This window comes from Colias philodice, chromosome 19 (assembly GCF_061535455.1).
Source record: "Colias philodice isolate Cphi_HAF_F1 chromosome 19, ilColPhil1 Martin Lab GWU primary, whole genome shotgun sequence".
NCBI classification, from domain to species: Eukaryota; Metazoa; Arthropoda; class Insecta; order Lepidoptera; family Pieridae; genus Colias; species Colias philodice.
In genome coordinates, this window is record NC_143104.1 from 3,045,558 (window position 1) to 3,163,359 (window position 117,802).

The 117,802-nt window shown below is 33.3% G+C and overlaps 1 protein-coding gene and 1 non-coding gene across 3 annotated transcripts; one reads left to right on the plus strand and one right to left on the minus strand.

Moving 5' to 3' along the window:
* The first annotated feature begins 8,116 nt into the window (after positions 1-8,116).
* Positions 8,117-94,432, plus strand: svp (COUP transcription factor 2). Of its 2 annotated transcripts, XM_089707411.1 has the most exons (4): positions 8,117-8,501; positions 23,869-24,018; positions 40,439-40,984; positions 92,384-94,432. In XM_089707411.1, exons 1-4 carry the CDS (start codon positions 8,132-8,134, stop codon positions 92,656-92,658), a joined length of 1,341 nt encoding a protein of 446 aa, XP_089563537.1. In that variant the 5' UTR covers positions 8,117-8,131; the 3' UTR covers positions 92,659-94,432. The 2 variants fall into 2 exon arrangements, with proteins under 2 accessions (XP_089563537.1, XP_089563536.1); XM_089707410.1 differs by lacking the exon at positions 92,384-94,432 and having other exon boundaries at positions 40,439-41,617.
* Positions 94,433-116,255: 21,823 nt separating this feature from the next.
* TRNAA-CGC (transfer RNA alanine (anticodon CGC)) lies at positions 116,256-116,327 on the minus strand. Its single transcript has one exon. It is a non-coding gene; the product is annotated as a tRNA-Ala (tRNA).
* Positions 116,328-117,802: the final 1,475 nt, after the last annotated feature.

The window sequence follows — 117,802 nt, forward strand, 5'->3', positions numbered from 1 at the left end:
ATAGGTGGTATATTATGTCGTAATCGCTATTCAAAATTTTGTCCTTTACTAAAGAAAGTTATAGTCGATATAGGTACCTTAGAGTAGTTATCTGGTCCTGTTATATCTATTTCTATTTCTTTGTATATAAGTTATATATTATGTCGAAATACCTATCCAAATTTAGACCTTTACTAAAGAGTGGTATAGTTGATATACCTTAGAGTATTTATCTGGTCCTGAATCTATTGAAGGCGGCCGGCGAGGGTCCAGTGATTAAATATTGATCAGGCTCCTGAGGGAAATATAACGCTGTCAAGGGCGATCACTCATCGATTTCAGCTTATCTGACTTTTGCCCGTGATTAATATCTAAATACGGTCCATATTTTTATTGTTTTATCTGATTTGTAGAGGCTCGATTCTTATTTGATTTTTCAACGGAAATCTGATTATGTATATCGTTTTGATGCGTTATAGACCGGGAGATACTGACACAAAATTTCGAGTCATTTGTAACAGGATGGCGGTTCTACAGGGTTCTTAGTACGCAATGACAAAAAGAAAAATGATGGTGTGAACGCTGGTACCGGCGGCTTAGTCGCGTGGGCGTTAGTCGAACTCGTCGGAAAATAGCGAAAGTCAAACGATTTGTAACAGTATGGCACTTATTTTTCCTGTAAGTTTGAGAATCAACGAATATAAATACAAAATTTCAAAGATCTAGGTGTTGGAAATCTTCACTTATATAAATTAATAATAAATTTATTTTTCAAGTATGACAGCACTTTTTCCCCCTACTAGAAGTATGGCAAATATAATAATGGTCACATTTTATCAAATACTCTCCAAAAAGCCAAATGCAATACTGGTACAAAAAGATAGGCGAAATAAAAAATTTTTGCAGATTTTCGGCGGTATGGCGACCATTTGGAATCGTCCGAAAAGTATGGCATGGTGATTTTCGTAAATGGCTGCACGACGATGGTTACCTGTGCAAAAGTTAGCTTGGTACAAATGGTTGAATAATTGTTTTTTTTTAAATCAACATTCGCGTCGGTATGGCGGGCTGTAAGTCATACCGGAAAAGTATGGCATGACACTACCGCCTACTTCTTTTTTATGGGCTATCGGTAAATTCTAAAATTTTTGTGTTACAAATCGTTTGACTTTCGCTATTTTTCCGACGAGTTCGACTAACGCCCACGCGACTAACCCACCGGTACCAGCGTTCACACCATCATTTTTCTTTTTGTCATTGCGTACTAAGACCCCTGTAGAACCGCCGTCCTGTTACAAATGACTCGAAATTTTGTGTCAGTATCTCCCGGTCTATTACGTAATTTTCAACTGACAAAACTAAAAGTATTTATCAATCATTTATTTACGTTTGCATATTTGAATGTATAGGTAAACTTATAGAGGTAAATGGTAATCGGTAATTAGATTATGACTATTCTTTTCTTTGGATTACATAAGTTTCAATTTAGAAACAGATCAGATTTCATTCAAATCGATTAAAGATCTCTTCATATCAAATATATTTCAGTAATTGTCTATAATCATGTTATATAAGTACTATGGCAGGATAAAACACTACCTACTTCCTGTGTTTTGAGCAGAGCCTCAGTAGCCGAAATTCGGTCAGCAGACATCATCAGCATAAGCTTCATACGAACATCAATATCAATCTCTCCAAACCTATAACCTGAAATACTTTGTTTACAGTAAAGCCGCTGTTAATAAACGCTCGTCAAAGGGAAGTGTAATCCCATAACACCCACGTAGCGGTCTTTGTGATCAAACCACGCGTAACGCAACCTTGCGTCCCTCACTTAATCGCTCAGACTAAGTAGCATTAAACGCTGCCACACAATCCTATCACTTGCCAACAAATCTGATTTTCACTGCACTTTAATCCGATATCATCGGATCTCGTTTATTACCTTTAATCTCGGCTTTTCCCTCCCATAGTTATACATTACTGTCTCACTTACAGTAGCTGATTTGCAGCTCATATGCAACCGTCGATGGATGGTACACAAGCTCATAGTAACGCTCTCGATGAATGATGGATCCAAAAAGCTCTCACCGTGTAGTCAATTAAGTGATCAGGCAGGGGTTCTGCACAATTGGTCGCCTCCGCACAAAGAGACAACGCGGCAACGCGATGTAAATCACGGAGCGATGTTTTATTAGAATGGTTAGGGAAGATTTGTGATTTTTAATATATATCTACGTTAATATACAGCTTGATTATAACGGAATTGAATAAAACATTAAAAATCACAGTGTTGGCGAATAAAAATCGGTTAGCTGTGGGTTTTTCGAGCGTATTTTCGGTCAATCAATGAAATTCGGCGTCGAAATCGTTGCAGGCGTTGATGCGTGAAATCGCATGAGCGCATCCGAGCGGCACCACTGGTTGCCCGCCTCTGACCGACCGTGTATCGAGGGCCAGTTTCGATGAAATTTTACGAATCCCGTTTTAATATTCGTGCAAAATTTTTATACATATTTTTTCCATGCTTGATGCAATGTTATTTGCCGTGGAATTTATCGTTAATACATAGGTACGTTTTGTTCAAAGAAAATGAAATGTTCAGTACAGTTTAATGCTTTATTTTACTAAAAAGAAAATAGCGAATAATTTTACCTATTTAAAAGTAAAGATTCAAATATTAAGCAAGATATCAGAAGCTTTAACATAACAAAATGAAAATGTACTTCTTACATACAATTTGTGCCAAAATCGGGACTATACCTAAAAACCTAACAAAACCACATTCACAATACATAAAATACGAAATATTAAAACATAATAACGAAGACATCGGGAAGCCATTCGACATATCACATATAGAGCACTGCCTTGATAACCCCGCCGGGTTATCTGAGAAAAATAGGTTATATGGACAGAGTATCTCGCAGAAATTTGTCTTTACGACTCTAATGTATACGGCTTTGTAAGTATTGGATCGTATAGGAATATAATTATAAACTTCCTGAAGATACACACTTAAATACATAGTTAGGTAAAGTACTTATTTTTTAAAAACACGAAACATTATCATCAAAATATTATGTAAATAGGTATCATTCTATGACAAGAATTCCAACATTTCTAATGAAAAGTTAGGAATAACATAATTTGTATTTAAAAGATACCTATGCACTTTGGTGCGTAGAAATAAAAAATGTATGTAAAAATTTGCGACGGACGATGATCCCTATTCAAAAATTTATGTTCTATTAATGAGAATTTTTAATCAATAAACACCTAAATAGATTTAACTGTGCCTACCTGTATTTTAACAGAACACTGACTAGCACAGTATTACAATATTATTTATTGTAATACTGTGCTGGCTAGCTAGCTGGCTAGACTCAGTGATGACTGCTCACTGCTCCTAAAGGACTAAATGCTGGACAAGATCCTTTGTGACGGTGGATGTGTGTATCTGAAAATAAAGAAGATTCTTTATAAATTACTAAGACAGTGTAGGTACAGTACTTTGTACACAAAACAATATAACGAAAAGTTTACATCCATATGTATGACAAACGTAGCGTTCTAAAAATTATATATAGGTAGGTAATATAAATCAAACCTACTTATTTAAATAGTGTCTCTTCAACAATTCAGCGGCTCATTTGTAATTTATAACTCTAATGTTAAAACATTTATTCACCAATTAAATGTATCAAACCATTAAACACATTTGTAAATAGCAAGAATGTAAAAGTTATCCACATCAAAGAGACTGATATCAATCAATCAGGTATTGAAACAAAAGTTATCGATCTCAATAAAAGGAGTGTACTGTAAATCACTCGCTTGTTGTCCTGTCTGTGTGTTTGTCGATGTCCAGATAAATTAAGATCGTCTGTTGCAAAAAGACGGTCGACTCACTTCACACTTGGGGTATTAATACGCAGATTGTGAATTAACTGTAGTCTGTAATAGGTTTAGGGCCGATTTTTCAATGCTTGGATAAAACTTATTCGTCGAATAATATATTAAAGTACCATTTTAAAAACGTATTCTAATTGCCCGTATTTGACAGTTTACGTGACATTTTATAATTATCGTGTAATACTTTATTGGACGGATAAGTTTTATCCAAGCATTGAAAAATCGGCCCTTAGTGTAGTGGTTTTTTTGGACTGCGTTTTATACTTTGATTTTAAATATGAAGCTTAAATAGGAAAAAACACGTGAAGTTATTGAAGAACATGTAGGTACCTACAGTGTGTAGTAGGCGGGTATACCTACATTATACAAACCTTTCAGGTAGGAATTTTTTAATAAGTATACCTTGATATAAATATGTATAAGTACTACATAAATAATTAATAATTATATAGTGCATAATTATATCTAGGTATAGATATTAAAAAAATGTTTGTTAGGTACCGAATTACCTATAGGTACATATTAGATATAAGTACAACAACCGACATCCTAAAGGGATAAAACTATCTACCTACTATCTGTCGAAATACTAAGTATTTACATCTTTAGGTACCTATACAAAAATCTTCTATAGGTAATAATATTAGGTACCTATAACTTTAATTTATTTTTCAAAAACACTACTTTAACAGATTTTAAAACAGGATTTGTTCTAGAACAATTTACAACTGAAACTCGATAACTAAATCAGTATCAATTCCTTTCAAAGCTCTATGGACTAAATTTAAAGAGACTGAATATCTTCAAGCTAGTTACTAGCACTCAATTACTGGGGTGGGGGGAGGTACAGACGATCAATGTTCAGTTGTTACTAAGTTCTTAGTAACAGTGAATCTGGCTTCACCTTTGAGGTTTACCGTGGTAAGTTTGGTATGTTGTATTATATGTAGTGTAGTAGATAAGAGTATAGTAAAGTAATAGGTAGGTAGGCATCTAATACCTAAATCTGTTTATACTAGTTTTGTACCTAACTAAAAATTTCGGGTTTTAGTGACGTCTTATTACTTACATAACTACCTAGTTCATAACTGAAGGAACAACTGCCGATTTTTGTAGAGTCAATCATTCACAAAGTATATCTATCAATAAATATAGGTAGGAAAAGATAGGTACTTAGGTAGCAAGATAAAATAAGAGCATAGGGTTATCAATTTGTTTTTATTCTAACTACTCTTAAATCAATAATATTTACTTATATTAGGTACCTATATTCCAAATTCCTAGATGGGTAAAGTTACATCCTGCTAAAATGTGACATATTACTAGGTAAGATAGGCCGCTAGGAATGTTTAAGATAAATCATAAAACCTTATATTATAGGTACATCTTCAGGTAATAACTTACCACCCATCATCACAACTACATATATACAGTATACCTACCACCACAGATCACAGAAACTAAAGGCCTACCACACTAGAAAATTAAGATATAGTTGCCTAGTGCCTACGTAGCATAAAAACAGTACAAAATTAAGATATACGTAGCATAAATTCCCCAGTCTGAATCTTGGATCTTTCACCCAGGGGGCGGGTCGACCTGACCGGCCTCACCCCCGCTCTTTCACCTTCCAATTATTAAAAACTTTTCGCTTCAGGAACATGTATTTAGGTTTTTGGTAGATGCTCTTTTGTTTTATTAAAAGTAGGTTGGTTATTATGTCTGACAGTTCTAGCTTCTATGGTTGTTCTATTGATTTTATAGAGTTTCTTTTAATAATTTATAAATAATTGTTAATTATTTTCTAGTTCATTCTAATGCCTTATTTTAATGTGGCAGTTTCTAATAGATTCCGTTAATAGGTAATTAATTTTATGCAAACGAACAATCTTTACCTTTTATATGTTGTAGGTAGGTACCTACCTACCTAATTATAAAAAAATTAACTTTTATAATTATGACATTTATGCTTTTACTACCTACCTACTACTTAGATACTATACTTTTTAGTGGCTCGGTTATCCCATTATTTTTAACAAACCTACAAACTTGTTTAAAAACATTCTTACTAAAAATTAACAACTAGATTAGGTACCTACCTACTTGATAACAGCTATTTTTATACGAAAAAAGAAATGTTAATTAACATTCAGGACAGCATTGTTTTTATTTGAAATTCTTCATAATCTCCAATCAAGTAAAGACTGGACATCTCTCATTCCTATAAAATAACTGTTCTAGAGAATTTTTAATTGTAATGTTGTGGTCATTTCTTTTTTAAAAGTTTCATGAAGATAATGTTATGATAAGAATGTCATTGCTTCTGTAATGCTTTTGAGATAAGAGGTTATGTAATGATAAGATTTATTGCGGTATAAAAATAGTTTTTTGGCACCCTAAACTTACCTACGTAGGTATTTTGTAATAGGTAGGTATGATAATAATAATATTAGATTGTTATATTATAATTAATGCGAAAAATATTCTTTTAATTATAGGTATCCTAATATGTATCCTAATCTATTTTACAATTCTAATTAGAATATTTACAATCTTATACCTATACAAAAAAGCTCATTCGAACATTTTATGCAGTTTAGGTAGGTATCTACTCTCATTTATAGCGTTTAATAATTAAATTCAAAACATACGAAGCAAACCCACTTACCATAGTATTAATTTAACATATTATCTACATTCTTCAATAACCTAGTAACAATGGTAGGACCTGCCTACCTAAATACGACGCTCAAGATTTCTCGCTAAAAAAATCTGACTAACCTATACAGTTACTATTTAGTATTTAGTAATCTATGCCATAATGCCACTACTAGGAAATGTAACTACGTAGGTATTTATGTAGTAGCTTCGCCTACTAGTTTGACTCAAGATAACAAAAAAATATAGGTAGCCATACTCGGCAATAGGTACCTAATCTTATTTTCTCCTCCATCTACCATACGCAAAAAATAAAACTTTTCACTTACAGAAGTATCAAAATAACATCAATACAAAAGCGTAACAGTATTTATTAGTTAGCATTCCGATACGCGGCCGATTGACGCGTGACGTGCGCGGGAGTGGTGAGCCGCGCCACGCCCTACCGCCCAGATCTAGATTGATCTAGCTCATTTGTATTTTGTATGTTACGGATTTTTTTTAAGAAAAAAAAAATTTTTTTGGTGAAAGAAGCATGAAATTTTTTTGGTGAAAAAAGTTTTTTGTAAGTATGAAAAAAATTGTTAAGTAATTTTGTTAATAAGCAGTACGTTTTTAATGAATAATAAATATGTGTTTTGTGTCAGTTATTTTATCTGTAAATAATTATACTAATCTTAGGTAATAAACACAAAGAATATCTAAAGACGTTACATAAATCAAATTTACATTTTTATGCTGTCCGTACAAAATACGTACGGTAGTAATACATAATATTCAAAGGCGAGTGTAAAAACTAGTTGAGTGAAACATCTGTCTGAAGGCTTTGAAGGAAGTTGTATGATAATACGGTATATAGGTAGCTAGCTACGAGACCGCAGAAATATGGACGACGGAAAGTTGATACAAAGTAGGATTTTCAGGTACCATCAGCAGATAAATGCGGTATTTTATTTTAAATATCGGGTGGCTATTTACCTATGTAAAATTTTTTGATATGATATCATGAGAGTTTACTCATTGAAAATATTAACTAGTAACTACCTAATACCTATATGCACATTGTTTGAAATTAAAAAAAAACACATCCTAATTATATGAGATTAATTTGCAATTGTATAAATAAGTTAATTACGAATATCCCATGTAGGTAAATGCAAATAGTTATCTAGGTAGGTTAAACACATGTTTAAATACATTAGTAAAAAATTAAATTAAATTATTACCTAGGTACATATTTCGATACCGTTGATAAAGGTAAAAAATAAATTGTATAATTAATGTACTTTCTACAGAAATATTAAAAATATAAAAGTATAAAACTATGGATATAAACGAATAATAATACAAATAATTAACGAAAAACGAAATAAACAACTATGAACAAACACAATAATTTCAATAGTAACAACTTACAATACTACAAAACCTATTCGCAAGCTAATTTCAAACCGTCAAAACATAAAAACAAAATCGGTTGTTCTATTTCGGCGCCGACCGTACCGGCTGAAAGATTTTCCCCCCGAGTGGGGGTTCGGAGGTGGCGGGGCCTTCGCTCTGCCCCCAGGCCACCGGGCCAATGGCGGAGCGGCGCGGCCTGCCACGACCCGCGCTCAGTCGCGACTCAGACGCGACCCTTGACACACGTTTGACGCGCGCGACCGCGTCTCACCCGTCGACCGCAACCGGCATCATCACGCACGGAGCGCTAGTTTACGGAGGGGTCGGTGGCCCGGGCCTGTGCCCTCCGAGAGGCCCCGACCTCCCGCCTCTGGAGCTCGGCTTCCGCAGCACTTGGCGCGAAGACGAATTGCTCCCGTCGACACCCGCCAGCCAGGCTGCGTCGACGCAGAGCGGCTCCTCCGCGACGGATAAGGGCCAAAATGTGGAGTGCGTCGTTTGCGGAGACAAGTCCTCGGGGAAGCACTACGGCCAGTTCACTTGTGAGGGTATGTAGGCAGTGACAGTGATGTGCTCAAGTGTTGTGCTCCTGTGTGTTACACCGTGCACGCTCGACCCCTAACCTGTAAATCGTGGGTGACCAAACTAAACAAACAAACTCGCGGTCAAACATCTCCGAGCCTGTACAAAACGGTCGATAAAACTAATCGATAAATATCATTTACCAGCAATTATCGAGTTAAACGTAACAACTCCCAAATTTACGATCGAATGCTTTAATAACTGTTATCAAACTCTTTATTTATTTAACAATTATTAAAAGTTATGGTGAGAGGTTTTCGTTATTGAATCAACAGATAAAACATAACATCTCAACCTTTTTATTGCTCTTAAATTATAAGTTTGTGATTCTAATAAGATACAAGACGGCACTTATAAAAAATACGAGATTAAAACGTTCCAACGAAACTTATCACTAAACTTTAAACCAGTGGCAGATTTACCGCGTAATTAAAAAAGTATCAATCAAGGAAAAACAAACAACCCAATCTTAACCTTAAAAATACCAATTAACTTTTGAACGAAGCTAATTGTGGCAATAACACAAAGTTTTCATAAACTGCCTGCCGCTAAAGATAAGGGGAGCTTCACTTTTATGCAAATAAGTCAATTGAGGAATTTGTTGCCGACGCAAAACAAGTAATTTATTAAAATAAGCTAAAATGGATTTTACATACAAATAGCGCTAGCGGTTTCGCCGTGTCTAATGCGTATGAATCAAGAATTGCAATTACAATAATCTTACTTTAAGTGTTAGAAATTGTGATTTGAAATGATTAGGTAGGTAGGTAGGTATCTTGCGACGTAATATGCGTGACTGCTAAGCTTTTTCTATTAAGTGTTTAAATTACACCTAATTATAAACCTACTTTAAAACTTGGCGGTTTTTAAAGTTTATTTTGAATTATTTACGGTATTGTAATGTTTAGGTAACTAGGTAGGTAGGTATTATCTGTTGCCTAAAATACTTACGCATGCAAAAAATCAACAATTAAAAATTAAAAATAGAATGATAGAAGTATTCACATCTTTATGCTACCTACCCTACTAATTATTACCTTTAAAACTGATCGCTAAAAATATTAGAAACAAATCAAAGCGTAGATACGTGAATTTAAAAAACCGAGTCCTTTTGAGCGTTGAAACACCTGATTCATTGAATAATTTGAACAAGTTGTTAACCTAAATTGAACACTGAAGTAAATATAATAATAAAATAAACGTAATACTAAAGTAGCAGCTTATCTATTATGCTAAACTGTCACGCAACATTCTAATAACACAGGTAACCGCTTATTAAAGTGCTAATTAAAGAAATCCCTCAATATAATATCTATTTAGACATTGATGCAGGTAATGACCAGTTAGGTTTCAAACGTAATTACCTAAGTGACTGAGATAGCCTTACAGATAAAAAATTGAATGAATCTTGGGAACCTAGTGTCTTTCACTTGTGCGCGCCAATTTAATGACAGTTACCTACTTTTTAATTTTTCCGTGAAGCTAAGCTTTGACAACATGATAGGTTATTCTGCCAATATTTTTAGTATTTTTTAATATCAAACTAATTAAAATTTAAATTGAAATTGTACGTTAACTCCTATTTATTTCTACTTTTATACGATTCAAAAGTCAAAACCCAAGTTATCTACTAAGTTTTAGCTTCACTTGAGAATAAAAATTTCGTAGCCTGTAAGTACCTAATTAAATATGTAAATGTTTACACATAACAGACGATTAAACGCTAACGATAGGTAAATTAACAAAATTTTGATTTAAATTCTGGATTTCCAATAAGAAAAATAAATACAACAGACTACATTTCTTTACTTTTAATATGCGTGAACAATACAAATATCTGAATGCATGTTTGGTAATTATTTTAGACTACGTAATTTCTCTTAAGCAATTAAAAAATTACGCAAGCGTAAAATAAGAAAATTCAAAACATGGCACAGTTTCCCAGATATCATCCAAATCAAGTTGTTTTTAATTAAAAAATAAAAGTTAGACTTTAATAATTAAATTTGTGTGTTTTTTAGATACTTGTATTAGATGTTTGTCTTTATTTTGGTGGTAGCAACATTTTTTAATTGTTTGGACATAGGTAGGTAGGAGATTTTATATCCGTCGGAAAGATAATACCTACCAGTGTCACATATTTTTAATGTTTTCATACGTTTCTTTATAAAGTACCAGAATTATAAGTGATTATAACCTGACTTACCTACCTACTTAATTCAAATTTCTGAAATAGGTACCTACCTATCGTAGGGTTTTAATTGATCTAGGTAGGTATGTTAGTTTTTGTTTTATAATTGGAAGCTAGCTTTTTGACAACTACCTACGTAATAAAAATAATATTTTAGCAAGCAGATTACTCAAGAGTTAGTATTTACTAAAACGTAAACATATATTAATCTTAGATTACCTAAACTTAGGCACCTCAACTGGTTTAAAAAATCGACCCACATGAGGTCTATAAAGAAATAGACAACCCAAAACAACAATTGTTTGTCTTTTTATCCAAAAACTGCTTGAATTTAACCCTTCAAGTACATGCGGAGATAATTCCTCTTATACCGTATGGTCCCAAAGACCAGCCTTGACCTGTACAGTGCACCACTCACCTTGCATGACCCTATACAGTTGAAAAGTAACAATGTTATAGGTATACCTTATATGTAGGGTGTATTGATCTTTCGGATTCAAATGTTGAAACTACTTAGATGAAAAAGTAAAAGAAAGTTTTTTTTGCAGGTTTATTAGGTAGAAATAGAAGAGTATTTAGGTTGGTTTTTTAGTGGAATAATTAGATAAATAAATGCAAGCTAAGTAGGTAAGTACCTACGCAAAAATACGCATCTGCGTACCTATCTAGGTATTTAGTGTTTTGATAAGATAAAACTAGACTAATTTATGAACTTAAATCGTTATATTTCATTTATTGGTGATTAATAAGCGTTCAATTTATTTCCCAAACTTATAAATAGGTAAGTACCTAGGTAATATATTAGGAATGCGCAATTCATTATGCGAAAATGTTGATACTTTTATTAATACTAATAAAGACAAAGCTTTTAAATGGCGTTAAAACTATTTTATTGTCCGAAAAAACCCGGACATATTATGTACATACATTATTTATTAAGATTACAACAATATTTTTCCGATATTTTCGCTTGATTTAGGTACACACTATGCAAAGTGATATCGAAGTGAACTTTACGATCAAAACTATTTGGTTGTTTGATATTTGGTTCGATTATTTAATGCGATGAAATCATATCACATTTTCTAAATACCTACTGAATATTTAATAAATAAGAATCGTGTCTTATCTATAAAGATAATTCTACTAAAAGTATTGCGTTCACTCTGTCTCAAATTAAATGTGATCGCTTTCCATTTCGGTTCTTCAGTCATTAATTCAAAAAGAAATTTCGCAAGCGATATCGCTTCAATATCCTGTCTACCGTGAACATAAAACAGGCTACAGGCGCCTCTTTATCTAAAACTGCGGCGAGTTCTTAGCGGGCGAATAAAATCGCTCGTATTTAATAATTTAGAGGAAATTTTACATTTCTTATCACGCGTGGCGCCGTCCGGGTCACGAACTCGGCTATCTTTTCAGTAATATCTCGGAAACTAGTCGATAATTTTGAATAAATTTGTTAGATTCGGTCAATTTAATTCCGTCCAAATTTATTGGCTTATGAATGGTGATCACGGAAAGTTTATTGAATGGCACTATGCTGTGAATGTGTTGACTGATGAATTATGGCTGGAATTTTTATTGTTTTATCACCAGGATAAAGTTTGCACAGTCAGTAAGGTGATTGATATTAAGGCACAGATTACTAGACGTATAGATCATTTTCTAGACTCTAGTCTCTAGATCAAATATTGTTAAGGCTAGATATATGGTTTTTATTTATTTTCTATACTATATTCAAACTCAATAATTGTAAATCGTTGCGCTGCATTAGTGATGGTCATAAACTGTTATTTTGATGTCGACAAATCCACTTTATTAACAGGTGGACCTCCCGCTGTTGGAGTTGGGACCTTGTCATTGTAAACACTCGTGAGTCATGATGTGAAATGTACTTAGACCTTTATTGGTGTTGCTTTGACAAGGTTCTGTGAAATGCGCTCCTTTTGACTTAAATGCTCGCGTCCGTGAACGACTATCCCGATTCAGTTGACACCTGAGTTTAGTGATGTGTGATAAGGATCGATAATAATAACATATGTTTATACTTGAAATAAATACCACTTACCGTAAAATAAAGGCGTAATAAATAAAAGTAATTTCAAATGAGGAATGAGATTTAATGATTTCATAAAATAATACTTACCTAACTGTACATAAAATCATAAAGAATGTAGGCATTCTCAAAAATGCGATATGCTAACGGGCAAAACGTTTTATTAATCTGATAATACTACATTTCAACGGAATCCGAGCTATCATAGAAGGTTTATATCTTAATACGTTTGAAAGCTTTAACCATAACATGTTATCTTTAGACGCATAAATAGCAGAAAGATATCATCTTTTGATTTGCATTAAGAGTATTTATAATATTCATATGTTTTTCACCAAATCTTTCTCTTTATTTTGGTCTGATGTTATCTTTGGTCTAAATATGTGTTTAACATGATAGAACACAAATTATAAGAGATATGAATCGCATTATTCGATATTATATGTTATGAATTAATCAGCTGATTTGCATGATCTTACTATTTAAAGTATAATATATTAATGTACAACAATATTACAGTTGTATCTAATGAAATATTTTTCCATTTATTTATGAGTAGGTATTCCATATTATATTTGATTTAAACGTAGGTAAGGTACATTAGGTACTTTACGTTATAATAAAAAAATCTGCATAATTTCTTCGAACAACAAAAAGATCTCCTTGTTTTACCCATCATTTTCTACTAAAAAAAATAATCTTTAATCGCTTTCCATGAAATCGCAGTAGTATATACCTTGCAACTCACACAATTTAAATCGCATTAAATAAAAACTATCGACATGCGCACATCACTACAACCGGTCACTTTATGGTATGTTTTGTCCCGCAACACCGTGGCAGTTAACCCTATCTTTACGAGCGACTCTAAACATAAGTGTCTCTCGCGACTTATTTATTTTTATCTCATTCCACTTTTTAAATTGAATCCCGGACCGGCGCGTGTGTGGCTCGCCCGACCACTAAACCTGTCAATAAACTTAAATTGTATGAATTAGTGGCTTTAATTCGATGCCTTTTAATACGTTGTTTATGGATAGAAGGGTATTGAATAGGTGCGTTAGCGTTTGTGATTGTCACCTCGTTAAGATGACGTCAGTGTAATACGTCAAGTGAAATGGTACACGTGTGTGAGATAATTTTGTTGAACGATGAGTCCCGTACCGTCTTAAAGCAGTACTAATTCCAGTTTGGGAAAATAGACAGCTACAGATACTATAGGTCGTCTAGCGCCATCATCGTGACATACACGGTGTCCCCTGAAATGTTATTTCCTTTATAATTAATATATTTTAATATGAATCTTTCATACATAATATTATTATAGACTTAGTCTTTGATACTTCTGCATCTACGGAACTGAATTTCTTATAAAAGCGTGATCGTTAGATGTCTGAGCTATTGTTATATTAATTCTAGTTACGTAGGATTTGCAGGTGGAAGGTAAAAAATAGCTTCTTTTTTTGTAAATATTGATTCGTTTTCATGAATTAAATGTATACCATTAAAACATGCAAATAAGTACATAGTTTAATTGTGGCTTAACATCAAATCGACCTTTGGTCGTGTTTTGTTTTTAAATGTAGTATTGTTTCAACACTTGCATATCATGATATAGGTAGGTACCTATGTGGTACCTACGTATACTATGCACCTACACTGCGTCACATGCATGTCACATGTGTTGCGGTAGGTACATATTATAATCAAACTAAAACATTTATTTATTCAATTAGACTTCTAGAAGTACTTTTGAATCGTCATAACATATTTTGCACGACTCATGATGCGAAGCATCAGAGAGTGCTTTACGATCGAAAAATTTTTTTCGCCTCATTTTTGCAGCTATTCTTATTATTTATAGCCTTGTTAGTTCACGGAATCAAGATATTTTGCATACTATTTAACATTTACTACCGATTCGGAATACAGCATCTATGGTGATTGGTGAATGGTGACACACTATTAACTACACGCCCCGGTTATTACGTGCTTTGAACAGAAAATATCAAATTGATTTTTTAATTCCTAGGCAACATTTACATGTTTAAGATACCTATATTTTAGTATCTTACACTAGTTACAAGATATTTTTTAAATCATTTCTTAAACAGTTGAAGTAGGGAATTAAAGTTTTTGTTGGATTGGTATTGTGGTTTTCCGCGGGGCACAACTAGTTTATATACTAAATGAATTAATTGTTCTATCTAGTTATATTATATAAGATATAATGATGTACAACATTGTAATGTATAATGATACGAACATTGTAGTGTTTAAGGCTAATTACAAGTATCATACTAAAGAACATAATAGAATGTTTTTTGTTACAACAGGTAATCTATACAAAAAGCTAGTAATACTACTAATTATACTAATATTATAAGTCCTAAACATTGTATATCGTAACAATGTTCGATGCTCTTTCACGCAAAAATTACTGAAGCGATTTGAATGAATTTTAGTGTGTAGATAGATTAAGAGTCTGTGAATAAGATGTAAATAATATAGTATTGTAAGTTTATATCAGGTAACCTACAAAACAATGAAAAGCTAAGCGACAATAGTATTGTAGATCTAGATGTTTTTTTTTTCTTGAATACTATACAAAAAACTTTAATACCTTATTTACCTTTGAATTTAAAATTAATAGTAATTTATGTGATTTTATTAGGAAGTTTTTTTGGTTATTTAATAAGATTAATAAATTTACTTCTATAAATAAATTTATTTCTCTGGTAGGTAGGTAAATAAGGTATCTATTACGCCGTTTTTGATAATGTTTTAAATCATATTGATATTATTTATACTGATATAATAACAATTAATGATTGACACATAATAAGTATTAAAATAAATTAATACAAAGATGATCGCTTGTAATTACTACACTAATTGGATATTATCGTTTTAAAAATAAAAAGATCTATAACACTAAGACAGGACCTAGATCATTAGGCTCAAACCTCGTTAGGGAGGATAATTTTTCATTTCACTTCTTCTTTTATAATACCTATACGTATAATGGAACGGTTTAAAGAAATTATGTTTTATTTAATGGGATTTTGATTTCTTAATATCTGCCTAAAGTATGTGTCTTTGTAAAATATATATTCAGTTAATCTATAATTAATCTATACTTAATATTATAAAGCTAAAGTGTTTGTTTGAACGCGCTAATCTCAGGAACTACTGATCCGATTTGAAAAATTATTTCGGTGTGTGATAGCCCATTTATCGAGGAAGGCTATAGGCTATGATATCATCACGCTAAGACCAACAGGAGCGGAGCAATGCGGGTAAAACCGCGGGGATAAGGACACCATAACATTAGGTTCACTCTTCTTAATTCAGTATTTTGTTTTTTAACATCAAATACTGAAAACAAAAATGTAAATGTGAATTTTCATATAAATATCTTTCCTATATTCAAGAATAATGAAAATACATATTCTCTGACTTCCACACTCATATTTATCTCAACTTCAAAAAATATTTCACACACAACATTGATAAGAAAAGGGAACAAAATGTTAATTACTTTCTCAGTCGGTTATAAATTAATAATTACAGGCCATCTCCATACGGGCTAATGATTTTCAGTACATTGTGATTGATGAAGCGATCGCCGCTCAATTGATTTCCATCTAATTCAATTTCTACATTCATTTCTAAATAGATTTTAGGGCGCGTTCCCACCGTGTCGTGACGACAGATAATCGTGTAGTTTTAAGTGTCGTGGCTTATATGTTTAAATGGAGGTGTTCACATTTAGAACGACACAATTTACTGTCGTCTACGACAGTTTTTGCAGTGACTACACTTTGTCGTGACAGTGGGAACGGCAAGCACGACAGTCGTAAAACGATAAAAAAATCGTGGACGGCAACTCTATGTAGACGAACACGTGTTTTCCCTTCCCTCTCGCACCCGCGCGCCCCTCGCGTCTGTACTCGGTTTGCTTTTCCCAACCCAAGCGTACGCAGAGGCGACTAGATTTGTAGCTTGTTGATGATGCGAGCGATCTGAGCGATCCAATGGGAACAGCTAGATACGACAGTCGCTAAACGATAAAAAATGTTGACGACAAACAATCGTTATAATGGGAACAGGTAGAGACGACAGTTGTCGAACGATAAATTAGTCGTTACGACATAGTGGGAACGCGCCCTTAGTAGGTAACATGCCGTGAATTGGCCTGGCAAATTCATATTATACCATAACTAGCTGCTCCGCGCGGTTTCACCCCCGTGGCTCCACCCCTGTTGGTCGTAGCGTGATGATATATAGCCTATAACCTTCCTCGATAAATGGGCTATCTAACACTGAAAGAATTTTTCAAATCGGACCAGTAGATCCCGAGATTAGCGCGTTCAAACAAACAAACTCTTCAGCTTTATAATATTAGTATAGATTAAGCATGGCTGGTTATGACGATCATAATATGAATTTGCCAGTCAGTTCAATTCACGGCGTAAACTGTCTGGAAATAAGAGGTCATAATACGGCCCCTGTAGGTATCTACATACTTTATTTCATGTATATCTGTTACTATCTATAATAACATACTTTTAGAGAATAATAATCCTTATTCTACTGGTTAAAACGACTTTTTTTAAACTTTATAGATAATATATATTATATAGTATATGGTAGGTACCTACTTATTTTAAAATTTGATAATAATCTTTTTTGACACCAAGGTGTGAAAACGTAGAAGACAGAGATATATGTCCGCATATTTTGTAATGTTTTATGACTTAGGATAGAGCTTTTTTACAAAAACCTAAATATTTCTATAAAATAACGTAAATTTATTGAAAATATTCGTCTATTATTTGGCTACATATAAATACATAAAAAGTACTTACCGGTCGTTGACCCATGATTAAAATATGTTGACAATATTTTCAAGCATCACGATATATTATTATAATCACATTAAATTAAGAATGTTAACGCCTAAAGCAAAATGGTGATTCATAAAACGTTTTATAAGTATAAGTGGGTATTTCCTATTGGCTGTCGTAGTTATAAATTTTAATAACGATCGTGCATAAATTAATTTTTAACAGGCAAATTACTTTGGATAGAAGATTAAAACGTTACAAAACAGGCAAAGACATTTCAAATAAAAAAAAATCGTATTTCAAATTAAGAAGTATGGAATTCCGTGAATAGCCTTATTTTTTTTTAATTCTTCGAAGTGTTGCCAGTTACGATTATGATATCTATGATGAAAATAAAGATAAAAAATATCACCAAGATGTATTGCTGTTAGAACAGTTTAAAAGGCAGTTACAAGGAAGGGTCTTTAGGGCTTTTGTAGTAACTCAAAAATATTATATAAATAGGCCTCGTTACGTGAACACTAAAGGTTTAATGGTTTAATAGGCCATTTTTCAAGGTAACAAATTATAGGTAGTTGCAATAAAAAGTCAACCTTGCGTTTATATGCAACCTGTTTACAATAAATGCATGATATTTAAAATTAATTGTACTATTATTAGTAAGTCTTGGTGCTAGTATTCGAATGGAAGTAATATTGGTTTTGGTTTGACCAACTTGTTTTTTAGACTGTATTATAGGTACTAGTTATATTTCCTAGCTCTCGCGTGCGCGAGTATTGTAAAATTTATAGACTTTTGGTAAATGTAGGCATGCTTTTAATATTATCTTCTGAGTTCGAACAAAATAGTTAGGTAACTTAAATTCTTGAATATTTACTCAGCTGAGCTTCAATTCACGTTTTATTTTTTTACATTAACTTAAAAAAGGGATTTAGTTATGTATATGTATATGCAAAATTCAAATATTGCCCTAAGAATTATTAAATATCAATACACAAAAATTTACTCACACTTTTAAACAACAAAACATAATTCATATAGTTCCGTGTGCGCCATGTTTTCATTTGAAATCGCAATGTCAATGCACCGGTTATCATGCGCGCGCAATTTGAGAGATATTTCCCAGCGATTGCGGTAATTGGGAACCGCGTTGTTCTCGTGCTAACGCGGGATGCTTTTTAGTCTGTGGGCGAATTGTAGTTTCTAATTTTGAATCGATCGATTTTTTTTAATGTTAGTAAATAAAGACGTGGATCTGAGGTTCTGAAACGACGTGGTCTGAATGATACGAAGTTTTAAATAGAAAATTGTACTCACCATTAATATTTATTATTTTATTCAAAAACTAGGAAGACGTAATATTAATTACGATTATTATATTTTTTATCTTTTTTTTTACCACACATTGGTTTGTATATCAAAGCTGGCAACTATCTTATAAAAAAAAGCAAATGTCAACATTCCAATTTTAAAATTTCCTTTTCTATTTTATCCCGCGTTTTCAGTAAAGATACAATAGTCGAAGCATAGAGCATAGACGCAGTATTTAGTAATCTGTGGTACAAGTGCGCCTACACGATTATCAGAATACGTGGTTAACGGTACGTTGCATCCAAAATGTGGAACCTAGCGCTCCTAGCTTCTTGGAAATGCGATTATAGAGCTTATTCGAATAATGTTTATGTTATCTGTCTTTCCGCTTTATGGAGACTGTCAGTCTGTAGAATGGAACGGATATTTTTGTAACGAATTAGTTTTTTGTAAAGGCAAATATCTACCATATAATGTTGTGTTTTAAGTAAAATATTATCTAAATAGTGCGCTATAGGTACAAGGTGAGTATTTAATTATTACATTAAATCACATATCGACATGTTTACTATATTTTTGGTAGGGCCATATTTTTTTAATTAATTTAATACATAGGTAATTAAAAGTGAGATACTAAGATCTTTAGATATAAGATAGGTACATAGTCTAAGCTTTTCGAATGAACAATTTTGTCGCTTCATAAAGAAATACTAATGGTCCGGGAGCCAGCAGCAGATTTTATGACCAAGTTCCTCTCAAGCGGTAATTAGTAAAATGCATCAAAGTATAGTATTATGAAGCCTCGTGAACGTCAGCTGGAGCTCGGTTGGGGGGAAGAGCGGTTGTAGCCTCCCGTATCAGCTGACGGTTTTTCCACCAAGATACAGCCAGCTGACATATATATTTATCCACAGTTACATATAAGCTATCATCAGGTAAATTTTTGTTTGAGAGGAAATAACGGAAAATAAATTTTTCTTTAAATTTAACTTTCATGTTCGAGACACCAGCTGACGTATAATACACCATGTTGTAACCAGCTGACTATTTTTTTTCGTTGAGATATTGGGTTAGCTACAATTTGACAAATTTTTAGCTGAGAGGAAATTAATGAATGAATGTATTTTTTTTCCTATGTGCGTGGGAGGCTACAACCGCCCACCCCCCCAACCGAGCGCCAGCTGACGTTCACGAGGCTTTATAATACTATACTCTCATGCGTCTGACGAATTATCTCTTGAGAGGAAATAGTTAACCAAATTTGCACCTGGCTCCCTAACCATAAATAGTATTCTGAAATAAATCCTAATTTAAACAGTCAATAACTATGCATTTCTTGTTAACTTTAAATACAGTTAAGTTTGAAGCGATGTGGCAATGTCAGGCCATAATCTAATATAGACTATCGTAATTTGAATATTTTAATAAGAAAGTATTAAACTATGTTCACACTCGCGTGCCTTGATATCGTTAATATCTATCTTATTATGTAATGTCTTTATTTGAAATATGTTTAAATTTTTCGACTTCGTGTTGGACGGTTTAAATTGTCTGCGTGCTTTTATGAATAGTAATTATTTGTAAGACATTAGTTATTTTATGTGTATAAGTAAAGAAACTAGTGATCGAATTTTGATAAAGTTTTTTGTATAGAATGATACGACTCGTGGAAAATGTTAACTTAATTGGAATGATATTGTCCAGTTTTAGATTTGTTACCTTTGCTTTCACTAATTTCATCAATTGCTTAGAAAATATTAAAACGTAGAATATAACAAGATAAAAAGTAAAACAACTAAAACCCAACTACGACAAAAAACGACGCTGAAAAAGTATAAAACAAAAGTTAAATTGATGAACTAATAAAGAAGCTATGAACGAAAAGATGTGAATTATATGCAATCAGCCCATGAATACAGGTAAAGTCACAAGCAAATGCTAGTAATATATATATATATTCAAAATGTGCAAGTAAAAAGCTTTCAAATGATACCAAACACGGCATATTTATCTTAACTTTATTTTTTTACTCTGTATGTTTTGTCCGCTAGAGGGCGCCACATTAGATTTTGTGAAACCCCATATAGCCTATAACCAGCGGACAATTAAGACGCTTCTAATGATATGTCATTTGTCGAATTCTGATAAGTAGTTTAGAAGTTACGAGGGAACAGATGAACATACATACATACATACATACATACATACATACATACATACATACATACATACATACATAGCCTGTCAAAATCATAACCCTCCTTTTGCTTTGCCGTAGTCGGGTAAAAAATAATTATTACTTTTGAACATAAATAAAGATGTTTTATAATTTCCAAATAAATTTAAGACTCGTCGAAATATATCAAAACTTTTACTAATTAATATTGATCATGTTGTAAACGTTATTTATAGTAGGTATACGAATTGGCACAACTAAAATTTATTATCATTATTCAAATTTAATTTTTACATTTTATTTGTTTATTTTGTGCTACTATCAGTATAATTCTTATTTATAATCTGTGCACAAATATTCGAAATTTCTATAACATATAAATAAAACTTTATTGGCCGTCATTTTTTCATATAAAGGTATTTATGTGCATAAATTAAAACTAGCAAGTATTTTTCTTCCATTCATCGATAATTTATAATAAAACGCTAATATAAAATCAATTAACATACGTTAATCGCATCAAAAAAAGCTTAATAAAGTCTTATTGTGCTATTTAGCTATCTATAACACACATTTCTTTGGCGCCATTCATGATTTTTCTAATGCAAATATCTACAAATAAAATAGATAACGCAAGTCTCGCTTGTTTTACTGTGGTTCCGTACAATAAATTAAAGAAAGCTCATTGTAATTTCTTCTAATAAAATTCATACAATACAAAGGTAAATAATAGTTTGCAGAAGAATTAAGACGTACCCTAGAACGTTTATAAAAATAATGTCGCAAAGTTTATCAAAAACGTATCGAAGCCAACACATCGAATTTAAAATTTATCCTACCTACTTATAGAAAAAACAAATCTTCACTTTAATACACTGTTAATAAGACACTAAACAAACATTCTTACAATATTTAAAGAGGAACTCCAAAAAGCAAATATATTCATGAGGTACCATCTCATTAAGATTTTCTACCTCTCGTATACCTCCATACAAATGGTCGAATTATCGATATTGGGTAGTCGTGATTTATTCGATTATGTTAATACAATTAAATAACACTTAAGATATAACAAGGCGAGCTAACATGTTCGAACTACTGATTTAAAAAACCGGCCAAGTGCGAGTCGGGCTCGCGCACAAAGGGTTCCGTAGCAGCAAATATAATAAATTACAGTTAAATCAACCTATCTCAAAAACTATAAGAGATACTTTGATCAAACCAAAAATCGTTGAAAGAGTTAATTAGCATGCATCACCTCTATTTTTTTTAGAATTTTATACCCCGTAGTTATAAAAATAGAGGGGGGGGGGACATACTTTTTACGACTTTGAGAGCTGATATCTCAAAAACCGTTCACTTTAAGAAAAATGTTTTTTAGAAAACTTTATATCATTTTAAAAGACCTTTCCATTGATACCCCACACGGGTATGTACATCGAAAAAAAAAATTTCATCCCTCAGTTACATGTATGGGGGGCCCCACCCCCAATTCTTTTTTTTACTATTTAGTGTCATATTTTTGTAGCGGTTCATACAACACATATTCCCATCAAATTTCATCACTGTAGTACTTATAGTTTCCGAGTAAATCGGCTGTGACAGACGGACAGACGGACAGACGGACAGACGGACATGACGAAACTATAAGGGTTCCGTTTTTGCCATTTTGGCTACGGAACCCTAAAAAGAATTCCGATCCGCCCACGCTGTTTTCGTAATGTATGTGACACTAGGCTTATTTATCTAGACTAGAAGTTTATTTTAAACTAATAATCACAAGAGAAAAGAAGAAAAAAAAAGCTACAAGTTTTGGCCTAACATTATAAGAAACCCAGCATAGAGCTTCATAGTTTGGGCGAAAGCACTAGAAATTTGATAGTTATTTGCACAACCTTTGGAGCTTAACCTTTGTACCTATTTAATTTTAAAAATTAAAATCAAACATAAAACATACAAAAAGCATAGGTTCAGGTAAATATGAATACGATTTTTCAATCAATCATCAGTTACAATTTTAATTATTTTAATTTTATTTTATTGGAATTTTTGTCGCACAATCTCTACATGTATCTTATAGTTGGAGTATTTATAACTTGAATAATCATTTTAATAAAAGCTATCAGGTAACTATGAATAAATAAATAAATTGATAATAATTACCAGATTTTATAGCATTATTCACTACTAGCCGCGCCGCGCGGTTTCACCCGCGTGGCTCCTGTTGGGTCTTAGCGTGATGATATATAGCCTATAGCCTTCCTCGATAAATGGGCTATCTAACACCGAAAGAATTTCTCAAATCGGACAAGTAGTTCCTGAGATTAGCGCGTTCAAACCAACAAACAAACTCTTCAGCTTTATAATATTAGTATAGATTTTTCTATCAGGTTCATCATTAGCCTTTGTCCAACTTATAAAGATTTCTGATAATTTTAACATGTATTTTATATTTATAAGCTTCATCCGTAAGTTTTTATTTTGATAATTTCACGAGTTTATCAGAACAGAGTGTGTGTTTATTTCATTTAATTCGATACTATAGCGGCTTCGGCTTTGTCTTAAACCTAATAAATTATATCCAAAAACCTTCCTGTTGATAAAAACTGCATCAATCCGTTGTGTAGTTTTACAGATCTAAACATACATACAGACAGACGCGGGAAGCAACTTTGTTTCATACCTTGTAGTGATGACAAAGTACAGTACCCGGAACATAGTTATTTACAGCCTTATTTCCTTCCAGGTTGTAAGTCCTTCTTCAAGCGGTCTGTCAGGCGGAACCTGACGTACTCCTGTAGGGGCAATCGGAACTGCCCCATCGACCAGCACCATAGGAACCAGTGCCAGTACTGCAGGCTCAGAAAATGCCTCAAGATGGGCATGAGGAGAGAAGGTAGGTGGATCTGTGTGTGCATTTGATATAGTAGTTAGTATGTAGTAGTGAATTCTCGTAGTATGTTTGAAGATTGTGATGATTATTTGATAGCATTGAAATTGGAGTGACTGCCTTACCACCTATTTATTATAGAAGATACTATATTTCTGAATATACTTAAATAATAACATTGACATAGCAATAATAATTAAGATATTTAAAGGTAAGTCATTAAGTCACAAAATGCCTATGTAGCTATATTTTGTTGATTAAGTAGTAACTTCAACATCAACAATTACTATGATAGGTTAAGAATTTATTTAATTAATGAGTGCTTAGTTGAGTTAATTTACTGCTAATAACTTTATTAAAAGCGAGGAAAATAGCTTTAACTTTAAGTATTATGCCAAAACTATCAAATGTTACCCCCCTTAAACATAACCTAACAAATATTACCCATAAGCCATTAACACGCTAAAAATTACCCCATTGTTACAACAGTAAAAAAACTAACATATTTCACTAAAGGACATTTAAAACATGTGTTTATTAAACATTTTCTCTTTGTCCGCCGGTACATAACGTTACTATGTAAGTACTATGTAATAAGTTATAATATTACGACCTCGGAATATGCAAACTAATTGCATCTTGAAATTTTAACTGTCCAACACAATATTTATTGCGCACTGAATAATTTTAATATACTTTATAAACAAGGAGTTAAATGTATTATTATCTAGTGTTTTGTATAAATATAATCCTTGCGTATTTCTTAACATTTTAAACCAGTTCTGTGACAATCCATAACGTGACATTAGTGTTAACCTTTAAAATCTCATGGTTTTTACTTTCGCGACTATAATGCTCTAGTTTTTCATAATCACCTGTTTATATAGTCTAGTTATTCATATACCTATTTGTATGACAATCTCCTTTTGCTGGTATACAAAATTGTTCCCACAAACATGAGGAAATTTTACGTACGTAGTCCATTATTAATTAAATCATAAGCATCAACCATCTCAATGTCAGTGAGTACTTACGCGCATCACAAAAATTCCATTGCTTTTTATGACGATCAATTTAAAACTTATTAAATTAGATGCCTACGAACAAAAAGCCTAAGCACTTGATTGTCGCGAGTGTAATTAGTGAAATCATTAATCTTACTAGTTATTAGTTGGACAACTGGCCAAGGGCACTATCCACGTTCAGATTATGTTTAAGAGATTATTATTCTAGTATTAATATAGGTGGTTATTGTTTTAAAGACAGCTCTTGATTAATGATATTAATGATACAGCGTTAGATTGGGAATTGTTTTCTGTGGCTAATTGAATTTCTAAGTGTTTTATTGCTTGGTCGATTAATTTGATGAGATGTGGTCTGTCATTTTCATCTATTGGAAGATAATAAACGTTTTAGAGAATTCGTTGCCTTGTTTAGGTTTAATGGAATCTTACAAAATAACTATAAATCAGTCACAAAAATTAAAAATCTGTGTCTTTAAAATTGGGTAAAGAAAAATATTTGTTACGTTAACATTTTCCAGTGAAATTAAGTTTTTCCATGTTATAAAAACGTCGCATATTTTAACCTATCCATTTTCAAAGCTAAATGGCTTGTCTCATAATATTTTACGATCCACCCACTACAAAGCGACGAGCCCACAGAAGGCTTCACTTTGTGACACACATTTATAAAAGGCTGTTACGCTGACATTTTTTATCTTTTTTAACACTGCCGTGTTTATTATATGAAGACATTTTTGTTTTATTTCATCAAGCGCTTTCTTAACACGTGGTAAAACTTATCGATGAATTGACGTTAATTTTTTATTTATTACTAGCTTTCCGCCCGCGGCTTCGCCCGCGTTTTCAGAGAAAAACCCGTTCCCGTAGGATTTCCGGGATAAAACCTATCCTATGTCCTTTCTCGGGTATCAAAATATATCTATACCAAATTTCATGCAAATTGGTTCAGTAATTCAGGCGTGATTGAGTAACAGACAGACAGACAGAGTTACTTTCGCATTTATAATATTAGTATGGATTCGGTTTTTGAAGTGCACCACCGCACTACTCAAAAAGAGTGAAATCTTGCAGGATTATATTTGCCTCTTTTTTGGAAATTTAAAGGTTGTTTATTATCTGTAAGGTATATTTTAACCTTTAATACTAGGAAATTTCGATGAAACGATCGTGTAACAGTAGAGTTTTGCAAGCAATTTCAAAAACATAGGTACACGCTGTGTCACTATCTTATACTTTGCTATCTTGCAATTAAATCTTTAGATAAGTTATTAACAACTATAGAGGTAAAGATAGATATTACATAATATATCGTGTCTTAAATTTTGTAAGGTTTAATATCATTTAAATAATATTCAAGTATTGCAAAAATAGATGACACACAAACATAATATAGGGCTTCTTAAATATCAAAAATCTCTTTGCATTAAACACTTTAGAGTTTAGACGGAACGCTCAACATACAATAGAATGGTCATCTCCCAAACAAAATACAATCTGGACATTAGCATGACAATTACGGTTTCTTCATACCACCTCAGTATTAGGTACATTACGACCCTAGATAAGGCCACAGGAAGGTCCGGTCACCCGCTGCTCTTATGAACCCTTGTACACCCCATTAGGATCTCACCTCATACATTGTTCAACAAACGATTTGTTTGATGTCAACAAACAAAAGAAAGGTGCAAACGTTCAACGAGATTAACTATTAATAAAAAATAAAAGAGCGTGCTTCTTTGTCGCCTGATAATCGCCTTATAAGATCTGGTCGAGATTTCTTTGTTGTTTTTTCGATCGGATGCAGTGTGGCGGTTGAAAGCTTTCATTGAATGTTGATAAAACAAGATTTGTTAGTGATATGTTTTCTGTAATTCTAACTTGTTCGCGATTAGATTCGTTATCTGATTTATATCGGGGTGATAATGCGTTTGTTGAGTCTAATAGTATGTACACTTTTTTGATATGGATTTTAATGGAGTCTGTATCAAAGTGATTCAAATGCAGTTTAACAAATTTATCTTTCACAGCGTCTTGTTTTTCATTATCTATCTATATATACAACATTTTGAGCCACAATAACACAGTAGTTTTAACGCATCTAAACAAAAAAACATACGTTATAGAAACATACAAAGATTCACATTTATTATATTAAGTTAGAAAAATACACAACAAAGATAAAAATAGATGATTAATTAAAATACATTAAAAACCGGTTCATTAAAAGTGCATAAAGTTGGCATACAATAGGCCGCGGGTCCGCCCGTCATTTTAACGGACACCTTTTGTTTAAGGGCATCAATCAAGCACATTGTTTGTAATATCTTAATAACTTTTTGTACTGGACCGGTCATTCAGAAAGATTTTTGCTATCACGGTGCTTGAACGAGGGTACGAGCTGAATTTTAATGTTCATTGATTTTATGGAAATTGTTTCGCAAAAAATTCGTATGTATTATGAATTTATAGACCCTAATTCAAAAGGCTTGTGATCTATGTTAGACGGCGAGTCTTCAATGTTATTATTACCAGCATTATTATAATCCAATTCATAATAACCTCAAATTCCTTCAATCGCAAGATATGCCTTGACATATCAACGGACTCTTTACATTTAATCAATCCTAGCGAAAAATTCATAGTTGTTCAACGGAAATCAAGGACAATGGCCGCCTTTATAAGCCCACAAGACATGTCAAAAACATCACGCATTCTTTACCGTTCCCAGGGGCTGCAAATTATAGCAATGTTTGCGTCTTTCTAAAGTAAAACGTCTTGCATACAACGCACGCCTATTTGTACAAAGGGTACGTCAAAAGGATCGAAGTTGCGCTTTGAGGAGGGTGTCAATTCGCGTCCATAACCAGGTGCGGGCTTTGTTGACCAACTGACCGTAAGACTGGACATGTTTGGATTAGACGGCCGAAGCGGCACCGTGAGAATCCAGACTGACCGACGCTTATAGACAATAAAATATTTTTACCACCCGAATATTAATTTAACGACGTAATCGTAGCAACAATCAGAACTTAGAATTACGAGAATACCGCGGGCGGTTTGCCCACTGCGTCACAGAGAGATATTATCATGCATAATAACTGTGACATGTTCCGTATGACGCTCCAGGCGGAGCGTAATGGTCGAAATTCTGGGAAAACTTCTCTTACTAGCCGACATAAAGATGCAATCGCGTTACGTGCCAACGCGTTCCCACGGATTGAGTTGCAAAAAGTCCCTAGCGCTGGCCGGACATCGGTCAACGTTACCGAAAACATTAATTAAAAGCGAGACAACAAATAGACCGGTTTGTTTCTGCACGGTCAAGGTGCGTGACCCTAAGACCTGCGGATACTTGTCCGTCGTCGCTAATTATATTTCCGCACGTTTTGTCCATTTGCATGTGAATTTGGGGAAGTATAATAGGGTCCTAATCCGATGGTCCGTTCAGAAACCCGATAGGTTCTAGCGTAAACATTAACTCCACGTTGAATGGCACAAAGGTAGATAAATATAGAATTTCACATGATGAAAGGCGATTGTATCATGTTCTTTATTGCGGTACGCTCGTATAATTACGAAGATTCAATTTAATCACATAGTGTGTTTAATTAAGTTACATACATGATGCATCAAATTTCAAAAGTTTCCGTGATAATAATGGATTAATAACAGATGTCATTTGTTTGTGTAATGACATTACCTTGCAATGCATACCTGGTGTTGAAACCATCATTGATATTTTCAACAGTTTCAAATGTTTCTCGTATTAACAGTGCCTTATTAACAGCTCCTCACAACACAGGGGATCCTAGTGTGGGGTTCAATGCAACATAATTATGTAACAATATTATGTAAATTTTTTTTTTAAACATAAAGAAATTTTTATTTTTTTTTATTTTTTTTTATTATCAAAGGCTATAAAGCTAATGTGGAAATTCTTCTTCAAAGGAAGGCTCGAATAATATACTTTCTTGCAACATTATACAATGTTAGCGCTAAGAATGTTCTATGAACGTCTAATTATCTAGTGAGAAAAATCGAGCAAAGAAAAGTAAAAGGAGATTAGAAATATTTAGGGAAAAACGGATTTTTATCATTTCACACAAGAATTACATAAGAAAAACTGGCTATCAACCGATTCATTGTTAAAGGATTTCGCACTGTTTAAACTAGTTTAAAGAACCTTAATTCCTAAAATAGGCCATATATTTAAAACATATTGAACTTATATTGAAGAACTTTTATGACGCCAAATCTAATTCGGTCGTAAAGCGAAATGGGCCACAAAGGCGAAGTGTAAAATCATTTGTGGGATTAAAAAAGGAGCTAGCGTGAGATATACCCAACTATCAATCACCACGCTGATTTATATCCTCGGATGATGGATGGACCCCGACTCGCGAGAGCATTTGATAATTAACTTTTAAAAATTTGACGGACGCCTTCATCTTATGGATTAGGAATTCGGATTGATATTGCATTGATTTTTTATTTTTTTTTTATTTTATTTTATTAGTTTCCAAACAGCTTATACAACAATATAACAAACAAATTATTCAAGTACAATTAATACCGTTCTATGTATAAGCCTATTCTATGGATACACAAATGTTTAGAGTGTGAAAGATGTAAAAAAATTAAAAATACTGTTACCACAACAATAAAAAAAATACAATAAAAGCTATACTTAGGCTAACAAGATTCGACATAAATCCGTATGCTTCAGGTGCTACGCAGAGCAGTAAGTACTAGGCGACGAAAACTGGCTAGACTATTTGAAAAAATGTCAATAGTGTTATCTTTATTAACTATTTCGTTATATAGTCGGCATAACCTATATACTGGGTTATTATAAGAAATATATAAGCGAGTGGCGGGTATATAGAAGGGTTTAGCGTTCCGAGTGACACGAGCGTTACAATATACCTAAAGAGAATTTACAAAGCATATCAGTGTGAATTAGGTTATTGATAATTTTATACATATAAGTTAAATCAATGAATTTACGTCGCATTTCAAGTGAATCCAAATTGAAATATTTAAGTCGAATGTCATAGGTGGGCAAGGATCTTCTAAGGTGTTCACGATTGCATAGAGAACGTAAAAATCGTTTTTGTACCGATTCGAGCTTGTCGATATGTGTTTTGTAGAATGGAGACCACACTGAGGAGCCATATTCAAGGGTGCTACGGACCAGAGATTTATAAAGAATTAGGGCACTATTTTTATTTTTAAAATATTATGTAATTTAAAATATTGCAAGATTAGTGCAAGTGGTGTATTGAAAACTGGTAAATTGCAGAATATTCTAGTAAGATTATGTTTGACGGTGGACATAAGATTAGGAAACAAGTTTGTATGTCCTGTTACAGAGTTTGGTTAATATGCTTAGAACCTAAATTGATTTTAGGAACGAGAACATATAATTTATATGATAAATTACTTTGTTTTCTTGTTAGTGCTGATACATTCGTATCGTTGTCATTACTGAAACATAAATAACATTTTCTCGCGTTCCGGGATTCCTATGAAGGTATCTATGAACGGAATTCATCGTACCTCCAAATTCTTACTTTAGTATGTCAAAAACGTAAATTAACTGATAAATGTTGATCAAGGCAAGAGAAATGTGAATTCTTATAAATTATGATTTTAGTTAATGGCAATTCTTTGAAAGGAAGTCAGCCTTTAAAGTTGCTTCTTAAATTTTATCGAAATCTGTGTTTGATAGAGCCAATTTTACCTGGTGAAAATTTAAAAAACTAGTCTGGTTTTAGCCTTATGGCTTTGTCGATTCTACTGATCCTGTAATACTAATATCTAATCAGTCAGTTCTCCAGTCTTTGATACTTTTATAGATTGACCATACGCACTCATATCATCCAATTTAACTCAATGAGTAAACCATTCATCACGGCGACGTGCGAGTATATAGCACGTCAAAATACTCACCTCCAGGGGGTTTCCACTTGCCGGGAATCGAAGGTGGTCCCCCGCTGAGCGGTCGGCGTACAGCTAACGAACTATAGTGATTTATTCGACTTAGCTCTTCGGTTCTAATATCTTCGAGTGGTAGGATTACCATCGTTTTGGTGGTTCTCTTGGTTTTAGTTGTGGGATATAGATTATAGGCGTAGTATTTTTTATAAGTAGGTTAAAAAGCTCTGTTACTATCTACTTCTTTCTGTCCTTATAATAGTTGTGAATCAATGTAATTAATATTAGGGCATAATATATGTTTTGTTTCCTTTAAATTGATTACTGAATGAATTACAACGATTTTGAAAGCAGTACCTATTTATTCTCAATGTAGCATATTTTTTAAACACATTAAGTTACACAGCTCGTTACGGATCTAAACACTGATTATTTCCTGATGAGCTACTGCATTTGAAACGTCAGATATTTTTTAAATTATGTTATCCATAATATATTTATATCATCGCTCAATACAATATGTTCATCTGCTCATTTATCTAAAATCTTGATGTTATTGGACATCAAGATTTTAGATACATCAACGCATGGTCACTCTCATCTCACTTTTGATTGCATTTACGATTATGCGCTTTCATTACTAGCAATTATTACTAATTTCTGGATTGCTTAATTCATTAAGCCGATTAATATTATAATTATATTATTTCGTTACCAATTAATATCACCATGGGGCTAATGAGATATCGTTATATCTTGTTAGTGTTGTCTTTTGTTTTAACCTACTGACATAGTGCTTTTATGTAATATGGGTGTATAACGCATCATGTATATTACTTCTTTGCATATTATTTTTATTACTGCAGTATAACTTTGCTTTGCTGTTGTTTTGAACTCAAAATCCATTCATCACAAATGTAATCAAAACTTTGAATTACGGCTTAGTCTTTCATTAATATGCTTGTTGCAAAGTCCAACGTTATTGAAATGTCTATTGTTTATGTTATAGTAAAAGATTGGTATAGAGTACGAGTAATTTTTCATCTCTCCTTCCTATTTGTGGATGAATTGTGACATAAAAACTTTTTATACCATTTAAATATTTTATAAATATTGTATCGTAACATTGTTACTCTTCCTCAATCATTGCTAATAAACCGCTAAATTTAATTTCACCATAAATTTAATGCAGCCCTACTTCAATATTACATTAATTCGCAATTAACTGAAATTAGTACTAAAGTGCGTTTCTCTAATGTTCATTTAATGCCACGTCTCCTTACAATTTAACATCCTACGTTTATGATAGTATTTCCTGGCCGGTGAAATTTTCTCAGGCTCCAAGGCATAATCTCGAATAGCCGAGTAATGCACAGTTTGTATGTATATTGGTTACTACGTTAGTAGTCGCAAGAAACCTGTTTCGGTCATGCCCTCTGTACCATCTTAAAATATTTGAGTGCAATGCATTCCCGCCGCTAAGCTAGATTTTTTCACAGTGAAACGTGTTAAATGTTATAGGAACACATTAATCTCTTTAGTATTTTCAGACACTTAGATTTAAGGAAATAAGAAGGCCTTAGAAAAGTACGAATCTAAATTTTGGAAAGAAATAACAGCCATTTTTCGTATTCGCCTCGTTGAAATTCAAGATTCGTCTTGCATTTTTAAATCTAGAACTTAATTAGCTTTGCAGATTTGGCCATTTATCAAAATGTCCGCCAATAACATGAATAAATAATTAAATCCTGTTAATTAAAAGATCCGACTGTTGATTTACTTTTATAGATATTGTGATATTGTAAACTTATGAAAGTTTGGAAGACGTTTGGAATTCATCTAGCGTCCGCATCTCTGTATGTCAGTCTGTCCGTCCGTCATTAGACGTGAATCATCGTCGGTATCGTGCAGCAGAATTTCGTGAGGTCACAGTTTACTATAGCGGTTTAGGCGCCCTGCGGTCGTTTATTTGAAAGAGGAGCTCCTATTAGATAATTCTGAAGTGTGAGCAGCGTGGCGAATGTCTTCTCTGTCTGACGCCGACCGTTTCGTGACCCCAGACCTAATCACATATCTGCAAGCGTATTATGATTATCACGAGCCGTATGGTCAGCGAGTATGTACACATTTTTTCTTTTTATTGCACGATTTCGCAGATACGTCTACGCATTGTGGTCTTGAAGTTTAAGGACCTTGTCGACGTTATCTAGGGCGACGTCTATTTTATTTATAATATCATTGTCGACTGTAAAAACTGCCTGCCCGTTACCGGCCGTGACATAAATCTCGAGTGTCTTTATAAGTCGATAATTACCAAAGACCTGACGCCAGCGCGGAATGCGTCGCACGCGCTCGATCGCTTCATTATTCACATGTTTAGCATATTTTCTAAGAATTTTATCATCTTCGATAAATTTAATTACGATCTGGTACTGTTTTGATGTCTTCCGTGTCCGGTTTCATAATGCGTTGTGGGCGGTACGGTTTTAAGTTTTTAACTTTCTTTCGAATTGTTTTACCGTTTTGAATTAACAAATCACGCGTCGATTCGTTTATTGTGAAGCTTCGGGTGTCGATTGTTCGATCATTCATCAGCGGTTCGAATTTCTAAAACTTTCTAAGTAAAATACAGATGTACGTCTAATCTACGTGTTGGAGGCGATATGTTAGGCTGTCATGGAGCGAGAATCTCTTAATGATATCAAGACAACCGTTAGATTAACAAAAGGATGGTACCCATTCGGCCGGGCGACACCTAGTCGCGTGCTGGGTTTTGAAAAATTGTAAATATAAATAACGGATTATCAGGTTGTATCGAGAGTTGAGACGTACGAGATATAACGAGGGAATAAATAAACGGCTGGTCTATGAGATTTGACGCACTTAGTAATAGGAATTGGAAAGATAAATATATTTACCGGACATTACTTGTGTTGAAATTTTTATATAGCGCTTTGAATTGATATCTACTATAATATGATAAATTTCGTAATATAAGTCTATGAGAATAACAACTTGCATAAAATAGGGAATTATGTCGTAAACGTGGAACCCCCGTGTTCTAAGAATAAAATTAAACAAATTGTAGCATTTATTACATTATGTCTAATTACTCTTAGAATTTGCATCTAACGATACACACATAAAGAATCCAAGGTATTTATCGTAAATCTATTTTTATGATCGGTTCCATGAACCAAAGCATGCACTTAATTTACAGGAAAACCAACAATTAATCGCAAATACATAAATTATAACGCAAAAGAAAAATTGCGACATATTGCATCAATATTGATATTCAATTTATTATTATCAGACACTTTAATCTTAATCGATTGGGCTGATTTTTCAATCCTTAGTTAAAACTTATTCGTCGAATAATGTATAAACCAGAGATGTAACGGAGCTTCGATTCCGGTTCCGTTAAGTCGGAACTTCCGATTATTATTACACTTTCGGTTCCGACTTCGGTTCCGATACTTTTGTATCGGATGTTAATCGGAGGTCGAACGAAACGGCCTGTGCCGTTATTGTGGTGGAAAGTAAATGGAAATACAAAATTCCAGCCCCTACAATCAATTGCCCGGCAATATTTGACATGTCAACCGGGCTCGGTAGCTATCGAACAACTTTTTAGTGGTGCTGGCCTAATTTACGACTCTTTAAGAAATAGATTGGTTGGGGACAAAGCATCAAAGCTTTTGTTTATCAAAGCACATTACTTTTGGAGTCCATTTTGATTTAATTTGCTTTAGCTATTGTTCATTTATTGTAATGTCACCAAATGTAACACGCTACTTTGGGTTTTAATTTTAATTAAACTTTAAATTCATTAATTTTATCTTTTGTTCATTTGGAATTATGCCAATTTTTTTTCACAGTTGTTTTTTATTTTATAATAAAAAATAAAAATGAAAAGAATTGACTATAAATCATGTTTTATTTGTCCTTAAACAAACTGACCCTGCCTCCGATTTCGATTCCGATTTCGATTCCGATTCCGATAAACCAAATTTGAAAACTCCGATTCCGATTTCGGTTCCGATAAAACTACCTCCGTTACATCCCTGGTATAAACCTACCATTTTAAAAACATATTCTACTTGCCAGTATTTGACAGTTTACGTGACATTTTAATTTTATCGTGTAATACTTTATTGGACGGATAAGTTTTAAACAAGCATTGAAAAATCGGCCCTATTTATTGAAATGACCTATTTAACACTTTTTTGACAAGAAGTTTTTGTTTTGAGAAGTCTTTGCGAATGTCATAAAATAATATTTTATGTACTCAAACATTATAATTAGAGGAATATAAAATTAGCATTTATATGATTATCCACATCAATTCTGCTGATATAACCATACTGTAAATGACAAGGCATAAATCTCTGTCAAAGTAATTAGCTAGGACTTAGGATACAAGGACCTGTATTAAGTATAGATTAAGGTGTTAGGACAATTATTATTATATTATGACACTTGTAAGGATCAGTCTATGATGATTTATGGGCTATTTTTAAAGGCCGTGAGAAATTTTCCGATGTTTCAGTAACTATGTATTTACTGGATCTGTTTAATGCACTTGTTTTATTGATCGATTTGGACACGATTGCAGTCATAATTAATTTAGAGTTAGTTCTATGAAGTTGGTTTTACTCAAAACGTTTGTCCCTCTATTTAGGATCTCACTTCGTATTGACCTACCGGTTATAAGTTATTCAATTCTGCTCAGTAATTTGTAAATGTTGGTCAAACACCATGTACAACAGCTTAAGCTATTGTAAGCTCAATAAATCAATAAACATGTCAAAGCAAAACATATTTTAAACGAGAAAGTATTAGATTTGCATATCAAGCTTTTATTCATAACGTGGTCATATAAAATTTACCCAGCTATGCACTAAAGAATGTGTATTGTCATAAGATTCGGTCCATCAGATCTCAAGAACGACGATTCATGTCAAGATCAGATTTACCTTCAAGCGAATATAAATTTTATAGCAAGCGCATATAATTCAAAGTTCAATGGACACTTCCACAATTTTGTTTTGTTGTAAACGTGTGTGGAATTAAACAATACTTGTATTATAGTTTGATCACGTATATAGGTTAGGCGTGGTAAGACTTTATTTCGCAATTTGAGAGAAATTGCTCATATTCCGTCATAATTTGTACAGTTTTTGAATGAAAACTGAGATTTGGCGATTATTTATGGAAAAATTCGAAATTTACAGTTAATAATGTAAAAGGTTAAAACATTGTTGAGTTGTATATTAATAACAATTACGAAAGTTAATGCAGTAAACTTAAGATAAATTTTGCATATATACATACTTTCTTAAACCATCTATTAAATCCTAAAAGCTTGTAGACAAGTTTTGACAACAGACATAATAGATTCCGATATGAATCATCCAAAACGAAAAATAAATACTTAAATCGACTTTCATTCAGTCAATCATTTGCTTGTCGATTTTACGACTTCACAGTAGAGATACACCAATAGCTATTTAATGAATAATCAATATTTAACGGAAACATACACAAAATACCGTTTCGATCCATAAAATCAAACAGAACAGCAGTTAGTATCCAATCAAGGTATATATATACCAACATAATTATAATAAAAAGCTTTAATTTTCACTTAATCCGATGAAGTATGCGCGGGCGCCGATTTGGAGAAATTCTAAGCGTCCAAATGATATGTAAATTAGATAAGATTCATAACCAATATGGGAACTATAAACTCAATAGCTCGTGACAGCCTTATTGGTACACTGGTAAGCGTAGTTATATGATCTGTAAATGTTGGATTCAATATATACTAATACTAAATTTCCGCCCGCGGCTTCGCCCGCGTTTTCAAAGAGAAAGCCGCATAGTTCCCGTTCCCGTGGGATTTCCGGGATAAAATCTAACCTCTGTGTTAATCCAAGTTACCCTCTATATGTGTGCTAAATTTCATTATAATCGGTTCAGTAGTATTTGCGTGAAAGAGTAACAAACACACACATACACATCCATCCTCACACTTCAAACTTTCGGATTTATAATATTAGTAGGAGTAGGATTATAAAGTAGTGTTTGGACGGGCTAATTCCAGGAACAACGGGTCCGATTTGTAATTTTAAAAATTATTGCACTGTTAGATAGGTAGTCCTGCATTTATCGCGGAAGACTATTATAGACTATCTAGGTTTATTATTATCAAGCTAAAACAAATAAGAGCGGAGAAAACCAAGGGGCACGGCTCAATAAAAAATTGATTCAGCTTGATGGGAAATGCAAGCTTGTTGATGCAATATAAAATTGGTAACTTAACGTAACTATTTCGTTGGCGATTTGAAGTCCTTGAGGGATTATTTAGTTAAAAATTATACTGACTTTTTCAAGTGGTTTAATAACTTGTTTAAAGCACATGTTAAAATTTGACAGAATCTGTTCTTGTACAAAAGATGCGAATTGCCGTTGATTAAACTCAATCTTTATAATATTATAAACTGTTGATGAACAACTTAAAAATATAGATTATTGCAAGATTAAATCTCCCAAACTAAAAGTATAATTAGTCAAAGCATAAGCAATCCATCGATTAGATAGTGATGTTCCGATCTATCGACGGATAATAATGACGTGCTATTAGACTAGGTGTCGACGCGGCGTGGGAGACACTGCAGCCTACATTCGAAACCGGATAATCACACCAGCAATTACTCTAATTCAGTCGGAATTACATACTCTTTAATTGAATTGTTGATGTAACACTTCGTGTTCGGATGATTTAACAGTGCGTTATGATTTGAGATTGGCGTTTGCGTGGGAACGTTTGTAAATACGGTTGTGTTTTTGTACTTATTTTTAACGACCGGTTCTTTCAATATTTTGGTATTTCTGAAATCAAGGATTGAATTTAAGATGATGTATTTACAAATGCTTTTCACTGTTTTTTTTATTATTATTTGCCGTTGGCTTCATCCACTATTGTCATCAAAAATTAACAACGTTCATTTGAAGTAAATAAAGCAACCACAATTTAACTGAAAAAGCAACTCATGTAAACTGACAGCACATTGTGGCTGTAAGCAGTATTTCCATCGTCGAAAAAAAAGTAAATTAAAAAGTACAGCGCGTGCGCGCGCATTCGCGCCAGCTGCGCGCCATTCCTTCCCGCGTCGACGAAACGTGCGCGCGCCGCATACCTGACGCACTTGACATTTCGAAGCAATATTTTTTTATTTATTTTTTTCAAAGTATTTTCGTCCAATTCGGAACTAGTACTCAATCAGGCGGCGGTTACCACGACGAATCGTTTCGGATACCAACTTGCTATCACGATTCGATATCACGACTTGCTTTTTGCTCAAATAACTGTCTGTTACAAATAAAATAGAAATAAAACACATTTATCCTTATTGTACTGGACATAAATACATAAACAATAAACATCTGAACTCAAACCACAAGTCACAACGTATTTTAACGCGATTTCACGAGCTCAAAAAACCTGTAAGGGCGCGTTCCCACTATGTCGTAACGACTAATTTATCGTTCAACGACTGTCGTCTCTACCTGTTCCCATTATAACGATTGTTTGTCGTCAACATTTTTTTATTGTGTAGCGACTGTCGTATCTAGCTGTTCCCATTGGATCGCGACGACATTTTATCGTTTCCTGGCAGTCGCTTTGTTGTTTACACATCATCAGCAAGCTACAAATCTAGTCGCCTCTGCGTTCGCTTGGTGATTACCAGTGCGTTTACTCTCCTGAGTTCAAATAGAGTTGCCGTCCACAATTTTTTTATCGTTTTACGACTGTCGTGCTTGCCGTTCCCACTGTCACGACAAAGTGTCGTCACCGCAAAAACTGTCGTAGACGACAGTAAATTGTGTCGTTCTAAATGTGAACACCTCCATTTAAACATATAAGCCACGACACTTAAAACTACACGATTATCTGTCGTCACGACACGGTGGGAACGCGCCCTAAATCAACCATAAACACATCGTTATCTTAAATAGTAACATATCTTTGTCGTTAAAAATATTATCACGATGATTAAGTACTTATCGAAAACAGATTTGGTTGTGAGCGGTAATTTATTCCGTATTTGGTTTCGGGAACTTAATACTATCATCGTGTGTCGATAAAGTAACAACAATATTGTATTAGTATGTACTATGAATGTATCTATAAGATTTATCAAGGGCCGGCTAAACGGGATCTCGTACTCGTAGTTGTGTTTTTTTTTTCACGACCTCTTAATTATTAATTTATATTATAAACAAAACGAGAAAACAAAAAGTTATCAACGGTAGATAGAATACGCTCGTTTTTATTTATGTATGGTATACATAGAATATACTTACCAATGAAACTAAGATTGGAAAAATATAACATAGTAAGAATGACTTGCAACAAAAACTGTAAAACCACTATAGGATGAATCGAAAAACGTAAACATTATACAACCAAAGCGATCCGTACATAATCGTTTTAGCACATTAAATTATGATTTGAAATAGCGATATTTAGCTCACAAAATCGCATTTAAAACGGAAAGTAATACCGAAACAACCTGTTACGGGGTCATAAGGTCAAATATTGCTTCATGACGATTTAAAACGCATTATACTCGGCCATACTTAAATGACCGTAGCAAGTGGACTCATCACGACATTTTGACGCAACTTGTGATTATTTTTTGTTACCAAATTTGGATTATTCGGTGATCTATAAATAATACGCGTGCACTACATACCAAAATCACAGTTGTCAAAAATGTCTATAGGTACTTTACAGTAGGAACTATCGAGTTAATCATGTTGAATTTTAGATGTTTCTCGGATGCATAAATTATAATTAACAACTTAATAAAAATAAATAAAACGTGCTCTACCAACTTATAGAATTTGTTGGCGCATTTCAGTTGCTTATTATAGCTGTAGTAATTCATGAAAAAACAATAATAAACTATGAAAATAAATTCATAGAAATTTTTTATCAAAAAAATAAGAAAGAAGAAATCTTCATAAGATTTTATGATTTTAAAGTATAAAATACATATTCAAATTTCCTCGTTCCTATATTCGTCATTGTTAGTTGTAATTCCTTCATCGCACTATTATGACATGCCAAAGTACCAAATATGAAGCAATATTAATTCTCGCGACTAGCTCCTTCGACAGTTGTTAGTGAAGTCATAAACTGAGCCATTACGACCATAATATAATATCTTGTGCTTACATGCTAATTGCAATCTACTGTTGAATAGCTGTATAACTTGTCTATGTTCTATGTTTTATTTCATTACTTTTCCTGACGTTCGGTGGACACTTGCGTCACTTTTTTGGCTACTCTTTTACGTAATGTAATTGTTGATGTTGGAATATTTAAATTACCATTGCTAAATTTCTTATACTCGTGCTAAACATTAATGTATTGTTTTCTTTTGTTGCAGCTGTACAAAGAGGCAGAGTTCCCCCGACGCAACCCGCCGGTCTAGCCTTACCGGGTCAATTCGCCCTCTCGAATGGCGACCCAGCGGCTGGGCTTAACAGCCATCCCTACCTCTCCTCCTACATTTCTCTGCTCCTTAGAGCAGAACCTTATCCGACATCACGATACGGCCAATGCGTGCAACCTACCAATGTGATGGGTATAGATAATATTTGCGAGTTAGCCGCAAGGTTACTCTTCTCCGCCGTAGAATGGGCGAGAAACATCCCCTTCTTCCCTGAACTTCAAGTGACGGACCAAGTCGCGTTATTAAGGCTCGTTTGGTCTGAGCTGTTCGTTCTAAACGCGTCCCAGTGTTCGATGCCGCTGCACGTGGCTCCCTTACTCGCCGCCGCCGGTCTCCACGCGTCACCGATGGCGGCCGACCGGGTGGTGGCGTTTATGGACCACATACGAATCTTCCAAGAGCAAGTGGAGAAGCTGAAAGCGCTTCACGTTGACTCGGCGGAGTATTCCTGTCTGAAGGCGATCGTCCTCTTCACGACAGGTAAAATTTTAGACAGTTTATTCGGGGAAGCGAGGTTGCTGCTGTACAGAGTGGCGGGTGCCGGGGCGGCGGTCACGAATTATGGTGAACTCGCCTCTCTCGTGAGAACTCATTTAGACGCGTACGCGGAAGCCAGTAGAGTGCCGCAGCCTCCGGCGCCTCCGCCACCGTCAGCAGCTTCCTCTGGGTATTACTCAACATTGGATACATCGCTCGGCGTCAACTCCTCTCTATCGTACGGCAGTTTCTTATCTCCTTCGAGATTACCGCCTAACTATACGAGTAGCCCTCGAGCTCCCGAACCGAGCTCGTCCTTCAAAGTTTGGGACAGCGGGAAGATGTACAAAAGCGATCAGGGCGGTTGACGTCGAGCGACGCATACTTGGGATGCATTTCAGGTGTCGGGTGATGAATGCCTTGTCACTTGGCAATGGGACTACGGTTTTATCGTGTTATAAGTTTGCGATGCGTTGCGTATAATATGATGTAGGAGGCCATTTGTATGGGGATAATAACTCACGCTCCTCGAGCGGGCTGCATGGGGAGACGGCGACTTATTGTTCTCGAATATTCGATTTTGTGATCTGTAAAATTCTAAATTAATAAATACCAAATTACGTTGATTGTTAGACGGTCGTATGACTACCGTTTTAGTTAAGTTATTTATTTCATGTAAATAGACTAATTTATTTATTTATTAAAACACGCGCGAAGTTTTTAAAATCAATTCTCTTTGTTTTATTTGAGTTTTTTAAATTCCCTTTTTTCATAGATATAAATTATTAGAATTAAACAATGTTAAAACTATAATATTGAGTTATAAATTGCGACACAAGGCGTGTCTTAGAATAGTTGTAGTAGTTATCTTACCTTCACTTGAATATACAAATGGATACTGGATTTCGGTCCCACGGTGAATGTATGATCTAGGCTAGAATATTAATTTCAGTCCTTTAAACTTTACATAATTTACATACATTTACAATTCTTTGAAGTTAATGAAGTGAATGTAGAAATTGCCTCGACACAACACAATTTATGAGAATCTTTGTGAAATAACATTTCTCAGCGGACACTTATTTATTGTTATTTTATAATTATGTTCAAACACACACACTTTAATTTTCTTGTGTAATATAATTCATGCCTCCTGTTGTACCTAATAAATAAAATTCACTCAATAAATATTACCAACAAAACCAAAAAAATCGCGGCAAATAAAGCTCTTAGCTTGGGACATTCACTATAAAAGGAGCGGTGCATCAGCCAAATAAGCTTGACCCTTGACGCTTCCAAAGTTAATACAATCCCATACATCTTGTTCATACAGTGGGGCTCAGGTTATAGTGGTCGGTAACTGCCTAAGGGTACTATGAATATGCAATAGTAATAAATGTAGTTTTATCCGACTGCTAACTTTCTCCTCGGCTAGCGTACATGGATCGATTACTGTGTTAGGCATTTAACGGGAATTATATGCAGTGAATTTAATAGTACGTTCCTATATCGACATGCATGCAAGTTTGTATAAATATTTGATAAGTTATTGTTAAAGTATAGGTAGAAGGTATAAAGACAGTTCTGAACGCAAAGAATTTGTTTTTCATTTTGATTAAATTTGGCGATCTTGGCTATATTTTATTTATCTGTTCGTTTTTATTATAGGTTGTTTTGTTTTAATAACAGAGTCTGTCATAGAAAGCTTTTACAAATATTTTTTACATTAACACATGTCTCTATAAAACTCCACAAAAAATTATGTTGCTAAACAATTTGTTCTAAAAAAAATGATTGACCACCAATCTTTTGAAATATAATTGAAACTTCAATAATTGAATCTTAACACATTATTGACAACATCAATTACCTACTCTTACATTATTTTTCACTAAAACAAAAGAGCAACGAAAACACATTTTACCACGTGTCAAAGTTAAAGCTCATTGCGTCAAAGCTTTCAATAGATATCGCTTCGTCACGATCGTTTGATTGTGCCGTATCGGTTTACAATTATAGGTACTTTTTCGTTTGTATGGCGGTACGTTATGGGCTATTACACTGTTTAGGTAAGCGTTGTACCATAAATATGACGAAAATGTAGGAAAACTAAGGAATTCTTATTTTTAGTCAGGCGGATATTTTACTAAATGTGCAGAAAAAATGAATATTTTTATGATAGAGTTTTTACCCTTTTTATATCGGGAATAAAGGCAAATTGTCTATGGGCGTGGATAAGAAAATCAATTGTAAACAGCAAAAAATATAACTAAATTATGAACTAACAGTTTTCGAACTTTCTAGCATCCCACATCTTCATGTATCGTATAAAAATCATTGCAATTCCCATATAAAATTAAGGCTCTTTCATCCCTCTCCAACCCTGCGCATGGTCAGCAGGAGCGAGCGAGACACACACGCCTAACGGTACAAGATCGTGACCATGCCCGCGGTCGCGGTCACGATTCTGAAAAAGTGTCGGGACGCTCTTATACCCCGTACCACGATGTCTTAGCAGTATTACTTCCAGTTTGGAAAAATGACAGCGCTATATAGGCCGTCTAGCGCCATCACTATCACACACTGGAAATAATACTGCTATAAGACTTCACATGCATTATGTCCGGAACAATTCTCGATCGTATTTATGATATGCTCTATACAAACCCGCGAATTTTGTTCCGCGACTTTAAAATTAGAAATTAATAAAATGCACAATAGTTTGTTTTGTTTTTATTAACTTACAAAGGACGTTATTAACACGCTTTTATTTGCTTCACCTGTATGTAATCTTTGTACACTAATTAGCAAGGATCGATCACGAAAAGTTTCTAGAATTTGTCTTATTAAAGGATTTTCCTATTTATTATTAATTTAACAACGTGAGTGTGCAAATATTTAGCTGTCGAGTACTACGTGTTTATAGGTTAATGTCACTGTTTAAAAACTATAGGCTATTTACAAAAAGGAGCACACTTGAATTAAATACATATTCACCATACTACATATTACAATTGATAGACTAAACTTTTCATCCGACTATACCTACTCACAATTACGTCCTATTGTGTGTACATTACTTGCAATTTTGTTAAAATTGACAAACAGACAATAAATTTGATCAAAACATAGAATATCTATATTGTATAATAATTTCTAGCACTTTGTATCAAGATTGAGCAATGTCGTTTTATCCCACGCCTTAATTATTATTGTTGTACTATTTAAAACATTGCAGTATGCTTCCATTAAATGTTAAAAACTGTATTCAAGATGGATTTAATCTTTGACAATGCTAAGTCATAGCACAGAATACGTAATACATAGGTAGTAGCTAACGTTAGTCATAGGTTATGAAAAACAAAACAATATCTACAGTAAAATTTGGCGCGAAACCACAGATAGGTACACAATCAATGACAGATTATACAATATAGATATATTACACAATTTGTACACAATAGGTACATTCTACAGATATAAACACGTTAGAAAAAAGAAAAAATATAGTTTAATCTTTATAAAATTTGCGGTCAAGATGCATGATGACTATGTAATTCTGTCAGATTGAAACGTCCGTTACACTGAACCTTTATTATTTACAAATAGAATTTCGTTGAGAAATCGATTCCACATTGTACACTTGATTATTTGCAATTTTACGGTTTCCCGCTCAAATTTTGCAGTTCACGTTGAGATGATAAATGATTTAAAATAAATAACTTTTGATAGTTTTTTTCTAGGTTTTTGCAGGGAAACTCTCAACTCACCGTGATTGACGATAAAAATAAAACTAAGTAGGTATACGTGTAATGTAAGGATCTTTTTCCTACGTACCGAATTAACTTTCTATTTTCTAAAGCAGAAACATTACTTTAGTTTACATGTATCTAAAATAGGCTTTGATAAAAGAAACAGTCGTATTGATTTATACAAAAAGTGGATTGACACCAAAACAAACCAAATATTCGCAATAAACAACACAGATGCGTAACAAATCCCCTTTGAGGTCACACCGTGACATGATATTAATAAAAAAAAAAACAAATTGAAACAAACCACCCTCGTTAGCACGTGTCAAAAAGAACAATTCGTAGAAATATCATCTTTATTACGAACGCCTTAAGATGAAATTTGCATTCTAAATACAATGAAGTGGACATCAAATTTGTTGTTCTTAAACTAATGAGGGATTTTTGTCTTTATTAAAACGGATTAGGACTCAATTTTGTTTGTGTGTTTGACCCTAAATGGTTGTGTTAATCAGGACATCAAGAGGGTTAGTTTGGTTAGCCGCGTTCGGCCGTGCTTATCAGATAACATCAAAGGGGTTAAGAATTGTTTTATTTAAGAGATTACAATGTTCATAAAAAATCAACTTCAAAAAAAATGTTTGGGAAAAGTATCAATGATAAGTTTAAACTTGAATATTTTAGTTTCAAATGGCAATTTGGCTGGCTATATTGTATTCGGGCTACTTTTTTTTAACATTATGTAATATTTTTTTTTTCGGAAATAGATTTTTATAATAGTATTTAAGACTTTTTTCAAAAAGTTACATCAACTACAAGTAGTTTCAATTTAATGTATTTTTGTGTAATTATGTCTAAACAAAGTTCATTAAGACGATACACAAAAAAAAATCTACTGCTTGGCGGGCGGAGTCTAATAGCTCGCTATCGCGAACGCGGGTGTGCGCGAAGTCATTCTTGCAAACTCGCCGCGCTGCCGCTGGCCGACTCGGGACAAACATGTATGGAGTCGTCATACAGTTATAATATTCTTATACATAATATATTTAATTGTTGATTAATTGGTTTTATTTTCTTGCTTATAAACAAATAATCTTCTTTTTAACAACTACTTAGACATTATTAATAATTATTATTATTTCGTAATGTTTACTTTATTACAAAATAATACAGGTTATAAATAATCTTTAAAATAACAAAAAATATTGTTACTCTGAAAAAATGAAATGGTACTCAATAACGCGGACTACTGAATGGATTTAGATAGAATTTGATGCTGACGTAGATATTACGTCATGCCCAGAAATGAAAGGTAATATTTCTGAAAGAAGTTATAAACCCTAATTCTTCTCAGTCAAAGTCAAGAGTGGAAGATATCACTAATACAGTAAAACTGATGCGAAACTTTGGATGTTAATTTGTATATTTTTTTGTTAGTTGTTACTTAATCACGTCAAGACTACATTACCAATTTTGATAAAATATAGCTAATTGCCTGGATTTACACATAGGATACTTTTTATCCGAACTGAACACTTCTGTGGGATAAGACAGGATTCACGATATAATCTAATTCCACGCGGGCAAAGCCGCGGTCGGAATGATATTTTTTTAAATAAAAAAATTGTTTAAAAAAAACACAAAATATATTGACGCATGTATTTATTTTTTGCACTCTATTATAATTGTAATTATTCATTACAAATAATAAAAATAAAATAGCCAGAACAAAGTTAGGCCCTGGTAGGGTAGGTAGGCAGGTACAGCAATGTTAGACGAACACTGGCTTATTTATACCAATAATAATGTATTATAAACATTAAATTAAGTTTACTTTCTAACAACAAAAATACATAATTGTATTAGCTAATGTGAAAGCGAATCAACCAATCATCCCACAAAAATGAAATGTGCACACAAATATTCATCCAAATCGGTTCATGTCATTAGGAGGAGTGACTGCAGCGCCATCTTCCGGGCCCAATTGTGTTTCCAGATCACCCAGGAACTCAATTAAATATACTTACACAAAATTTTTCGAAATGAAAACTCACATTATAGACTGGGGTAGAAGCCTTTGAAAATAATGAAAAGATAAAAAAAATCGCAGTCGGATGAAACCCATTAGAAAAGGAGGGGAATATGATAAAAATGTAAGGAAAAATAAATTACGGTCAATCCGAGTTCGGGAAGCGGGAGGGGGGAGCTTTTAAGAGAAAAAAATGGTTTCTCTCGATTTCCGACAAAACTACAAGTCCTATAGAAAAAAGTTCAATGGCAAAGTTGTAGGTAATTAAAAGTTCTACAACTTTTGTATTCACAATTTTTTCACATAACCTAAAAATTTAGGTGAAAAATTCAAAAAACCAAGTATTTGGTCTTTTATTTCTATCTACTTCAAAATTTATGTTTTTTCTACGAAATTTGGTGGAAACTTACTTTATTATGTCCCGAATACACTGTAATTTATTTGATTGAAAATATTTATTTTTTCGCCTTATTTTGAATTAATACCAAAAAAACAACCTAATTTTCAATCGAAAAGTCACCCGTCAAAATATCAGCTTTTTTCAAAAACTTGGGGTGCCTTTTATTAATTGAAATCTCTACTTTCATATGGTGTAAAAAAAATAAACACCACCATAGTAAATGTTCTCAGGAAATGCATACAAACAGTGTGATAATGAGCTTTTACTAAATCAGGCACACTTCTTGAACTCTATATCTTCTCTTGTATCGGCTTTTCGGTAATATTTCAAAAGAAAAATAATTATCTGTTCTAAGTTTAATATTTTACAGCACATTCAAAAGCAAAATGATGTCGATAAAAACATTTCAGGTAGTTCGAGAAGTGTGCCTGATTTAGTAAAAGCTAATTTTCAGACTGTTTGTATGCATTTCCTGAGAACATTTACTATGGTGGTGTTTATTTTTTTTACACCATATGAAAGTAGAGATTTCAATGAATAAAAGGCACCCCAAGTTTTTGAAAAAAGCTGATATTTTGACGGGTGACTTTTCGATTGAAAATTAGGTTGTTTTTTTGGTATTCATTCAAAATAAGGCGAAAAAATTAATATTTTCAATCAAATAAATTACAGTGTATTTGGTTCATAATAAAGTAAGTTTCCACCAAATTTCGTAGAAAAAAAATAAATTTTGAAGTAGATAGAAATAAAAGACCAAAAACTTGGTTTTTTGAATTTTTCACCTAAATTTTTAGGTTATGTGAAAAAAATTGTGAATACAAAAGTTGTAGAACTTTTAATTACCTACAACTTTGCCATTGAACTTTTTTCTATAGGACTTGTAGTTTTGTCGGAAATCGAGAGAAACCATTTTTTTCTCTTAAAAGCTCCCCCCTTCCGCTTCCCGAACTCGGATTGACCGTAATTTATTTTTCCTTACATGTTTATCATATTCCCCTCCTTTTCTAATGGGTTTCATCCGACTGCGATTTTTTTTTGTTTCAAAAATTATCTACTCTAGTCTATTACTATGTAAATATGAATATAAACCTGTTTTATTACTAAGCAATTTCCCGCACAGGTGTAGTAAGTATAAATGAAATAAATATCAACATCAAATTCTTTATACAACATACTTATCTACCACCTTCTAAGAAATGTAATTCTTGAAATTATTTCGTATTTTTTTTAAATATAATACTACTCCAATGAGCTCCTGTTCCATATTATGTCCGCCATACTTCCACTAAGTTCACCATGATTTTTTATTTCCTTGCACTTTGTTGCTTTTTGCTAAAAATGGAATCATGCGATAAAACCAGTAGAGCTTTGATAACATACATTTTTGACTGAATAAAGGTACTTACGAAGGAGTGTATTCACATTGTGAACAATCAGTGGGTTTATTTTCCTTCTGGATTCCGGATTTCTGAACAGATTATTTATGCTATAAATGAAAAAATCTTACACATTCGTTATGTACTTAAAACAGGGGTACGTATCAAACATCGTCTATAATACAATTATCATCAAATTTAAAATAAAACCAACTTACTTCATTAATTTGTTCCAATTGTAAGCATTCTTTTTCCTCCAACCTTTATGTTTCTTCTTCTTATTTTCTTTATTGTCCCCATTTTGTCTTATCGTGTTGTCACCCTTTTTTACGATTGCGCGAGCGACACAAGTTCCCCGTGTGACGGCCGTAGCGGGAATGACTCGTGCAGCGATCGGGGTAGGAAGGTACAGGGCGGCTCTCGCTATATTGGCTGGTCGCGCGCTAATTTCAAGTATTTCTTGTTTATTTCAAAACCATCGCATATTTCAAAATTCTAACACGGTAGACGTATAGGTTGTATATTTTATAGTTAATATCCAAAAAGTCGTAACTTTACATTTGTTATTTTGAAGATGCCAGAGATTAAAAAAAAATAACAATGATAACTTTGTATTTTTTTTCTATCGAGAAAATATCATGGAATCATGTTTCTAAAACGGTAGACGTATTGTGTTACTATTGAACTTTCTTGTCAAGAATTTACATCACGACAACTTTAATAATATAAAAATTACGAAGGTTTGAAAAGGGCCGTAAATGTTAGAAAAATTAATTCATCACCTTAAGAAATGCGATAGTAATCTGCTTTGTTAGAGTCTATGGGAGAGCTTTGTCGTGATTAACCTTTATGGTACTGACCTATGTCGGATTGTACATTATCGGTAATTTCATTTAATTAATTATAGTTCAAAACATTATTGATATCAAAAATCAAAATAGAGTAAAGTTATGAGAAGATTTCAAATAATCATAATCGTCTGCAAAATTTTTATTAAATAAATGCTTTATTATGTTGGACTTTTAAGTACATATTATGTATATCTATTATTTTACTAGCGGTCCGCCCCGGCTTCGCCCGTGGTACATATATACGTTTTCTCTACATAAAAACCATCCCCGTACTTCAAGGAATATAATAAAAAAAGAATTATCGAAATCGGTTCAGCCGTTCCCGAGTTATGCGCTTACCAACACATTTTGCGATTCATTTTTATATATAAGAAGATTACGGACTAGCTGTGCCCCGCGGTTTTACCCTTATTACTCCGCTCCTATTGGACTTAACGTGATGATATATAGCCTATAGCCTTCCTCGATAAATGGGCTATCTAACACCGAAAGAATTTTTCAAATCACACCAGTAGTTCCTGCGATTAGCGCGTGCAAACAAACAAACAAACTCTTCAGCTTTATAATAATAAATATAGATTACCGTGGCTATTGTCGGTAATTGATTTATGTTTTATTATAAAAAGTAGCGCAGTTTGTAAAGTATTCATGAAATACCATAGTATAATAGTAGAATTACTATGGGTCACAGTTACTCAAACTCACAGTAAAACAAAATCAGAATAAGAGCGTAAAATTTAAAATCAAGTGTTACAATTTATACGTAATAAATAAATAACCCGAATCACATTGCACTTACTACTACAATAATTTTAACAACAAACCAATATCAATCTTATATAAAGTTGTATTCAATTCGATACAGCCGGCAAGCGTAAAATAATATATTGTACTCATTATTGGGTATTGTTTCTTTAACGTTGTTTTCATAGCGTAGAATAATATAAATAATATAATTTGTGAGAACTTATTCATAAAATTTGCAAAGTCGCGTAGGTCCTTCGTAGAGTACGAACGTACTTAAATAATTATCTTCGTTATAATATTATGTCTATTAATTACTATAGTGATACATTCAATCAGTCTTATGTTGATTCCTTTCACTCTATTGGCCAGTAACAACTAACAACCTCTCTATAACCAAAATAAAATCGCTTTCAAAAGTTCTCTAGTATACTATATCTAACAACTTCATTCCTTATTTGAATTTTAATTCCTGTATCATTATTACGTTATTCCAATTTTAAACATTCAAAAGAACCGTTTACGCAATTTCAATTCTAAACATTTTCATTAACAGATTAAAAAAAGAACATTTGTTTTTCATATCTCGTCTGTGGCCGTCACGTGGTTGTCAATCTGATCTCAAAGAGGGGTCGATCGGACCGCACAATAGGGTTGCCACAGATGTTGTTTATAGGCGTCGCGACTTGCTTCCTAATCTTTAACCCTGCACCCTATTTATGTGGTATGGAAAACCACCGTTACGTTGTTTATGGTTAAGACTAGTTTTGTCAAATTGTTTTATTTGAACTGTTATTTTTAGTATTTTTTTTTATATTGGTTAAAAATTTTTTTTATTAATTAAAATTAAACACTAATGTTGGCCTTTACTCTTTTGAAAACTCCCAACATGGAAAGCATTGAAAATAATGAATGAAATGCGTGGAATTTTTTTGGAGCATAAATAAAAAAATACTAAATGATAAACAACAAGAAAATTAACCTCTTTATTGTCATAGATGACTGATGAATCATAGATTTTATATTCTTATATGATATGATGACAATTCCAAATTTAGCTATGATGATACTCAACAAAAATGCCAAAATTATAATCAAACGATTGTTTATCTATGGATCATTTAAATGATTTTACATAATGGGTTTATCGATCATTCTGCGTCAAAGCCTGATCGGATCACATTCCTTTGTAAATAATTATGCAACTAGATGATAAAAGAGAAATTTATTGCCTTCGGTTATTCCAATAAAAAATGTATAATATAAAATTTGAAACATTTTAAACAAGTGGCATTTAGTGCCTAATTGGTTTATGGCTTTAATTTTAAATCGATTTTGAATAATAAAACTGGCGCCATGTCTATTGTGTCATGACGTCTTTTTATTGTATTTCCTATAAGAATTATTACTTTGGCTATACGATTTATTAACCGTTGTATCTATTATATTTAAAAACAATATAGCTGAGATAAATAATTATAATCGAGAAATAATTTGGAAAATCCAAAAGTGCACGCCTCATAATTTTTTTTTAATAATTATTTATTAATTAAGTATTATTTTTGTTTATTTAATAACAATTAAACCACATCGAATCAGACCCTGAAAAATGAAAGGGTTCTATTCCTGAGCATACTCAAGCGTAAGAGAAAAAAAAAGACTCGTTTAGTAAAGTATTTCGGTCGCTATCGTGTTAACAAGAAAAAGGATCCGCACATACAGACACACGGACGTCCAAGACAGAACTTTTTTAAACTGTTTTTTAACTAGTTTAAATAACAAAAATGACATCAAAAATATCATGAACGTTAAAAATAGTATTTTTTCTTAATATGTGTGTGTATGTATTATCTTACAAGTGCAATGTATGATACATAAAGACATTTTAAGTTTGAAAAATCAGATGTTTTGCGCGAAGTGACAGTAGTACCCACCTCAACGCTTCGCTTATGAGGCGTGCAATATACGTTAAGTTCACGTCAAACTATTTATTAATTTTATGTAAGTTCTAGGTATTATACGATTGATATGACTATTTACTAAAACCACAGACTAATAATAATATACTACGTATACAACTACAACAAATATAAAAATTAATTAACAAATGTCACTTAGCAAGTTTTCCACGCTAGCGGTAGGTACTGTGATATGCAAATAATGCGAACGGTGTAACTTTTCGCCTGTTTGTTAAAACTGTGGGGATGGACAGAACTAATTGCATTATAGAATATACTAGAAAGTAGAATAGAAAAGTATAACTTATATTAATATTAGTTAGAAACATATTTTGTAAATAAGAATTTTCACAACTTAGGTACAATTCTAAATAACAATTTTCTTATAGCTTTTAATTACATATATGATAAGTGAAGAGCGGAATCTGTACGTACTTATGGAGATTAGATTTTAAACGGATTTAATACGAGATTTATTCATTATGTATGTATGCTTATCGCGAAATTGGGGATAAATTTATTCTTTGTATTTATAGATAGGCTACAGTTAAACATAAACTTTGTATCAACAACAACAAACCAATTTTTTCACCTGTTTAGCCTACAAACATAATTAGTCTAATCTCACATTCCTTGACGTAAAACACAATTCACAATGCCTAGCTTTGTCCCAATGAAGGCTATTCTAGCGAAGTCGCTGACACTGACAGGGCCATTCTTGTGTCCGAAGTTCGTGCGATAAGACACAATGGTATGAAGTTTGTGCGGATCTGTCACTGCATTTGATGATTGTCTGATGTTTTGTGTGTTAGGTGTAAGTGCATAAAATGGTACCTACAATTACGTTAGTGGTTGTGATATACGTGTAGACTACCTATTTGTTAAGGGCCATTGAGATATTGTTTATGGAGATTTATGGGTGCTGATGACGTAATAGAAACATAATTTTGTAAATATCGAATGGGTTTGTAGTTTTAGTTAGGATTGAGGATGTTATAACTGTTATATGCTTTTAGTTGTTCATGTTATTTTTATAAAAATAATAGTATGAATGTTTTGTAAACAGATATAGTTATGAAAATAAGATGGCTAATGAAGGATCTTTATTTACTGTAAACAATAAAATAGCCGTAACCTTTATCTCGTAATCTACATCTAGAATCAAACATAGGATCCTTATCATGATACTAATTAACGATCTAGCTAGAGTTTCATATTTAACAGCAACAATCTGTAACAGGATAATAAAATAATAATAAAGTAATAAATCCTCTTAATCCATAAAATGACCTAATTACTCTAATTAAGAAAACTATCGATTCCTCAGACAATAATGTCATAAAGAAAAATCATTAATTGGTATCAAATTTCGTTTTACGAGTATCTAAAATTCCGTAGCATTTAGATGGTTATCGTTATCAGACCAAAGGTGACACTTTAAATGGATAATAGCCGTGTTGACAGCCCCCCATTGCTGTTCTATTATCTTATACATTAAGTATTACGATTAGTGGAATATACGGAACAGATTCGAGATTAAAACGCGGCATTAAATTTTATAATTGTTATCATAAATCAAACCTCAATCATGTTAGTATTCAAACTTCTCAGGCAGTAGTCAGTGCTAAAATGATGATGAATGAGGTCAACTAACTCACATCAACCATTAATTTTATTTTAACACACAACAATATGAAGTACCTACACTAAATTACGGTCATATTTGCAATTTGCATGGTTAAAATTAATTAAACGGCGTAAATCATTGAACGTTACTATTTCACAGATCCCTAATAATTGATTTACCTGCTATAATCGATATAAATTATATTATTCAAGAAAATATCCCAAAACGCAGCGATAGCTTCCCCATTAACGCGCGTATGTCGCCACCAATATTTATCCAAACATAGTGTAGACTAAAACGACCACCATAAATTGACCCCTGCTACGATTATCACATCCTTCCAATATCACACTCGATTGAGGGTTCAGGGATCAAGTTATAGTGGTTAATTATTGCACACGTAAGCGTAATTGTTTATTGTTTGTTGAGGTTACTTGTAATGCTGACCCTTGCGTTTGTTTTAAACTATTATGTTAATGGAAGATGTTAACAAATCAGGTGGAAAGCTATAGTACGCGATAAGGTCAGTTTTGATTGAAATTTTAGTAACATACCATGTAAATAAAGCGTCATCTTAAGCATTATATTCTGTAAAAAACAAATCATAGTCTAAAATAATTTTAACTTGTAATCAACAGTTTTTCTAACTACGTTGAACGCACTATCGTTTTAAAACATAAAATATACTTTCAAGGGTCCCATAAACAAATTAATTATAGTAAATTCAATTAGAAATATTAATAAACGGACATTCACGATGACCGTAAAGCAAATAGATAGCGAACCGTAAACTTGCGAACAAGAAATCGCACAAATCAAGAAGATATTTTATCTCTGGTCGGGTCACAATAACATTAGAATATTGTATCTGATAGAGAAAGGGCCGTTAGGGCGCGTGAACATTGATATACTATTAATAATTACGGTTACTTATACAGAGTATATTTTTAATCGAAATATTTTTAATCTTTCGATAATTTTTAATCGAACACAACTCTTACAGAGTTGTGTTCGATTTTTTATCTGTGGCACTTTTTCTTTATGAGCGTAAAATAACGATGAAACAAATAATTGAAAATCTTTTCTTTATGTTAGGGGAAGTAAGGAATATAGTGTATTTAATTTTTATATACTTAAAGAAGTACCTAGTAAGTAATACATTATCACATCATCTAGGTACATAGTAAGTAATAGTGTAAAATTGATAACCTTTATTTTTCTCAGTAAGATTTTTAATTTATCTTTATCTCTTCTTTAAAAAAAACCGACGTATAGGTAACATTTATTTCATTAAAAAAATCACAGCGTTTTAATTTTAATCAACGTATCTGAATTTCCAAATACCATACTCCCTTACAGATAAAAAACACAAATTCATACATCGATTTACAGCATCTTATCTGTAAAGCGATACGGAAGGGATAGGTAAGGGTTGGCACAAATTAAGCCTAATGGTTATCGGGATGTTAGACGTTAACCCCACTGCGGGATGAATTTTAATGTGCACACTTAGTTCGTAATGACAATATGAGGTGTAGGGGCTTTGGATTGGTACCTACGATTCTTAGCTAACAAGCATTATGTTGTTTTTGTGTAGTGAAATAGTAACAAAGAAAATAGTTATTTGCAAAATTTTTGAAAATAATATTTTTGAGAGATCGTACGCTCAATCTTAAATCCCGATTTTAATAATAGTTTCTAGGATCACCTCAATTAAGATATTTTAATATTAAATCTACAGATGTCGTTTGAACATGTAATTTGAAAATATCAATAAAATAACTTCTACAAAATATAATTTAAATACTGAAAAATTGAAAATCGTTCTTTCTTATTTGCAAAACTATTCCCTAGTCTAGTACATAGGTACTTATAGCGCAAAACGTATATTATTAATTCAATCGAACAAAAAATAAAATCCAACAATTTGTATCTAGAGATAGTGTGGTCGTGACAAATGGAATATCGATAAACTAATATCGATACACGAACCGATCGATAAACGTGAATCGATGGATTAGATCGATATCTCGGCTTCTGAATGTGACTTATAACTACGGGGTCGGAGGCAGTAATTTGTTAGGACTATTACATTTCTAGTTGATAGTGATGCGACTCGTCGATAATGCCAGACGTTGAAAGTCGATAATTCTAAAAGTGACATGTAGTAAGGCAATAAAATATGTGAGTTTCATGTAACATATAGCTCGTTAAAAAGTCGTTGAAGATATAATAGTTTATTTTATAGTGGCGCCTTTTGAAACAATACATTATAGAGACTGTTAAATATGATACTGTAGAGTATTACGTATTAATTTATTCCAATACTGTTAATAATGGACAATAGCATGAAGTATTCTATACCTACCTGGAAAAATTTACAAAGATTATAATTAATTTGGGAAATCTCAATTAAAACGTTTTTGTTATCAACAAGTTTGTTCGTAACCTATATAAATTGTATATACAAATTAAAATTAGTTAATAATAAAAGGAGGGTCGTAAGAAACTGCTTGCTGGTGATAAGGAAGTAATTTGAATAATTATTGCTGAGTAAGACGTCGCAAGATGAATGTCGCTGCTCCCTTGAAATATAACCGTGGAAAACATAAATATCTCATAATTAAAGAAAAACATGTAATCACGCTAACTTTCATACGAAATATTGACTTTGAAATAACGTTTCAGAGATAATCCATATCTAATATTCTAATATTCTAAAGGCGAAAGTTTGTAAGGATGTATGGATGTTTGTTACTCTTTCACGTAAAAACTACTGAACCGATTACAATGAAATTTAGCACACATATAGACGGTAACTTGGATTAACACATAGGATAGTTTTTATCCCGGAAATCCCACGGGAACTATGCGGGTTTTCCTTTGCAAACGCGGGCGAAGCCGCGGGCGGAAATCTAGTTTCTGATATAAAAATAATTATTTTTTCTTAAAAAAATATTGGTTATATTGTGTATAATAAAGTAATAGTTAGAACTGTAAATAGGTAAGCTACTTTTAAATAAATAAAAAACAATGATAATAGCGTAAGAAATCACACGTACGTATCTCATATTCATGCACAAAAAAAAATCCAGTCGGAGTAAAGGAGCGTGATATAAGTAGGTAAACTCAAAATATTTACTTTCTTGATACAACCAAACATTTATGTACATCATACAAAGACAAACAAACGATTCGATTCGTGTATCGAGATATAAAATCGATTCTAGCTATTGTTCTGGCCAATCGATTTATATGGCTAGATGCGAGATTAATAACGCGTGGAGCCCTGGATGCTATATCAAGTCCTATTTCCTAGATCCAGATAAAATCGTTTGGAATGTTTCAACAGTGGATCTTTATCGATACTAAAATTTCATATGTTTGAGCATGAATCGATTTTAAAGATTGAAAACGGCTTGTCTTATATATAAAAATGAATCGCAAAATGTGTTGGTAAGCGCATAACTCGAGAACGGCTGAACCGATTTCGATAATTCTTTTTTATTATATTCCTTGAAGTACGAGGATGGTTTTTATGTAGAGAAAACGTAAATATGTACCATGGGCGAAGCCGGGGCGGACCGCTAGTCTTCTTATATATAAAAATGAATCGCAAAATGTGTTGGTAAGCGCATAACTCGAGAACGGCTGAACCGATTTCGATAATTCTTTTTTTATTATATTCCTTGAAGTACGAGGATGGTTCTTATGTAGAGAAAACGTAAACATGTACCACGGGCGAAGCCGGGGCGGACCGCTAGTTGTTGATATAAATCGATTTTGTTCAATATTGTATCTTCGAAGAACGTTTTCTTCGTTACATTTTTTAAGTGAAACTTCTTTGGGCCCGTTGAGAGTAGAATTTCATGGAGTAAGGGGACGATTTTGATATCTTCGAATCTAGCCAAATAAGTTTCACTTCTGATATGTGTGCTCCGCACACACTTTTTTCTGCTTCATTTATCATGACTAAAAGTTCTCAAAATCTCAAAAGCTCTTGCAGTTTTATACTATTGGCTGTATTCCTGTCTCAAGATTTTTACCTAAATGTAAAGCAAACAATATTGGGCATTCATATCCTTACTATAATTAGTTATAACTAAATCTTTCTATATTCTGCCCAGTGCCTTCATTACGAAATATTTTTACTCCATCCAAAAACAACGCATAACTAACGCAGCGTAAAGCGCTGTAACAAAGCGCTATGCGCTGTCAGTGCACCGTTGACAGGTGTTAAAGAAGAGCATCGCAATTAGTCGAGTCACGGTTATTAAGTAATCCTTTGTGATCTGATATGGATTACGAATTATCAGCTATACTTATAAAGCGATTGTATACTTTCGTTTACTAAATATGGAGCTTTCATTGTTCTTAGTGAATCGGGACGATCTACACGGACTTAGCAGTAACTACTATAATATGATTTTCTATTATGTAATGCTTAGAACTATTTAATGTGTTATGGTTTGTGGTTTCGAGGAGGAAAAATTCGGATAAATGTTGTTGTATAGAAAATCCTCTGATATTTTATCATAATATTATAAAAATTAACTACCTATTAGATATACGGTGATAAATGATAACTATTTTAGTCTCATTTTGAAGTACTAATACATATTATGTAGGCAATTCGTTTCCTTACAATTTAATATGATGCAAAGAACTGTATTTTGATGTCGATATTACTATTGAAAAAGCTCTTTACTTTAAACCATAGGTAACAGTGATTACCACAGGTGATTACTGATTATCAATAGTTTAAAAATATTCTTTTATATAAATAAAGAACAAGGATTAATTATTTATCCAATCAATAATATAGACATTTTACACAGTTGCTAATAATTGCAATATGCATTTACTTGTAGGAATAAATAAAACTGCACATTATCAAGGCAATTACAGATTTAACAAACCCGCTGATTATATTGCTTTAGTTCTTGCTTAATCATAACAAATTACAAGTAAAATTATTTACGGCGATATTAAATTATGTATCGTATCTTAAACCAGTCTCAGTTACGACCAATTACTATAAATACTAACCATATACACGGTTTAAAAGCTTGACAAGTCTGTTTGATAAAACGAATCTGAACTATAGCTTTAAGCCGGCTACTCACCTACCTGCCGCAGAGACAATCTCGGCTGGAGCAATTTCAGCTGTTCTCTAAATGGCCCTGCTGCCTATACTATACACATCACAATTAAGGGTGCAATTCCAATATTGCCCCTGCGACAGACAGGTACGTGAGTAGCCAGCTTAAGAACGAGCGGCTGTAGTTTGCACAAATCATTCATGCTTGCATCAAGCTAGCACTAACGTGTACCACATAAGATAGCGGAAGGTTTTATTGGATATTATCGGCCTTTAGTTCAGCCCTTTCGCTAACGGTTCCTGTGCATCAAGCTAACATGGGACATCTATTCACACTGATTCACTGTAAATCAATGTCTGCCGTATAAGTTTACAACGAAGAGGCATGAATGCACTGGGCTGGTTGGTTTTGGGAGTGCACTGTGTTTATGGTAATGTGAATGGTATATCTAGTGAGAAATCTATTCAGCGTTTAATTGTGTTGCATTAGATAGATGTTCAATACTTTCTATTTGGTAATTATTATAGTAGGATAAAGTTACATTTAGCTGTAGGTTAATAATAGAATTCTTTACATGCTGCAATTTCACGATTTTCACTAAGTTTACCTTAAACTTTTTTATTTGAATTAGGTATATAAAATGACAATGTAGATAACAATACGAATGTCCTTTATATTGAAAGTGAACATGAGTTAACACAAGCTCAATGCAATAGAACTTTCTCGGTGAAAAATACGAAAGCTCAACTTTGTTGGCTTCAAACCGTCTGAAACTTAACGAGCTTTTATTGTGACCTATCGTTTGTCTTAAAAGGAAATATTGTATTTCATATGAAGTTATATCATAAATTCGTTTATTGTTCGTTTGTCCTTTAATATACCAAAAGCAATGCAGCCTCACGCGCGTCGTCGTCACAATAATACGAAGCATTTCGAAACCCGTAACGTACTAAAACAATAAACCATAAAAGAGCGCCGATTTACCATCAATAAATGCTCATAATATTCTTTTTTATTTGTTTAACATCCACTTAATAGCTGGATAGAACAAAAGGCGTGACCCGATACGAGTATCCGTCATAAATCCACATTAAAGAATTAGATGCCGCACGCCCCACAACTCCATCACAACACGTTTACGCGGCCAATTAAAAAAGTCGTCAAGAACTATCACTAAATGCACCTGACGCGACATCTCTACATAGCAGGTTAATGTAGGTTCACACGTGAACCTAATAGTGGGTACACACGTACGCACATGCTCGATAAACTTGCTCGATATCGAGCAAGTACGAACGTGTGTACCATGCAAGTCTCAAGACAAATGCTCGAAGCCAACCATTTCAATCCAACAACTTCGATTCGAGCAAGATTCAAACCTCCATAATTTTTGCTCGATGTTCGAAGTAATCTTGTTTGTACGTGTAGCTGCGACTTCGAGCATGTCAGTCATGAGCGAGTGATTAATCGAAAAGGTTGTGCGTACGCAGCTGAAATGTCGGACTTTCGAGCGTTTACTCGTGATTTTGTGGAACAATTTATAAACATGTATCGAGAAGAAGAGTGTTATTGTACAGAGTTTGACTCATCCGTAAATAGTTACGAAACTCTTCAGGTTCTAGCTCTTTTATCAAATTAACATGACTGTGCCGTTCTCTTCTTTGTAACATTGGCCTTACCCAACGTCGACGCCTTTTTCGCGTCGGTTTTCCCCGAGAGTAAATGTAGCAGGCGATTCCCACCAAACACAACAACGTATCGTCCATTGCTCGAAGAGTTTCAACGCACACTGAACATGATCTTCGCGCAAGCTTTTACGTGTAGACGCGAGTTCAAGCATGTCTGTGCTATAGCTTTGTTCGAAGAGACTTGCTCGACTAGCAAGTACGTACGTGTGTACCCACCATAAGGTGAGAGCGATCCACCGGCGGCAAGGCCGGGAAAGTCGTTCGAGCTGAATGGAACCTACCATTAACGTAATAGAGTCGTTATTTCATAGTATGCATGGCAGGGTACAATTAAGAAAGTATCCGATAAAGCTCGCGGTATAATTTTTGAAAAAGGACCATATCAGAAAGGATTAGAGGTGTTTTTGTAATGCTTGGTGCGGGCTAACCGGTTGGTTCGGTCGCGAACTTTTACCTATAAATTTGTGTCGGCTAGCGTGTCTAGGAGCCGGCATGAGGAATCGCGAATACCACTGCGATACCAAATATCCAATGCTAATAATGTTGCTCGTTCGCTTACTAAATAATTGAACAGTCCTCATAAAACAACGGTAGTTTTTATTGTGGTAACGGTAAATACAGTCTTCGACTTCCTTATAATGTGAATTCTAATAAATTGATAGATAAAACTTCCAAAACACGATAGTGAATGGATATTTTTAATTATGAGCGAAAGATTTATGTACATGATCATCGTATTTCTTACTAATATAAACGCATATTGAAGCTTAACAGAATCCTACTATATTTCAAAGATAAAACTTTAAACTGAATTAACTTCAACTTCCAAGTCTCGGTACCTTAAAAAGAAAAGAAAAGAAACGAAACCACAACACCGCAAAATTACTTAAGATAAATGTCCAATGCATTCACTTACGAGCCCCAAACGGTAGTAATTTATATGTTTATATTTTTTATGTATGAAGTGTGAAAACGCACTCGTATAGGAGAGCTTATTTTTTATGCACCCTTCGACACTTTTTCGTGTGGTGTTGCAAATAGGTCTAAAATAAAACTACTCTTTCCATTAGTTTAATCAATGATATTTTTGTCTGTTTAACGTTTTGAGTTATTTTATAAAATTCTATTAGATTATTTTTCTATTACATTTTCAACATCTTAAACTTTTCTTCGACTCACATTTAAAGTTGTAGATAGCAAATAAACTGGTAATCGGAGAAAATTTTACAAATGTTACCTGGCACCACAGATAATATAATACTATTACCTACCTAACGTAACGGCACCAGTCTTGTACAGATTAAGGAAAAAATTGAAGTTTTTTGCAAATTTCTCGTAGGTTTTTTAACTTTATTGGATATTGTTTAGTTGTACCTTTAGTTCAATGTTAGTTTAACGTAACCAATGTTAGAAAAAAGATTAAAATGCATAAATAATGAAGTTATTTTTAAATTAAAAAACCACTTTTTTGCACCAGTGTTGGACAGTGAAAATCTAATGATGGACACCCAGTTTTGGACAACATCCAGTTATGAACACCCATTTATGGACTGTTTCTCCAGTTATTTACACTTAGAGAAGACTTATAGTTATCAATAGAATCTTGAAAATGATGATTGGAATACAATAAATCGGGGATGTATTTATAAAAAATAGTACTTATTAATTATTTTGCATACTTATAATATTTAAAACAGCAAAAATTGGACAAATGCATCGTTAAATACGAGTTATGTCCGTTAAGAAACAACAATATGGGTTTTTTTTTCTCAATAAGTCAGGGATGAAAAATATAACTAAAAAAAGTACTGCCATTCCACCCATTTTGGGACTTCTTCTTCGTCATATCACTCTAGTCAGAGCGAACGTGGTCAACATGAGGTTTGGGGGGGTAGATGCCGCTTCACGATATTCCGCCATATATCTCTGTTTCCTGGCATTCCGCTACACTCGTGAATCGCCAATCTGAATCCGCCAGCAGCCTTAATCTGATCGGTCCATCGATATGGATTCCAAATTGTAGCACGAGGCAAAAAGCTTTTTTTAAACTGTTGTCTAGATGGTGTGGATGAAATTTAAGCGTGTGTGCTGTATGGTGGTGGAATTTAGCAGCAGACAGTGATCCAAACAGTTCATCAGAGAACTCTCTATGATAGATGCGTTACAATACGCATAAGTATGCGACTTCTCTACGCAGTGATAGAGAATGAAGCCGAGAACGAGTCGCACAGCACATCATGACCCATTGTTCTAAAATATATTCTTCATGTTTAGATAGATATTATTTTGTTGGACCCATTAGTGTAATTTTAACAAAAAATATCAATGTCCATTATAGGAACCAAAGCAAATCCAGTCATGGACAATTGTTGTACAATATTGGAACCCTTTGTTTGAAATGGTCGTGATAGGTATATTATTAATCAGAAAGAAAAGACAATACAGAAAAGCGCAAGTAATTAATACCTTTATAAAAAGTTTATTTTCGACATATGTCCATAAATGGATATACCTATCCATAGAATTTAATCCAGATATGGACACTGAAGAATTTTATTCAAACAACATAACCTATAATGATACTAAATCGTGTAATATTTCGTACACTTAACTACTATAAATAAAAGTAATATCAAATTTTGCTGAGATTTATACAAAAATTATTATAACCAAAATTGTGTCCGCACTTCCTTAAGGATTTCCTTAGTAAAAACGGATTTCTTCGAAACGAGTCGCAGCAACTAAACATAACGTTCTGCCATCTTCAAACATTTTGGCCGAATATGATGAAGTGTCGTATTTTGATAGCTTATGAACCAAACTTTTATTTTAAGTATTGCCAAATTATATAACGTTAATTTTGGTCTTAATATTTAAATTTAATATTTATTTTGTCCATTACTGGATGCTTGTCCACCACTGGTGCCGTTACCTTACTGCATTATATTTTGAACAATAAATATTTTAAAATTCGTAGTAGTTTCTCTGAGATAACTGTGAAATTTGTTGCAGTTAAGATATCAACAAGCTTTTTATATTAAATTTAAATCCAACATAATTAATAAGCCTGTCTTCTAATATCATGTTTTCACAATTCATACGCAAAACACCATGAATATTCACATTAAAATTCAATGAATTTGTAAACGTGTGTTTTTAACAATTAATTTTATGTACGAGACTAATATCGACCATTATAAGTTGAACCCTACATGCGTAGTACCGCTATAAAATCACAAATCTTGAAAAATTGGCTAGGTATTATTAGTTTGAATATTAAATTATGTTAAAAGAAATGTGTCGAATGATGCTCTTAACGCCTCGGTATCAAATTTCATTAGATGTTTATACGAGTGTTTGATAAATCGCCCAATTAATTTGTTAATGTGATAAATTGAGCTATAAATATAATTAGGTAGAATTTATGATATTTTCACATGAGTGTAATGATCTTGTAATAAATATTACGACAAGAAAGTATGTATCAGAAATACGGTTTTCAACGGATTTTAAACAGTTTTGTTGGCTGTTTCTTTTAAGTTCTGTTTAACAGCGGGTTAAAGTATAAACAATGAGAACATTAATACGAAAGGGGCTGATTTATAGAACCCAACCCCTAAATAAAATAAAAAGAGAATGGGAAATTTATGTTGTATGGAAAAATCTCGAGAGCTTTTTAATATATTTTCCAATATAATAGTATCCTAAAATATACTGAATAGACAGTTTCAATTGCCATTCATTGAGAGCACACAGAATATTAATAGGCAAAAACCCTATAAAATATAACAAAAGTAGTATGTAGGTAAGCTTTCGAATATGTGTTTTATTGTTTAATTTTTATAATTGGCATAATTATGAACCTCTAAGTCAATTTCGATCGAGACCGAAATATATCCCACACCAAAAGAAATATCAATAAACAACACAGATTCTCACAACACAAAAATACCATTACAATGAGCGGGGAAACATAAAAATGCCGCACATACCGATAAATCCAAACTTGGACTAACTGAGGAAACTATTTCCGTCTTACAAAAAACGTTTCCGCCATAAGATTTATTGAGTGCCTCACTCAGGGCCCTCCGAATAAAGTGCGTGAAATGAGGTGTTGCCAACCTCCCCGTTTTGCCCCGGTTTTTTTACTGCACGCATTTTTATTGCTCTATTACATCAACTTAATATAAATATTTCATTAAAAAGTATTCAAATTTTACACCAATTTCATTACAATAATGATCTTATTCAAAGTCGAATCCTTAAAAAATACACTCCATCCATTATCGCCAGTTCTGTATGACCAATAATTACTCCAAATTAAACTGAAGGATTGACTTCTCGGTAGGCAAATATGAACAATGAGAATACCTAATACATACACAGTCGAGATATGCAATTGGCAACTAATAATAATAAAAAAGACCAATACATTCACAGCACGTACGCCACCATGTCGCCGCGGCCATTCTGAAATTGATACGCATTACACAGTTACAATACTACACATGCAACTGCACTCACATCTAATACAACGGAGTAAGATCTATATTCCCTTGACTCAATAATAACCTGTCCCTTGTTTAGGTATCGAACGTCCAGTATAACTTGAGCCCTACTTTAGCAAATAAAGAATACTCACTCGTATAGATTCCGCGTCACATAGAGGGGTGAGGAGGTCTCGATAGAGTGGTAATTTAAAAGCTTTTTGCTTCTTGACCATTGAGTTCTGAAGGCTTCTGATAGCCTGGTACCAATTGCTTGATATATTGAGTGCGACATGGGCGGGACGGGATCCAAATATGGTTTTATACGAATAAAATATAATAAAATATATCAGAACAAGCATTTAATTTATTTTTCTTTCCTTATTTTCAAATTTTATTTGTGAAAAGTTTTCTTTTAAAAGTACACTTTGTTGCATGAGCATGGACGATTGATTTTAATTTACATTATAATGACAAATGTACAGGTTTTGTTTTTGTTATGCTTTTTCATGTGTTTTACCTTTGTTATGGTGAAATGATTTTCATGTCTCTCTTCCCTTTCCTTAAGATCTTCAAAATTTGCACGTTATCATTTAAAAAAGAACAGAAATAGTAACTGTATTTTTGCATGATAGATATGATATGATAAAATAAGAATGGTTAGGTGGGTGGTGATTCCTGTGGCATGTACTTCGGTGGTGGTATTGTAACTAAACTAACCACATCTTCTCAAGTTCTTAGTAGGTCACTTTTTAACTATCATCCAGCAACTAACATAGGAATAATAAAGAATAACAACATTATGCTCCATACCGCTGTCAACTAACAAGAATAACAAAGAATAACAACATTATCATGTAAGTATTGCACTCTTTGTAGATTTAATTAATTAGATTATCATTTACGAGTGTTCTTTTTGATTTCTTTAAATTAAAATAATTTGGTTTAATGTGTTCATTTGTTTCAGTTAACGATGGTAACATTTGTTTATTATGTCAAATCAAAAAGGACACGTATCCAAAGACTTCTATTTAATTAAATAAAAGTCAGCACTTACCTACAAATGTAGAATTTTTTGCATGTTATTAATTTATTTTTTATTTTACTTTCGCCTTTGAAATAGGTTTGTAATTCATAATATTCTTTTCAGTCAGATAATATTATGAAGTTGTTCTCGCTTATATTCATTAATTGTTTCTTTTTTTTATACCTATACTTAGATAATTTGTCTTAGGAAGTCTTTATGCATATAAGTTGTTTTGTTTTTTTTGCAAATACCATACTTTAATTAATTAGTCTATTAGGTACGTATTTACAAAAATATCATTGTATTTTAGCCTAACTATAAAATTTACAGCAAGAATGGTCATGACCAAAATTATTAATTTCAGTACACCTATTCGCGAAATAGCATCTTATACCTAAAATATTCACAACAAACCACCATCAAATGTTAACCCTGCTCTGCCGTTACGGGTCGCCCCGACCCCAAACGGCTAATAAGTGAAACAGAGATTTATGAGTGCACAGATATGCAAATAGAAATTTGCGGTCCCCACCCGATAAAAAGACGTCGGTCCCCGCGGGCCACTGTTTGTCCAACTGTCTAGGGATCACAGCTCATAATTATATAGGATATAGACCCATTTATGTATTTTTCGAGCGTACATGGCTATTGAAATCAAACTTGACTAACTAGGTACATTTTCTTTTTTAATTAAATATCATTCTTAATTAAATAATATTGTTTATTCTGAAACTTTCGTTCTGATCATTGGAAATACGTATTTAGATAATTATTTCAGTTTCCAAATAAGCCTTCATGTATGGTAATAAGAAGCGAATAATATGTAAGTGTAACATTTGTTCCAAATAACAAAGGAAGTATGGCTAAAATATTGAAATTAAATGCATCACGACACAGTTTATCTGGCCGCCTTATCGCGAGGGTTATGTTGTAATTCGTAAAACTTGTTAAACAGATTAAGCTATCTCGTTTTACGCTTTCGTCGGATTTATAAGGGAATTGCTAATTAATCGCACCGGTGTTGGGGAGGTGACAGTATGTTCTCAAAGTAACCGTTATAATTTGATTTCGTCTTGGAGTTTCATAATTTATGTTTTCTATCTGTGCTCTATGTTTGTTCCGTTTAATATATCAGAAATCGGTTTGTTTTGCTCTTGCCTAAGAAAATTTTGACTTTTTACAAACTTACCTCGAAATTAGAAAATCAAATAAACAAATTATGAAACGTAATTTGTAGCTCTTCTTGCTTTTGGAAACTGTAAACACATTGATAAATCAAAATATCTGCGTATAGACAGCTGAAATCGGCATCAGTCGCGTGGCGCATCATATTAAAGTGACAAGCAGACTATGAATATGTCATGTTTGTATTTGTTTGCTCGTTGTTGACTCATGGAGGGATATGACTTTGATTTCTAATTATTTGACTATTTACATTTATTCGGTACTAATTTGTCATCATTAAAAATGTTTGATTTGAGAATTAGGCTTTTTAACAAGCATGGGGCCTTTTTATAATATTCAGTGTCATTAGGGAATCATTTGATGATCAACATTAATTTATTGAATTTAAAGGTTAGAATGCTGGCTAAAATTCTAAACACGTGTTCTTAATCGATATAATAACCACATATAGCATACACGCGTCTATCAAACCTATTTAAATAGAGACAAATATGTCCATATCAACGTGGCATCGTGCATTGATGAACAGCGGTCTCTGATTTCAACCCCTCACCGACAGATTGTTAATACTGACCGCCGACGACCTAACGAGCTGTGACCGCATGAATATTCACGTATCCCGTGTACTGTGATACAAGGAATTAATTAATTTCGCTGACAATCGCCGTCCGCTTTGGGGTCTAGCCAGGCCCAGGGTCTAGAAACAAATGCAACTTTTACAATTTCAATTTTTGCAACATCTGTTTTTAATGCCGTACGATTTATTTGTATTCGTTGTACTAATAATTCAACATCTTAGCTACAATGTGCGCAATATTAATGCAAATAAAACAATTTGAGTTTGATAGCGTACTTGCAGTTGCATGTTATAAAGATTACCAAAAGCATTTGCTTTAACTACCGACTAACATTGTTCTATCTAGAAATCTCTAGACACCGTAAAGTAAATAAAAACGCCCACGCAAATCCAGTTACCGCATCTGTTCTTACACAATTACATTCGCCATTTTAATCAATTGACGCGACACTAACAATACAACTCTTTAAATAAGCACTCGCGTCACATTATTGGTATCCAACTTTTTATTCCATTCATACAATTATGGATAGGTTATAATTTCGAGCCCGCAGTGTAGGGTTACCAATGAGTAGGTACTGGTTTTTGTTGTGGCTATATGTTTCATTGTACGCTATGATATAATTTTCCATCAGGTATAATTATATTGATTAGTGGTCAGGGGGCAGGGGTGTGAACGTTGAGATTCGCTCTCTGACGCGTGCTGATGCGATTACGCCACCCTCGCTTCCATAAAAAGTGCACTAGAAACACAATAGCACGAAAATCTGACACTTCATCTTTTAAAATGCAGTCAAGTGATGAAAATGGCTTTTTTGAAATAGATCATGTTTTACCTTTGCTGCTAATGGCAGTGTTGCTTTGTTACTTGAATATTATCTGTTCGAAGATTTTACATTATTTTTCTTATTGTTGTTTTTTTCGAATCGATTTAACTTACAACATATTCATGAGAGGGTATTGTAAATATTATGAAAAATATATTTTTATTTGTTTATCGTATTTTTCATACACGTGAATACTTGTTTACGTAACAGTACGATTATTATCATCACAATAAATAGCATAATACGTGATAAAACTGAACAAACTTACCGTCAACAGAATAATAAATAACGATCATTTCTGACATATCTTTGAGTGAACAATCAATTAATAAAAAGCGTTGTGGAGGGCTTTATCGAGGTTGACGCTAAGAGATTGCGGTCTAAGAGACCGGGATGTATTGGGATCGGGGGTCGGCCGGTGCTTGAGGGTTAACAAACCGCTTTTTATGAAATTGGGGTAATTTTTAGGGTTCCATACGTGAACTGTTTAATAAGAATATGAAGATCAGTCTCCTGAGGCTTTGTTATCTTTGACAAATAATAAAAGGCAAACACTTGTCTTGCCATATAAATAAATGAGTAAGTACCTATAAAAATTAGAAGTATAGTAGGTGTAGGAAAAGATATTTAGGAGTTATGTATTTAGTAACGACTTTATACTCATATATAGCAGAGTGCACACCCATTGCCATACACCACTCAAAGCGGTACGCACACCAAAATTAAAATAGCGAAAAAGGACAGTTTGGTTTAAAAGCTCATTAAAAACTTGTTGGAATCGTTAATTCGAACGAGTCGTGATTTCCCGTTGGCTCGGGACAAAGTTTTTCTTTTGTGGCCGTTTAATTGAGGATCTCTACGGGAATTAACCAAATGAGGGCGACACACCTCGCCTCGTTACCGGCTGTACATTGAAGTACAATCACTCGAAAATTAACATTTCATATTACGTAGGTATTTGGTTGTACTTTTGGCAACTATTATTTGGGAAATGGATAGTGATAGCTTGTCACGTATCTGTTTGTTGCACTCTGAATAATAAATTATCGATTTAATATTAGTTCAGATATAATATTATTCAGAAGTTCCTCTGTTATCATTACTATCATTATCCAAGACAAGATCGTGATCGTGTCAAGACTTAACAATTATTATAAGAATAATTGTTGTATTGCAAATTTATTGAAAGTTCTTCCGTTTCCTCCATTTATTTCCACTTTACTTTTATCTGCATTAAAAAAAATCTATAATTAAAAAAAGCATACTACGTTCTAAGTTACAAAAAAATGCACTGAATCTTATAAAAATCTATCTATCTAATTACCAGTAATTACCCTAACAAAATTTAAAACCCTTAAACAAAGCCATTACCAAATAAGTGTACAGAGCGATCCGCGAACACACGACGCCATTACCCTGTCGTGGGCGTAATTAAAGAGCTACAGTACAGTCTTGAATTAAAAACAATTAACCGCCCGAATTGAGCACAATGGACGCAAGCGCACGACTCACGACAACCTGGGCCTGTGTGCGCAGTGCGACTGTACGTTATGTGGCTTGTGTGTGCGACTGTACTGGTAATAGAAATTAAAGATTTTAAGGGATTTAAAATTAATAGTATTCGTTCGTATGATTAAGAAGCAATGTTATCTCTAACTGCATATTTGCTGCTATTCATAAAGAGACAATAATATCATCCTGCTCTATAAATGTGGTAAATGATACTTCAATATCAGAATTTACAAATTTAGTAGCTATTTCATGATTTAGAAAATCGATCAAAACCGATTTGCCAAAAACAACCAATGTTTTAAAACAAATGTAACTGTTTTCCTCCGTTTATTACATTTTCTAATGACACATACATAACGATTAATTTTCCAAAGAACATTACACTTAGTCACTTACCCTGTTATTTAGCTTTTAATATAAAAAATTTTTATGATACCGATTTAAGCATTTTAGTTTACTAAAAATAATCAAATCTTTCCTCTTAGATATTAATAAGTGTTAATATTCCCTGTCATTCAGTCATAGAACTTCTAAATCAGTCCTAAGCGATTGTGTTAATCGGCCCGTCAAATTAGGTTTCAGTACTGCTGAGTATGGCATCCTCACCCACTGAGGGGAGTCTTTTTACATTTTTTCACGGCTCTCGATTCCTCCCGATTTATGTCTTTCTATTAACAATTTCTCGATTTATCTGTAACTCGGATTTGCTTTACAAAATGTTATTTAATCGAATGGTGTCTTGTTCATTGATAGTGATGATTTTTTCTGAGATTTTCGTTGTCTGACGAACTATTTAAAATAATTTTTCACCGTAAAAAATATAAATAAGCATACTTACAATGCTCTCTATACAAAAAACGATCGTTGTAAAAAAATCAATAAAAATAGGTTACTTTAATTCTACATACTCAAATTACCAATAATTCTAAAATAACACATCGGCCATCTAATAAAAAATGAATGTATTGTAAAAACCAAGAGATTTGATTTATTAATTTGATAAAACTTTATCAGGCATAATGAGGGTGGATCAAGTGTAGTGTTACATGCAACACAAAGCACTGTACGAGCCCTCGGTTTTCATTGTGTCCCCTTGTAATTATCGATTATTATCAATTTACATGGGATTAGAGGTTTAGGAGATTATTAAAAATTCAAATCTTTATTAGTCAGTTGATGTAAATTACAAGATGGAAGATTAATTATAAATTATGGATGAAGTATGATTGAGACTGCATAAATCCATGTCAATTTTATGTCAGGGCTTTTTTCTAATTCAAATCTAAATAAAACTAAACTCTAACCAGCTAAACAGTAACAATTTGGTCAACATCATGAATCATATTTTTTTTCGACGTTATTATAACAACAAATATTTCGCTTATTGCTAATTGATTATTACTACAATATCGCACCACCTATTCGAACTTAGATATTTGAACCCAGGTCCATAACACCGATTCTGAAAGCAACAAGACGTGTTCATTCGTATAGTACAGAGTACAGACATACACACATACACACAAGTCACAATGTATTGTATGTACAAAGAGAGAAAAACCTTTCAAATCCGTGCATATATCACAAGTCGACAATGGCCGATCCTGTGGCTTTTGATCTGAATATTTTTCACTCCGTCCGTTCACTGGGCAATGGGCATTGTACACCCGCGTTTTAGGGTTGATGGACGTTAATTTTAAAGCAAAAAGAGCTAACCCTACACTGCGGTATAAGTAAATAATACATGATGAAAAATAAAAAAAATTACACTTAATTTAGAAAATTCTAGATAGCAGTCATTTTATTTGCTAGTTATAGAATGTCTACAATAAATATGTTATTCAATGCTCTCAGGTCAAAGAGAAAACTTGAAAGAATGTTAATCCAATTCATAAACAGTTCATCGTATTTTTATGTTAATCATATTTAACATTCGCCTGACCGACACTTATAATGCGATCAAGTCTATACTTAGCATTCATTTTAATTTTAACATGATTTAAAAAATGAGATAATATTTCGTGAAATCCTACCGGAAGTTCACTCGAATAGTATTCTAGGCCATTTAGCGTGTAAAACGTGCGATATTTTTACTAGTAATATGTTATAATTATTTCAAAATATTTGTCTCGAATCTAAATTTAAATCAACTTTTTCTCAAAAAATAAACATTACTCAGCCAGTCGAATCTATACGTAACAATCCGCCCTTTGTACCCTTGTGTAAACCATTACTTTTACCAAGTCCCTAAACTTACTAACATTTACAATGGACCAAACGAATTCGACCTTCATACATTGAAAATATCAATCCGCATACACCAAAGACAATACACCTCACGAAGGTCTCCGATTAGCGAACGTCAAACGGGCAAACACACTTGACCGGGTGTCTGAAACCCGTCAGCAGTTAGGACAAAGCATGGAGTGCTGTCATCGGTGTCAAGCGGTATCTGGCCCGCCGCCATCGCACGTGATTAAACCCGATATAATGGGAGTCAGAGTGCAAAGTGCCCTTTTGTTTGTCGTCTTAACGATTTACACTTTTTTAGAACAGAGTATAATGGCGCCTTTGATTGGGGTTCAATGTGTGATCGATCGTAATTGAATTCAGGTTCAGCTTTCTACTAAAGCAGTATTCTATTCTCCGTAGGTAGGTACGTGTCCTACTAGTACAAAAGTTCCCTTAGCAATGATATTATTTTCCCAAAAATAAATTCTTATTTCTACTACATTATTTGAAAAAAATATATGAAATTCTTGTGCCTTCTGGTGACAATATTTTCGGTATATTTAAAATCCTACACTTGTTAGAGGCACGTCACTCAATGCCCTAGCTAGTGATGTGCTCATTTGTCAGAAAATCGCTCAAGGCACACGCGAGATTAAAACTAAGATGTCTTATTGTTTTAAACGTATTGTGTACATGTGCTCCGAAAATTAATTGTTTTTTTGCAGTTTAATATAAATATTTGGAATAGGTGTGTTTTATATTATACTGTCATCTGAACAAAAATCTTAAAAGCTACTTGTGATTTGTTGTTGCAAAGTCACGTAGCTCAAACATTACTTAATAGTAAATAATATTCGTTAGTTAGGTGGTTATTGAGTAGATTTCCTATAAACCAATCCATTGTATAGAATTTATAAACACCATAAAATAGCAGAACAACTAAAGGAAAAACGAAATATCAACTAAACTTCTATGAGTCCTTAGTTTTACATCCATATTTCCTGCGTCCGATTTTAGACTCTAGATAGTGAGTTGTAAAGTCTATATTTTATAAATTCGTGCTCTTTAACGGGCCTTAAAGCTAAGATATTAATGATATCAGCTGCGTTCGTTAAAACACCCTTAGTTTATGAGATTTTGATAGGTTGCTAAGGTGCAATCGCACAGGACGATACAAATTTTCTTCCCTAGTCTGTATAGTCATACGTATAAGGTACGCGCATTATATTTAAAAAATGCATTGTATTTTAGTCGTCTAAAAAAGAGCATTAGGAACAACTCAAGATTGCAAACTTCTAATTTTACATCGGGTTCAATTTTTTTTAAGTAAGTACCTAAATTCCTTTTCAATCAACATGACTTGAATACTTTCGACGTACCTATATCAATTCCGAATTAGCGAACAAACAGTTATGTTATTCTTAGTGATTTTAAAGTTCCTTTTATGCAGCAAATTTTATTTGTCATCACTCTTTAAAAATCTTTCCTAAAAATAATAATAGTCGCTAGTGCATACCATGCCTAGAAAACAATTTTCTCAGTGTTGCCATACCACAGATTTACTTAGGCCCCGATAGCACTAGCGCAGATTAGACACCTATTTAAGTGCTAAGTGCTTGTTTATGTGTTAGATTATTTCGTTCCTATTCGTTAATTATGAGGAAGATTGTGTCGAGATATATAGCGCGACTCTATTCAGTATTTTGTTTTATACGGATAGTATGTGAAGAATTTTATTCAACAATTTGATGCAGATATTATAATTTTATTCATATTAGATGAATTTATTACAGAACTATAACTAAAGGTTTTATTTACTAAGGTACTTAAATTCAAAAAAAGTTTATTTATTTATATAAAACCATTCCTACCATTACCTACAGTTGGTATCAATTTCTGCAAAATTAATTAATTAATAGAATTTTTCAAATAGGACCAGTAGTTCCTGAGATTAGCTCGCTCAAACAAACAAACAAACTCTTCAGCTTTATAATATTAGTATAGACTTACTAAGACTAAACGCGACTAGAAATATCGTAATTAGTTCAAACTTGACAAATAGTAAGCATCGAATTATTGCACGCCTCATAAGCGAAGCGTTGAGGTGGGTACTACTGTCACTTCGCGCAAAACATCTGATTTTTCAAACTTAAAATGTCTTTATGTATCATACATTGCACTTGTAAGATAATACATACACACACATATTAAGAAAAAACACTATTTTTAACATTCATGATATTTTTGATGTCATTTTTGTTATTTAAACTAGTTAAAAAACAGTTTAAAAAAGTTCTGTCTTGGACGTCCGTGTGTCTGTATGTGCGGATCCTTTTTCTTGTTAACACGATAGCGACCGAAATACTTTACTAATCGAGTCTTTTTTTTTCTCTTACGCTTGAGTATGCTCAGGAATAGAACCCTTTCATTTTTCAGGGTCTGATTCGATGTGGTTTAATTGTTATTAAATAAACAAAAATAATAATTAATAAATAATTATTAAAAAAAATTTATGAGGCGTGCACTTTTGGATTTTCCAAACTATTTGAAATTACACTATCTTTGTATTACCAACAAAATGTCACCTCTAACACAAGCAAATAAATCCATTGTCCATACGTCAATAGTTTACAAAACATTCCAACAGAGTTCCAAAAGTAAACTACTGCTTTTCTAAAGATCAGATACAGAAGCACCTGAACTCTGGACACTATCTGACATTGCTGACATGTCTGACACATTTGACACATCTGACGCGTCTGACACCGCTGACACCGGTTGGCACTTGACATCGCTCGCCGACACTATGACCTACTTCGGTTGTCCTTTTGTGCGATAAAACGATTGTTTGACACGACTCTTGTGTTTGGATTTTTTAAAAATGATTATTGGATTTTATTGTTAATTGATAAAGTTGTTTCAATGAAGAAAAATTCAAAGTTAAATAATTTGGTGGATACAGGTGACACTTTAATAGATAGATTGTGTTGAATATGTAATACAATAAGAAGCAGTACTGAACAATATTCTAACATAGTTTCTGGCGAAGATATAGTTCATTTAGTTAAACAAATTAAAACGTTCTTTGAACTAAAATAATTTCAAAAAAATATTTGCATTTTAGCTATAAAATGATATCTTCATGCATATTAGCTGCCTCATACATCAATTATACGAAACATTGTATCAATTTTGCGGTTTTTTACATGATTAAGATGTTAAGACGGTAGCGAACCGCGGGTGAGGCCATAAACATACGACAGTCGCCACCCGCCGTGTTGTTTATGTCGCGATCGGATCGGATACGTGTCGTGCTTGTGAACACGCTTCTAACTTATGATTGGATTGTATCAATGCCGAAATACCAGCAACAAAATCTTAAGTCCCGTAAGTGTGAGTAAGAAAAGAAATATTTCAGTTTAACAAAGTTCTGTAACTCTTAAGTTTTAAAAATTAAATGGATAAATGCAAAAAATGTCTATTATAAAAGAGAAGCTGTAATTTAAGCTTTTATACAAATAAATCAATATCCGACGGAGGTTCACAAAAAAACCTGTAGGCACGTGTCACTTCTGACGTTAACACCCGAAGACCCGCGGTCAGATCACAAAAAACCATTGTGCTAACAAAACCTATTTACAAATACTCCCGCGCCCGCCCACTCAAAAGGTGTTTATTTAAAATTTTCGCTACACAATACAGATGCCATCTTTTTTTCCGTATTCGCGCCATTTAATGCTATTTGGAACCATTAGAACGTACCTTTGCAACTGTCAATGTCAAATATCAAACAAAAGTAGATCCTCTGTCTATGGTATTAACGTTCGTCAACACATTCAGCATTTTCGAATCAAATTTTTTTATGAATTCGCTTCGCTTTTTCTAAACACGTGTTTATGGGATGCAATTTGAGGCTATTCATTCTTTTTTCGAATTCTGTTCAAATTTATTATTTTTCAATGTTGTCACAGATAATTTATATTGCTTTAGAGGTTTATGATCTGTGCGTAAACTGTTATAGCGGGAAATGAATTGACTTACATAGCATTACTAAATACTGCGTTTAACTGTGGAATTGCTGAAATCAGTTATAACATGAACTACGTCTTAAAGTTTGAACAATAGAAAACGCGTAATGCCCAAATGTAAAGCACACGAACATGAGTAAACATCTCAAATCTCGATAAGCGAAGGGTGTAGATTGGAATCGCGGTGACAAACACCGGGGACCATTGTGGGTGCTAAATTTGTTTCGCCATTTCCGATCTCCTTACGAGATTATTTTACAGAAAAGGCGCCATTGTTGGCAACCGGGACGGTAGATGGTGTTCTAAATTGTGTATTATCATCAGTTTGGGTAAGAACACATTCGACCTAATTTATGAATTGCGGAATCTTTTATTTTTAACAGGAGGAATATAATCGGTTTATGTGGAGACTTTGATAACATCTTAATAGGCAGTTTTGCTCAGCTATAGTCATCAGAAATATAGAGGTAACAATAATTCATTATGCATTAATTAATCCGTAGCATCAAAGTGCATAGAAGTCAATAAATTGCATTATAATACGTAACAACCCTGTATAAGTTCATATTTTCAAATCTCGAATCGCGTCAGTTATAATAAGATTCGGTCGAAAAAAGTTCCATTATGTCCACAGACTATTGTACGGTAATGCTCTATTCTCTATGATCCAATACGCAAACATCTGCTGTACGCCTACGAGCCTTTTGTACGCTGTGGATTCTTGTTTATGCTATTTGTTATTATCTATCTGTGATGAGATCGGTGATTTATGTCGAAATAGCCGCGTCCCAAATACTTGGTACTTGGTGATCATTGATAACAAAATGTGTCCTTGTAGCTACAGAAATATTAGGTTATAGTAAAATAATCTTACATACAATCTGTTTTTAGTTTTGCGTAAAGTAACTGATGACGCTTAATTACTTGAATGTTAGTTCGGCGAAGTCAATCAATATATTTATCTTTTATCGTATAGGAGCTACCAACGTTGACAAGTGAGCATTTTAGTATAGTTGGTTCTTTGATATACTGTTCCTCTTGCTATTTCGGTTAGAGTCCGGGCTGTCTGGCTGGTCGCAGTGGTTGCGTTTTTTAGTGCGCATCTCATCTGCACAGGATAATTTCCTTAATTTAAAGTCATTTTTTAACGCGTAATTTTTAATATTTTACCTTTAGATAGATCCATTAGACATAATTTTTTTATTGCAAGACGTTTTTTTCGTTGTTAAATAGGAGCCAGACGCAATTTTTTATTTCGTTTTTATAAAAAATTCAAATTATTTTAGAATGTCTGTAAATTTCATATTATGTTCTTCAAACATAATATAATCTAAAATTAATTAGCCAGACGCTAATTCGATTGTTAAGTATTAAATAATGTGTATAAATAAAAAAAGTAATGAAGCATGCAGCTCATCAGCTAGTGTATTTTAACTATGCGACAGGAAATAATTGCAAGAATACAATATTATTTACACTTGTTCTTATAAATAAAAGCTAAAATGAAAAAAAATAAACATAAAAGTGAAAAATAAATTAAAGTTACCATACATTGAAAAGAATGGAATAAAAACTTTATCAATGAAGGTTAAACAATTACATTGTTAAATTTAAAAAGCCATCTTCATAATCATCATCATCATCATCTTTCCTCACACTGTCAGAATTATTTATGTTATCGTCTAAGGAATTGTTATTGTTTTCCAATATTCCATCATCTGTAAACAACTAGAAAGTTTGTTTCAATATTGATGTACACACATACACACACACAACACACACACACCACACCACACACGACACACACACGTGAACACACACACACTCGCATGTTTAAGTTTGTATTGAATTTAACTAAAGTAGTTATAAGTAGTTATATAAACACATGAATTTATATAGGTATACTAGCGGTCCGCCCCGGCTTCGCCCGTATGGTACCTACATGTATAAACTATCCTATCTCTCAAGTTGGATCGAACTGCACATGGTGTGCGAATTTTATTATAATCGGTTAAGTGGTTTAGGAGTCCATTGAGGACAAACATTATGACACGAGATTTATGTATATATATATTAAGAATTAAGATTAATGAATTAATATTGTTATCATCATCACTACATAGTATAAAACAAAGTCGCTTTCTCTGTCCCTATGTCTCTTTAAATCTTTGAAACTACGCAACGGATTTTGATGTGGTTTTTTTTAAATAGATAGAGTGATTCAAGTGGGGGGTTTATATGTATAATAATAAAATAAAATAAAAATAAAATAAAATAAGCCTTTATTACTGCAAAAACATTACAAACTACTACAAAAATCTTATATGTACTACTAAATGCCGTTGACAATATTCCTTATTTATTCCTATATTATATTGTATATTATTTTAGACGTTTTTAAAACTATTTTCTCTATTATATTATTTCATTAGCTGTTAATCTATATAATCGGCAAACTTGTTTCTTCTATGGCAGCTTGTCTTCCGACAAAGGCCTCCTCTAAGGATTTCCATTTTGCTCTATTTTTAGCTATTCTGATCCATTCCGGGCCAGCTATCTTTTTAATATCATCTTCCCACCGCTTGAACTGTCTTCCCCTTTTCCGTATACCATCGCGGGGGTACCATTCCGTTATAGTCCTTGTCCATTTTTCTTCCTTATCTCTCAACATATGTCCAGTCCATCTCCATTTGAGTATTTTAGATATAGTTTGTACATTTTTAAATTTAGTTTTACTTTTAATTATATTCAATTTTATTCTTTCTATTCTCCGAACACCAATAACGCTTCTTTCTATATTGTTTTGACATACATTTAATTTATTTAGTTGTCGATCAGTCAGTGCCCATGTTTGGCAACCATATGTTAAACATGGTAAAATGCATGTGTTGTATACTCTTCTCTTACATTCCATAGGCATTTGATTGTTTTTCATGACTTCACTTAGGGACCAGTACTTTCTCCAGGTATTTGCTACTCTTCTATCTATTTCTTTTTGCATGGTATTTGATGGCGATATTAGTTGTCCTAGATACACATATTCGTTTACATACTCTATTTCATTATTGTCTATTCTTATTATGTTTGTGTTGAATTTGTCATAATTTTGGTTTTAAGTGTGTTCATTGACAGTCCGGCTTTAGCACTAGCGACACTTAATTGCTGCAGCATTTGTTCTAGAACTCTTGGACACTCGGAGAACAAGATCAGATCGTCTGCAAAACGTAGGTGATTTAATTTTTCGCCGTTTATATTCAAACCGAATTCTGTCCACTGCAGACCCCTAAAAATCATCTCTAGGACAGCCGAGAATAGTTTTGGAGAAATCGGGTCGCCTTGACGAACACCTCTTTCTATTGGGAACTCTTCTCCTGTTGTTTCCAGTCTCACTTGCGCAGTACTTTTTGTGTAAATATTTTCCAACAGTCTTATATATTTCGAAGGTACTCCCTGCATGTCCAAAGCTTCCCAAATGTATTCATGTTGCAAACAATCGAAAGCCTTGTTGAAATCGACGAATCCCAAATAATATTTTTTATTGTATTCCTGATATTTTTGAATAACTTGTCTCAATACATGAATGTGATCTATCGTCGAGTAATTTCTTCGGAAACCTGCCTGCTCCTTCGGTTGGTTCTCATCGAGTGTCATAGTAATTCTAGAAAGTATAATTTTTGAAAATACTTTATAGATGTTTGAAATAAGGCTTATCGGTCTATAATTTCCGATATTCCCCTTGTCCCCTTTTTTATGCAAGAGAATTATTGTTGATCTGGTCCAGTCGTGTGGGATGTACTCGGTTCTTACGATTTCATTAAATAGCTCTGTTAGATGTGGGATGATGACTGTGCTAGAACTTTTGAGAATTTCGTTTGTAATGTGGTCGGGGCCGGTAGCTTTCTCGAGCTTTAATGAATTTATAGCCCTGGCTGTCTCTTCCTTCATTATATCTGGTGTGTCTTCTTGATTAGCTCTATCCCGTTTTATCCTGAATACTTGCGAACTAGGATTAGGGTTTTGGTACAAGTTTCTATAATAATCGGAAGCAATTTTGATTATTTCTGGTCTTTTTGCAGTGCAAATCCCGTCTTTAGTCGTAACATTTGGCATCCATGATTTGATTTGATCTAGTTCCTTCAGGGCTTTTTTAGTACCTCCCGTCCTTTCAATATACTTTCTCATTGTATTCGTTCTTCTTAGTTTTCGATCTTTCCTTATCTGTTCATTGATTTGTTTACTGATTTCTGATATTTTTTGTCTGTTAGTATTTGATTTATTCTCTCTTATCAATTCTTTCCTTTCGCAAAGCAAATTTTTGGTTTCTATCGATAGTATGTTCTTTGACTTGTTTATTTTCCTAGTTTCGGTTTTGAGTGTATTTAATAACTTGTCGTATTTTTCTTGTGTTGGTATATTTTCTTTTACATTTTTAGTTAGAGAAATTTTAAGGTTATCTAAAAAAGTGTCTGTGTTTTTTATATTGTATGCGGGAGCTGCATATTTGTTATGAAATCTCCTGCTTTTATTTATATTCCCTACTTTAAAAGTGGCTCTAACCATTCTGTGGTCTGTGTTAAAATTAAGATTTTTTATTACAGTAACATCATTAAAAGCTTTCGGATTATTAGATAAAATGAAATCAATTTCATTCCTATTTAGGCCATTGGGAGAAACCCAAGTCCATTTTCTCGCAGGTTTTTTCTTAAAAAAGCTATTCAGGATACTTAATTTATTTTCCATCGAAAAAGTCACTAATTTTGTGCCATTACTACTTCTTCTGCCATATCCATATTTTCCGATAACGTATTCTTCTCCTTGATTGCATACTCCAATTTGTCCGTTAAAATCACCCATTATAATGATGTTTTTCTTGCACTTATTAAGAGTTTCTTGTAATTCTGTATAGAAAAGTTCGATTTTTTCGATGCCTTCAGGTTTGTTAGATTCGGTTGGGGCATACACTTGAATGATAGACCACGGTGTATTGTTATTTTGTGTCGGTATGTTTATATGAAGGACAGCTATTCTTTCTGAGATTCCTTTTATTTCTTCTATTTTGTCTGCCAAGTGCTTTTTAATTAGAAAACCTACTCCATACATACCCGGAGTCTCGCCTTTATAATGTAAAATATACTGTCCATTATCCAATATACCTTCTCCAAGACGTCTCATTTCGCTGATACCCAATATATCCCACTTATTTTTAGATAATGCTGTATCTAGTTCTAATAATTTTTCTGGGGTTCTCAGTGATCTAACATTCAAGGTTGCTATATAGATATTTTTCGTTTTATTCTGGGTGTTACAATTCATCCTTAGAGGGTCGTGGTCATTATCCCCCACGATGACCAGCCGGCTTGGGGGAGAGTTATTGTTAGCGCTAGTTTGATTCTCTTTTTGTTTTTTATTGGTTTTTTATTATTTCTCATTATTTTTATATATGTATAATAACATCCATTAAATAGTGGAGAAGTACTGTTATTTTTGAGGTTTCTAATGTGATTTCGTAAATAATTACATTTTTTCCACTTACAGTGCAAACGCAGGCACCCTACGAGTTTTATCAAAATAATGTACTAACTATAGTACACATTGAAAAGGTCTACAGAAAAGTCCGTGATGGTATATGTCTATCTCTTATGGATAACCCACAATAACTTTTTTTGTCATTTACTTTTTACGACAAATAATGGCTAATTTTCGAAGCGATTTTAACCAATACAGCATTAATCCTTAACCAATTAAAGACCTTGAATACATTGTTCATTTAATATAGATCTATATGGCCCTTTACACCGTATGATTTAAGTGAATATTTTCGAAGATATTACAGATTTAAAAATTGCGGGACGTAGCGTTTGCGGCGGTACCAGCCGGCCGCCCGGCTATATATTTTATCGTATAGGAGCTACCAACGTTGACAAGTGAGCATTTTAGTATAGTTGGTTCTTTGATATACTGTTCCTCTTGCTATTTCGGTTAGAGTCCGGGCTGTCTGGCTGGTCGCAGTGGTTGCGTTTAGTAGTGCGCATCTTATCTGCACAGGATAATTTCCTTAATTTAAAGTCATTTTTTAACGCGTAATTTTTAATATTTTACCTTTAGATAGATCCATTAGACATATTTTTTTTATTGCAAGACGTTTTTTTCGTTGTTAAATAGGTGCCAGACGCAATGTTTTATTTCGTTTTTATAAAAAATTCAAATTATTTTAGAATGTCTGTAAATTTCATATTATGTTCTTCAAACATAATATAATCTAAAATTAATTAGCCAGACGCTAATTCGATTGTTAAGTATTAAATAATGTGTATAAATAAAAAAAAGTAATGAAGCATGCAGCTCATCAGCTAGTGTATTTTAACTATGCGACAGGAAATAATTGCAAGAATACAATATTATTTACACTTGTTCTTATAAATAAAAGCTAAAATGAAAAAAAATAAACATAAAAGTGAAAAATAAATTAAAGTTACCATACATTGAAAAGAATGGAATAAAAACTTTATCAATGAAGGTTAAACAATTACATTGTTAAATTTAAAAAGCCATCTTCATAATCATCATCATCATCATCTTTCCTCACACTGTCAGAATTATTTATGTTATCGTCTAAGGAATTGTTATTGTTTTCCAATATTCCATCATCTGTAAACAACTAGAAAGTTTGTTTCAATATTGATGTACACATATACACACACACAACACACACACACCACACCACACACGACACACACACGTGAACACACACACACTCGCATGTTTAAGTTTGTATTGAATTTAACTAAAGTAGTTAGCATGAATTTATATAGGTATACTAGCGGTCCGCCCCGGCTTCGCCCGTATGGTACCTACATGTATAAACTATCCTATCTCTCAAGTTGGATCGAACTGCACATGGTGTGCGAATTTTATTATAATCGGTTAAGTGGTTTAGGAGTCCATTGAGGACAAACATTATGACACGAGATTTATGTATATATATTAAGAATTAAGATTAATGAATTAATATTGTTATCATCATCACTACATAGTATAAAACAAAGTCGCTTTCTCTGTCCCTATGTCTCTTTAAATCTTTGAAACTACGCAACGGATTTTGATGTGGTTTTTTTTAAATAGATAGAGTGATTCAAGTGGGGGGTTTATATGTATAATAACATCCATTAAATAGTGGAGAAGTACTGTTATTTTTGAGGTTTCTAATGTGATTTCGTAAATAATTACATTTTTTCCACTTACAGTGCAAATGCAGGCTGAACCCTACGAGTTTTATCAAAATAATGTACTAACTATAGTACACATTGAAAAGGTCTACAGAAAAGTCCGTGATGGTATATGTCTATCTCTTATGGATAACCCATAATAACTTTTTTGTCATTTACTTTTTACGACAAATAATGGCTAATTTTCGAAGCGATTTTAACCAATACAGCATTAATCCTTAACTAATTAAATACCTTGAATACATTGTTCATTTAATATAGATCTATATGGCCCTTTACACCGTATGATTTAAGTGAATATTTTCGAAGATATTACAGATTTAAAAATTGCGGGACGTAGCGTTTGCGGCGGTACCAGCCGGCCGCCCGGCTATATATTTTATACCCGTGCGAAGCCGGAGCGGGCCGCTATGTTTTTATATTCAACGTTCACAGTTTTTCTGTAGTGTATTTAGTATCAGCATTGCACCTGTGCGAAGCCAGGGCCGGGCGGGTCGCTAGTTAATATTAGATATAATTATGTATATTAGAAAATTTAACTTGTATTGGCAACACTGTATTTTGTCTGTGGTTCTTTTTCTTCTTGTACGCGGTGTGTAATGTGTGGTATTAGGCAATGTGCTATTGGAAACAATATAAATAAGTTTATGTAATCGCTGTTTTCATTTAAACCCATAACTTAATAGTTAAGTAATAAAAAAATTGTTTTGTATAGAAGATTGTTGATGTACCCTAATAGTTTATTTTTTAGCCTAAGGAATAAAATGTACCAATGGAAGGTACTTGTTCCCACAACACAGGGAATCCTAGAGTAGGAACAATTTCAATTTCTATGTATCTTATATTTTCGAAAAAAAAAAGTTATTTTTTATTGTTATTTAATTTTCGCGGCCGACCCTTTCTATCTCTCTTGCACTTTAAACTATCTCTCCATATACACAATCATCAAATTGTTATACTTACCTACTTTCACTACGTTTTTATTTGTACGTATTTAATACTTAACAATCGAATTAGCGTCTGGCTAATTAATTTTAGATTATATTATGTTTGAAGAACATAATATGAAATTTACAGACATTCTAAAATAATTTGAATTTTTTATAAAAACGAAATAAAACATTGCGTCTGGCACCTATTTAACAACGAAAAAAACGTCTTGCAATAAAAAAATTATGTCTGATGGATCTATCTAAAGGCAAAATATTAAAAATTACGCGTTAAAAAATGACTTTAAATTAAGGAAATTATCCTGTGCAGATGAGATGCGCACTAAAAAACGCAACCACTGCGACCAGCCAGACAGCCCGGACTCTAACCGAAATAGCAAGAGGAACAGTATATCAAAAAACCAACTATACTAAAATGACTTTTTTTTTAACGTTAATAGCTCCCGTACCATTAGGGGAATTATAAAACGAGCGAACAAAAAAAAACTTTGCGACTGATGATGACATACTGTTTTAATAACTTGAGCGGTATGAATTTGACTAAGCGAAAAATTAACTAAACTGACGACGAATATTGATTTATAATAAAATCCAGAACGAGCTTACAAAAAGTGCATTGTGATAAATCCATTTCAGATATTAAAATTTTATCCGAGCGACTTCATTACTAAGTGAGCGACTGGAAATACAGAGAGGGCAACTTCAATATTAAGATAGATTCGATTTTTCTAAGTGAGGTTATACTTAGCGAACTACTAAAAAGTTCACTTTGAGCAAAGTTTTGTAAGCTGCTTTATTAATGATTATTGGTTACTGATATTCTATTTGAGGGCTTATGTTTTTTATTTTGATACGCTTTTTTAATAAAAACTACAGATTTTTAAATTCGCGCGAATTCGAATGGGGGCGGGGCGACGAATCGTTGCAGTCAGGTGAGTTGGGAGTTGGTTTTTTTTTTAGTTGACTGAAGCGTCTTATTTTATTTTTTGTTCATTTGATTGAAATAAATGCATGCATATTACTTTATTTTTACGGAGTACATTGTTTTAATTGGCTCGTCTTTAGTACCTTTACGTTTCGCTAGAGCGTTGATTTTTTTTAAGTTATAGTTCTAAGTTTGTTAATTAATTTTGGAAAGTTTCAACTTGCGGAAACCATTACTTTTCAAGATATAATTTTTTGAAATCCAGAAAATTTGGTTATTATTTACGACGTTTTTGACAGCTGACGTTTCGTTCACTGTAACTAATGACTGATTCCTTTAATAAATGTGTTTTTACGGTTAATATAAAAGCGCAAATTAAACAATTATGTATTCAATCAAAAATATGATATAAATATGTATATTTTACTTTACAAATCTAATACGGTAAATATCAAATCTAAAAAAAAAATATACGCAATAACGAAACGTGAGCCCATTTTGTGTGGCGAGTGCCAAAAGCGACTTTAGGGTGATTCCCACTCAACCAAAAAAAACTACGTAGGTTAAAAACTATAAAACTTTTATTCTTAATATTCAAATAGGTAGCGAGGAGCGAAGCGACGAGCGTGTTAGGTTAACCCTTGAACTGCCGCACGAGCCGAGCGAGCGAAGCGAGCGTGCCGCGGCAGCGGCCGGCGAGTACCACCGTAAGCCCCGATCGGGGCGCGACACAATAGATTTTCTATTGTGTCTGTGATTCCGAGGACTGATGGATTAAGGGCGATTCTCAAAATAATTTTCATTCTCGATTTTCACAAAAACTACGCATTTTCGTAGAAAAAGAAAAGCAGTTTATTTTGAAAAGTCACTACCCGCTATCGATTAGACACCTCAAAATAATGAAATTCGGGGATCACGAGTCGTAGTGTTAGGTTGCCTTATATTTCAATAATAAAATTTCTCAACTAATAGAATAGTGTTTCTTCAAATAGTTATTTCATATTATTATTATTTTTTAAATGTGAGCTCATTATACTCTGCTCATTAGTGTATTTTTCAAAGTGGTTTTTGTATTCGAAACACTTCATTTAAGATAAAATGCCGCTCAGTATAAAAAATACATTTGCCAAATATTGAAAAAAATGCAGGACGTAACGTTGACACTCAAACAAATATTAGGTCGCTCAAATATTATGAAGCTGCTCATTTTGTATTTTAAGTAACTCAAATTAATGTTTGTAAGTTGCTGTTCTGTTGATTTCTCGTCACTCGCAGTCAGTCGCTCACTTAGTAATTCTATAACCCAAATTAATTAATTTTGACACTTAGAACTGTAATTTACAGTCACTCGTTTAATTGCTACCCTATATTTTATACCCGTGCGAAGCCGGTGCGGGCCGCTATGTTTTTATATTCAACGTTCACAGTTTTTCTGTAGTGTATTTAGTATCAGCATTGCACCTGTGCGAAGCCAGGGCCGGGCGGGTCGCTAGTTAATATTAGATATTATATATTAGAAAATTTAACTTGCATTGGCAACACTGTATTTTGTTTGTGGTTCTTTTTCTTCTTGTACGCGGTGTGTAATGTGTGGTATTAGGCAATGTGCTATTGGAAACAATATAAATAAGTTTATGTAATCGCTGTTTTCATTTAAACCCATAATAGTTAAGTAATAAAAAAATTGTTTTGTATAGAAGATTGTTGATGTACCCTAATAGTTTATTTTTTAGCCTAAGGAATAAAATGTACCAATGGAAGGTACTTGTTCCCACAACACAGGGAATCCTAGAGTAGGAACAATTCAATTTCTATTTATCTTATATTTTCGAAAAAAAAAAGTTATTTTTTATTGTTATTTAATTTTCGCGGCCGACTCTTTCTATCTCTCTTGCACTTTAAACTATCTCTCCATATACACAATCATCAAATTGTTATACTTACCTACTTTCACTACGTTTTTATTCGTACGTATTTAATACTTAACAATCGAATTAGCGTCTGGCTAATTAATTTTAGATTATATTATGTTTGAAGAACATAATATGAAATTTACAGACATTCTAAAATAATTTGAATTTTTTATAAAAACGAAATAAAAAATTGCGTCTGGCACCTATTTAACAACGAAAAAAACGTCTTGCAATAAAAAAATTATGTCTGATGGATCTATCTAAAGGCAAAATATTAAAAATTACGCGTTAAAAAATGACTTTAAATTAAGGAAATTATCCTGTGCAGATGAGATGCGCACTAAAAAACGCAACCACTGCGACCAGCCAGACAGCCCGGACTCTAACCGAAATAGCAAGAGGAACAGTATATCAAAAAACCAACTATACTAAAATGACTTTTTTTTAACGTTAATAGCTCCCGTACCATATCTAGATTGGTAGAAAGAGATAGATCACTGATACATAAAACATAATTGAAGAAACAAATCATAACGTTCATTTGTAGCTAATATCAACTAACAGACAAAAAACTCAAAACACAAAAACACACAAAAAAAATAAAAATGTATAATCCTTCCGCGTTTACTAAAGCATATAAAACCCAAACCAACACCCGCATATACCATTTAATAAGTGACAATTATTATATTTTATATAAATTAAATACGTGTGATCACAAATGCGGGCATCGAATGATTTCAATCACCCTTTCGATGGTTTAATAGTACGTAATGAGATGATACGTCACGTTTAATGAAGGGGAAATCAATTCAATAGTGTTTCAATGCTTTTTGGGAGTAAATTGTTACTGAGTGAGGTTAAACAATGAGTGGTTTTAGGATTCAGAAAATTGTTGTTAATTGTAGAATGTGGAAGTAATATACCTATTAGTGTCGAAGTGCATACGCGATGATACTGAATCCATATATGAGAACAATTGATAATTGTCAATTCATAGAATCCGCGACCCCTAGCTCAAATGCCATGTAAGTTCTTAGTATCAATTAGTGTACTTAAACATTTACAGAGTTGTTTATTCAAAAACAAATAAAAGCAAAGTATAGATTATTATTTAGCAAGCTATCAGTTGACTTAATACATTAATTTTTGCAGTCTTTTGAACAGAAGTTTCATCAAGAAACATTTAATTACTCGGAGGTAGAAATCAATTATGACGTCATCCAATTCATAAATTCGAAAGAATTCAAATTCATTTAGTAACCGTCAGGCCGGCGCCACGCGCGCACGCATGCCGCACGAGCGTTCATTACTGCAATGGTACATTGATTTACCGGGTCAAATCTGTTGACACTACCATCAATACTATTTAAGCTATGTTACCCCAACCTAACTGATTCATTATAAAACTATCTGATATCGAACGCTGACGTCATTCCATCTCAAGAAAGCTCTCGACGTGTAACGGCAACATCTTTTAATGAATGGAATATTTTATTGTTTGGCAATAATAATATTTTTTGTCATAAACATACGCGATAATGTCTCAATTGTTAGCACCACACTCATCCGCCGTAATTATCTAATTACGTTGCCATATAATAAACAGATCATAGAATATGCCTGAAGGAAAGTCTCCCCATATAATATTATTATATGGAGTTAAGGACTTCTAACGCAATCAGTAGCTTCTCTAAAGGTATGAAATATGCAGTGCGAACGTATCCTTATTCTAGCCAAAGCTTGCTTGATAGTGATACCATAAAAACAACAGACTATTTATATATTTCAATTCTTGGTAAAAATGTCACATTATTCAAGCTAAAGAATTTGTAATCTCGCGTGATAATTAAAAGTGTCCATTTAAATTATCAACGAAATTGGTTTCCAAGACGTAATTAAGTGTTAAAAGGGATTCTTCCAATATTTGTACGTTGGAATGTGTTTAAATGGTGTGGATTAAGTATTTAATATAATAACACAAATTAATCGTTGTTTAATTACTTAATAATTATTATATAAATAGTTCAACTGTATGAATTGAGAAGTAATAAAATACTAAACTCTTGCGCAATAAGTTCACAGAAAACATTAAATGAATGGAACGAATTTCATTCAACCCGTCTCGCGCATCGCGGGGTCATCGAGGCCCGTGTTTACCGAGCAACCGTTGGGTCGTATCAATTAAACTATATTACATTGTTACAATGACGAACGCTGGGTTAATTGCTATTGGGACGTCTCCTCGTGATCTTTGAGACCAAAGATCAGGATTATTTATCGTACACCTTTTCATTTCTTCCTTGAATGATAATTACTGGCTTATATTTGTGATGGAACACTAATTAAGCTTCTCTTATTAGATGGAATTTGAATTTCTTGTTCAATTTGTTTATAACAATTTTTTTTATCGGCTGTTCTATATCCTCCTTCCTCAATGATTTACAGTTCATATCGAGCTCGAGCTATATTTTCTATATTCTACTAACTTATAATCCAACACGATACTTCACTTTAAACCCGCGTTTTACATCATCTTATATATATCTAGAGCACAAATTTATTCATAACATTCACTAATCCCTAAATGAAGGTTTTGATTACTGGCAACGCTCCGCTTCCTTGCGTGGTATTGTAAGTTCAACTGCGTAATACGCATCAATTATAACATTTTATCACGGACATCTGTCGCAGAGAACGGACAATTAATGAGAGTTAGTACAATTGGCCTTACGTCACCAAGGAGGCGGGATAGGAATTAAAATTGATAGCGGTCATCTAGTTATAAAAATCTAGGACAGCTTAATTGTGACGTGACTATTCCAATCGTGAATGGAAATTACCTTAGTTAATGCTATGAGGGAAATTCGGGGGAGAAAAACAAATCCTCAATACATAGGATTAAGTTTTAAATCCTCTATTTTGAATAATATCGATAACACGTTTATGAAACACATTGTATTAATTTGTCAAACTTTTCCCTCGTCGTTTTTCGTTCGGGTTTATGTAAAGGTTAATTCACATTGTAATACGAGAATTATCGATATGGATGCCACGGTCTATTTTGTTCTACTATTCCCATATAAAGTAAACGAGTCAAGATTTATTTTTATTAACTTACCTACCAAAATTGTCCGCTTAATATTATAAAGAATTGGCCTAACTACAATATAAGATGCATCATAGCATAATCCGTTTATCAAATCATTCTATCAAGGAGAGCAGATGGCCTAGTACAGTAATTAATATTCGTGTCGAAATACTGTTCTCAAGTGGGTTAATTTTTTAATAACACCTAGCAACTGTACTGTCAGTTTTAATTTTTATAATGGTCACTATTCTCATGTATATTAATGTACAAAAAACATTAATTTCAATTAAGCGTTATAATTACGATGTTTGTATATTATAGACTATTAAAATATGCTGTCTTATATAGAAAATAATGTTACATATTGTTAGAGTTATTAGATTTGTGTGTATCTACATAATTACAAAGTTTTCAAATTATTAGGATTTAGCTTAGTAGGTAGGACGTATGAACTTTGAACTAAATTGATTATAACTTAAGTGACTAACGTTTAACAAAAAACATATTATGTCCTGTATCCCTTGCACGTAAGCTCCCAGCTCCCAACATAATCTCGCAAAACGGACATCGTACATAGCAATCACATTCCACAGCAATTCTCATCAACGACGCACTCAAGTAGACATCTGCTCGCTATAATGACCCTTTTGTTTACCGCGTCATTTCTTCCTTCTGTGTAACAATAAAAAATATTAATGTTTCACTAGGTACGTCGGCCAAATGTACCGCGCTGGGGTCGTAATCGCATTAAGACGGTCTGCGACCGTTCACGGGTTATTATCTTTATACGTTTTTATTTCGGGGGCTGAATAACGGAAAGGATTAATGTTGAATCACATTTCCTTGAGATATTTTGAATCGTAAAGGTAAATAAATCATGCTAAATGTTTCGTTTTAATGTTGTTTAAGGAAATGGCTTTTAGAACGATTTTGATACTGTGTACGGTGGAAGAAATAATTGAAACGCGTGCCTATATGTTTCCGATTATGAGCATAAGATTAATTTATTTTTAGCAAGTAAATTAATTTCATGTCAATGGACGAATCATTTCATTAACTTGCTAATATTAGGAGCCATTCTTCATATTAAAATACATTGATTTTAAGTTTTAAGTATTTTAACACTTCAAACAATAATATATCTTAACCATAACATATTAAACATCTAACGATATGTTTACGCATTTGTGTAACTATAATTTACGATTGCCATAACAATCAAACTTGTCTGTATTGTTATATTACAAATGAAGCAAGAAATATGACATTTACGAAGGTGCTACTACAGTAAATTGGCACGTAACTGCTAATTACTCATTAGGTGCCTGTAACAATACTTTATTGCCGCTTATATGTTATATACCTATGTTTATGAGCTGTAACAACATATAAATGGGGACATATGAATAGAAATTCATGATGTGAATAGCGAAATATAACCTTAGGAGATGGTATTTTTTATTTTATACATATTTCGATGACTTGATTGTTGTGTGAATGTTTCGTTTCGAATTAATGTACAAGTAATTTAATTGTAGTTATATTTTTGACGTGTTTAACAAGGGTTTTCTTAATATTTACTGTTTGATATTCATTTTATCAAACACAAATAAACAACACTTAATGTACCGAAAATTCGTATAATCTACCTTTTGGGGCTTTATGGCACTTTGCAGTACATTTTTTATTGTCATTGGAATGTTATGGACATTTAAATATGAATAAGGCATTCTTTTGTAAATATTTACTTTCTTATTATTTTTAGGAACCAAAAATATGTGTAAACTGTACGAAAATGTTTTATTATCTATTAGAGTTTAGATTTACTATAAAATTAGATATAAATAAGTTAAGTATTAAAATGTTTTTTTAACAGTAATTTTCAATTATTACAGACGCGTGCGGTCTCTCCGACGTGCCACACATAGAGAGTCTCCAAGAAAAATCCCAGTGCGCGCTCGAAGAATACTGCAGAAGTCAGTACCCGAACCAGCCCACCCGGTTCGGTAAGCTGCTGCTCCGACTGCCCTCCCTCCGGACCGTCAGCTCGCAAGTCATAGAGCAGCTGTTCTTCGTGCGGCTAGTCGGTAAGACCCCCATCGAAACCCTCATACGGGACATGCTCCTCTCCGGCAGTTCCTTCTCGTGGCCGTACATGGCGACCATGTGACATACGATGTGGCGTCAGCTAGCGGCCGCATGATCCACGCCCTACGGCTTCCCGTACCTGCCGAGCCAGCGCCTCGACCTGCGGTACCGGGAGGCCCCCGAGGACGCCGTCACGTCGTCCAGCGAGCTCCCCGAGCAGGAGGACTTCTTCAGGAGCAGGGAGGACAGAACCGACCCCTGTCCCACCTTCGACCCGATATCCGCGTTCTATCCCCCCAAGGCGGAGGACGACGCGCAAAAAGCTCAAAAGACCCTCACCATCGACAGCCTGCTGAACGTCAGAAGTGATGCGTGCGCGAACACTAAGTAGTACTCCGGGGTAGCGTGTTAGTTCAAGTTTTGTTCCTCTGTAATATATCTAGGCTAGATATTTAATGTGTAAATACAAATTCTATTATTGTAAATTTATGTATATTTATAAATAAGGTCTAGGAGTGTTTTCTACGGTGTTCAGATATGGATGCTATGCAAAGATTTACAGTTTCCTTTCTATTATAGAAATATTATTTTGAATATATTTCACTTGTCGTAATCGAGGATTGACAGGCAATAATTGTGCAATGATGTGGTATGTATCTTTAAGAAACAATTGACTATGTATAAATTTTACCAAATTTTGTCGATTCATTGTTATGGTGCGTCTACACAGGTCTATAGTACTTATACAATCAAACACCATAGATCAATTAATAACTTTTGAAGTGCCTGATAGTGAAACAGCATTGAATGTACGTTTTCACGATTTTGGTCACAACGATATTGGATGACTTCAATAGTAGTCTCCTAATACAAGAACAAATAGTTTACTGAATAGTATAAAATTAAATAAACGAAAATAATCGATATTATCTAGCTTGGAGAACAAAGCTTATGAAGCATAAAGCAATAACAATACCTACACTTAAATATTTTAGACCTGTTAGGACGAGCCAGTAATGAATCTACATCCAGTTTATTTTCCAAGTAGGCATTATTTATGTAATTAATCAGTTTTTATTTTTATTTAATGGTGCTGTCTTATAAATGTACAAAAATAATTCCGAAACGCATTTACGGTATTTCTCTTAGTAATTCTATTTAAGTCTGTTTGAAACTTTTATTATTTGTATTGTTTTATATTTTTGTACTTTATAATTATTTAATAGATTTATTATTATATTGTATGATTTTATATTTTTAGTTTGATAATGCGTGTTTAGTACATTTAATAATCTTTATTTATACAGGGTTGTAACTCGTAATACCTATTCATAATAGAAGTGGCATTATTTTTGTCATTCGATAATTTTTGGGAATAATAAAATAATACGATTATATTGAAGTTTTTAAGCGTTGGTTGGAGAGCATTTTGTGATAAATTTAATTTAAATCGAAGAACTGTTTTACGAACACTCAATTTAGCTACTGAATAAAAATCGAGCTATGTAATCTAAGGCAATCGTAACTTCCTCCTGAAAAGACTAACTTATTTGTAAATAATAACTGATTACAAAAAGAATGTACATACCTAGTTAATCATTCAATACAAATTAATAATTATATACTGTTCACATTACCTTTAAATCAATTCAGTTTCTGGACAATAACGAAAGACTTAGAAAGTTTCAAAGTAAAAACCAAAATGCTCTTCATTCATCGCGGCTCTCTCCTGCCAAACTAAACTGTATATTGAAAACAAGAAGCAATGTAACGCAATAATTGTACAGATGTATGTAGATGTGTGCGTGTATGGAGTTGTACAAAGGCATATTGACGAATAAAACATGTCTTTACAATATATTCTTTTATTTTACACCATGTCCTAGGTATACAAACATAATTAAGCAGTTAATGCAACTACATATAGGTAGGTACTTATAATACACTTATTAGTTATGTATTAGGTACATACTTAGTAGAGAGGTCTCGATGGTTATTAAAATACCTCTAGTGTTCAGACTGTGGGGTTCAAGTCCCTGAAGTATACAGTTTTAATTAGTATGAATATATTCACCTTCTTTTCTCAGCAGATTATGTAATGTTGACTAATCTACATATAGTCAAAAAAATAATAATGAACTAAATTAAAACAAACGTAAGATGAGTTATTTTTTAATTTTAAGTCATGATTATCGAATAAAAAGATACAAAAATGTATCTTTAAATGTATAGATTTTATTGTATTACTACCGACACAAAATTCCTTACACACAATTTGAAGTGGGTTAAAGATTATTTTTTATTCATCTAAACTCACAATAAAAAAAATTAAAACTAGCGTCAGTAACGACTTAACCAAATTACCAACAAAGATAAAACTACTTAAAACACATTTTATTTTTAACCATAGCGTGTAACAAAAACACAAATCACCTCGACCATAAGCGTTCATCACACATCGTAATCGATATGAAATCGATTTAACATCGAATAAACGAGCGGTATCGATTGCAGTAGCTGTCGCACGCGATGCAATCCTATACGCTGGCTACTGTAGGCTTGGATTACCTGTATCGATTCTCAATCGAATAAATATTGGAAATAATCGATTACATTTTAGAATGGTATAGACACTGTAATAAGCATTTTGTAGGTATCATGTCCATACCATGGGATAAAACAAACAAATATAACTTTTTTATAAATAGAAAAAACGTAATATTTACTCATTACTGTAAATGTCTTCCATAGCTCACGTAGCTACCTAATACTATAAAAGAGGTGAGATTTAAAATAGAATTTGTCCCTTCTATATATATCAAACCAAAGATCTCTAGATTGCAATATTTAAAAAGCACACTGTACACAATATCAAAAAGTTCGCAATCGACTAAACATAGTACCGTATTCTACCAGTAATAATTTTCTGAAGAATGTTAAATAACTAGAAGAAAAAGAACTTAAATTTACTAATTTAAGATCTTTTGCTTCTGCTGTGTAACTACATGCTACGTGTGTATTTGTGCAACGATGAACGCTTTTTAATACTCTAGACTTTCTATCTAAAATCTATAGCATTCGTTATATTATGGTCATAATATGCAGGTGCCAGGATAGGTGACCAACTGGTCGTCACGCACTCCGCTTCTTTTGTACTAAACCATAATTAAATTGCGGAAACTTTCCCCGACAATCAGGGTGGTTTGACAGGACACTGATTTTTTAATAATAAATTGTTACTCTGTTTATCGGTTGTTTTTTTTATCTTTCTAACAATACCAGTGGTGAAACTATTAAACAAGATATTAATATTAATTTAAAGATCCCAAACTTAGGAGGCAGATATTTCAGTAAGAAAAGTCTTGTAAGGCAAACCGAGGCGTGTAAGTAGTGGCCGTAGACGTCTACAAACGGGGGAAGCCGTATATAAATTCATTTAAGTATATCTTGGAGCTATTCTGACTCACAGGGAAAACCTTTAAAACTAATGAAAATTGAAAGGAAAGGCACAGTATGATTTATAAGAACCATAATATATTTATTTACTGCAATATATTTAAATTAAATTCTTAAGCCGAATTTTATCGGGCATAGTAAAAGGATTTAGGCACTATGTTAGCTAGATTTTGCTTTACAATGGTAAACAATAAAATAGCTTGATGAATTAACTAGGTCAATGTTGTTCGAAATAAAGCTAAACAGTTTTTGATAACATCAGTTAAACAACTACAAAACTTTACATAGCCGCTACAATCGATGCCTTCCTGTAGAACCTCATTCGTCAGGATTTCCCGTAGCGCCTCTTAACTGAAATACAGTAATTTTAGTCAGAGGGCGTTGGGCGTGGTAAAGGTCGCCCAATGGGGTCGTAGGTCGCGACCTTTCACAAATAATATCGCAGTACAGCCTTAGCGAACCGCGCACGCTCCGCTAACGATTGATTTGAGGGTTTCCCCGGGATCGTCTAGGTAGGTGAGGACTGTGGCCTTTCTGTTTGAAGCTTTAGCTAGGTTTCTTATTAATGTACGTACATTTTATTAGATTAATCTTAGTCTATATAGAAAGTATCAGTATAGCTATACATACCTATGTATATCATATACTTACTAGGCTTTGTATTTGAAGATTTTGCTACGGATCGGCTACGAGCTACATTTATTTAATGTAGGTAGGTAAGTTTTCTTTTAAGTTGGGAAGTTACACAGAAGCTTCTTTTATACAATGATGTGTGTATTTAACATGAAATAAATATGAAAATGGTAAGCTTGATATTATAATGAAATAAGAGATAGTTAGCTATAAGATAATTGTAGCATTCAGAGCTAAACATTTATTATTTCAGTTAAAGTAATAATAAATAAATAAATATTATAGGACATTATTACACAAATCGACCTAGTCCGACAGTAAGCTCAATTAAGGCTTGTGTTGTGGGTACTAGGCGACGATAAATATAATATTTAATAAATACATATATAGATAATAACACCCAGACCCAAGAACAAATAATTGAGTTCATCACACAAATATTTGCCCTGACCGGGGATCGAACCCGGGACCGTCGGCTCAGTAGGCAGTTACTTTACCACTGCGCCAACCGCGTCGTCAATGTTAAAGAACTGCTGGGTATGGTGCTACGGATAATATTAGGTCTTTCTACTTTCTACGGACAAACCAAACATTTTTACAAGGCACTAGTTTACTAGATTGCGACCTTAAATCTTTTGAAGTGAAACTTCTTTAGGCGCGTTGAGGGTAAAATTTCAAGGTCATATGTCATGGCAATACCGTCACGTCATGGAATAAGGCGACGTTTGGTATCTTTGAATCTTGCCAAAGAAGTTTCACTTCTGACTCGTGTGCTCGGTACACACTCTTTTTTTTTATAACTGTCACTTATGTTTATAAATTATAACTGTCACTGAGAATTTAAAACAATATTTTATTTCTAACTACATACCTACTTTGCGATTGATGATGTGATTAGATGACATTACGTCACAGTATTTAGGTTAGTTCAAGGGTTAGTTATAGTTATACCTGTACCTATCTTATGAAAAAACATATTGTGTAGGTACTGTACTATTATATATTCTGTGGTACCTACTGTGCTTTTATATTTAATTGTGCTCTTAGTACATACTTTTTAATACAGAATTAACCATACATAAGTATAGTCACTATTAAAGTAATTTTTTTCAAATTAGTAGCGCAATTTTTATCATTTTTTAAAATGTCTATAATATTTATCATAATAGCAAAGGCGTACATCACAGCTATATAACTAGATATAACAAAATTAGGATAAACAATTTGTTTGTACGTTACATCTACACATGGGAAGATGGAAGAGGCAAAAATTAGTACAACTATTCCGACGCATTGTGATGTTTGGAGATCCGACTGATAAGACAGACAGACGGACGTCTACTAAACGCCACGCTTGTATAAATGTTCACCTGGGGACAGGCAAAGGAGTGGAGTGTCATAAAATTGTTTCACCTTAAATTTTAGGATTCAATATAGAAACTTCTTTAGGCGCGTTGAGAGAAAATTTTCAAGGTCATATCAATACCTACCGTCACGTCATGGAGAAGGCGGCGATTTTGGTATCTTTGCATCTTGCCAAAGAAGCTTCACTTCTGACACATGTTTTCGGCACACACACACGCTTTTTTATTTAGTTTAAATGTTTCCTAAAGTCAAGTAAAATGTATTTTGTTTTCTGCTCCATAATTTTGGGACATATTATTTTACAATTTCGAATTGTGTATCGCAAATAACTTACCTGTAGAAAATCTTCTTGTGTTATACCTATGCAATAAATAGTCCTCTATCATGCACATAAATAATATTTATATTACAGGCCGATAAAATCACTTCATCTATAACATATATCTGTCTTATAGGCTAATTTGAATACTCCACTCCATTCCCTGTTCTCGCTGCGCCTAATCGCGCGGGTGGTCGAGCCTGATTGTGATTGACAGTGACACGTCACACCAACACATTCATCACCGACAATCGTACTCAAATCACCTTTACACCATCCATTGCTCCTTTAACACTAGCTCTCCTTACTTACTTTATTGAATTTCCTTATTGAACACGCAATGTACAGCGTATCTCTGGAAGAAATCGTTTATTAGTGATCGTTGTAAAGGCATAGTTAACTAGACTTGGGTGTAAGGCTTTGAAACGCTCCTTAGAAATGTATGATAGTAATGTATCGAGTGACAAGGGGTAGAATTCTTGATAGAAATTTAGAATGATTGTTATTTTCCTCTTTACTATAATCTATATAATAAAAATTAATCGCCAAAAAGTATATATAGGGTTTCCCCTAATATAAAGTATAAAGTATTAATAGTATATAATACTCGAGAACGGCTGAACCGATTTCGTAATTTTTTATATAATATTCCTTGAAGTACGAGGAAGGTTCTTATGGCGAGAAAACGTAAACATGTACCACGGACGAAACTGGGCGAGGCGCTAGTTTTAAATAAATTCGTAAAAAATCTTAATAAACTTTGGATATAAGTAAATAAAAGTACCTACGCAAGCTTTTTATCTTTAATGAATCCGCACCCCCGGGACTCTATCAATAAAAAACATAAGCCCCACTATCACAAGTGACAATTTATTTGGACGTCTACTGACATTGTTTTAGAGCGTATACGCACTATGCGGGTAGCCGCATTGCGGGTAGCCGTCCGGCTGACCGCAATCACAATTATGTATGTAATATTCATTTCTATGCGCACTGCGATGCGGCTACCGCAGACCGCACAGTGCGCATAGAAATGAATATTCCGTACATAATTTGTGCTTGCGGTCAGCCGGACGGCTACCCGCAATGCGGCTACCCGCATAGTGCGTATACGCTCTTAACGTCGCTGAAATGCCGACCCTAATGAAATTTATGACCGCAAAAATGTATAGCGTCGTTGATCTGAAGACAGATCTTAGGATCTCTTATATCGGTCGTTCTAGTAGCATTCTATGAATTGTCGAAAATAAAGATCCAGTAGATACGAGTAGAGGACTTGCTTAGTAAATAAGTAGGTAATCTTAAAGTTTCAAATAAATTAATGATTATTTAGTTTGCTTGATAGGAAGCTCAAGTTGAATATACTTAAATATAAAAAAAACTCTATATACTTTAGTACGTTCTAGGAAACTAGCTTAAGCCAACTATGAATACTGTACCAAATTATCGTGTCTTTAAATATGTGGGTATGCATGCACGCAAATATTTTTTATGTCAAAAAATCTCAAACAATATTTTGTTAACAGAAAAAAAAAAACCAAAACACATCCGAAGACAAACCTCGCGTACAATTTTCCATCTATAGGCGTGTAAAGAACAAAAGTCTTGGCCCGTCCGCCCCCGCTCCGCCCCGCGCCCGCTTCCGCACTTTTTTGCGGACACATCACACTCACCAGCTAAGTAATATCCCGGACTTTACTTAACTAGAATGGGGTGGCAATGTTTGACTCGTAAGTTGTAACTTGACCACTTGAAGGGCATCGGTCACCTAAAATGTAGTTGAACAGATTTTGATTGTTAAGGTAAATTTTTAAAAATTAAGTTAAAATTGACAAACTTTTCTACTATAGCTAAATGCAAGAAAGCTTTCTCGATATTTTGGAACTACTACAACTATTTGGGCTACTGAAATATTTCATTTTATTACCTGCATTACATATCTTTTTAAAAACGTCAATTAATTTATTCATTTAAATGTCTCATGTAGCCTATGATGGAAAAAATGTAAGTACATATTATACTGTTAGTCATTATCTCTCGGGTCTAAATACGTATAATTTCGTTTAACATATCGTTACACTTTTGACGAATAGCAAAGAGTAGGTACAGATCTTGACTATTTCAAATAATGTGTATCCATTATTTGAAATAATCTTACCTGAGATTTTACCTGAAAATAAATCAGCATAGTCGTAGCCAATTGTCATATATTACCAACCTTTAAAAATTGCACAAATCTTTTCAAATCTCAAATTCCACAAAGTTAACCAATTTACATAGTCATAAATACATCTCTAACCCTCACAGCGCTGCGTTTTTCCGTGGGGTGAAAAGTCACCCACGGGGCTTTTTTTACCCCCAAAGATAAGACATGTCACAACTTGACAGATGTCGCGACATTTACAAGTTGAGTAAAACAAGTTGTATTTTATGATTGTTTCTTTTTTTATTTTACAATTTATACAAGGTCAGGGCAGATTTTTAAATCAATTCACTACATTTAATATATCGAAAACAGACTTCAGTACACGATATGGTCTCACATTAACGTCTGTTTACCCACAGCGTCGCTAGAAAAAAATTGTACAAATTACTGATAACAATCGATCCCACACTAACACATCATTAATTATCCGATACAGGGTTGACACAAATTCCCGGACACACACAATTCCACACAAACCATCCACGTTCCCATATTTGCTTACCGTTAATCAAAAAACTTTTGTCAAGAATACGTCCAAAATTCACGTCTTACTGATTAATGATATCAACCCGACAACCGACGCGGTCCGAGCGACCCGGAGTTTTAAGAAAACAAATAAAACGGTGTCACTAATGATACGTCTAATGGTGCAGAATAATTGTCACTGTACCATTAGCCAATGAATACCGTAAGATCCCTTCGGCTCACACGACGACCTGTTTACGGATGGTAAGTTAAACGGCTGGACAAATATACGCAACTGTCACGATCATTAATTATCAAGATTAATACAGACAAAAGCCAAAAGAATCCCTTGCGCAGTTAATTTTATGCCTTCGAGAATGTATAGAAATCGGAAATACTGGTGCGAAAGTAAAAATCATTTTAGCAATATGACGATGTGTAGCTCGGAGCTGACAATTGAATTTTCAACAACCCTTCACTTCTCCGCCCTTCTTAAACGCATCACACATGCCTAATGTGTTCGACACTCGGAGCCTGAATTCATCAACACTGTCGCTATTCTTTGATATATTCAAATGCGCCCGGAAATGGATGTAATGTAGGAAGATATTAAAGTGTGAAAGACCACGTGCAGAGTTTTCGTACGAGCGATGCGAAAGTTGTCATCAAATACGCATCCTAAGGGCGGGAATCAGTTTTAAAAGCCATTAGAGCGGGCGGGGTGGCTCGAGGTTGTAATTAGACTGCGTTAATATTTAACAAGTGCGGCGGCATACAGATTACCGTAAGCCCAGCTGCGCCCAGCACCTTCTGGCTTTTTAAAAAAGCCACTCTGTCAACGGGATCGTCAAAAATTAATTATGTCATGTCCTGCTCAGTAAAAAGGAGATTTTAACGACGCTAATGGCTTTGTAATATCGACAGTGCCGAGAGGCGCTCCAGATATTTTTCTTTCATTACTGCCTGCGGTTTTCATGTATGAATTATAAATGGTTTTATGCGGACGAGGAAAAGGTTCAGTTGTAGAGGTGAAAAAACAAAGCCGTGAAAATTCGTAAGAGTAATCCTTTCAACCCTTTCTGAGTAATTTGAATCTCGAAGATGGCCGCGGCATCTGTGGGTTAACTAATGGCAAATGCATTATTAAAGCCCCGCGGTTGGGATCGGTGTAAAGGGTTGACAGATTATGTTATTACAGATTTCGGTTTTGTGAGTGAAATTTACATGAATATATGCGGATTGTTAGCTATAGATAAGTGGGCTCGGGATCCTAGTGAGGATTAGGAGTTAAATATTAAAAGTTTCGTGCTGGTTTATGAATTACTTATGAGTCCCATAACATATAAATATTGAAATGAAATACTCAAAATGTTTGTCTATTAAACTAATACTATTTAAAAAGTTTCTATAGATAGGTACCTATTAATTTCACACTTTTTTACCTAAGGCACGCATTAAACAGCAAATCTACGCACGCATTTTCATTTGCAGTAAAGCACTATATGTAATTACAAATTTAAAATTACATACCTTGTGCTATCAAGGCAATAAAATGTCACAAATTAATTAGTAATCCACGTAAGATGAACGTATTTCAGGTATAAATAATCAGTATATTTTATTACCACCTTGAAAAACACACGCAGGGCATCATCAATCACAAAAATCCGTTAATTTTTTCAAAAGCGAGTGTCGCCACGAAAAATTGCTTACGTAATATGCAAATCTTCCCATCCGGATGACCGTGGGTAAACTTTCTGGAGCCAATCAGTCACAGTCCGGGATTTCCGGGCCAGATTAGCATAGCCAAAAATCACAATAGCCTCAAGAAGTTAATGGACACGCATAATTTCAGCGCGCACAAAAGGGTTAAACAAAGGTGTCGTAATAAAAAGGTATATTAATGTGATAGATTGGGGTCCGTTAGACCGGCTCAGTCTCGAGTTTATCAAAGTGTTGGATAAGGTGATTTACTCGTTTACGGTCATTAGATGAAAAGGTTTATGGCTCTCGTGATTATTCCTGTTCAATAGAACTATAAAGCGGCCGTTGGCTATCGTTTTAAATTTGTTGATCAAGCACGCATCTTACGAGATCCCAATATAATCAGAACGTTTACAGTCTGTGGGCTACATTGATGTAAATGTTAATTTAATTTTGGGAATAGCATCCTATTTTTATATGTACCAACTTATCATTTGTATAATATATAAAAACTATCTTAACATTTGTAAAAAAAAACCGTTTGCCTCCCACACATTTATTTTATGTAGGCATTTTATCGTGCTTTACTTCTATGTCCTATTACTGTTTTTAACTGCAACAACTTCCACACATCGAGCAAAAATCTAAAATTCAAAACATAATATCTACAGAGAATATTTCTCGGCGCCGTATTCCAACTAACAATATCGGAATACAGTAAACAGAGAAACTCAAAAGGCACAAAATAAGCAAACTTATCTGATTGGCGAGCACAAAGCCACGGTAATCCTATCTCAGCAAACTCACGGCAACCTAGACGTATCAGGTATCATTATAATAGGCAATTAGAACTGTGAAAAACAAGCAAACGACCAATTTAACGAGACCCCTCCTAACTTTGTTATTTAGATTACGAGTTAAGAAATTCAAGAGCTCACCGTGTCCCATTATACTGGTAATAAAGATGGGGTTGTGGTATAAAAGCTATTTGTTTTGCCGTCACCTCTCAGTAGCTAAACAAACAATACATAAATAAGCGACTTTTGTATTTCCCATAGAATCTATTGTTGGTATTGTCACCTTTGTGCCCTTTCAAGGCATTGTTTTTTTTACGTTGAAGACGTTACTAACTGTCCGGTTGTTTTACTGTATTCTTAATAGCTCTTAATGACTTAACGTTTTATGGCGTTAGAGATACAATGTAGCAACAGTTGGGTGTTCATTGGTAAGAATAAAACTTGATAATAATAAAAATTTCATAATTATCATCACACGTTTTATTATTGACCATTATTTGAAACATAACCATGAATATGTTATCAATAAGATGTAAATCATCTTATCAGGGTATACATTCAAAATGATGAAACTTCTATAATGGTAGAAAACCGTATCCACATTTCTCGAAATTTCTCTCGCTGTTACGTCAAACAAACGTCAATCAAACGAGCCACACAACTAGATGCTAGAGGTCACCGATCATCATCTTCCATTTCTTTACAAGCCATGTCTAACTCTTCACTAAAATACCCTTCAATCGATATTAACACCTATAACCTAGCATTACGGGTAAAATTACCATGACCAAGTTGTGTTTTTTGCCGCAAAACATTCATGTCATTCCACAGGGTAAACAAGTATACAATGGAGTATCCCTTTTTATTAATATCTGTGGATGAATGGCGACAAAAGGTTTTGTTCTCATTATGCGTAATCGGAGTCGTTCAGGTGTTATATTATCGTGTGGTGTATTAATGAGCTGGTCTTTTATATTATGCAGGGATACTTCCCTTATAGGTAGAGGATTTGATATGCCCTATGGTTGCGTGTTCAGTGTGCCAATTTACTATCGATAGGGATATTCTGCTTAAAATGAGACTAGTTTGATCATTCTTTATTCGTCGTATAATACTTAATAATATAATACGTCTCTCTATAAAAAATATTCCAACCAAAAGAAAACTTAAATCTTAAATATGTAACTCGAAAATATTAGAATTTTTATGTATATAAGGTAGTCTAAAATACCTCTAATACTGTATGGATCGTAGTATAATCCACATCAACGAAATGTATTCAATAATTTAAAATTCCGAACACTTGTTTCAAGAAACTACAGGAGTCTTACCCGTTGGATGTCATGCTGATTCCAGCCTCAGTACATTGTACCTCGCTAATAAAATAATCATTTAATTTATTGAAATTGTTCATATATTCACAATTATTATGTTCGTGTCGCTTCCGATGGAGTTACTTGTAATTTAGAATCCCAGTAGTTGCTATAAAATTAAGTTAAACGATCGATAAAATTTAAATGTAACAGCAGTCGGATTCCGCTTCTAAATGCTCGATTATAGTAGCATTTTGTAAGTTTTATACACATATGAATTGGATATTTTGTATCAATTTGATTGATATTATAGGTTGATATTCGTTTAAGTGCGTAATTTGAATGTTCTGCCAGTATATCGACTGGATATGTAAGATTTCATAATTTGTAATGTATCGCCTATAATAAGTAAATAGTCTAGCCAAATTAAAAGAACAAATTCAAGTGAGATAATAGGTACTTAATTGACAAAACAAATTGCAGTATAAACTGAATATTTTGTTTATATACATAGAACGGTTTTAGTACAAAAATATTTCATTTGGATATACTATTATATTATCTACGACGTAGATACCAACTTTTTATAAATTTCGATGCGCCTCCATTTATGACTAAATAGTAGACACCTAATAATTAATCAAATACACATTTTATATCATTACATTTAACACTAATATTCCAAGTCAATATTCATTCAAACTTTTTCATCTTAATCTTCCCTCCCTTCATAACCACAAAAAACGAATCGATAACTCAATCAATAGATCTTTAAAAAAACTCCCCTAAACAGTATATTAAATTCTCTCCCTTTAAAACATCTTAAATAAAAAGTATAAAATAATAACATTTCAATGAAAATCACCATGTTTAAGGAACGCGTGCTTGTCACGAGCTGACCCTCTGACCTTAGGAAGCTGTGGTCATTATAACATTAAGATTTAAAAAAGTAATCCTTGCCGTATAAAATGAGATGTTTTTATACAAATCAATGTTTTGGGGTTGCCATGTTGAAATAAGTTCATTGACAATTTTGAAAACAAAGGTGTTTTAATGTGTAAAGCGATTTTTAAATATGGTTTAATTAAAAAATAAATAAAAAGCATTGAAATAAATTAGTTATCAAGTTATAAAATACAATGATGATAATTTCTTACATCGATTTACTTTATAGCGATTACCAGTCTATTAAACTATAGGTAACAACCTAATTAATTACCTACCTACTTACAAGAAAAACATTAAAAAAATAAAATGCACTAACCTTTTTTATCTCAGATCATACTCACTTCATAATCTGTGACATATGCCCTAATAAAACAAATTTATTGTGCCTTATTCAAAAATGTTATCTTCATTTATATTTTATGAGAAAGAACATTAAGCATTTTAAGGGTAGCTTTTTATATTTATTCATAAAGAAGTTTGTCTCGTGGCTAACTGACCTGTTGACCAGAGATGAAAGAGGCTGTGATCTTTGAGCTTGAATAATAACAATTCATATTTAATCTCCTTGTTACACGCGTTTGAATAAAGAGTTAAAAACCAGTTCATTTCAACGACTAGTCCAGAGGTATTTATTACGGAAATAAACTATACATATTCGTTGAGATTTTAATTGTAGTTATGTTTAATTTGAGGATTCATTTTATATTAAAATATTCTCATCCAGATGAACAAATAACGCTGTTGAACTAGACTTACCTACTTACTTAACAAGAAAAATGTAGTAAATATACCTACTAGTTCCATAAGAATTGAAACGTGACCAAAGCTTTCTTAGCCCAGTATAAAATCAATTAAGTGCACCTTTGACCCCCGAAAAAGAGATTTTATGGGAACCGTAATAGCTAATAATTCATAACTGGACAACGGTCTGCTCGCAAAATCAATAGAACGAGTCGGGGAATCTCTATTAATCCGAAAATACGCTCTAACAATAGTCGCCCTTAAAAACTACAAGCATAATAGCCGATAGACTACTCGTTTAAGAATGATAAATTACCAAAATGGAAGTCGGTATGTCCATTCCCACAGATATTAAAGCCGGGGACAAAGAAAGGGCCCCGCTTCGCCAGGACTCACGCGGCGGTATACAAAACGCGAAGATTGTTTGCCAATCCTTTCGAGTGGATGCAAATTGGAAAAGTTATAGGCTTTGATGTTTTAAGCTAAGGCTAATCGTAGATTATGTTAGACTTCAAAGAACTTGGAGATGACATAGGTTGTATTTTAGGATTAGGAGGAACGGAAGTTTTAAATTAAATTGCTGGTATACCTAATACATAATATAGAAACATCTATATTATCTGTCTATCTACTATTTGACGCACATTTTAATAAATACTCATCAGGTATAAGAAGTACATATACACCTGCCTTTGGCTAAAATATCAATTTGACCGTTGCTATCTTCACCTAGGACCTAGGTCGTCTTTTGAAATTAATGACAATGGTATTTTTTTATCGGTAATAAGTAAATAATCGTTATGCGATGTAACAATAACGATAAAGAAAATAAGGATTATAACGATATATTATATCATATTTATATCAATAAACAAACATAAGCAAAAGCTACAAGAGCGGTAGTATCAAAACAATATTGACGTAAGCAGATCTTGGATACGTGCAAACGTCGTACAAATCTCATTTATCCACCATTATCTTGGGTTATCGGGCATCTACCCCTTACCCCAATCGCTTATAAGCTACTAATTAACACAAACCACAAGATACACTATCCATTGCCTGCTTAGTACATGATACATAAAAAGCTCATGCAACAAACTGCGCAATGGAAAATGTATAATAAATTCGATCGCTGATAAGGCGCTTACGGTTTTTAAGGTTTAGGAAAAGCGTGATCTTGGTTAAGAAAGGTATTTATGCAAAGCCCGACGTTATTGTTGTCAGGTTATCGGCAGTCTTATCTGATGGGAATCGATTGTGGAATCGCGAATCGCAATTTGTTGGGAGCTGGGGCAATGATACTTAAATTAATGAATATACTTTTGAGGCACTTTCGTTGGCTTGGCTAGGGGGTAGAAGAACTGATAGGTACATATATACTTATAACAAAAGCTCACAGATTTTTGTCTAATTAAAAGTAACCGATGAAGAAATACATCTGCTCGATGATAAAAGCTGTGTTTAAGAAACATATCTTCGTGCTCATGATATAAGTAAAAGTTCTTAAATAACAATGTCAGTGTCCTTTCTTATCAGATATTGACATATTCCAGTTGTAGTTGGAGAAACTAAAAAATAATAATATAACTTTTGTATCTAGGACAATAAAGAATACCTACTTATAGTTTAAGTGGAATTGTTCGCAAAAGTCTTCTTTTAGTCTTTACAATATTGAGCTTTTATATCTTGCCTAACACTGTTAAACGATATTACTATTCCAAAACAATATTAACGAAACCTCCAAATTTATTAAGTACAAAATTTGCACAATAGAAAGAAACTTCGCAATTGAAAACAAAACAATTACAAACAAAGAAACAGCTCTCAAGAAGTTAAAAACAATTAGCCAACAACCCTTCTGTTAAAAAACAGTAAAAATTGTCTCGGAAATTTGTCCGTTGACATCCATCTCAATCAATCTTTGGTCCCTTAGGATCTGAACCCTTCCGGGACCCTCCGTAACCCAATTAATAAGAGGGTAGTGTTACACCCAGACTCACATCGACCGCAGAAAAATTAGATTGAAATGTTTAAATTGGTCATGTGTTGTAGTGATGACGTAGAGTTATAGAGCCATTTGGGAATGCAAAAATAAATAACTATGTATCTGATTTTAATGTGAAAAAGAAAATAGTTTGGCAATAGTTCTTTCTACGTAATAGTGTAAACGTAGTTTTTTTTTGTCTTCCGTTCTGCAGATTATTAAGAGCAAATTAGTTTATACCTACAATTTTTTTTAACAAACTGTCCAAGACGTTGAGATCCTGAGATTATTTTACACATTTTCTGATTTCAATCCTTGAACTTCTTAACTTTTCACTGTTCTTAAATAACAAAGTACTGACCAATTCTGCAGAAAGAATTTGATTTCAACCATTTTTCCATAGCGGACATTCTGAACTTGTCTCCAAAACCGCAACTAAAATTTATAGAAACTAAATATCGACAAATAGCACGTCGGGCATGCTATTAAATTCTCTATCTGTAATGATTTAATTTACTGCCTCCACCCACCGCGGCGACGTAATGTATGCCCTGCGATGCCCTTAACAAGTTTAACTTACAATTTGCTCGTAGGAGATTAGATAGTTCCGAACTGTTTATTGATTTATAATAGCGGGACTTTGCATGCATTTTTGTGTATGAACATATTATTATTAATTTAAGATTCGTCTGGTCCTTGATTGCATCTTATAAGCATGACTAAGTCGAAAGAGACGTTCAGTTAACTTAAATAAAAGTATTTCATATACTTTTTACTGCATGAAATTAGGAGTCCATACGAAACTCTTACAAAGTAACCCAAAGAGCTTTCAGCGCTTTAAAATCTACAGATAAAGAGCATAATCTTTTTTTATTGTTATCTTTTATGTGTTTTTTTTCAATTATTGATTAGATACATATAATTGAACTTGTAACAGAATAGTTCCGTACTTTCAGAATTGTATCTGAAGAATATATTATGTAGAATTGTACCTCTATTCTGGTACTAAGTATTTATTAAAACTGCGCTTAAACTCATTCTTAAACATCAACTTACGAATTCCTCGTTCGTTCTAAAACTTAAGAAGATGGATAACAATTTGTGCTTTTGAACGTAATCAATTGAAGAATGTCTTATATTCAATAGCACTTGATTAGCGGAGTGGCGAGTGACCCTTCGACATAATTATTCAAAGTGTGTCGTCAGAAAAACTTCGGCTAGTTACTGATTATTGTTTGCTTTTGATTTTAAACGTGATCCGACTTGTTGTATTTCAATATGCAAGATGGTTATTTTCTGAATAAAGACAAAATTTGCAATTTTCAACAATAAGGTGTGAAATAGTAAAGTCCAAGTTCTTTTATTAATAATATGGACAAGAAATTTTAAAATTATGTAATCAGATTGCATAGTAATGCCATTCGTTTATTTATTTATTTATTACTAGCGGTCCGCCCCGGCTTCGCCCGTGGTACATATTTAAGTTTTCTCTACATAAGAACCATCCTCGTACTTCAAGGAATATAATAAAAAAAACTCATCGAAATCGGTTCAGCCGTTCTCGAGTTATGCGCTTTCCAACAAATTTTGCGATTCATTTTTATTTATAGGACTAGCGGTCCGCCCCGGCTTCGCCCGTGGTACATGTTTACGTTTTCTCTACATAAGAACCATCCTCGTACTTCAAGGAATATAATAAAAAAAGAATTATCGAAATCGGTTCAGCCGTTCTCGAGTTATGCGCTTACCAACACAATTTGCGATTCATTTTTATATTATAGACTAGCGGTCCGCCCCGGCTTCGCCCGTGGTACATGTTTACGTTTTCTCTACATAAAAACCATCCTCGTACTACAAGGAATATAATAAAAAAAGAATTATCGAAATCGGTTCAGCCGTTCTCGAGTTATGCGCTTACCAACACATTTTGCGATTCATTTTTATATATAAGAAGATTATAGATTATTCATGTCTTAATTGTGGATAACTATTAGACCTTTATCATTTTATAAGGTCCTTATCAACACATGCACAATTATGCACACGCAGTAAGGGCAGAAGATGAGAAACGTAAGAAATACAATAATAACGAGAACTGTTATAAAATAAACCGAAAAAAGTCTTATTAACAGAGTCTTATAAAGTCTAGGCATGTCTTAGACGCGTACAACTGACGTCACCCCACAGAGCTTTCAAAGACGCCCATATTAAAATTTCCTTGAGAATAATCCGAACACAACACAATATCAAAATTTAATATCATTTTAATCTTAATTCTCCTTATTAATGTTACCGAGGAGGGTATCCTTACCGGTAATGGAAAATAAGCTCTAAAGTAAATAGATAGGGTTCGTTTTTGTTTGTTTATTTATTTGTTGGAAAATATGTGGGATGAAGAAAATCCTCTCAATGCAGGTAAGTTCAAAGATACCTTCTTTTGAGAGTGAATTATAATTAGGTCGTATTTTGTATAAATTCGGGAAAGCTTTATTAAAACAGATGGACGGTTTTAAATAAATTATACATTTCTGTAACTTTGTATTTTGTATGACGTTATATAAATTAAGAATAAATAAATCTGTTAATTTATATATTTATTTATTTAATCATTTATTGTACCACACCATTTAATATTACAATGTACAGTATAATATATATTTGTATGGATGCGAGGTAAAGTACAAAAGGTGACCTTATCGCTTAAAAGTGATTTCTTCCAGGCCACCTAAGGTAGAGGTTAGATATATATAATATGGGTGGCTGAAAAAGTAAAAGAAAAAAAATATTATTAAGATAAAAAAGTCGTGGGCGGAAGCTAGTAATAAATAAATAAATATTTCAGGACAGTTTTCACACACGGCACGATCTGATTTCATACTAAGCTTTCGCTTGTGTTATGGAAACATGGCTGATAAACATACATATAATATATATATATAGTTAAATAAATACTTATATATACAGGGTGTCCCACTATTGGTATACTAAGCGCGAAGGAACTTGTAGTTTTGCATACACTGATCACGTAAAAAATACTTTTAAAAAAAATTACGTCCAAAATTTTTTGCTAAATTTTTCCTGAAAATCCATGTTTTCTTCTCTAGCTTCGCGCAGCCGGCATATACCGCTTCTCTAATATGAGCATTTTTTCTATGAAAACATAATCTTAAACGATAGCTCACGTGCTGGTGGCAAAGTTGGGCGGCTCGCTTGTTATGGGTGTACACATAGAGTTTTAAAAATTCATCTATTTGAAAAAAAAAATGCGTCTGGAATTTTTTTATTATTTTTTACGTACTCAGCGTATGCAAAACTATAACCTCCTTTGAGCTTAGTATACCAACAGTGGGACACCCTGTATAGATAATTAACACCCAGACACAGAGCAAACAATGCAACATGTTTTTTTTTATAACGACCGAAGTTCCAATTGCATGAAAATATTGAATTAAAACTGTATTTTTAAAACGGCTTTTTATTCGAATGATGAGCAATTATGAAGAAAAATAAAATTTATTTCAGAATTAGGCGTATTACACCTTACCTATGTTCATGAATGCTGTACATGATTCATGTCCTGCATTAACATACTTAGAGCATTTAAATCCCGGCATTTAATTCACTTTTTCGCATCAGAAAGAAGATATAAAGTATTTCTTTAGCATTCTGTTTTTCGTGCAAAATACAAAAAAATCTGAACTCCACACAGCGCTCTAGCGTCCCGTGTCATTGTTACTTTTTAATTAAAACGCAAAAACGGACTGATGGATCACGTCCGAAGTAATTAATGGGTTTTGTTTGCTGAACTTGTTCACCACTCTATCCCGATAGGAGTGTGTGAAGATGTGACAATGTGCCTTTATTTCAAACCTTTTTTTAAGCGAAACGGTCGAAAATCATTGTTTATAATCTTTCAAGAGTCGAATCGAGCGAAAATTATCATTGTGTTTAAAATTTGTCTTTTATATTGCTTCATTAAACTTAATCTTCTTATTATCTATAAATTAAAATTCAAATTAATTTATTTGCCAAATAACATGCACATATACAAGCAAGTAGCAAGATGTAACGAATTTGAGAATCGTGTTCTTTTTCAATTGACCGTATTGACCGCCAATACAGTTACAAATCCAAAATGTTATGTTCCACATCCTTTCATTGTTAAAAGATTATTTCTTTAAGAATATTAACATTGTTTAATTTTAGAAATCTTAAGTCTTTAATAATTAAAACAACGCTACTGTTAACAGGTTTAATTACAACGTGTATTATGAAAAGCGAAACAAAGGCAATGACAAAAGTGAAATCATTCGTAATCGCGGGGAAAACTTTATTTTGACGAGTTGTTTACGGTAATAACGCTGTATTTAACACTATTGAATGGTTTGAGAATGTTTGTAGCAACAGTTTATCTGCAGTGATGAAATAAAAATATGTTTACCAGTAGAATTATAGTTGTTAATTGTTATCCATTATATTCTTTGATTAGATAGAAGATAGGTATTATAAACAGAGGTTCTATAGCGACACAGAAGAACTCGTTAATAAAATTGATTGGATTAATCCTTGAATGAAATTTATCACAGCAGGAAATAGCATTTAAGAAAACCTAAGAATATTTATCGGATACATCAGCTATTCTCTACTCTAATACATACAATTTACAGAAAAATATTGCAAATATCTGCACAAAATTACAATAAAAAACCATTCTTCCGAACAGTCCAAATACACCCACCGTACGCGAAGTGTCAACCGCGGAGTGGTAACACAAAAGCTGTTCGTTTAGGGGTAGGTAATGAAAAACATAGCCGATTACCCCTCCCGACGCTTGGGAGCAAAGTTGGGCTTTCAATCAACATGACAACATATACCACAAGAGAGATAATGTAGAGCGTTGAATGCTAAGGACTTGTTAAATCAGTATGTACTGTGTCTATGTCAGACAAAAGACATAAATATTATTTTAGGGCCGATTTTTCAATGCTTGGTTAAAACTTATCCGTCCAATAAAGTATTACACGATAATATTAAAATGTCACGTAAACTGTCAAATACGGGCAATTGGAATGCGTTTTTAAAATAGTTTGTTTTACTGCCGTACGGGTATGAAAAAAAATTGTTGTCCTACTCGATATGCATTCACGAGAATTGGTCAAGTTGGAGGAGTTGAAACTTGAACTACTAAACGATAATCTTTATATATAAAAATGAATCGCAAAATGTGTTGGTAAGCGCATAACTCGAGAACGGCTGAACCGATTTCGATAATTCTTTTTTTATTATATTCCTTGAAGTACGAGGATGGTTCTTATGTAGAGAAAACGTAAACATGTACCACGGGCGAAGCCGGGGCGGACCGCTAGTTGTATATAATAAAAGATTTATATGTATTTACAATCTTTTAAAGTGCACTGAAGCCTTTGGAAACTCATCACTAATGCTTGTCCATCCCAATCTACATTTACTATTTTCCAAAAAACTTTATACTATCTATTCTGTTTCATGTGAGCAACGGCACAGTTAAGTAGTAATTTTAACGCCTTTTTAAAATTAGTAAATCTTACATTAAATATAAACGTATAGGTACATTATCTTTTAAGAATATTAATATCAATCCATCTAATGATCAGTAGCGCCGCATGCACTTACCAATAACTCGAAATCTCAAAGGAAATAAATTAATGCTTTTAATATCGCCAACAAAAATCAGCGGGACATCTTGTAGGAACAATGAATGTGGTACAACACTAGTCAATGCGGCAATAGGGTGCACTAACAATAGTGATGTGCCAGCCGGCGCCCGCGCATTTGCAGCGATTGTGTCATCTTGATACTTTTATAATACCCTTGGTGAATTGGTATTTGCGAAAGCATATACTATAGTGCTTATTTCAATGAAAGTAAGGCAAAATTAAAAAAACCGTATACTTAAATTTTAAGTATAATAAATGTGAACAATCTTGACATTATATACCTACTGACAATAATGTTATTATGCGACTTCAGAATTTAAGCTCAATCCTACTTTTAAGGTATAAATTACCTTCACCTACTGGCAGGTATTAGGTACTACTATACTACCTTATCTTTTAAAATAACATACCTAAGGATTAAAATCAATTCTATAATAACATTCTCAATTAATATATATTAACAAGTATCATTTCTACCGATCCACCTACACGCTAAATACAATATTATAAACTGACCGACAAGTTTGCGGTCAATAAAGCCGAAAGTGCAGAATAAGAAGACATTCCCACGATATAAATCTTGTGTTAAAAGTGCTTTAAATTTTATGTTTTGGTGTCCTTCACAAAGGTCCTTTGTGCTTTTGTCTTGAGGTCCAAACATAGTTTCAGTTTGGGGTCAACTCTTGTGGGTGAGTCGGATTAATTTGATCGATGTTACGTGGGAAGAATAGTTAAGTAGTAGTATTTAAAAGGTATATTAGAAAGCAGGATCACATCTGCCATTTTAAAGACATGGAGCTACTTAAAATCTGCGCGGAACTTGCAGTCGTCTTATTCTTGTATATTATGTTGAGCAGTGGCGTGCATACAGATAAAAAGACACTGCCTATTTTGAATTGCATTTTTCACCACTGTAACTAGGTATTTCTTAATCTGTGACTCTACACTGTTCTTTGAGTGAAGAATATGAATGCCGTAAGTTATATTATGATGGATCAAATGGATTTTTTTATACGCACATATATCATAGTCGTGATAGCAACCTCTATGCTCACTGCTATTCAAGTACCTACATCAATTTATATATGGAATGTATACATATTATGTATTATGCTAAAGAGGGGATAGCATCAATATGTGAACATTAAACGTAACGCATTTATTTATTTTTTTCAAAAATCTCTTTAGTCTATTCATACCTAGTGACCCGCAACAGACCTCAAAGAGACCCAGGTGGTTGTCATTCAAATTTTAATATTTAATAATCAAATCCTGCCACGTGGCGGCGCGGGCGGTCCGCTCTACTGGGTTGAGACATTAGCTCAAATAAATATATTTTACTGGTAAAATAATACAAATATATCGTCATTGTTACTAGCTTTCTGCCCGCGACATTACTTATTTTAGCGCGATGATTTTTTACAAATTTCTGATTAAAATCTTTCATCTTGTATAATTTTATCAAAATGTCTTCAGTGGTTTAACTGGGAAAGTAGCTTATAATTTAGAGTATAATATATTCTTTGGTATTACAGACTGACAATGTAGCTACACTTATATATTTAACTAGCGGTCCGCCCCGGCTTCGCCCGTGGTACATATTTACGTTTTCTCTACATAAAAACCATCCTCGTACTTCAAGGAATATAATAAAAAAAGAATTATCGAAATCGGTTCAGCCGTTCTCGAGTTATGCGCTTACCAACACATTTTGCGATTCATTTTTATATATAAGAAGATAAACAGTGTGAATAGTGTTTTTGACCTATATTTTTTTTGTCCCAATATTTTAAACTCTTGCAGAATTATAATGTACTGTATAATATTATTTGAGAGTCGAAATATAGTCATTATTAAGAATCCTACACGGTAAAAGATATAGAGGTATACATTTAGTGTACATAAGAAATTGACAAAAAAATTAAGTACAGAGGTAAAAATAAAACTATTTTCGCATATTGGGAAAACAATAATATGTTCATATTATATTTAAAGGCGCACAAATTTATGAAAAAATAAAAAAATAACACAAGCAAAAGAAGAATCATTTGGAGGTGCTGGGATTTGAACCCAGGACTTTCAGCATGCGAAGCAGACACTCTACCACTGAGTTACACCCCCGGTGACAAGGAACTCGAAATTAAGGTCCATATCTCTATGAGTCCTGTCTTCGTGCAAATTAAAAGCGTGATCTTTAAAAATTTGGCCTGTGTTTTATGAAATTATATTTTTATCAGCACAATATTCCTGTTTTTACTGACGGAACTATAAAAAATATCGAATACCTACCTACCTAGTTGGAGTTTTTACGTGATTTGCACTCAGAAATATAATGTTTGATAAAAAAAAACTCAAGCCTGCTCTATGCTTCTAAAACTAGTACCTACATAACAAGATGTAAGAAACGTACTCTTAAATTAATTTATTTTTAGTTACCTACTTTGATTTTCTCATAAAACGATCACAATTTTCGATGTCGGTTAAAATAGTTGATCAATACTGAATATGCATGTGAATCAAATGAATAATTCAAAAAGTCAGACTCCACCCGTTACAATTAAAGAGGGGCAAACAAAAATCAATTAGCCGTACTATTGAAATATACAAGCTAGTAGTTTTGTCACGACTTTGTCTGGTTTTTATGTTTGAGAAATATTCGAGTCATATTCGATGTGACACAGAAGATTTGTTGTGAAAATGGATGAAACTTCTTTTTTTATTCAAAGATTTTAGTAATTTTTCTTTTAATTTACGAATTAATTTGTACGGAAATAAAACAAGATTTTTTATTTTTCAGATTTTCTTTTATTCCCTTTCAAAACGTCCCTTACCAAGTATTTTAATACAGAACAATAATTCATCTAAATAACTTTCAAGGAAATGCTTAAAAAACGATATTCAGAGATGAATATTCCCCTACCACGTATAATACACCGCAATCATATTCAACTAGAGGAAACTAAAACTGAGGGAACACACCAACATACCACTGCATGATTTTCCACTTAACTCCAATGAACAATTTATCACCACGATATACATTACTTTTTATGTTCAGTAATCTTTAAATATCATACTATCAAAAGCAGCAATGCACGACGAAATGACAATAGTATCAACAGATTGCCCGGAATTCCGCAAAATAGTGGAACAGTAAAAAAATTGATATTTTATTGCGTCCTGGGTCCACTTTTCTGCAATATTTTATTCTCTTTTCGTCGTTTCCCATTGCTAGTTACATATTTATATTTGCGAGTGATATTTTTTTGTCACGACAATTTCGACTTTATCGACGTAGTTTAGGGTTTTTAAGGTATATTTTTCGTTTGTTTGTAAGTTTGTGTGTGTGGTACATGTCGTCACACGCACGGCTGGGTTGTATATCATCTTCTTTGAACAAATGGCCCTCTGTGTCTTTGGTTACAGCGTAATCTAGTGAGGAATAAACAACGAGGTTGGGCGAATCGTGAATCTCAAATTTTGAATACGATTTCCGCGATTGTTAAGCGACTACTCTTTAGCAAACACCTAAGCAAACACCTTATTGAAAAGACAGTTCTTTACTTGAAGAATATAAGAAGAAACTGTATTAATTA

What these genes read in the sequence shown, in the direction of transcription:
- svp (XM_089707410.1), top strand. Translation starts at nt 8,132, where the DNA reads ATGGCGGAGCGGCGCGGCCTGCCACGACCCGCGCTCAGTCGCGACTCA. An exon ending in CGGCCAGTTCACTTGTGAGG is followed by an intron (nt 8,502 to 23,868) that starts GTATGTAGGCAG and finishes ATTTCCTTCCAG; the next exon opens with GTTGTAAGTCCTTCTTCAAG. An exon ending in GATGGGCATGAGGAGAGAAG is followed by an intron (nt 24,019 to 40,438) that starts GTAGGTGGATCT and finishes CTTTTGTTGCAG; the next exon opens with CTGTACAAAGAGGCAGAGTT.